This window comes from Pseudonaja textilis, chromosome 14 (genome assembly GCF_049901715.1).
Source record: "Pseudonaja textilis isolate UNSWEBS1 chromosome 14, rPseTex1.2, whole genome shotgun sequence".
Lineage (NCBI taxonomy): Eukaryota > Metazoa > Chordata > Lepidosauria > Squamata > Elapidae > Pseudonaja > Pseudonaja textilis.
The window spans coordinates 792,710-914,605 of NC_142003.1; the positions used below are offsets into that span (position 1 = coordinate 792,710).

Here is a 121,896-nt window from a genome sequence, read left to right on the forward strand (position 1 = left end):
CGCGCGGTTTCCACGGGAGCGGAGCTGGGAGGGCGTGTGCGGAAGGGCCCCTCTGCCACCCCGAGCGAGGCAGCCGCCCCTCCCTCGCCTCTTCCCCGGCCTTTCAAGAACTGCCCCCAGGTGCGGCGGGGCCCTTCCCTTCCCCGCGCTTGGGAGGGTCCGACCGCTTCCTTCCCCGCCGCGGCGCGGAACTTCCAAACGGGCGGCAGAGCGACCTTCACGGCGCGCCTCCTTGGGCAGCGCCGCTTCGCGAGCGAACGGGAGGAAGAGAGGGAGAAAGAGAACAAAGGAACGAGAGGGAGGGAGGGAGGGAGGGAAAAGACGGGGGCGGGAGGAAGGTCTGCAGCTGCCCAGGTCAGGCAGAGGAACGCCAGGAGCCCGTTCCTTTGAAAGACCCGCGCGCCCCACCCCACCCACCCCGGCATTTCACCCCCTTTAGAAGCCCGGAGTTCGGCGCGCGCGCGTGCCCATACACACCCAGCCGCCTCGCCTCGCCAATCCAAGCCGGGGGCAGGGACGGCGCGCCCTGGCCGCCCGCCACCTCGGAGTTCATCCAGGCGGTGCGCCCGGGGTACTTTTACGCATGGCGCGCTTTCCAGAGCGCACCAGCCTCAGTCCGTCTTGCCAGCCATCCGCTGCCCAGCTGGGTGGGCCCTTTTCTTCTCTCTCTCTCGTGGCCAGGATTCCGGCGGCGGCGGTGGCGGCGGCGGCGGCGGCAGCAGCAATCCAGGCTCCCCACCCCTTTCTCGCTCTCTCCTCCCCTTTCTCTTCCTTCCCTCCCTCGGTGAAGTCTGAAGTTTCCTCTGTGCGCAAAAGCGAAGCGCTCTCTCCAGCTCCGCTCTCTTTCCCTGGCTCGTATATATCCATACGCCCCCACCCCCCTTTTCCTGCAACGGATTTGGTGGAAGGGTTGGGCGACCCCTCCCCCCGATTCGTGGTGCAAGGAGGGAGTCCGGGTCCAATTTTGAAAAAGAATCCTTCTCTTGCGCTTCCTCCTTTTGGGGAGACCGTCCGGGGGTGGCCGAAGGAAAGAGAGGTGGGGTCCATCTGAGGCTTTCTTTTTTTGGCGGGGGGAGGGAGAAGGGTAGGGGGCTGGGCGCCGGAGCCTCTCCCAGGCCACCCCTTCCCCCCCGAACGGTTCGCGGGATTGGCAGAGCCGGAGACCTCCTATGCCCAGGGGGGAGGCGCGGGAGGGAGCGATCCTGCGCTCTCCTTCGCAGTCCTTGAAAGTCGATTTTGCTGCTTGCTCTCCTGTGAACGCCAAGGCACGGCTATGCGCGTGGGAAGCCCGAGCTCCGCGGATCTAAGGTAAGCCCGGCGCCGCCTTGCCACCTCAGGTCGGAGGGAAAGCAGCCGCCCTTCTTCCCTGGCCCCACCGCGCCCCGCCCGAGGCTCCCCGCGACGCTTCCAGAGCGAGGGAAGTGGCCGAAGGCTGCAGCGCGCCCCGGTCCGAGGCGGTGGCCGTTCCCGGGCAACCTCGCACCGGCCGCTCACCTCCCCGAACGAAGCCGGACAGCGGCCGGCAGGACGGAGCCGCTCTGCGCTTCGGGACTTCCCGCGCCCCTTCCCACTCCTCGCTCCTCCTCTCCCACTCCCTTAGGGGAACGGGGGCTCCCGCGGGCGCTTCCCCCTCCCTTCTCCGCTTCCCGGGTGCTTCTCCCCGGCACCCCCCTTCCCCGAACCTCCTTCCCTTTCCAGACAATGCCAGGGAAGGGGCGCCGCCTGGGGAGGGAAGGGGCTGGCGCGGGGGACCCTCCGCTCCGGCGGGGCTGAGCGGGCGGGGTGCGGAGAACAATGCCCGGCGCGGCGCTCCGATGCCCGAGCTACTTTCGCCCGCGGCTCCCCAGTCCACCTCCTCGCTCGCTCGCTCGCTCGCTGGCTTCTCCTCCTCTTCTGCCCAGCCTCGCCTCGGCCTTTGTGCCGCTCGTCCGCCCACCGCCCGCGCCCCTTTCGCAGCCCCCCCGCCCTCGCTACCGGAGTTGTCCTCTGGACTTGGGGAGGGGGCAGATCCGTCTTCGCCCTCTGGCCCTGGCGCGGCTCCCGCTCTCTCCAGCCTTCCTCTCCAGCGGGGAAAACCGCCACCGGCTTCCCGAGGCGGGTGGCTGCACTAGCATCCCCTCGGAGAAGGGGGGAGGGGTCTTCTCCCTCGCGCCCCTTCCCACTTTCCCGCCTTTGAGTAACTTGTTCTGACCGCCCGCGAGCTCTTCCGGCTCCCCTTAGCCCTTCCTCGGGGGGGCAGGCAGTCGCGGGGGGAGGTTAAGGCCGGGAGAGAGGAGAGGGTCGCGCGAGGGGGGGGGGGCATTTTCATGCCAGAGCGGTTTTTAAGCGAGGGGAGGGGGAACCATCCAACTCAAAGCTCACTTTCTCTTTCGTGAGCCCCTTTCCCATTGCCCCTGTTCTCTGCCCCTCCCTCCTGTTGGGGCCAGCCCAGTGCTGACCCCACTTCCCTGGGAATACCTGGGGTCCATTTCTTTAGGCCGCCCAAAGCCCCCCAGCTTGGCTCCCCTCCCAAAGATGGGGGTGGGAGCTGGAGGATTAGGGGCTGGAATCAAAAGAACATTCTTGTAAGAAGACAATCCTATTGTCCTTTGTAGCCAGTCCCTGAATCAGATTAAAGACGGTATTATTGGATTTTTAAATATTGATTCTGTTCTGCGTTTTATATGATAAATCCCATAAACTGCCTAGAGTCCAACAGGTCTCATTTGACAAATAAACAGAGATTGAAGGATTCAACCCTCCAAAAAAAAGAAAGAAAGAAAAAGAATTGGCTGTCGTCATCAACTCAAGAGACTTTTATAGTGGCAATTCCACCGATTTACCCCTCGAATTTGTCCCTTCACTTAGGATAGGAGGCCGGGGGGGTGTCTTCCCAGCTATGGCCCCTAAATGAGGCTTCAGAGAAATCCCCTCTGCATTCAGGATGGGCCTGGGGTCTCCTTAGGGGCAACTGGGGGCCTTCCTCCATGCAGAGGCACATTTTCCCCCACCCCAGCCCCTGCCAGGGTAGGGGTGGGGGTGGGGGCTTTTCTTTCCTCACCTTCCGTTATAAATTCACCTGCAAAGTTTTCCAACACCGCAACTCCTGGGGCTAGGGGCTGGGTGCGAGTCTCCCTCGCTGCCAAGGGGGATGTGACGCGAAGCATCAAGCTAAGGAAGACACTGCAGGCCGGTGGAAAGTGGAGGGAAAGAACTGAATGAAAGCAAGACACGATTATGTCCCTCCGTCCCTTCTTTCCTTTCCTACTTCTTTGCAGGGTCTCCTCCCTCCCTCCCTCCTTTGCATCCTCTCTTGTGCAAAGTCATCACGTGGTTAAGGGATCTGGGGGTCAACCGTGGTGTTGGGGCTTCATCCCTTCCTCCAGGTTCTCTGCCCCTGACTCCCTCTCTCTCTTGTCCCCCTCAGGAGCCAGCAGCTGCTATCATGACTGATGGCGAGAGGAGACCTTCCTTCCAGCCACCGTCCAGGGATGAAGTGCGGGTCCCCATAGCGTCTGGCCAAGCCCCCAGCCAGGCCCCCCCATCGGGGGAGGAGGAAGATGAAGATTCCTTCAGCGCTTGCAAGTCCGTCCAGGACAGTTTGGCCTCGGCAGGTTCGTCCACCCAGGATCCAGCCCACGAGGGAGACTGCCAGGCCCCCTACCCTGCCCTGGCCCCCACCGTCTTCTTCTTCTTCGGCCAGACCACGCGGCCACGGAGCTGGTGCCTCAAACTGGTCTGTAACCCATATCCTTTCTCCTTCTGGCTGGTCCAAGTGGCCCTGCGGTTTGTGGGCTGGATGGAACCTTCCTTGCCATCCTCTGGTTTGGATGTTGGTCATCTTGAAAGAGGCCAAGCGTGTTGGTCGGTCTTCAGCCGGACTAGGCCTGGGGAGAGTTTGGATCATGCGGTCCCTCCAGGATTAAGTCGGGCTGTTTGTATGAATCCGTGAAAAGGACGGGCGAGGGGGGGGGGTTGTTTTGCTGTGATTGTCCATGGAGAGAGGGGGGGCAAAGAGGGCACCGGGCGAGGCCACCTTGGAGTCAGAGAACCTGGACCGAAAGTTGAGCCTTGTCTTCTCCAGTGTTATTTCATGGTCTACCCGGCTGGCAAGCGGTTGTGTGCAGGGTGACTTTTCTCTGGTTGTCTAGTTGCAAGGAAGGCCTTGGTAGCATTGACCTGGAAAACGGAGGAACGCAAGCGGTGAGAATTTACCTACTTTCGGTGATAATTATACAACCTAAATACTTCACAGTCAATGTGGGAAAGAGCACGTTGTATCTCTAGAGTGTTGGATGACGGTTTCTCTTCGGGGGTGATGTGGTCTTTCGTTTCCAATGCTGTGGCTGCACATTTGTAACCCAGTCCCGGGGGGAGGAAAGTAGAAAGGCTCGACCTACAAGGAATCACGTGACGCACAGACACGCACATGCTTAGGTAGAGATTCCCACGCTCCCGGCAAGGGATCCTTTTAATCCCGTTTAAGGTTTCTAGGTTTTGGGGGATCAACTGGATGGCTCCCAGATCAAACTTAATGCCAAGCCATACAATGGTTTGTGTGACGTGTGATGTGTGTAATGTGTGTAACCAGCCATTGTGGCTTGTATAGGGAATGAACGATGATGTCTGATTCGGTGACCAGAATCAAGACTTTTCTAAGGATCCAGCCCAAGGCTGCCGTCTCGATTTCAGGAATACGCTGGTTGGCGTTTCCTGGGGGATGCTGGGAGTTGTAGTAGCTTTGTGAGGAAACAGCGCCACGGATCCCCAGCCGCTTTCTCAGTGCTGGTGTGGGGGGGGGCAGTTGGGGGGGGCTTCCTGAAAAGATCTCTCATGGAAGCCAGAGAGAGAGAGGCCTCGGTTGGCAGCCTGTCTGAATCCGAGATCAGAGGAGGGGGAGCGAGAAGGGGGCCACGGGGGAGGCTGACTTCGCAGGGAGCCAAAGTCTGAAAGGTCTGTCGGTCCCTCTCGCTCGCTTGATCATGGCTTGTTAGGGAGGACGTGCTAAATAAACCTGAATGGGAAACGTGTAAAGCCATGATCTCTGATCGGCTGAGCCCACACTGCAGGCAGACCTCGACTCACGAGAGTTCATTGAGCGACCGTTCACAGTTACAACAGTACTGAGAAAAGGCACTTAGGACCGTTTTTCACGCTTACGACCGTCTCCATGATCACGTGGCCAAAATTCGACTGCTTAATCTTTATGACGGTCGCAGTGTCCGGTGATCTCGACCTTCTGACCAGCAAGGTCCATGAGGAAGCCAGATTCACTTAACAACCAGGCTACCAACTTAATAGCTGCAACCGTTTACTTTACAACGGTGGCAAGAAAGGTGGCAAAATGCGGCAAAACTTCACCTAGGGAGAGACGTTTTGGGCTCAGTTGTGCTCGTAGGTGGGTGGAGGGCTCCGTCGGCTCCGTCCAAGCCAGCCAAGCCAAGTGCAGGACGGGCTAACAAGGCCTCTCCAGCCTCGCTGGTTGAATCCTGCGTTGCTTGAACCTGGTTGAGCCCTCGGCTTCTTGTCAGGCGCCCTCCCTCCCCCCCTCCCTCCCCCTCCCCCGGCTGGCTTTCCAGGCCTGAGCGATGAGCCAGGAGACCCACTTGACCCCGAGGCCTCCTGGCCTCCGGGAACGCCCAGCGCCTGCTTGCTACCTGCTGAAGCCTTGGCCTGATGTCCTGCCAGGTTCCGGCTGCCCGTCGTTTATTCACACGTATTGATCTTGCCTTAGTTAAGCGGCGCTTCCTTGCCACTGCGGAGGAGAGTTTTAGCAACCCACATTCCTGAAAGCCATTTTTGGCACCCGCCTTCATGGACTCTCTTGTGCCCGTGCTTGGCTGGGAGTTTGCAGGGGGGGGGAGCCTTGCCCAGCCTCAGAGGGACGGTCTCTCTCTCTCTCTTGCTTCCGGGGGGCGGGGGCAGCAGGTCCAAGATGTCAGCCAAGGTCCAGAGGGTCAGCTGGAGGCCCACGAGGGTTTATGGAGCTTCAACTGCACCAACTTGTGGGTTGACACCCGGCAGGCCCCGTTGGGCACTCAACGGTCACGGCAACTTTCTCACGCAGTAGGATTTTGCATCTTGGGGGGCTGGGAAATGGGGGCAGGGGCTCCAGGTTCCAAGCAGAGAGTCAGCTTTGCTGGCTGAGGAATCCTGGGAGTTGACGTCCACCCACCTTAAAGTAGCCAAGTGGGAGAAAAGGTTTTTTGCAGGACCCGGGGAGACATTTCCTCCTTCCTCTCCTGCTTTGGGGCAAGCTGTCCATTTGCCTTCCCTCACACAGGGATTGGTCTGGTGTGGCTGCCTTTGACCCCCACCCCGACTGAGGCACCCACCAGTTGCTTTTGCTCTTCAAGGGAGCCACGGTCGCGCCCCACCCACCCCCACCCCCCCTGCCTGCCCTCGGGCACCGGCCTGAGAGCTGCAAGCCGGCTGCCAAGCCACGTTGAGGGTGCAGCCAGCCTTTGAAAGCAGAGCTCCTGCTCAACGGCCCAAATTCCCGACCCGGGTTCCCACAACAGCTGCCTTCTGGCTGGGCTTGGCGGGGGCTGCAGTCCGACAACATGGCCCATTGGACTGGGCCCACGGAGAGCCCAGAAATCAGAGAGACCCCCTGGGGGGCTAACTGGGGCAAAATAGAGCTGTGGTTGACTCAGTTGACCCCCCTCCCAATCCTCCTCCTCCTCCTCCTCCTCCTCCTCTTCCCAAATGGCCGCATCCAAACTGCCTCTCTCCAGACACAGGCCCAGGTCTGGAGCAGAACTGCTGGCTCAGGGCTGAGGGCGGGAGTGGGGGGAGGAGGAGGGACCCCCCCAGGAATGCCACCAAAGCATTTCTGGGGCTCTTTAAAAAGGCAGCATGACAGGAAGATGGATGACGAGACAAGCTGGGGTGGGGGGTCTGAAACCAGAGCCAGCAGAGCATCCCAGAGCACCTGTCTCCAGGAGTCGGGAGGGGTGGGGCCGGGGTGGGGAGGGCACCGCATGCCTGCCGACAAGAAGGACGTGGCAGATTTGCAGAAACCGTCTCCTGTCTGCGCATTAGAGTATCGCCTACTCCTGATCCAGAAAGTCTAATTGGTAGTAATGGGCTGTTTTGTGCCAGAAGTCTGTTCGCCTTAACAACGGGGAGGAAAGGGGAAGGGGGGGGGGGACACACCGAATGCCAGATGTATCCAAAGAGGGTGCATGCCTACGGTGCATTTAATCTCTTCGCCCTGGCCAGGGGCTTGGCAAACCCTTCCTGCATCCAGTGTGTCGGTGGGCAGCCGGCTTCTGGCCATTTCTCCTGGCCCCAAACGGCGCACCGCCTCTCCCATGGGTTGTAGGAGCCAGCAGGCAGGCGGGCTAGAGAGGGAAAGGGTTACGCAGGCCAGGCCTGAGCATTGGGCTTGTAATGTGGGGCTGTCGCGGCTCAAGGGTTGCGCAAACTCGATCCATGGCGGCATATTTGGAAAACACCTTTTGTAGGATTGGTAAAGGCCACCTCCAGGCAGAGCTGGTAGCCAGGATAGAAAGGTTGAGTGGAAGGTTTCGGGAGGGGTACGTGAACAGGTGGCTGATCCTCCCGAAGACGGAGGCACTTTGTACATGCTTAGGGTACTCCTTTCTGTAGGCTATGGGCTGAGGCAGGGAGTGATGGCTCCTTGTCTGGAGGGGGCTGTACAGTGCTCCAAACCAGGGCAACTTGAAAACTGGTGGACTTCAATCCCCAGAATCCTGTGCTGGCTGGCTGGGGAATTCTGGGGGTTGAAGCCCATCAGTCTTAAAGTTGCCAAGCCCTGCTCTAAGCCGGCAAAGATGAGTAAAGAGTAGAGAGGAGTAGCCACGAGGACTCGGTCTTCAGCATGGCTCCGTTTCGATCACCGACGTCCTGCCCCACTTTGCCTCAGGGGTCTCTCTGTGCTGAGGAGCAGCCGAGCGACACAAGGCCAAAATGCGAGGGGCGCTTGGGTTGGTGCCATTTGTGGACTCAGCCATTGTGGCGTGTAAGCGGCTGGTTAGGAGAGCTGTATGTACAACAGAAGGTTGTGGCTTGTTCAACAAAGCATAATAATAAGGGCAACTTGTGCCTTGGTCTGTGAACTCCTTCCTTGCCTGAAACTTCTGGAGGGTCAGTAGAAGCCCCAGACTGCGCCCGGATCTCCTCCTGCCCCCCATCCATTGAGACCACCACCCCACCACCTGGAGACCAGCTCCAGAGAGGCCATAGGGGGCCTGTCAATCGGAGGGCTCACTCAAGGCCAGAGTAGCGGCTAGACTAACGTCACCGAAACAGACGTTGAAATCCAGAAGAACCAAGACTCTCCTTGGCAGAGAACTTTCCATCCGAATCACTGAATCGAGGCAGTTGTGGGCTGGTTTGAACTCGATCAGCTGTTGGCCAGGAACGTTGACTTGTGTTGAATCAAGTCTTGGGATGAATTTGGTTCAAGGGCCCCTCTCAGCTCAACCCAAGTTGCACCCCTAGGCCCAGCAGCCTCTCCAGCCAGTCACACCGCCCCTTCTCCCCCCTTCCCCCCCCCCCAAGCAAAAGAATTTTCTCCTTTAGCTGGCAATTAATTTGTGATATATTTGTCAGGCAGAAATTCTTGTCTCCCTGCTTCCTTCATGAATCACCAACTTTAAATATTTATGATCTGGGACAGGGGGAAGATATATACACCTATATGTTCGGGGACATGAATCGCTACAGGTTTTCTGTGCATTCTCAGCTTTTTGACATAATTAGGACTGTCCAGGGACGTGGCCAAACACATGGCTCCCAGCATGCCAGACCCCCTGGCTGTGGAACGTCTGATTCCCTGAGCTGGCCTTCGTTTTCTCTTCTGAGTGCAACCCTGGACCTGCCTACTCCCAAGTAACCCTTGTGGAGGACCTGGGATTTACTCTTGAGCAAAGGGCGGTTCTCCTTAGTCTGAGGAAACGATGCTCTGTTAATTTATTTTAAGAGACGCCTGAATCAGAGCTCTGGGCCTGAGTGGCCTGTCACCTGCGCTTAAGTGAAGAGCCAACAGGTTATGGCAATGCCCAGAGCGCTTGGCAGGACCTGCTTTCGTCAGGGGGTTTCTGCCCCCAAGTCAGAGCCTGCATTCCTCCCCAAAGCCAAGGCACCCACCGGGCACTGGAGGGGCAGCTGCCTTGTGGTGAGCAGCGCAAGGTGTGAGAATCCGGCTCATGTTTGCTTGCCCAGAGCTGCTGGTGGCACATGGATGAACACAGACCTCTCCCTGCACCCTCCCTCCGCCCACCCCGAGCGAGCAGGGCAGGAGGATCAAAGGGGAAGAAGCATCCGCCGAGTGGCTGGCCCACAACCGGGAAGGAAAGGCAGGTCAGCGTATGAAACAGCAAATAAATAAACCATGAGCTTTAAAAGCCGTTCTGGGTAGCATTTCCTGAACATTGTCCAGAGGAGGAAGAGAATGAGGAGCAAGAAGCATCGCAACAAGGGAAGGCCTCTCTTGGATGCTGGGGGGGGGGGCTGGGGGGGGGCTTTTTGTGAAAGGGAGGAGGAGGGGGAGGGCCTGTTTGCAGTGGTTTCCGTTATGAGGCACCACAGTGCTTCTAAGGTAGAGGCTCTCAGGCTGGACTGCCTAGGCTGGGTCAGTACTTGATGGCTGACAACGGCCTTCTTGGCCAAGGCTGCCAACGGTGGGAAGCAAAGCCACCCTTGGCTCCTTCAACTGGTGGTTGAGTGCAGACCTGAGGCAGCTCCAGGGAAAATGGCTGGAGACTCCCTGGGATGTTGCTGGCTACCCTCGTGGATCACAGCAGCTGCGCAAAGGCCTAGGAATGCAGCCCTGATCTTCTGCTCGTTCTCCCCAGAAAGTCCTGAGGCAAACCACTTCAAGACCTGGAGGGCTGATTGGACTCCAGGGTCTCCCACCACCCCAGAGGCTGACATGGAGTCTGGAAGCCCCCCAAGGGCTGGGATTCCTGGCTCCTCGGGTTCTGCAGGTGGCCTTTTCAGAAGACCTTCACGGTCACCAGCTGAGGTGCCTGTGGTCCCCTTTCCTCTACTGGAAGGATAGAGATTGGGTTAAAGCAAGGATCTCCACATTTGACAGCTTTAAGACTTGTGGACTTCAGTTCCCAGAATTCCTCCTCCAGTCATGTTAGCTCAGGGATTCTGGGAGTTGAAGTCCACAAGTCTTAAACTGGTCCAGCTGGAAGACTCTTGAGAGGCTCCTCCACCCCGCCTCACCCCCACCCCCAAAGGTTGATCAGCCTGGAGGACAGGCAGGCCAGATGCCTGACACCCCCAGCATTTGCAAGCCAAGAAGGAGCCCCATCTGTCCTGTGGGCGGATCTTCTCAGCAGGTGCCTCAGGGGTGGTGTAGAGGGGCCAAGAGGTGAAGCGGGTGGCCGCATGTTTATAGCTTGCTAAAAAAAGCCTTTGGGCCCCGCTGGGCTGGCCAGTTGTCCATGCCACCTGTCCATGGCCAGGTCAGGGGCCAGGCACGTGAACACTTTGGGGGAGAAAAGAAGTCCTTTGCTCAGCCTTGGCAAGATCTCACTCAGATCCTGAGCAGTTTTCAGCAAATGAGATGTTCAGTAAATCTCCAGAAAGGAGCCTTTAAGCATCTGGTCGATAGCGGAGAGGTTCTCGGCTGCAGTTCCCCCAACCCTTAAGGGGAGGGGAATCCCACCGTTGCTTAGTCTGGCTTGAGTCTGATGGAGCTCAGATCTTGATCAAGCGGAAGCCTCACATCGTTTACAATGCCGGGAGCCATAAATTACCCTCGGCTGAGCTTAGCTGAAACCTTCCTGGACAAGGCAAGGAGAGGAAAGGCCCACTGGCAAGGCCTGTTGGCGGACGCTGAGCATGGTGGGATGGATAGATGGAGGAGGCTACATTTAATGCTCCAGTTAGAACTGTTGTGCACACAAAATGTGGCCTCTGTTTATGCTGGAATTCATTTAACTGTCTCTTATCAAAACACCAGGAGATCTGGAGACACTCTCTGAAAGTCTTCCAAGCTTGCGGACTAAACGAAGTGTGTATCATAACTGTTCAACAGTGTACGTCTCAGTTTAAGAACGAGTCCAATAAACGGCCTTGTTTTTATCAGCAGGAGAAGTTCCTCCCACCAATTAAATCCTTTTGTCTCAACCTCTGAAGAGGCCTTGGTACCATGAGGTCTTGTTTAGTCTTCTTAAACCTTCTTCCTTCGTGCCAGCGTCGGTTTGGCATCTGAAAAACAATTTTGTGATAAGGATGGGGCACTGCCGGAAGCAAAGAAGATAATGGCAGAACAAAACGACAGAACTCTGAAAGAGCTGGACTGGAGGAAGAAGCTTCCTTGGTGGAAAGAGAACGCTAAATCCAGGTTATTCACTCTCTTGACTTCCCACTTCATACAGGGGAAGATTCTTGAGAGGTTTTGGGAGGTTCTTGAGGGCATTTCCACTAAACACATACACAGAGACACACACAATTCTTGCAGGGTCTTGTGCTCATCCTAAATTTCTCCTATCAGCTTTTTCCCTTCGGGATATCAGGTTCCAAACTCCATGAAGTCCAAGAAAGAAAGGTGCATCAACAGTAAATAAGTTTTTTATCTTAGTTCTAGGTGACCCTTGGTTAGCATCTCCCTCTTGTTTACCCGTTCAACTTTGGTCAACATTTTAGCCACAAGGCCTGGCCAACGGTGTTGTCGACAGGATCCGTGCTGGTGGCAGGCTGGGGAGAGACACACCACTTACAAGCCAGATAGAGCGAAGAGAAGCTTCAACCATGAAATTGGCAATTTTGTATGCTTCATCGCGAGGGAGGGTAGAGTGAGTTGTTCTACATTTTCTAATTGTGCCCGGATGCCCTGGATCGTGGAATGCAAAGTGTCAGCTTGCCCAAGAGAGACATATGTGCTTGTTAACTTAGATGTGCAAAGTCATTTTGATTAGTGGAGTCAAGAGAGAGAGCACGGGAGAAGATTTTCATGAATGCAAGTTTTCTTTTTCCCCAAACAAAGATTGGGTTGCTGAAACAATGCCTGGCCAAAAGAGGTTGAGTGGGTGTTCACAGGTTCAGCTGCTCCATATATAACGGTTGCAAGGGTGCTGCATGGTTTGCAAATTGCCTCTCTTCTCTCTAGCCCTTATTTCTCCACCTGGTGCTGTTAAGGTAGCTTGGATCTGGTTGACTGATGACAGCGGAAGTTACTATCGAAGTTGGGAAGGTCTACAGCGAGGATTGAGGAGGGGGCTGGAAGGACTGCATGGGGAGATGAGCAGTGCAGCTGGTAGACATCTGGGACTCTCATAGTGTCCTACCTATGTGGAGAAAGGCTGAGAAGTGAAATGAAAGAAGATCTGGAGAACTTTTCCTGGGAAAACCGATAAGGGAGTTTAGAGGTGGGAGTATAGGTGGCGGAAGTCCCATCAGGAGGAAGCCAAAGGTTCTCTCAATCCAGACAGAGGTGCTTTTTTTAGCCCATTGTGAGTCTCCAGGTGCTGTTTCTGTTTCAGGCCTTGGCTGTTTTTCTCTCCTAACCAGCTCCTTGAAACAGTAACATCTCTGCAGGAGACCAAGTGACCAAGGGACCGATTTCTGTGAAATGGAACCAATGCTTCATCTTTGTGATTGGGTAGTTTTCTTCACTTTGCTTTTTACACGTTAGAAGGTTCAAGCTTCTCCTTTCCTGGGACTGAAAAACAGGAAAAAGAATCCCCTTAACCTGTTTATCTCTTGAAACCTCTTCTGCCTCATGAATATTTTTACGTTAAGAAATACTTGGGAACCAACTTTCCTGGGCCAGCCAAACTTTACACAAGCTTTCTGTTTGGTTTTGGACCATGAGGCCAGCACAGTAAAAGAGCAACACAGTAGTATTAGCGTTGGCTAGATCAGCTTAAAAGGTGAAAAATAGGACCTATTGAATTTGCAAATCCATCGCAATTTGCCATCTCCTCACTGCAATTAGATCATATAGGAGTCGTGGTAGTGTAGTGGTTGGAATGAAGTATCGCAGGCTAATTTTGCCCGTTGCCAGTTCGATCCTGAGTGGCTCCAAGTTGACTCAGCCTTCCATCCTTCCGAGGTCAGTAAAATGAGGACTTAGGTTGTTGGGGTGGGCAATGTGCTGACTCTGTAAACCACTTAGAGGGGGCTCTCAAGCACTTGGAAGCGGTATATAAGACTGAGTGCTATTGCTATAAGCCCACATACAACAATTAACACATCCTGTCTGGGGAATTCTGGGAGTTGGAGTCCACCCATCTTAAAGTTGGCAAGACTGAGAAACACTTATCTGTCTGTCTGACTTTCTGTCAATCTATCATTTCTCAATCTCAGCAACTTTAAAAGCGATGGACTTCAACTCCCACAATTCCCCAGCCAGCCCTGTGCTGTATATTTACCTGTACACCTGGAACAGGTTAAAAAGGGAGCATCCATATCTCTTCAAGTTGTGTTGTTCTGTGATAGGTCGCTACCCCCTTGTTGCAGTTGCAAAGTCTTCCATTCGCAGAAAAGGTGAGCTGACGTTTCAAAGTTTTGACGTCTCTCATTTCAGAAGCTGGTTTACCTAAAAATGAGACTGCAATGTTCCCTCCTCCCCCAAACAGATCCTCTTGTAAGAGGTTGGACGCTCCCTCCCCTGCAAGGAATAAAATGCACACTTGGGGAGTGGGAGAGAAGAATTAAATTATTAAAATGAGTTCCCCCTGGTTACTATGGGAACCTGTTGCTAATGAATCGATGGGGTTTCCTTTTTACCTTGATGGAGCTCTCAAAAGCCTGTAACTCTCTGCCAACAGGTTTCCTAGGAAAAAGGTTGCCATGGAAACCCCAGGCACTCAACCCAGGTGTGGACCAAGCGTGATGCCAGATGGCAAGCCAGCTTCTGCTGCCAGACGGGGCACCCTTGGCCCAGCTGGGTTTGGCCCACGAGCCTCAGCGCTTGTGGTGGCACCCCCTGGACGGGGGGGCCACCCAGCTGAGCCCCTGAGAGACCAAGCAACGGCTGGGAATTTGAACCTCTCCAAATGAAGCAATCCGGCATGCTTTCCCTGCCACTACAGAAAGCCCCCTCCCCAAGGCCTTTGACTTTGGGGGATGTAGGAGATGGCCAACCTGAGGCGAGGAAGGGTCAGACAATAACCCTGAGTCCAGCCCATCTTGAATGTCCCCCTTATCTCCCGCACTTTTCCCTTGACTGTTAGTTGGCCAGATTCTTGCAGAGAGCTTAAGCTTGCGATCAATCTTCATGCTCACTTGAACTGCCTGAATTTCCAGATTTCTCGGAGGCTTGACAGGTGATTTTTGAGAACACAACTCTGCCACCTTCTTGGTCGCCATAGGGAAGTGGCCTTCAATTTCCTGGTCTACTTCCAGCTCAGGGGTTTCCCAGTCACCTCCTTTGAAGCCCAGCCAGGTATGCCTCTGCTTCCCCTTTTCTGAACCGCCAAGGTCTTCCAGGGGAGCCTCTTTCTGTAGCTACGTTCTACAGGGAGCCACAGTCTGGTGGAGAAATGGACAGCCGGAGCAAGGAGAGAGGAATTCCTGAGCAGGCATTTTGGTCTCATCTGAGAGGAGCAAAGTTTTGGGTTGGTTTTTTCATGGCCAAAAAAATGAGGCCGTCATAACCCAGTGGGGTCGTCAAGTAATTCTGCTTCCTGGTGAATCAGATGATCTAAATTAGCCTTCTCCAAACCTGTCGATGGAAATCATAGTCGATTGGAAATCTCTCTCTGTGTGTATGGAGATGTATGGATAGGCAGGATTTAGGATACTTTAGGAGGGAGTCCTCTCCTGGAGGTGGACCTGTTGGCCTCAAGGGCGTCTTCTTTTGTGGGAATAATAGATGGCTGTTCTGAAACCCTGGTCCCAAGCAATGGAGGAGGCCTGGTCAGCAGTAACGAAGGTCATGTTGTGTAGGAGCCACGTTTTTCTAGAATTCACTTCTACTTAGTACTCCAAAGAAGAAAAAACGTTTAGAGAAAATGTGGAGACCGTGCATGGTCTCCAAGGTGCAGCCCCCATCACGCAACCTTATAGGTTAGGCCACGTGGTCATTGGAAGGGCGTATGCTTTGGAAAGGGGATGCCACCGGTGAGGCTCTGGTGCTGAATGGATTCCCACGTCATGTCCTTGGGAACACACCTCCAGATCTCACGTTGTGCAGCATGGGAGGAGAGACTGGGTGCCCTACCTGCGGATTTCCCAGTATCAGTGGATCGGACTGGAGGCTAAACATTGAGCAATCCGGACTGGGTTGATTGGCAAGCTTCCTGACCAATGGGGCACGCCTTTCGTTTTGCTCTCATTCATTATTCACGCACCACTTTCCTTTTCATGTTGTACATGGGTTTCATCCAATCAGGTTCAGCCCTTTGATCTGCAGGGTTTGGTTTCTTGGCCTCTCTTGACCCCCATAATTTATCGGATGGTGCTGGGAGAGAAGGAAAAGTTGACCTTGGGCAAGGCAGGCGCCCCACCTCTCTGGCTTCTCCGCAGCCTGCTCGGGGCCTTTGTCTTCCCTTCCTCTTCTCTTCTGCAGAAGGAGCTCCCTCCCAAGCGGGAAACCCAATCAATGCATGCAAATGCTCCCTGCAACCAGCATAATTGACATTTGTCACTCACGGTCCTTGGGGTCATATAAATTGGAGCTGTATCATTTTGCATGTTAATCATCCATTGTTTGGGTTTCTTAGCGCTCTGCAGGATTTTAATCAAAGGAAATCAAGGCGTCTGTTGCTGTCGCTGGTTGTTATTTCTCCATTTTTTTTAAAAAAAAATGCAAGGCCAACACTTTTTTTCAGCGGTCATAATCAGTGGCCTTCTGGTTTTTCCAAAGCGGTGACACTGATGGGTTCATTTCTTGCCTGTTTGTCTCTGTTTGGAGCCCTATTGATCCAGAGGGACCTGATTGTGTTAAAGGTCAGCTGAACAACTGAACAACATCTATTCAGAATTCCTTCCTTGCTGAGCTTTTGTCTCCAGGGGGGCTGGGGGTTTCTGCTAGAATGTCTCAATCAGAGCTGGTAGAGTGAAGGGGTGTGTGTGTGTGTGAGAGAGAGAGAGACTGACTCTGATTTAAAATAAATGGAGGGACCAGAAGGGTGCAGGCTGAGAGGGGCAGGTCTGGGCTTAGGGCTCCCAGAGTAATCCCTCCTCCTCCTGCTTGGAGAGGTTGTGGTCCCAGGGCAATTTTGCACAGTTGTAGACAGAAAGTGCAGCCTGCCGTTCCAACGGTCACCTTGGGGCCATCCTCCTTGTCTTGATTGCCTCCAGAAATGTTGGAGTTCCGTTACCCAAATCCTCGGCCAGCCGAGCCATCGTCCTCCTCGCCTCCTTCTGGGGGTTGGGAGTGATGACTCCCCATAAAACTGCCCAGGGCCCCTGGAGGGAACTTAAAATTGTATAGATTGAAAAATAGCTAGTTTCATTTTGAACAGTTTTATGATGAAAACTTCTTCATACATTTCTTTTCTCTTTATTATATACCCGGTTTTCTCTTTCTTTCTCTTTTCCTTGCACTTTTTACTCCTGCTTTCTATTCCTTTTTCTTTCATTTCTTTCATTCTTTGCATGAGATTTTACTATTACAATCAAAATTCTTAACAAAAATTAATATATATCCATATATATATATATTAATATATATCCTACCACCCATCTCTCCCTCCCTCCATGTCCACCCACGTTGAGAGCTAGATTTGGCTTTCCCGGATATGATGAGGATTACAGGCCAAGTCCTTGACTCCTAGTGACCATGTAGATGGATTTTCTTCGGGATGTTCTGTACACAACCTGGTCTTTCCAGCCTTTCAATGCTGCCCCCATTGTCCCTCCGTCTGGCTAGTGGTCTTCTTTCCTTCCCACCCACCATCCTATCATCAGAGGTTTCTTCAGAGAGCCAGACCTTTGCATAATGTGGAACAAGAAGCAGGGATAGGTCTGAATAGAGACAATGGGATATGGAGTCCAACTTTTCCAGGAACACAAAGAGTGAGACAGTGAGGTTCAAGGTGCTCCACCAACTTGAAAATTTCCTGTACTGTTGTGGGAACAGTTGCTGTGTCTATTTAACTCGTTGGATCAAAGCAAAGATAATTAATCCGATCTTCATAGGCAAGATACTTTTAAAGCTGAATTAGAACTGCCCAATCAAATTGGATGAATCCAAAATCCTGTCTATACACAACAGCAGCCTTTTCCAAACTGGCTCAGAAGTCCAACTCAAGCTGATTGGATCGGACAATCCAATTTAACCCTCAAATTGATTTTCTGAATTGATCGGGGTTGTTGAATCTGGAAAGTTGAGCTGGATCGGAGGGAGAAGGACGCAAATTTATCCTTGGGGTTCTCTCCTTCTTGCTTCTGGACCTAGACACTGGGAGCTGGGGCCTGGGGCCACAGGTCCAAGGATCCTCCCCTCCTTGCCAACTCCTCTGTTGCAAACACCGAGGAGTCCAATAACACCCGTTTCACTTTTATGTTAATGTATGGGCTATTTCTTCCTTGGCCGTCAGTGCTGGACAATGTTGGCAGGAAGAGAGCTTGACTTGACCTTTGGGAGCCAAGACAAAGAAGAGCTACTCAGCCATCAATCTAATTTACATTCAAATAGGGGATAATGGCAATCCAGTTAATTAACTCCAGTGAGCTCAGGTCTCTTCCCACATGCTGAACAGCCTTCCCCTCCTGCCCCATTGAAAGTGACCATTTGGGGCAAGGCTGGAAGACCTGCTTGGCTTCCAATGCTACACTTCCTGTCCCCACACCTGGGAAGATTGACCTGGATTTCAAGGGTGGGGGGATTCCCTGTCAGATGCAGCATCAAGGGTCTCAAAGAAGAATTTATGTGGTCCTAAATCTCCCAGTTGGCTGCAACCAAAGTTTTCTCCTCGACACGCCGGCTTTCTTGAGAGTCCCCAGAATTTGCTCAGCTGAGTGGAAGGAAGAAGAGAGGTCTTCCCAATGACTTCAACCCAACCCCCAACCCAACCCCACACATTTTTAGGCCTAGCCATATTTTAGAGGAGATGGACATCTCTGCAGAGAAGCAGCAATGAACTTAGGAAGCAATCCAGCTAATTTCACTTTTAAATCTTCTTCTTCAGCCAGGCAGACTTATCAGTCTACTGTAAATACCAAGGTTATTTTTAGTCTCTGGGAAAAGGGGTCACAGGGCAGGTCAAAAACTGTATGATAACTCCAGCGTCTTGTTTCTTGCACCTATATATAATTTTCTCCTGGGAAAAAATACCCTTGGAAACCTGTAGAGCTGCACTGAATGGCCTCTGCCAGTTGAAATGTTTGACCTGCGCATATTGGGGCGCAATTTGGACACCAAAGTGAAGTCCAGTATTTGAGGGAGGGCAGTTTTTCTTCCTTCGACCGACGATTGGCAGCAGCCGAAAAATAATCTGGCTTCTTTTCAGCTGAGAAATCAGTGAGGTTGCCAAACCCTGTTGCAGTTTGTACCTGAGCTCAATTTACTTGGAAAGCCCATGAAAGTCAATTGATTTGTTTAATTGCCTGCCCGCCTGCAGAGTCCTGAAATCTTTAGCTATTGTTGAGGTCCTGCGTTGGGCTCTGAGGCGGGGCTCTCTTGTCAACGCCGCTACAAGGGGACGCTCATCACACAAGGGAGTTGCAGCTCAGATTTGCGGTTGACTTCCTTGGTGGCGGTTCTTGTCAGACGTGGCTCTTGCGGGGAGACTGCAGGTTTGGAGAGCCTTATCCAGAAGTACAAAGAAAGGCAGCTCTAGATAAAAGGAATGCCTCTCCTGGAGGACGTCTGCCCATCCCACCAGGCCAGAGAAGGTGGGTGCCCTCCAGGCCACTCCCCTTCAATGGCTTCTCTCTGGCTTCTCCAGCCCCTTGGAACACGATTCTCCCCCCAAGATTTGGTGCCACCCCGGCTACTCCACCCAAGGAAGAAGACCCTTGGCTCAGCTGCCTGCTGCTGCCCTCAGGAAGGAGAACCGCCTCAAGAGCCGCTCTTATTAAAACTCTCCATCTTCTCCCACAGCAGGGCAGGCAGGGCCCAGCCATGCCTGATGGCTGATTTGCAGCCCAGACAGAGTTGCTGCCTCCTCAGACCGCCTTGGCGTGCCAACTTCCCTACGGAACAACTTTTTAATTTGGATTCGTCTGTTTTATTTGCTTTCTGAAGAGTGTTTAACCGATTTGCTTGAAGGGGAGGGGGAGGAAGAGTCAATCCCGTTTCAGAGCCGGGTTGCAAATAGTAAATAGCCAAGAGTTCTAATTAAAGTTTTCGTTGGGAATTGCAGCCATAACCCTGGACTCTGGCTGGCTTTCCCGGGATGGAAACCACCAGCAAGTCCATCATCCTGTGTCATTCTCAGCACCACCTGTGTCATCACTCAAGTGACGTGAAGATGGTGAAGTGGTGGCACATGGATGCCCTCCAGATATTCAAGTCTTCAACTCTCATCAGACTCTCATCTCTCCCTCCTCCTCCTCCTCCTCCTCCTCCTCCTCCTCCTCCTCCTCCTCCTCCTCCTCTCCAATTTCAGATTCATATATTGCAGTTATTATTTCTGTTCATCTAGGGGCGAGTTTTAATCTTCCCTAAGCACCAGGCAGGCAAAGAGCAGCAAACTACATCATCATGGTCATCATCGCTGCTGTCACCCCGGGGCATGATGAGGGTGGATTTTTTCAAATTTCCCTCTGGCAGTTTGGGCACCGGGCTTCCTGCTTGCAATTAGGAGAAGCCAATCCATGCAAGCAGCCCTTGGCCGGTTCCTTTAGCGGAGAGGGGGCTGGGCTACGGGGGACAGGAGGACAGGAGGACAGGTGTCCTTGATGGAAATGGGTGGTTCAAGCCAGGTGGAGATCTTGGAGCCAACTAGGGGAAGATGTCTCCCCACTGATTTTTTTTCCCTAGATCCTTCTTTCCTTTTCCTTTTTTTTAAAAAAAACTAGTCTGTTGCTAAGCAACCAGTGCTATCAGAAGATGGAACACTTACTGGATGACCAACATCCAGCCTCCATCTGCCTGAACTTGAGGGAGGATGGCGCTTCTCCGGGCTCCTTGCAAATGGAGCTTTAGGCCGGAGGGCCAGTCACTCGACCCACCAGGAGGTCAGCTGCCGGATCGTTCGGCTCTTTCTTCCCCAGGGAACCCCCTCCCTCCTTCTCCTTGGGGGGGGGTTTCTCCCTGGCCCCTGGCTCCCCAGCCCCAAGAGACCCCAGGCCGGGACCTGGTTGAGCGGATGGTATCTGGTGAGTAGAGAAACAAGCAAGAAGCAAAACGGAACAACTCAGGAGAAAAAAACTCCAAATATTTCCAAATATTCTGGAAACTCCAAAACTCCAAATATTCTGATTTCCCGTCCCCCCCACCCCCTATTATCTCCCCCGGGCTCTTCCCAGCTCCAGACCATGAAGGAGGACCGGTTGGCTGGCATTCCCAGAGGGAAGCCAGGAGACCCACTGAGAGCCCCCTCCCCATAGTCATTTTGGCTTTGCTGAATTCTGGGGGAGGGGATTCCCCCTGGCTGTCTTGGGGGGGGCTGGGCAGGATGAGGGCCAACAAACTGAGATGGAAAAAAGGGCAGAGCAGAGCAGCTGGGACGATTAAACGCCTGGAGACTAAAACAGGTGAAGAAGGTTTGCGTGCGACTCGTCCAGAGGAAAGGAGGAGTAGGGCTGATAGGATGGCAGCCTTCCAGTATTTGAGGGGCTACCACAAGGAAGAGCGGGGGGGGGGGGGGTCAACCGATCTCCCAGAAGGCAGGACAAGAAACAAGAGAGGGAAACTAACCAAGGAGAGAAGCAACCTGGAATTAAGGAGAAACTTTCCAAACAGGGAAGAATACTAAGCAGGGCAACAGACGTTGTGGGGGCTCCATCCCTGGAGGCTTTTAAGAGGAGGCTGGACAGTCACCCGCCTGGAATGGGGTAGGGTCTCCTGCATGGGCAGGGGGCTGGACTAGAAGACCTCCAAGGTCCCTTCCAGCTCTATTCCGAAGGATTGAGATCATCTGAGACAAGATGGGAACAGGGAGGCACTGCCCTGTTTGCCAGCCTCAGCAGAGCTGCCTGCCCTCCCTCCCTCCCGAATCTGGGCCCGAAGAGAAACCTCGTCCCGTCCCTCCTCCCCTCCCTGCCCAATCAAATAAACCCACTTGTTTTGCAGAAGGCGGCATTATCTCCAGCCCGGCTGTAATATTTCAGGCCTGAAGGATTGTGCAATTGTCTCCTCGATGGTGTAAATACATCTTTTTTCTGCTTTGCGAGACGGGCTGCCTACCTGCAGGATGAGCTGCACTTCCCGGCTGATGGATGGCATCAGTCAAGCCACGCAAATACTTACGGTGTCCTGGGAGGACGTGTACATTAAAGCGGGCATAAAAATGACAACGGGTGCTATTGTTACAGGCAACGGGCATTTTGGCATGTAAAGGATGCCCTCCCTCCCCTTCTGTCTTCCGCCAAATTACGGCTTGTGAGAAGGAGAGGCTGGCAGCAGCTCCCAAACACCCGAGAATTTTTTGTGTTAGGAAAGTATCCCTGCTGTATAAATGCAATATAAATGTTTTAAATAATAAACCTCTGGCACCACATCTATGCCACTCCAGATGGCTTGCCCTGTGCTCTTAAGCAAGCCGTGCAGCCTTAATTCCATCTTGGCAAAGGGGAGAGAATCGTACCGATGCCCCTTCACTCTGAGTTAAGGGCTCCGGAGGCTGCAACCAGCATTCTGGGATGTGCTCTCCCCACTGAGCTGCAGAAAAATGAACTGGTTTGATGGGTTTCCCAGATTCACTCCTTAACTGGACTACGGAAGAGATGGCTTGAATTATTTGTTTAGAAAATTTATAGGGCTGCCCAACTCACTCGTGGTGACTCTGGGTGTTTACAGAAGTAAAGGCCCGAAACACTCTTGGTGTTAAAGGGCTGCCACCTATTCCTGTCCCTCTGCATTTTGATCCCAGTGATGAGTGGACACAAGTTGTCAGCCTCCCTGTATCTCCCAGGCCAGAGGCACCACCGTGCACCCTTGCAATCTCAACCACATCTGATGCCCAGGCCAACGGTCCGCATCGTGCAGCCCTTGTCAGCCAAATCCACCAACCCTGGCACCAAAGTTCAGGATCCCAGCCTGAACAGCCCCCGATGCCAGTTTTCTAAGCCCTTCCATTCAGAGCACGACACGAGGCCCCTTCAGGTCTCCATCCCGTCTCTAACTCCCACGCTCAACATAAACGTCACAAGGTTGCCTTCACATCGGAGAGGTAAAAATCGACCAGTCCCTGGGGGATTCTGTGCTTATTTTGGATAGCCATCATTTTCCCTCTGCAAGGCTGTGGCCATGGCTGAGTGGAGGAACATCTGTTCAGCAAACAGGAGGCCTCGGCCCACTATTATTAGACAGACCTTTGCCGAATTCAGGAGTGAGAAACTCCGCGTGGGATCCCCACCAGGGAAGGGCTGCTAAGCCATGCTGCTTTCTTGTGTGCAGGTACCTGCTGGTCAGCGTGGGCTCCGACATCCATGCTCTTCTTTGAGAAGAAGGAAGGGTGCCTTTGTTTTCCCCACAGGCTTGGCCTCAAAATATCTCAGAAGGAAGCTAAGCCATTACCTTGGTAGAGATGATCTTCCCCCAAAGAAGGACATATAAGGCAAACATTGAGTGAAAAGCCTTCTGACTTTGGTGACTTGAGGCACAGAACTATTTTTATATGGCTTTAGAGCGGGAATATTCATCAAAGATGCCTTGTTGATAAAAACCAGCAGGGAAAAGTGTGTGTGGAGAAGACACATTTCCGTTTGGGGTCATCGTTTGAGAAACCCAGGAGCTATTTGGGGCCAGTTACCGATACTTCTTTTCTTCAGAAGGTTTTGTTTTAATGAGGGCCTCGGTACACAATCCTTTTTGTTTAAAATGATGTTGCAAGTCATTCATGAAATAAATACTTACCTCAGCCTTGGTAAAAGCCTGCCAACTTCTCTTAGGTTGCAACTTGGCCCGAAGGTATTTTTTACGAGCGCTCTTGCATTATCAAAGAACAAATGTAAATACCGAGGATGTTCAGGCTGATTGATGTTGTAGCAAATAGACAGACTTAATTGCACGGTGTAATTGCTCCTCTGGCTGGGCAGGTGGAATGTAGCCTTTGCACCCTGTTGCTCTCACAACGTCCCTAAACAATGTCTGCAGATACCAAGTTCAAGCCAGGTACAGGTGTGTGTGAGAGACAATCACCCAAGATCCTGTCCGTTTTTCAGTTTGATCTGATTCATGGAAGAGAGAGAGGGAAGGAGGGAGGGATGTGGATGGATATGGACGGACGGAAAGACAGACAGACAGATGATAGATAGATAGATGATGGATGGATAAAGCAGTATTTTTCAACCTTGGCAACTTGAATATGGGTGGACTTCAACTCCTAGAATTGCTGGCTGGGGAATTCTGGGAGTTGAAGTCCATCCACCTTAAAGTTGTCCAGGTTGAGAAATACTGAGATAGAAGCTGGATGGAGAGATGGCGAGAGAAAGAGAAAGTAAGAGAAAGTAAGAGAGAGAGAGAGAGAGAGAAAACCCTGGCAACTTTAGGATGGGTGGACTTCAACTCCCAGAATTCTCTAGCCAGCCTTATAGGGCCTTTTAATCACTTTTCAGATCTCCTTCATTAACACTCTATTAAAACTCATTTGACTTTTTGGGTTATTAGTACATTAAACCTGCATGCCTTTATACTTAATACTTACCAAAAAGTTGTATTTATGGTTCGCATGGCTGTTTTAAAGGAAGAAAACGTTTCCTTTCTTTTTGGTCTCAAGCCAGGGTGAGAATGTTTTCCCCTTGTTGTATAAGTTGTGAAGAAGGGGCTCTTCTAAGATAGTATTGGGCCAATCCTGCTTTTCAAAAAGTACTGATATTAAAAATAATCTTTTTCTAAGCGCAGCCTACTTGCCGTGGCTTTTTTGATGGCTCAATTTAAATCGATCGATCCAATCAATTAATGAAAGGAAATCCCTTAGTAGAGATGGATAATTTCACTGCTGATTTGCAATTTCCCAGTTCTAATTCTCTTCTGTTCCTGCACCAATTACTTAAAAGAGATCTTAGAGCAAAAACTGAATTGATTTTTAGGATGCAATTTTCCTAATATGCAAGTTTGCAGAGACGTTTCGGTAAGCTGGGGTTGTTTTTGGTTTTTTTTTTTGGAATGCATTTTGGCATGTGTGCACCAATTTGCATTCCTTGGTGGTTTAATTCCTTGGTCACTAGTGCCCGTGTTTTGGGGGGCAGAACTGCTGTCCAGAAATGTTAAGAGGCAGAATATGTTGAGGGTCGGGTGCCTTCTGGTTCATCCCTGACTTTAAGCCGAGGCCACGGTTAGACTTTGTAAGAACTGGCTCAGTCCTTATCAGCCTGTGAGCTGCGTCACCTCTTCCGCCCGCGTCCAATCTCCACCCCAAAAACCTTCAGCCAAGATTCCTAGGTGAATCCTAGCTTTTCCTTAAGCCAGGATGGGCTGCCGTGGTCAGCAGAGATTTTGCTGCTGATATTTTGTGAGCCCGTCTGCGTGTGTGTGTGTGTGTGTGTGTGTACCTGTCTTTAAACAAACGCTCTGAGCTGGCGTTTAATTTATGAGATGGAAATGAAACAGCTCTCCTGCTTTCCTTCACAAATCAAAGAGGCCGGTGGGATGTCAGAGGGACGCCTTTCCCTCAGACCTCCCCACGCCCCCCCATGCCACAAACATGTCAGGAGCCATTGACAGGAGATTAAAAGCAGGTCTCCCTCCCCCCTCCCTCCCTCCCTCCCTCCCCCCAACCCCCTCTCATTCTGAGAATCTTGCATTGTGCCTGCAATGCACCCCATGTAGGACTTGCTAGGCACGGCTGTCCTGTCCGAGTGTAAGACAACTCACACTGTGGTCATTCATTGCTTCATTTGGTGATTTTCATTATGGGTGACTGCATGGTCGTCCAAAGTATCATATCTCTTGTATGTCCGGGTTGACTTTCTTTCTTTCTTTTATTATTATTATTGGCTATGGTTCTGTTGGCATTAATTTCACTTTTGCATTTGTTGAATTGTCCCATGGGGAGTTGGCCGTGGCGAGGTGACCCGTCCAGCCTATCAGCCGGGGTGGCTTTATGCCGTCATTTGCAGCAGCCCTGGGGAGCTTTCGTGGGGAAGGAGACCTTTGGAGCCAAACAGTCTCCGTTATTGGTGCATTTGAAGCCTTCAACCAGCAGCTCATGCTGAAAATTGTGAGTTGGGGGGGGGGGTCCTGACAACCCCTGGTTCAGATCATTCCAGAGGTGCTTGTTTCCCAAAAGGCAACTGGGCTTCTCAGTTTTGTTTTTGTTTTTGAAAATGTCTTGCTTCTCATCCAAGAAGCTTCTTTGATTCTTCTTCATGAACTCAAGAAGCTTCTTGGATGAGAAGCAAAACATCTTCAAGGAAAGACAAAGGAAGTCCAGTTGCCTTTTGGAAAAGCGCCTTTAGGACAACCATGAGCTGACTTGGGGTGTCCAACCTCGGCCACTTTCGACTTGTGGACTTCAGCTCCCAGAATTCCCCATTCGGCATGCGCTGCCTGCCTGACCTGGATGACTGACAACCTCCCAAGACACCTGGTTCAGGTCCCCCCTCTTCAGCCATAAATGGAGGTTTTTCCCAACCTCCCCACCGAATGTTTGGGCAGGATCTGCCCGGTCCACCTTATAGGCCTCCTCGTAAGAAGGGTGGTGAGCAGAGGTCCCCGTGAATCCTCCAAACCCTCCAGCCCAAAGGTTCCATGAGATGGAATCCCTCAAACGTCTCATCAACCTGGGGAGAATGTGGCAGCCTGTTGGAACGGAGGGGAGACGGGAGAGGCTGGACACATGTTTCCCGTTGCTTTGGCATCGACAACTTGTGATAGTTGCTAGCCAGGCAGCTCAACCCCCTGGAAATATGGGTTTCTCCCCCCCCTCCCCCCATAGATCATGCAGAACATCTACTCCAGGGTGCATTGAAAGCAAACATTGCCTTGTTTGGAAATCTCCTGGGCCACTTCCCCTTCCCTCCTCCAAAAGGGGTTTGCCGTCAAATGATTCATCACGATCCTTTTTCTGAGCAGCTAAAACCCTGGCCAAGAGGAGGTTTTGGAGGGTCCTCTCTGGATTTGGGGTCTGTGGGGGAAGAACCTCCATCTCCAGCCATCCCCGTTTTTTCCTTTGTCAAGGGGCTTCCCTCTCCCTGACTTCTCCATTCAACGTTTATTGGAACTCACAGCCAACCAATATAAGTAGACAGAGTTGTTTACACCCACAACTCGGAGAGGGTTTTTTATGAACCCAGATACACATCAGCCTGCAAGAAGCTGACAACATGAAGTAGGCAAAGGCGACAGAGAGAAAAAAGTCCCAGGAAAACAGGTTGGATGCAGATAAAATGGCACGGCTGAAGTCCACTTTTTAAACGAGCGTCTTGTTTTTTCAAGCTTTGATTCTCCACATACACATATCCTGCCAGTTGCCAATTGCACTGCAAAATTTGGGAAATAGCTGAGGTCGGAGAGACCCTTCCTTCAGCAAGGAGAGGAGGAACTGGATGGGCAGGGCAGGGATGGGTGTGGGGGCAGAATTCTCCTCTGAATTGGAGGCCTTGCAAGGCTGGTGCCAAGATTCTGGTCTGGTCTGCTGGAGGGCTTTAATTAATACTCAGTAAAATAGCATTTGATGAGGGATAAATTTTACGACGCAATTATAGCAGTGCAGTAATTCAGCCACACGGCATCCAACATGAACCCACCGCAATCAACAAAAGGGGAGCTGGGGTGGATACAGAGGAGAGAAAAGCAGAAAAGAGATCCAGAAATATACGAATTAGAGAGCGGGGGCAGCCTCGGAGGAATCTCAACTCAATCCATCTTCTCTTCTGGGCTTTGTTGAGACATAAACCTAGGAGGAAAACCTTAGAATCTTGTCCGACACAAACTCCTAGTCGACCAAAATACATTTCAAATTCATTTCAAAGAAAGATATGAAGATTAAGGCAACAAAAACAAGGCCTCAGATACTAAAATATTTTTGGGATAAAAAAAAAACAAGGAAGTTCTCTCTGCAAAGGCAAGAATGAAATTTCTCTCACCCAACCTGTCCCACCCCGATTATCTGGCCTTCCCTTGGTAGCCTCTCCAGTTGGATTTCGGGATCCTTCTGAGCTTGCAAAAAGCTGCCCTGAAGCCCAGCCCCCTGTGCCCCGGATGAAGGATGCTGGAGGTCATCGGGGCTTTGACCTTTGAACAAAATGAGTAAGAAAAGGTGCTACTGAGTTTTGGGCTGTCCTTGTCTTCTTCCTACAATGTTCAGCACCCATAATTTCCACCAGGAAGCATCTGAACTAGGAATCTGACCAGAGGGGAGATCCTTTTTTGTCCTGCTCCTCTTTCGAGGCCCCGAGAGACTCCATGAACCGGTGGAGTCCTCCGGGTGAGCCAGAGGGGGCCACAAGGGTTGCGTTGAAGCTCCATCCGGCCGTTCTGTGAGTGGGAACAACTTGGCACAAATTATTTCAGCCAATGAGCAGCTCCCAGGGAGAAGGCATGGTGGCATCCCTGTCTTAAGCAATAAGACTGAGCAACGGATTATGGTTCACCTTTTCGATTCACACCTTTTCAGGAGTATCTCACTGGTGAACGTCCTACCGCAAAATGTAGATTCACATCCAGGTTTCCCTTCTGCTGAGATCTCCTGTTTGCTAGGAATGGGGGTGCCATCGTGGCTTACCCGTTTCCTGCCCCTTGTGAGACCACAAGATGGCTGGTTTTGCACAACCCAGAGGGACCAAGTTGTGTCAGCATTGGCCTAATATATGGACGAGGCTACTGCTTTGCCGTAAAAATCAGACCTCGAAAGGAAATCAATAAAGCCCGTTTCAGAAGTCCAGGTTTATTAATTGATAAGAATGGTGACCATAAATCAATCAATTAAACGTGTTAGGAAGCTGCAGGGCTAATTTCTGAGGAAAGTCACCAGACCAGACGGGGGAGCTTTGCATAGCAACAAAGGGAAGGGATAGAAATAAACATTTTCGTTGGGGTCATTTTGCATGTTTTTTCGGCAGGTAGGAGCCCCTGGGAACAGATATTCCCTTCTCTCGTGGGTGCAGAATGGAGTTGACCCTCACGGGTGGCCCCCCAGACCCCACCCCTCCCTATCAGCCACGGGTGCTCCTCTTCCATGGGAGAATGTCCTTGGCTGGTTTGCCACCTTCCATTCTCCTCTTTACCAGGGGAGGTGGAGTGAACAGACCCCCACCCTGTCTCTGCGCTTGCAGGGGAAACCCAGGAAAAATGGCTTTGCAGCCACATCAGGGGGGGCTTTGCGGCTCAAGGGAAGGGCTCTCCAAACAGGGCAGACTTTAAGACTCCCAGAATCCATCTAAAGGATTTGGGATTTAGGGTGGGGGGGTCTCTCTGGGGAATTCTGGGAATTGAAGCCCACAAGTCTTAAAGTTGCCAAGTTTGGAGACCCCCTGATGGAGAGTAGATCAGGCTAACTTGCTTTGTCCTTTTTTTTCCAAGCTGGGGGTTGCTCCTCACATCTGTAGAGGTAGCTTATCCTTCCTGGGGAGAACCCCCCCTCCCGGCTGAGCAAAGGGGCCCGGTTTCTGGGGGGGGGGCTTGGGGAATCTCAGGCACCCCTACTTGGGCACAGAGCAGCCTGTGAGGGTGCCAGGAGAGGCTCAGACCAGAAAGAGAGAGAGAAAGACCTCCGCCCTCTTTTCCTCTTCTCATTTAGAGATAAACCGGCAGCTGGCAGCTATAGCAACAAGCAGATAAATCCAGGGCCGACCTGGGGGGCGGGGGGGGGGAGATTTATTAAATCAATATATCAGGGCAGAATTAATGCACCGCCGTCCTTATTCACCCCAATAATACAGAGTTTTTGTGAGGTTTTTCCAGGGGGTTACAATGGTGTGTGTGTGGGGGTGCGGGGTGGGCACACGTGAATTCCCCCTTCCTTGTGTCTTTGCAAAATGTAAAGCCATATGGCACGATTTCTAAGCCAGCGCTTCCATTGTCTTGGAAACAGGCATCTGTGTTGCTGGATGTACATAGATACGCTTGCTCGTATCAAGCGAAGCGCACGTGTGAAGGCAATCCTCCAGATTTATACCTTGGGGAGGGAACTAAAAGGTGGATCCCTTCGAGGAAGGAAAGGTGATTGGGGTGTGTTTGGGGATGGGGCTGAGATGAGGGGTGGCCTCCCCCAGATCCTTCTCAGCTGGTGGCTTTGAACTGAAATTCTCCTCCTCCCTGGTTTACGTTGTTCTTGGCCACGGGGCGTTTGGGCGCCTTGAGGAAGAGTCGACTTTGAGGGTATCACGGATCAAGGATCCCCTTCACACTCTGAGAAACGGGCAGAGTGGAAAACGGGTCCAGGCCCTGATTTCATGCTTGGCCTCCTCAGCTAAAACCGCTTTGGGTCAAGACCAACAGCAAAGACTTTTGCTGGGAATTTGGAAAAGCCTTTGCAAGTCAGGGTAGCTAATAGCATTTTGATCTGCATCGGTTTGCAAATTCGAGAGGAAGAGAGAAGTCTGCACATATATATATGTGTGTGTGTGTGTGTGTGTGCATTTTGTGTTCATTTCTCCCACCGCATTCGTTTCTCTAACAGGCAGACTTTTTTTTTTTCTCTCGCAAGTGATATTATCCCACACGATGTCTTGGCCTTTCTTTTTCGTTCTTTTCCTAATATGTGCAGTTTTAGTGTACAAACTTCCTTCACGTAGTAGTCTGCCAAATTTCCAACAAACGCGACATTTGCAATACAAGCCTCTTTCCGTTCCTGTCTCGGTTCAGGGAGGAAGATCTGAGCGAGTGGATATTAAAGAAATCACTTCCGATTAATTTCTCTGCCTTTCAGCCTTCCTTGGGTGGCGGAGGCTGCAATTATCTTGTACAAACATCAAAGCCGGTTCCCTCACAACAGCTGAGAGGGGACGAAGTCCTGCTTGCAAGGACACCTCTTCCCATCTCCTTGCCAGGGAGCCCCCCTAAAAGGGGCCCAGGGGCCTCCCCATCCCCCTTTCTGCCCTGGGGGGGGGGTGGGGACTATTTTGACCCCAGTAGATCCCAGCGATCCCTTTTGCGGGGCTTCTGCAGCTCGCCCTCCTCTGGCCGGCTGGGGAGATTTTTCTCAGCCCCTCCCCAAGGCCTCTGGGCAACGCTGGACAACTGAGACCAATCGCTCTTAACCAGCCGTGGCCAAGGAAAGGCAGATAAATAATTTCCTTCTGTCGTCGTAGCAGTAATTAGATTTCAAAGCCCGGCATGAGACGAGGCCACAAACCCATTTCCAAGGGGTTGCAGATGTGCAGCAAAACTTGGTGGATCAAGTTGGGGGGGTCTCCAATCAGCTTATCTCGCAACCCCCCCAATGCATCGGAGAGAAACAAGCTCTTTACAGAAACATGCACTGAGAATTGTGGGGTCTGTTGGGGGATTCACAATCCCGCAGTTGCACCTGGGACATGCCCTCCCTCCAGTGGTGGGATTCAACCTTGTTCACTACAGGGGAAGGAGACTGTACAATCTCCAGCCAGGTCTCCAAACTACTCAAAATTTCTGTTACCGGTTCTCCAGAACTGGTCAGAACCAGCTGAATCCCACCTCAGCCTCCCTCCCAGTTGCCCTGTTTCTTTCCGCCTGCCCCCTCATTCCACCTTTGATACCCCCGTAGTCTCCTAAGCCCCTCCAAATCTTACCGCTGAATAGGATGACAGCCTCCCAAAATGGCCCAATCTTCACGTGGGCCGAGATCAGGCGCAGCAGCTCCTCGGAGCGATTGGGGGCTTTGCTTGCGATTGATTCCTCATCAAAGGGCGGGAGAAGAAAGGGCTCCACCAGAAAGGGGGGGCGGGGGGTCAATCCAGAACAGAAATCAAGGACAGTGGTCAAGCGGAATCTCATGGTGGCATTTATGAGGCATGGATGCCACGTTCTAGGGGTCTCTCCGAGAGAGGGAGCTTCGGTTCTGGGTGGGGCTTCCTTCAGCCTCTTCGGAGGCACAAAGAGCGCGTGGGTGCACATCGAAGAGGAGAGAAAAGGCACATGGGCACATGAGGAGGCCTGAAAGACCCATTGCCCGGTTCCTCCAAGCCTAGCAGGGCCTCTCTTTGGGGGCGAGCAAGACTTGTGCCCCAGGACTCTCTAGGAATGATGCTGGGTGGATGGCGAAGGCAACTTTTCTGGCCTTTCTCCCCCCTCCTCCCCCCGCTCCTCCCAGGTTAAATGTCCCCTTGGGGGAAGTCTTGCACACCCCCAAAGCTCTGCTGTAACCAAAGAGGACGGAGAACGTCTCAGGCTCCGTGTGCCCAGCCTGCCACCAAGAGCCCGAAAGCCGCCCAGCCACGTGGGTGGCCCATTAATTGGTAGGGCCTGCTGAGTGATTGACTGGAAAGAGTAAACACGGGTGGAAGGTCGCCATGGGGTGGAATTGCTGCAATTGTTCCAGAAAACGAGGGTGATGGAAAGCCATGGGGCTCCCTGAGGAACTCCGGAAGAACAGCACGGGCAGTTGGAGGAGGGCTGAGCTGAGCTGGCATCTTGGAGCCTCTAAAACGACACCGGAGAGCTTCTCCAGGGCTTGAGCTGCTCCCTGGAGACCTGGGGGGAACGGGGGCTCCTTTACCTTTGCAAGAAAGCTGGCCACTTTTTCAACCTAGCAGGGGAAACCCAGCCGGCCAGTCAGCCATGAGCGCCACCCACCTGCCAGCATGGTCTATCTGATGGTCCAGTTGCTGGGTGGAGGATCATAGCTGGTAGGAAATACATACCTGTTCATACATACCAGGGAGTTAAATTTTATTTTCTCTCAGTGACACCCGTGAAATGTTATATTTCACTTTTGCGCCGCTTCCATCCAAAGCAGACTTGCACTGGGGCCATGCTTCCCAACAGCCACTGCCCCCACCCCCACCCCCTCGACCACAGCTTTCCTCCTCTCCTGGTGCCTTGATGTCCAACTCCTTGGCTGTTGCGTCCAGCCATGAGGCAGCTGTTCTCAGCTGTTTCCTCTGCTCTCTGGAGACACCCGAGACACCGAAGTTCTTGCAAGCCACCCGGCTTCTCGCCTGGGTTTCTTTCCATTGTTCGGGGAACAGCTGTGAGTGGGGGATAGCCGAGTATCTCACACAGCAAGGCCACCGAGCGAGAAAAAAACGGGGAGAGAAAGAGAGAAACACACGGAGTGGTGCTCAGGCCTTCATCCCTTTGGCTCATTCGCTTGGGGGGGTGATAGGAGTTGAGACTATAAAATGCTGGCCCAGCGTCTGGGGGCTCTTCCCCTTCCTCCTTCCCTTCCTCTCCTGGATTCAAACCCCCGACCTCCTTTGGCAGCCCAATTTAATCCAAGCAACTGAAATCCATGCTGCTAATTGCTGTGAAAGAGAAGGCTGGGGGCCTGGGGGCCCTTTTCATCTCCCAGTTGGGGGCCCATTTACTTCCTTGCCACCGTTTGGTCTGAGAGCCCTTTGCAAACAACAGCAGAAGCGATCAGAGAGTGAAATTCTGCACCTACCTCAGCAATTGCCGGAATGTTGTGCCAACAACCATTCTCACCCTATAGTTGTGTTTCATTTCTGTTTCCCTTCCTTCTCTTCTTAGTTCCCCCCGCCCCCTGCAATTACCAATAGCGTTTAAATACCAGTAGCAACCATCACCAGCTCTGGCTGGGAATTGCAGCTTGCAATAATCCAGACGGAGCTGGAGAGGAGAACAAGCTTCCATATGCAAGATTGTCTACGTGTGAACTCCAAGGCAACGGTGCCACTTGTGTGGCCTGACACAACACCTCCAGAAGCTGCAGAGGGTGGTTTTGAACGGTTGGCAATATTCTCCAGTGCGTTGCCCTAAATGGAAGCGACGAGAAAATCTCCACTCGGGCAAACGCCTTCACAAGACCAACTCAAGGTCACCATGTTCACACGTGGAGCGACCTTGGACTGACCCCATGAAAACTGTGGCCGGATACGTTTTAATCTCCACAAGGGCAACTTTTCAAACTCTGGTTTTGAGACGGACGGGTTGCAACTTGGGACACTTTGGGTCGCCTGCTTGGCCTGGGACTTTGGTCAGAGACAGAAAGGAGAAGGAGATCCTAGATCTACTTGAAGCGGGGGGAGGGGGCTTCGTGTACATCCCAGAATATTTGGCTATTTTGGTCTGACAACCAAGAAGGTGCGGCTCCTCTTCCCTGGGTGGGCTGTTGCCCCCCTCCCCACTTATTTTTAGACCTGTCAAGCATCTGCAGAAGTGACTTTCCAGCTATACATTAAGCAAGGAGAACTGCTCTGGAGCCACGTTGCACATTCCTCCAAACCCGTCTCCACCCCACCTTCCTCGGGTGTCCTTCCCACAACTCCAGGTTGCAAGTCTTTTCCTCCCTTTCCTGCGAAGAAGGTCAGAGAAATATGCTCCAGGAGAGAAGGAACCTGGAACGAAGGAGAAATCCCCTTCAGGGAGGTCAGTGAACGGGTGGAACGAGTTGCCTTCAGAAGCTGTGGGTTCTCCATCACCGGACGTTCTCAAGGGGAGACGGGACAGCCCATGGTCCAGGGTGGTATCAGGCCTCCTCCTGCCATGAGCTGAGCGGGTTGGGCTAGAAGCCCTCCAACATATCCCTTCCAGCCCTGTGGTTTTATTGGGGTATGGAATTCATTGTCAGCTTTTCCATATATTTTCAGAGAGAGATTTTCTTGTGAAACCAAGCAGCTCACAGTTTTTGAAGGCCTGAGAATTAGAAAGAGAGAGTGAAAACATGATGAAGTCATTTTCGATGTCTGAGGCAGAAGTGTTAAAAAGGAAATCTCTTTTTCTTCTTTTTCTCACCACTTTTCAAGCTCCATGCAGAGAGATTTCTTACGGAGAAAGTCTCGACTCCCATAAACAAAGCAGAGAAGTCTTTGCAGGACAAAGGAGGCCTCTGACTGTAGAAGACACCTCAGCAAGGCTCCAAAATAAGCCACAATGTCCTGATGGTGGATAGCTAAACCAAGGTTTGCAGCCTTGGCAGATGACGCTGGGCCTAAATCGAATAAGCTCCATTTGGGTCTTGGTGCCTTGTGAGATTTCTTCACAGCCTGACGATCCCATGGACGTCTGCTCAGAGTTGTGTAGTAACGGCCAAACCTACCCACCAGCCGTTCTTTTCCAGCCAGCCCTGCAAATTTTGATCAGGCACCAACGCCGTCTCCCCGTTTCGGCACTGTGATATTTGCACGATCTTCCCCATCTGAATCAACAGACTTGGAACATCATGTACCCAGCACTTCCTTGGAAAAGGTTGAGGCTGATGGTTGCAGCAAAAAAACACAATGTTTTGGAAGAAGAGACAACGTTGTCGTTTGTTTTCACTGTGACTTGCTTTGAGGGAGTTGTTGAGCTCTATTATCTGGAGACCAAAACAAAATAAAATAAAACGACATGTACTTGGAAAAAGGTCCACCCATTGCCCCCCCCAAAGATTTACAGCTGGGCCAGGACAGGCCGCGGAGTCTTCACTATCAGGAGCCCTTTCATTTAACCGAGTACAGTTATTAAAACGCCAGCCAAGGCAAATTAGGCTAAGTGGAGCCTACGTTATTTAGCATTTCTAGAGTGAGACGGACACTTGATAGTTTATGTTCTGCACGCAGCAACTTAGAGATTGTTGGTTGCCTTCTTGGAAAAGATCACCTCTTCTTTTAGGGAGGGCGGGTCTACCTGCTCTGCAAAGCACCTGAGGGCAGGACAAGAAGCAACGGATGGAAGCTAACTGAGGAGAGAAGCAACTCAGAACTAAGGACAGCGAGAACAATTAATCTGTGGAATAACTTCCCTCCAGAATCTGTGAGTGTCCCAACACTGGAGGTTTTTAAGAAGAGATGGAACATCCACGTCTCTGAAATTCTATAAGGTTTCCTGCCCAAGCAGGGGGTTGGACTAGAAGACCTCCAAGGTCCCTTTCAACTCTGCTATTCTGTATTTTTTACACCAAACTTGCAATACCTTTATTCCTTACCTCACACGCCCTTCTCTCTCCTCTCTCTCCCCTTGCTGAGCAGTGACTCTCCCGCAGCTTTTGTGTTTTCCCCTTCCCAGCCTACCATCTCATCAGCCCGGGACCACACTCGGGTTGTAATTCACATCAGCTGATGGTTCTCCCCTCCCCATAGACCCTCCCCCAGCCCACCTTCCCCTCACCTGTGTCCATATGTCCAGGATCAGAAGCTTTGCGCTGGAATTCAAGGTCACAGCTGGAAAAACATGGCCCGAGAGTTGAATGCAGATGTAATGCCAACATATATAAGCCAAAAATATGCTTTGATCCCTCTGACTTTGTGTGAATGTTGCAAATGATTTTATCTAATCTGACAGGATGAGATTTAATTGGAAATAGTATAACAAAATACAAATATGCTGCATTCAAGGCCAGAAAGGTCTTCGCTTCACAAAAGAGGCTACAGGCGTGCTACTGATCCCACCTACAGATGATAATTAGATACGGCATCAGGAAGCAAAGGTTAGTTCCCTGCCAGGAGAGGTTTCCAAGTAATAATTTATTTTATTTTATTTTATTTTATTTGGTTTGTCAACTGCTTACAAGATAATAGGTATAAGTAAAAACATAGTTATGAATACATGGACACATATAAGAAATATATATATAAGATACATATAGGATACATATAAGAAAAAAAATAAAGAAACAATAGGACAGGGACGGTACAAGGATGAACATAGTTATAAATACACGGATACCTATAAGAAAAATAAAAAATAAAAATAACATGGGCTGAAGTGGCCTTCAAAATGTTTCTCTTGGTCTTGCTTTGAGCTCCCTTGCCTCACATTTCACTATCTGCAAAACCTTCATGAGAAGTTTCTCCCTCCCTCTTCCCTTACCATTAAACCCCAGGATAATGGAGAGAGGATTGTCCAACGAGAGATGAGGCCTTCCATTGGCCACTGGAAGACAATCACATTCCTTCCAAGAAACCATCAATGAAATCAGTTTCTTCCTGGAAACAAATTGAATATAAATATTGTCTTTCATCTAACTGAACGAGACACTGTACATAGATTATCCTTGCTGCACAGGTAAAGTTGATGAGTTGATTGTCTTCGGAATCATGGGAAAACAGATGCTTTCCCCAAAATCTTGAAACAAAACCATCTAAGGGTGGAAAAGACATTGTTTCTCTTTCCGCTGCCTTCAAAATCAAATTATAGGATCCCACAAATTATTTCACAGAGAGCAAGGAGGAGCAATGGGCCATTGAAACATCTCTTTTAGCACACAGCTTTCCTGAAGGATTTTTAAAAGTGTTTTATTGTTCGATGATTAACAACAACAATCACAAAACCAAGGCTGGACTTATAGCCTCCTGCTTGATTTTGCAAAGAGCATGTTTTGCATTTGACTTAGCTCTGCTTACAACCTTCTCGTCCTCTCCCCGGTGCCCGGGGCCCTCCATCCACCTTCCTTTCTAATCCATCATAATTCCATCTCCGCTGCATTACTTGATTAAAGTGCAGCACATGACAAGATGGAGACACACTGTTTTCCAAGGTCTATTAGATTACACATCCACAAACCACTCCAGTGGGTTCTCAGGCATGTGGACAGTGCTTCCCAATGGCTCATTTTGGGGCAAAAAACCTGCCTTTTCATCAAGGCAGGGGAGAAGAAGGGCTTGGTATGGAATTCGACCTGCTCACTGCTTACCAGAATTATTCAGTCTTCTTCGTGTGCCTCGGGAAGAAAAACTTGTTTTAATTTAAGAAATGTGAAATTGAGTATTCAGGAACAAGCCTTCTTTGGCTTTCTAAATAGATGGCTAATATTTGTCTCCAAATCTATCCAGCCTGGCGAGAGAAGAGTGATAATTTTGCACAGCATCTTGATACGAAGGAAGGGACTTGGATGTGTCCAGCGTTTTTCAGAAATTTCTTGTACAGCTGCAGAGCAAGTTCAGAACAGGACAGTTTCTTCCTTCTTGCTCCTTCAACAGGGATCTGTGTTCAGATTTGGGTTGATGGATATTTTTTTTTTAATCCAAGATTTGTTATGAAGAAAATCGTCCATCCTTCTGTCTCTCTCCAAGAAAGCATCTATGAATTATAATTAAATTGGAAGCATATTTAAACCGTTTTTAGGACTGCTTTAGGACAGAACAAAGTATCTGGGGCACATTAGCCTGTTGGATTTAATAAATCTTCAGCTCCTTGGACTTGGGCCAAACAGCAGTGCATAAACTTCACCAATGCCATTTAATTAGGCCGAGTGTTGCTTTCCTTATTCAACTGAAACACGGCAAGAGGCTTGGAAATTAATGGGTTCCTTGAAAAGACATTCAAGCTCCTCCTTCCTTTTCATACATGAACTCCAACATCTCGCTGGAAAGGCCTTGGCAGACACGGGGAGGCACAGGGTGCGCTCTGCAGCGGAGACCTTCCTTCAGTCCCAGTTGGGTGTCACTTCCCTCCAGAAACAGAAGGATGTCTGTGGAGATTTTCAGCCCTCCAAGTCATGTTTGTCCCAAAGGTGCTTTTTCAAGGGGCAACTGGACTTTCTTTTCTTTTCCTTGAAGACGTTTAGCTTCTTATCCAGTTCTGAAGAAGCTTCTTGGATGAGAAGCGAAACGTCTTCAAGGAAAAGCAAAGAAATTCCAGTTGCCTCTTGAAAAAGCACCTTTGAGGTGCATTGGAAGGGAATGCCGGAAAGAGACGCTTGAAATCTCCACTTCTTTGGGGACACTTGCTCCAAATCCATCAGAATAGTCCATCAGGGTCAGGAGAAACCTCCTGAGATATGGCCTGTTCCGTCTCTTCTGGCTGAGCTAAAGGGCAATCAGATTGGAGATGAGGTGAATTTTCACGGGGTCAAATCCGTGTCATGCCAAGTTCTGGGTTTTCTCCCAGGGTAGGTTGAACCGGAAGAGCCATGCAAGGAGAACGAAAAGCTCTTAAACTTCTGATTGGACATTTTGGTTCCTCTGAGGATTCTTTTGCCTCACCAAAAGAAAGGGGAACATCTGGATTCTCTTTGCCCCATCGGTGGCTTTGCTCTATAGGAAAATATGTCCCTGGCCATTGTACAGACTCCCTTCCCCATCCCAAATAGACAATGCTTGGCTTTTTTTTTTTAAATTGGGAAGCAACTTCAGGAGCTGCACTGCAGAGACACCACGTTCTGGAAATATTATTTATAGCATTGGAAACTGTGTTCCCAAACAATCTGAGATTTGCTCTCTGTCCACAAGGCCTGATGCTTTGTATAAGCAGCAGATGCCCGTGACAGTCTGCCTCAGAACAAAACTGGACGGCTTCTGCATTAGGCTTCCTTTTTAAAATGAAGTTTTCCTCGTCTTGAAGAGGCAGCAATGAACAAAGACAAGGCAGTTGACTTCCTGCCCAAGAACGCAGGCCTTCAGCACCCGGGACAGCTCCTCAAGGTTGCCCCCAGGGCTGCCAAGTGTGTTAAGCTGGTGGGTGTGTTGACTTGTGGGAATTCTTCACCTTGGGAGCGGTGTGCAATCCTCATCTCAATATCCTCTCTACTCTTTCATTAAATATAGGATTATTTATCAAATTTCTGTAGCTGCTGAGCTCACCAAAGTGGGCGCCCATTTTCTTCCTCACGTGGCCCCCTCCCATAGACACTCCGGATAATCCAAGAAAGGGTGTGTAATCCAAGCTGCTGTTTTCCGATTCCCCTCCCCGACATTGGCTCATTTAAGGAGGAACCAGACAGTCCCTGAGGCCCACTTGGAGCAGCCCATAACTACACGTTGTAGTTCTTGTAGAGATGACCCAGCCTTCTCTCTCCACCATCTCTTCGGGCAAGGCCTGGGCAGAAGAGGGAACCAAGGCAGGGCTGGCAAAGAGGTTGAAGCAAGCCAAGGAGGGGGAATCAGTAAGGATGGAACAGAAGCCGGAGTATCTGTGGGGTATCAGTGGAACCGAAGACGCAACGACACTGAGGCGGCCAGGACGAAGGCTACCCAATATGTAATTTTGATATTAAGGGAAATGAGGCTAAAATAGCTAATGGGAAAGAGGCCTTTTGCAGAGAAGACAGCATTGTGCATCTACAGAGGGCACAATGGATCTAAGCAAATGCCACTCTAGCCCATAATTGCAATATTAGGGGCAATCTAGCCATCCTTTGGAGTGACGGGGAGGTTATAACCGTTGCTGGAAGGGAGAGCAAAGGCAGTTTATGCCTGACAATATCGGGGGCTGTTGCGTCAAAGCAGCTCTGCCTCACCCCGCCACTAGTCAGCATGACCCAAATGGGCAAATCCCCCCCCAACACCCCCTCATTTGCCCCCTCTCCAGCTACAACACACACACACAAACACCTACAGAGAGAGCGAGAGTGCTCCTGGGTCTAGCAATTCGGATAGTCCTAAACTTACAACGGGGACTTACAAAAGGCCAGGAGTTTGTCATAAGTCGGGGAACAAGAAGGGTCCCTGTTTTTATACTGGACGTTTTTTTGCTCTTGAGCCCTGGGAGTTTCTTCTTGCCTCCTTTCTTTGGCGGATATGCTGTCATTCCTTTGATCAGAGGTGGGTGGATTACCCAGGGCTGAAAGTTTTGCAAACACCCGGCTGAACCGATTGCACGTCCCGTTTCCTGCACAAGTGCAATATTGAAGTAGGTGGAGGGAGGTTTGGGCACAAGGGGGCTGCAGAGCAGGGGCATCGAGCGCGGCGGTAACAGTGAAAGACCCCTGGAAATGTGTTGGTAGCCAGGAGGGTTGCCTGGGCGATGGTTCTGTTTGACATGCTTTGCACCTGCCATTTTTGTCCCTGGAGATTCTCAGTCCTCCAGCTCAGGCTTGCCCCAAAGGTGCTTCCCCCACCCCCACCCCGGCAAAAAAAAGGCAACTGGACTTTGTTTTTCCTTGAAGATGTTTTGCTTCTCATTCCAAGAAGCTTCTTCAGAGCTTGCACCAAAACGAAGCCCACTCGCCTTTTGAGAAAAAAAAACTCCTTTGCCATCTTGACTTCCCAGCCTTCCCAAGGACCTTCCTGCTCCCTCTCCCCCTCCCCTCTCTCCTCCCCTCCACCTGCAGGGGACTCTGGACTCTCAAAGGTTCACCCTCAGGAAGCCCTGCCTGCTTTGTTGTGCTTTGGGGGAAAAATCACTGCCCGCCCAAAGACCATTCTTAATAATAATAACAACACAGCTTATTATTGAGGAAAGGAAGATACAGAAAAGTGAGCTGGCACCAGTATTTCTGAGCATTAAAGCTGATGAGAATCCATTGGATAATTAATCCAAAAGTGATTGATTACGGCTCCTCTCGCAGCGTATTTCACGGGTAACTACTCCATGCAGACCTTCAATCTGTTAATGGGACTCTCAGAGTCGAACTAAGTAACATCTCTGAGTGACAGGTGTGTTTTATCACCCAGCTGTTAGAGCTGAGGTGGTGGTAAATTTATTGGCAAGGCAGTTTATGGCCACATGATTTACTCAGGAGCTCCGTGGATGTGAAGGCTTTGCGTTTAATAATATCTGTTGAGTCTACCTGATGCAACTGGCCAGTGTCCTCTTCTAGAGGTCCTCTTTGGTCTCTCATTCCTGGGAATGAAAAGTGGGGCTCCCCCCATTTCAGTGGCACAAAACTGAGGCCCTAGGATATACCAACTTTCATTAGGTTAGATTGTATGAAGAGTAAGAGAGGAGGGGTGCCAAACCTCACAATCACCACCATTTTCCACAAGGGCTTGTTTCCTTCAGCCCAGCTCCTCCGTAAAGCTTTTCTCTCTCCGTGCATCATAGACTCAAAGGGACCCCGGAGATCTTCTAACCCCACCCCTTGCCCAGGGCATCCCAGAGAAAGGTCTGTCCAACTTTGGCTTGAAATCTTCAGGGATAGAGCCCCCACAGCTCTGGCAGACCAAGTGTTCCACCGAAAGAGCCAGGAAAGTCCTAATTTTGAATTTGGAGCCCTAAAGTTTGGTTCTTGTCCTACCCTTGGCTTCAATGGACGCTAAACCCACCCTCTCTTTCCTATGGCAGCTTTTCTAGTATTGGGAGATCATCTTTCTCTTGTTTCAGGCCAGTTCCTTCTTCCATTCTTCATCAGACGTAGCCTCCAGACCCCTTATCTCCTTTGACTTCTTTCTCCCCACTCTTCCTAGCTCCTCCACATCCTTCTTGAACTGTGATGACCCAAACTAGGCAGCTTATTCCAGATGGAGTCTTGGCCCTAACTATGATACTTCAAAGGGATCTGCGGCTACGTCTGTAAGAGGTCCATTGACCGGATAGTTAGACTCTGTAGTTTTTCAATGTATTCAACAAGGTGGAACAGGACACTTAATTGCCTACAAACTCCAGTAGCATCCAGAAATGGTTCCCTTGGGTCAAACCCCCCCCCAAACTCTACGATGCATCCCCGCTAGGGTGCTTTTCACACTCACAGCCATGTTTGCTGAACATGAGCTTGGTGTCTGCTTGAAACAGCATGCCCTTGCATGCATAATCTAGTTGCGTTGCAGGCTCCTGAGGTCTCTGCATCTTGCAATCTCCCAGCTCCAGACCTTGGCATGAAGCAGAGCGCTTAGTGGAATGCAAGACCGGAGAGGCCTCTTCCTCGCCACCTCCTTCCATTTAGCCGGCTCCAGAATGTGCATCATTAAGGCAATAATGGACTCTGACTCTGCCTTATCTGGACCCACATGATTGCTGAGAGGGAGGGAGGGAGGGGGAGGGGGGGGAGGAGGGGAAAGGCAACCAGAGAATGGATCTGCTGCATTTTGCTCTCTGAGAGACGCTGTCAGTTGTTTGCTCCTCCGGTGCCTTATCGCCACAGATGGGAACTTTGGTTACTAGGTAACCAGGCTCTGCCGACCAATGGTGGAAAAGAGTTAACTAGTCGCCCAGTGGATGTCAGTGGGAAATATTTCTTTTGTGCAACAACTATTCAGAGAGACAGATCGTTTCCTCTAGGTGGGGACTGGATCCAAAGCAAGAGGGGCGTCCGAGTGACGATTAAGCCTCATTGTGAAAAGGGATAATAAAAGCCTTCAGCGGTGCGGGAAACAGGCCCACGAATCGGTTCCACTTCTGTTTTCAACAAGCGGCTGCTTTTCGGGTTGGCCGGGCACAATGGTGACCCAACTCAAGAGGCCCGGGTTGGGTTTGCAGGTCAGAAGCGCCGAGGGATAACCAAGTTGGCCTTCGGTGTCACCAGCGGTTCACTGCACGCTGTTGTCACGCAGATGTTGTGGCCTTTCGGATTGTCTGGGGCGAAAGTGGGGGGATGTTATGGGGGGGTCAGGAGGGTTCACGGGGCAGGATGGTTACCATGAGGCGATGGCAGTTTCACCATTTATTTATGTTGGCCTCCAGGTCCCTGCTGGGCTGGGGCAGCACAGGACACCCCCAGGAAATTAACTCCTAATACAGGAAGCCCATCCTTAGCAGGACAACGAGGGTGGAAATGGAAACAGCAATGCAGGACATCCGTTCTTGAGCATCTTCTGAGCAAATCCACACTGGTGCTTGTGGGAATGGTCCATGGGGGGCTGGAGAGGAAGAGGGGGCCAGGAAGAGGGCAACAAGAACAGCCCCTTTCTCAAATGCATTGATAGCCCCTGTGGACCCCCACCGAAGTTCCAGCCATCTCATTCTGCTCTTTCCTCCCCAAAGCCGGCCTTCCTTCTGGGCCTCTGGAGACCCTTCTGTCCGATTCCCCCTCCTCTCGACCTCAGAGGTGCTTGCTTTTCTCCTTCCCCGCCCACAGTTTCCTCCCTGTTTCTCTCCCTCTTCTCCTGACCCTCCTCCTCCTCCTCCTCCTCCTCCATCCAGTGACGTAGTTGGCAAGAGGCTGTGTGGGTGTCATTCCATCAGCAGAAAAGGCAGAACATCTCCCTCCGCCACCCCACCCCATTTTAGGCCTGCTGGGCACATGCGCCATCTCTCTGGCCAGCCAACGTGGTGGACACAACAGCCCCGAACTCCTGCTAAAAAGGAGGGATGGAGGGCAACTATATTGTTCCCGGAAAGAAGATTTAGGGCTTGGCTGCTTAAGAAAAACCAAGTTTAACAGAGAAACCTGCAGCCACTGGGATGCACCTGGATCATCCCAGTCCTGGTATGGGGAGGGCCGATTTCTTGAGGCTTGCAATCGCTTCCCCACCCAGAATCCACCTGGCCCAGGGCATCCATCTGAGGGGGAGCTGTTTGGGGCGCCCCACTTTTGAGGAGTGAAGTGGCTCCAGTTTTCAGGGTTTTTTTAGTGATGGTCTCAAGGGGTTGGACAGGTCCCTCCAAAATTCAGAGTATCCCCCTTCTTATTAAGCCAAGGAATTTGGCCCCCAAGAGGAAGCTAGCACCATTGTGGAGGTGATTTTATCACTGGAAGGGGTCACTTGTTGGGGGCACCCAGGCAGTGGTTCCCATTGTTGGGGTTCAATCGTTCAACACCGTCCTGTGGTAGCCATAGAAATTAGGTAAATAAATAGGTTCTTTCCAGAAATGGGTTAAAACGGAGCTTTTCCAGAGAGAGTTTGTAGTTTCTCGGACGGGACGGTCCGCTTCAGATTTTGGCTCTTGCTTTGAGTCTTATTTCCTGTGCCTCTTTTAATTCTGCTGTTGACCATCCAGAGTCTTTTGGGATTACTGCAGGATACCAAATCAGTCGATCAGTGGATGGATAAAATAGTCCAACATTGTTAATCCACTCACTGCCACTCGGTCTGCTATTCTTCCTGGGTCCTCAGATTGTTTACGAAATGGATTCTTTGGGCTGTCTGGACTTTAATCCCAAGTCATGTTCTCCTCGTGAGGAGGAGGAGGACTGTGGAAAACAAGGAGTGGGGGCAAGGAATGGAGAGTTACACTCACCCACATACACACAATCCCAACAAATCTCTCTGCTGGTCAGCATGTCCTGCCTCTTGTGGCTGAGTTGAGCCTTCTGGTCATTGTCAAACCTGGATTAATCCTGGACAACTTCTGGCTTTCCTTGACCAAGTCTCTATTTCTCCTTCCCCTCCCTTGCCGTTCCCCGCAGTGCAGGACCTGGCATTTGATCAAAGCCCAGGAGGGGCAGTCCTGGCCGATGCCCCCTTCTCATCCACCCACCCAGGTGCTGGCACCTGCTAGGCCAGCCTTTTTTCGGGGGCGCTGGGAAGCTTGCCTGCCCTCCTTTTCCTTCTGTTTCTCTTTTAGGCAAATTCCCAGCCTCAATTCTGAAAGCTCCTATTGATTCCAAGCCAAATTAGCATTTTTCTCCTGCTGGGAGCCCAGCAGCTCCTGGGGCTCCGAGACAAAGGCTCTTCGGGGGAAGGTCCGCCTTCGAAAGGGGTAAATTACAGCTCTTCTGTTCCCCCTTCCTGGCTCCTGTCTAAGCAAAGCCAGTGGCCTAGTTGCGACACCAGCTACCCGATTGCAGAGCAGGCAGCTTTAACGGCTGCAGGGGAGCAAGATCCGTCCTCTCCAAAGGCAGGACAGTCCCCTGGGTCTGGAGAGGCAGGAACAGGGTTTAAGGACCACTGGTTGACAGTGGAGAGTCATCTGTGGAAGGAGCCCCTTCTGCTCTCTGCCCAGGTCATCCAAGGGCCTGGCAATAGAGTTGGAAGAGACCTTGGAACTCTGCTGGCTGGGGAATTCTGGGAATTGAAGTCCACAAGTCTTAAAGTGGCCAAGGTTGGAGACTCCTGGTCTAGACCCTGTATCATTCAAGTGGCTGAACAGTTTCTTCTTAAAAACTCCAGGGATGGAGCACCCGCAACTTCTGAAGGCAAGCCATTTTACAGGTTAATTGTTCTCGCTGTCAGGACATTTCTAGGTTGCTTCTCTCCTTGGTTAGTTTCCATCCGTTGTTCCTTCTCTTGCCTTCCGGTGCTTTGGAAAACAAGTCAACGCCTTCTTCTTTGCGGCAGCCCCTCAAGTATGGGAACATCCCTATCATGTCACCATAATATAACCAGAACTGACTGAGAACATTTTGAAGACTTCCCCAATGACGTCCATGCTGATGTCCATTTCCAAAATGGGTTTTTGAAAGCATTTAGACAGTCGGTTGGTTCGGCTCGGAGGAGAGCTGCACCTTTGAACTTCCAACTTGTTGCTGATTTTTATCTTTTACTTATTTTTAAAATGCATGATGAAATTCATATGTCAATTCCCAATGATTCTTACTTCAATCATGCAATTACGCATCCACCTTTTTGTTTCAAAGTGAGTTAAATTTCTGCACCCTCCAAGGATGGATCTGCACTTGATTTCAATGATTCTGTCCTCCTGAGTACAGACCATAATGACATTTACAGCACAATTTTCCTTTACTTCTTTTATGCCTGCTCCCCACAGATGTCCCTGTGTGGGGCAGTTCTTGAAGACGGATCTTCTGCAACATTGCGAAGAAAGAGTGGCCAATTAATCTGGAGACAACCGAAGGTTCAAAGCAGACTGAATCTGTGAGAAGGCAAAAGGATGTGACTTGCCCAGGCTTGGGCCTCGATCCATTTGGGCCGCCCTAGAAGGCCTGCAAATTGAGCGCAACCTTTCCCCGGTGCTCAGATGGATCAAGCCGGCCTCCCTATTTTGGAGAGCTGTCATGTAGAATCCCAGAAGTTAATTAGGAGGAGCTGCAATCTTTAATTGAGCTGCCTGTTGACAAATACAGTGCGCAATTAAAAGGCAGCTAATTAAAAGCACAATATTTAGAACAATTCGAGGGAACGCTCCACTAGACAGGCTCAAGTGATGGACGACGCCACTAAAGAGCCGACAATCAGCTAGTCGTGGGCAGAGAGAAATTCCTGCTGACGGCATTTCACTGGCCTGGTTGAAAGTCCCTTAATTTAGAACAGGGATCTCCCACCTTGGCAACTTTTAGCCTGGAGGACCTCAACTTCCCGAGGCTCAAAGTTGCCACGGTTGGAGAGCCCCGATTTGGAAGACTCGCCTAGCCATTCTTTGTAGCCAAAAGCATGGCCTAAGTCGGGACGGTTTGCATTAGAAATTCGGAGGAGAGGATCGTTTGCCCAGCCAACCCAAGGGGCTAGACCACAAGATTGAGTCCCTCCAGTGTTGAGTAATACAGTAGTCCTCAACTTACAACAGTTCATTTAGTGACCATTCAAAAGTGACCACAGCACTGGAACAAAGTGACTTACGGCCATTTTTCACAGTTACGGCCTTTGTAGGATCCAAATGGGGAAGCCAGATTCACTTATCAACCCGTTTATTAATTTATCAGCTGCAGGGATTCACTTAACTGCTGTGGCAAGAAAATAGGGCAAAACTCACTTAACAAATATCTCACTTAACAACAGAAAAGTTGGGCTCAACTGTGGTTGTAAGTTGAGGACTAAACGCGCAAGGTCAAAACGAGGGCCTTTTCCAAGATCCATGCTGCCCGTCCTTTTGTAGTGTCCTCCGGTCCTCCTTTTGTCTTATTCGGAAGCGCCCGCAGCTCCCTGGGCCTTCCTTCCATTCCAGCCCTTGAGACCTCACCTGGTCTCCAGGTCCATTGGTCTCTTCTTGGGGGAGGGGGGGCCATTCCACCCTCGGGACGGTCTCTGCCGCCGTCTCATTGGGAGCTTTATGACCTGTGAAATTGGCTTAAGTATCGATTGGGGGCCTGTTGTTTATGTGGACGGAGGCAGAAAAAGAAGCGGTTCCACTTCATTGCGTGGGACTTGCTTGTGTGTGGGGTGTGTGTGTGTGTGGGGGGGCATTTTCAAGCTGAGCCGGGTGCTTTGCGTGGCTCCTCACCTGTGGCTTAGTCCTGACTTAGCCAGAAGGCTGGGCTGGAGGGAGAGGAGCAGAACGAAGACAGATAATAACCCTCCGCCCAGGTGGGTTGACCCAGCGGGGATCCCCAACACTCCTGGCTCTCCTCCCATCACCCCCTTTGTGCGCACAATTGCCGGCCAAAGCCCCCTGGCCTGGACTCCCTGCCCTTCTAGGCCAAAGAATGAGGTTGCAACTGCACTGCTGTTCCTACGGGTACCCTTCCCCCGCCATGACTGACCGGTTCCATATCCCCCCCTTTTTTAAAAAAATCAGGGTGGGGGGACCCAAAGGTTTTCTCAAGGCTCAGCTAGAACAGCTTCCCTCCAGAGATTGTGGGTGTACCCTCACTGGAGGCTTTTGAGAAGAGATTGGCCGGCCGTTTGTTTGAAATGCCACAGGGTCTTCTGCTCGATGAATCGGGGTGTTGGGCCTGGAGAAGGAAGGTCCCCTCCAACTCTGCTCAAACCTCTGCTTTGCCTCCCAGATCCTCAGCCCCTCCTTCCCCCTTTGAGATCCTCCCTCTTCCACCCCTCAATCCCACAAGGCCAAATCTAGGTGGCCCAGAGTCCCCTAATTTCCCGGCGAAGGGGAGATGTTATGCAGCCTTCTCTCTGCTGGATTAGCAAATGGGTCCGCCCCGCAGGCAATCTGAGGAATTTATTCACCTGGTACAGTGTGTTAGCCCCATACCTGGATAATCCATCATTTTAATTGCTTCCCTGAAAGCACAGCTGACAGGCCCGCGAGGCTACCAGCTTACCATCCCGCACAGCTGGACTGCTGGGAGAAGCAGATCATCGGCGCTTCTTCTGGTACTGAAGAATGTTGAGTTTGGGGTCCAAAAAGGCAACGTTAGGCACATGAGATGAAGGCTTTCCGGTGGCCCACCAAGTTTGCTTTCCCCAGCCTTCCAGATGCGTTCCTAAAATCCAGAGTTCCTAAAAGGGAGATAAAATCCAAGAGGCAGTGGCTGGCATGGTCCAACACGCTGGAGGAGCTCAGATGAGAGAAAGCGGCTCTCTCTTGTTGGACCGTTGTTAAGCATTTGGTGACCCCAATCATGTTTGCTTGGCTTTGGACTATTTGGAAGTCCTTAGAAGGTTCCTGGGCATTAACATCCTTTCCTGGACAGCCAAAGGCTGGGATGCACCAAGGCTACCACGTTCTGGTAGATCTTATCTCAACAGTCACTAAGAAATCTAAAGGCAGCCAGCTGGCTGGAGATTGGTGCTGACGTTGACCGTGCTTAATATTGTAACAAGGAACTCAAATTCCTCACTCCGACTCCATGCAGAGAGAAAGGAGGCACCACCCAGCTTAATGAGAGATAAGCCTGAAGGTGAGATATACTCATCCCATGTGAAGGAATCCTTTGGGGTTCTCCAAAGACTTTGGGTTGGCAGCCTGTGTGACTCTAATAGCAGCAAATTCCAGAAATGGTTGCTCCAGAGCTGTCAATTATATTGGTAAAGAAGGATTTTGGAGTGGGACACCATCGCAGCTTTCAAATCTATCCTGGGCTGTCATTTTCTGCAGGTTCCCTGCCACCCCAGATGACAGGGTTAAAAATTAATGCCCGTCAGATTCAGGAGGACCTGAGGAGAAACGTCTTGATGGGGAAATCAGTTCAGTTACAGAACCATCTGGGAGCAGGATGGGCTCCCTTTGGCTGAAATCTTCCTGCTTTTAAGAGAGGGGGGAGATTTAGAGAGGGACATGGACAACATCTAGGACATCTGGAGATGATGAATGGATGCCAGGGTGGTCTAGCAAGAGTCCAAGAACATCCCTAATCTTGCTGGCGCAATTTTGCTAAGTCAGCCTGGCATGCTTCTGTGGAATGAAAAACAGGCCGATCAGCCACCTCCCTTGATCCAGGTGCCCTGCTGTTCTAGCATGTTCCTTGCAATGGGGTTCAACTAGTGAAGAGGGAGCGATACACCCACCTTATCTCCTTGGCTGGGTCCTCTGTGGCAGCAGGTCCTCTTAATAGGAACTGTCCTCTGGGCTGAAAACACAGGAATTTATTCTCATTGACTGAGAAAACACATCGCCAGGTCAAGCTTTTGCTGAATATGGTGGGACTGTCTCTGCTTCCAGAGGACATTAAGCCATAAATCCTGGTTTACACACTACAGCAATATGCGATCACCTAACTAACCTCACAACTGTTTTAAAAAGGAATGATAACCTTGTCCTTCTTCCAAAGGTCTTTGATGGCGAGACAACCACTTTTACTGACATTCTAAAATAGCGCCATCATGTTCCCATGAATGTTAAGTGTTTTTTTGTCACCAGCGCCCTAAAGTTTTGACCTCAGCCAACTGAGGGAACATGATTTAAAGCAGGTTATAAAATGCAATGTTTAGGAAGGTGTGCTGAAGCAATTTCCTTGTCACTTGTAAATAGGAGATGGATGTTTTTCATTCAGCAGTGATAGCAATCTAAGAAGGTAGAGCGAGCGTCATTGGCCAAGCCAAGCCAGACCTGATAGAAACAATCCAGCCAATCTTTTTTATAATTTCCCTTGCCAAACTGACTGACTCTCTCTGAAATGTTATTAAGCCTTCAGCATTATGGGATGCAAGAAAGCTACAGTTGGGCAACTCTGGTCTTATTGCTGGTCTATATTCCCCAACATCTGCTAGTTGGGAATTATGGGAGCTACAGGTCCAGGCCATCCAAAGATCCAAGGTTGGCAATGACTATTCCAAGTATTTATTTGTGTTACAAGATAACAATGGCTATGAAATTTATACAATGGCCCTTCTCATAGGTTGTGTGAAGTCAAGGGTTTGATCCAGCAAGGGGAGACAATCCACCAGGCACATCTCCTCCTCAGGCTAACTGAAATTTAAGAATGGAACCCAGTGTACAAGTTGCCAGTAAAGCTGGAATCAGGGCCTGCAGTCCCACCACTCCAGCTATTACTGAGTCTCCCCCTTTGACTGAAGATTCAAAGAGAGGCTGGCCTGTCCCACAGAGTTGGTCTCTTATTGCAATGCATTGTGGGAAGGGGAACTTACCAGTGTCCAATCCAATGGCTGGCTGCATGATGGCCAATTCCTGTTGGGGTCATCCAGTTGGAATGATAGTGTCAAATTGTGGCTTTCCCACCCAATGGCCAGCCTGCTTCTGGGACGCTGTCCAAGGTGCTGAAGTCTTCACAGCCACTGGAGACCTCTTGATGAAGATACCTTTGCAATGGAGATCTTCGTTTGATATCAGGCTTGGATCTTCCAAGACTGAGGAATAATAAGGCTGACTTGTCTGTAGCCAGGCAGAATAATTTATCTTGCTGCTTCAACCTTCAAAGAAACTTGACCCAGAATTCTTTATAGGGATTTAGAGCATATATACCGTTTATTATTTCTATATCTCCGTTTCCTCTTATCTCACTGTCTATTTGTCATTATTTTTCCACCGGGATATGCCTTGTCCCTGTACATATGTCTGTGGCTCAGAGTGTGGCGGTGCACCATTGGTTTTCCAACTTGAAATCCCCCAGATTCTGCTGTGTTTTCCATTCTTCCCCCGTCGCCCTTTGACCAGCTGGAAGAAGGGCCTGGAGATGAGGGACAGCCAAATGTTCTCCTCTCGCTTCTTGCCAGTTAATTTATCCAGCCCACAAAACACAATCTCAAATTTGTCCGCTGCCTTTTACTTCCTCTGTCCTGCTTCTTGATGGCTATATTCCCTTGGCTCTGGACTGTTATCCTGAAAGAGGATGGGATGAAATTGAAAAGGAGGCATGTGCTGAAGGATGGAAAACAGAGAAGCTGGAGGGAATCTTTTAAGCTACTTCACCCCTGAGTGCGGGCCTCTCTTTTAACTCCTTTGAATTCTTCTTTAAGGTTGAGGTCCTTTCTCTTCCCCACATTCTTCCCATCCTCCATGGAGGCATATTCCTGGTTACGTCCTAGGGTGGATCTTTGTGCCCCTGCTTGGCTGATCCACACACGATATTTCTCTCCAATCAATCGACTTCCAGCCCCCTCCTCCTCCTCCCTCACCCATCTGTCTAGCGATCCAAAAAGTGCAGGCATGTGGGTGGGTGACAGTTCAAAAATAGGAAACCGCTTTTTTAACCTCTGCTTCTGCGAGGATCTGAGAGAGATTCTCTTTCAAAAGGAAAAGGCCGGGCAGGGAGGGCTGAATGGAACGGCGTAGAAAGGAACGGATACGGACGTCCAAAATGGTGCCTGCATGTGGAATTCTGTCCATTGTCCTTCCACCTTCCCAGTCTAAAAGGAGGTGGGGAGGGGGCAGGCCTTCCCTTGGTGATTTAGCCTGGAACAACTGTTTTAGTTCGGTTACAGTTTAGCTTTAAACATTTGGATATTTCTATTGATCTGCATCCCATAATGTGTACACACGATCAGCGGTGGGGAAGTTAATCAATTAGGGATGGATTGAGAAAGGGGATCAGGCGTGAATCAGGATAAACCGAGTTACCACTCACTTGTACCTCCTCCTCCTCCTCCTCCTCCGGACTGAATGTGGATACCTATATTGAGTAGGGTTCAACGTCAATAGACCTGCTGTTCCTTTAGGACGGTCTTTCTCAACCATGCCAACTTGAAGGTGCATGGGCTTCCCAGAATTCCCCAGCCATCCCTTTGGAGTCTTGAAGTCCACCCATCTTCAAGCTGCCAAGGCACAGAAAGGCGGCTTTGGGCCATCAAACCAGAAACCTCCTCTCTGCGTGTTAATTCCAAATCTCCCCTCCAAATCTGAGGCCCCTTCATCTAAAATGTCCTGAGGGGAAGGGCTGGGAGGAGGGCATCGATCCAGGGGAAATTGGGAGAGGCAGAATGAAGCAAGCAACGGAAGGGATCTCAGCTGTTCCAACACTGGCAGTTGGTTTTTATTTACACAAAGAAGGGAGGGGGGGGTGTCAACTTATTTTCCAAAGCACCAGAAAGCAAGACAAGAAACAACGGATGGGGACTAATCAAGGAGAGAAACAACCTGGAATTAAGGAGAAACTTGCTGATATTTAGGACAATTAATTAACAATTAGGTCGAATAGCTTGACTCCAGAAGTTGTGGGTGCTTCAACACTGGAGGCTTTGAAGAAGAGGCTGGACAGAATAGAATAATTTTGTCTGGAATGGGGTAGGGCTTCCTGCTTGGGTTGGGGGTTGGACTAGAAAATGGACTGGTGATTTGTTTCTTCTCTTGAAGGGTTGTGTGTCTGGACATGGTTTTAGGAAATCATGTAAGTTGGCAGATCACCAGCTTTTGACTGGCACAAGTGGCGGTGCACCCCTTTGATTCGAACCACCCTCAGAGTGCTATTTTGGCATGAAAAGGCGGCCCCTTATTCCAAGGCAGCTGCCTATCAAAACATCAAAACAATGTTGGAATCCTGCCAGGCATTGACCACCCCCACCCAAGCGCCCGCGGAGCTTGTTTTCATCTTTGCTGGAGCAGTTCCTGTAAGTTCTGTGGGTCTAAGAGGAAAGGAATGGCTTGTGTAAAAGAGCAGCCAAGCGCATGGACAGAGGGAAAGAAAGACAGAGGGAGGGTCAACCATGTGGGACACAGGAGCAGATTCCAGATTGCACACTCTGACCTACTTCGTGGCAGTGACAAATGGCACCGGTCGGGGTAATTGCAAGCTTTCTTGCATTCCACTGGTATCTGATCCTTTCCTTCCGACAGGTGCTGAGTCATGTTTCTCGCCTCAAATAGCAACAAGAGGGTTCCTTGGGCAGCAAAGAAGGGGCTGCGGGTGGGGGAAAGCAATGCAGGGGATGTCAAGGCACTGCCAGCCAGCCAGGCTGGAGGGAGGAGTCAAGCAAGGGCCTAGCTGGGAGTCCTTGCACAGCCACAAGAGGCCTAAGCATGACCTCCCACCAAAATCCATGAAGGCTCGCCTGCTTGTTCCCAGGGGAAGATTCTTGTAATATAGGCGATAAGCAATAAAGTTAGTCACTTTGATTACTCTCGTGCAGCTCTGGTTGCTTGTGCCTGACAGGGGAGGAGGAAATATCTGTCCCTTTGAAAAGCTATCAGTCAATCAGAATAGAGCTGAAAGGGACCTTGGAGGTCTTCTAGTCCAGCCCACTGCACTTGCAGGAGAACCTATACCATTACAGTGGCTGTCCGGTCTCTTCTTCTTAAAAACCTCCAATAATGGAGCGCCCATGATTTCTGGAGGCAACTTCTCTTCCACTGGTTAATTGCCCCCACTGTTTGGAAGTGTCTCCTTAATTCCAGGTTGCTTCTCTCCACGACTGGTTCCCATCCGTGGTTTCCCAAAAGGGAAGGGCTGCTTCCAGCCTTGCACAAGTTCATCTTGAATCTCTTGGACTGTAGGGATCCCTCGGTTTCTGGATGAATCAGCCCCCATTTGAACACGTTGGTGTCCTCTTAAGAAGGACCACCTTCCCTTGGCTTGGGACTCCTGAACCGTGGGATCTGGCAGAGGGACGATTCCCTGCTTGAATCAGACCAAAGACCCCAGGCCTGTTTGAATGAACTGCCAGCTCTCGAATGCTTCCCAAGCTCTGCGTTCGTGCCGAGGAACGGAGACTCCACCCCGGAACAGAATCCGAAGGGGAAGAGGAGGAGAGACAGAATCCTGAGTGAAGTCTGAAGGCCTGGAGCAGGTCTCCTGATAGGGGGCTGTGCCAGGTCCAGTAATGGGCAACCCCACCCACCCCGCAAGCGGTCAGACAAAACTGGGCTGGAAGACCAACCCTGATGTCCAAGGGTTCCGTTAGCCAAATCTCCCCCATGGACTGGGAAGGAGAGGAAGGATGCTGCCTCTGCAAGGGGAAGCTCCCTTCCCTATAAAAGCACCTCCTTTTCTTACCATAGATCTTTCTTTTTCACTTCTAAGCGTTCACCTAAACCCCAAAAACGTATCTTGAACTCAGCTTTTTTTTTAAAAAAAGGTTCAGACACTTAGGAAACTCATTAAATCCCATGAGATTTCAATGTTCCTGCAGGAGCGTTCCAGGATCTGATCAGATCTCGGTGGCCTCCTGAAACGCCTTGCAAAGTCTTCCCTTTCTCTCCTTGAAAGCAACTGGTATTGGATGGTCTTCCTTGGTGGCCTCTACTGGACTTGTCACGCCTGGGTAGGGGGTGCCAAAGAGCTCTAGGGTTGCAGGCTAGACCTGAGGAAACTTCCAGAAAGAGGCAATGGTAGATTGCAGCATATCTTTCCCATATTTGCAAGCCCCATCAAGGTAACTGCAGAATTAAAGCCGCACAAAAAGTTAACTCAGCCCCATCAGGCTGCTGAGGACTGTAACTTGGAATGTAAAGCTAGTTGCAGTTTGAACGCTTTGTGGCAGGTTGCCAGGTTTCATGCTGCATTAAGCAACTTTGGCAAGTCCAGTAAATGAGGAGCCCACTTTGGGGAGCGGAGGGGGGAGATCTGCCCCCTCCCCCCACCCCCCATGTCATGCAGTTAAGCAGAGGCTGAACCAAGTCCCTGCCCAGGTGAGCAAACCGCAAACGCTTCAGGGCTAATATCTCCGCGTCTTTTTTGGAAGCCAGAGGTCTTCCTTCTTTTGCAACGAGAGAAACTTCTGTAGCACTGAGGGAGCCAATGCTCTAGGTTCACTTCACTTTCCGCCTCATTATGCTGAAACTTTCCTTCCTTCCTTTTCTTTCTCTTCTTTTCTTCTCTTTCTCTTCCTCCCTCCCCCCCTTCCTTCAACTGGGTCGGCTTCTTCCCTTCTGCTTTAGATTTCACTCCCTCCTGATCAGGATGGTGTTTAAGAAAGGAGGTGCAGAGGAGTGTTTATGTATTATTTATTTCATAGTATTACTTGGAGAGGCTGCTCAACTCTCCAGACGACTGGCTCACAAAAAGGAAATAGCAATAAAAGGAAAGGGAAAAAAGACCAAGCGACAGAGGCCTCAAACAAAACAGAGAGGGGCTCCGCCACCATCCCGCGTGCTTTCCTGCTGGGGACAGGCGCAGGGGTGGGCGGAGGTCAGAGTTTGGCTTCCTCCCAGCCAGCTTCAGAGTCCCCAGCCAGGTGCCCTGAAGGCCCAGGAGCTGCTGAGCAAAGGGCGGTGGAAGACCAGAATCGAGAAGAATTTCGAAGGTTCATAAAGTGGGGCTCCATTTCCAATGTGCCCCGACACGTTAGGAGGAACCTGGCTGCCTGAGGAGCCCCCCCCTTCCCTCCCTCCCTCCCCCCTTCCCCTCCCCATCTCCGGCTCCCATCGGGGATCACACAAAGCAACGGGCGTCTCCAGAGGCGGCTTCTCTGCTTCTCCAGTTCTCGCAGGGCCAAGCCAAGCCAAGACGTAAAGCATAATTCTCGGCCAGCCACCCTTCTGCCCTCACCTCTCCAATTAATTACTCCAGAGCGACCTCTTGGTGGCATGCCAGCCATAAGTGGCGCTGTGAGAGAGGCCCCTGTGTCGCATGGGTGTGCACAGCAGTAAATCCCCCCGAGTTTATGGGAGAACAAAAGATGGCTTGTTTATGCCGTTGGAAACGTGACACAAATTCTCCCGCAGGATTATCTGCTACCAGCTTCCAGTATATAAACACTTGCAGAGTGGAGGATTTCTGGGCTGGCACTTTTCCTCCCTTTTACTTTTCCTCTAGCAGGCAGAAATAATGGGATTATAAATCAGGTAGATCTGCCTTTCTGGTTAGGAAAAAAGCTCACCTTCCCAGCCTCTCCAGTCGCAACTCACTTTCTCTTTATTTCTATCACAAGTAAGTAAGCAGGAATATAGATTTATCATTTGTTTACAATGTAAAATATTTCCTCTCGCCAGATTATAAATACTTTAGCTGGGAAACAATGATACTCATAGCAGCTATTTTCCAAAAGGGATTGGATTCATGCCTCCTGCTAAGTTATGGTTGGTTTCATCAAGTTTTATTGACTAAGCCATAAGTAACCAGGTTTGCAAAATGCACCAAGCCCAGCCAAACCATTACAGAGCTGGGCAGGCTGTGAGCCCCACTTTGTAAGCCACATTTACTCTTGGTGGGAAAATATATATTTTTGCCCAGTTCTGTGAACGTCTCTCTAGAACCCCTTCGCCTTTCTCAAGATTGAGTTCTGCAACTGGGAGAGAAGGGTCTATTTTTTGCAAAACATTGCAAAAATTTTGCACGTTTGGAAATATTTTCTGCACATTTGTTGCACGTTCATTTGGAAAGTGAGTCAAGGTGCAAAGGAGTCAACCATGCACAGCCTTATCAATTCTTGACGTATTTATGTCAACACATCTATCCCATAATGTGCTCTTGGCTCCTTCTGAGAGGTACCAAATGCCAGGGATTCCTCAAGTTCTTGCAAGACAGGCCTGGCTTTGTAGCACCTCTCAGTCAAAAAGAAGGTGAAGCGTGTAGCTTCACTCCACATCATTTTCTCAATGGGTTCAGGTGCCTCATCCCAAAATGAGAAGAAGTTTGAAGCTTTGGGACACCATTGATCCCCACCAGGAGAAGCTTCCTCTGGTGAGAGAATGGGGGGCTCCCTCTGCAGAAGAGGAGGTGGGAAGCTCTTGTGGCCTGCAAACATTTCTTAGGCAATCACTTCTTCCTGCTGCTGCTAGCTTCCTCAACGCCCACGGAGATTCTCAGTCACCCAGCTGATGGTTGTCCCAAAGGCCTTTTTACAGGGGCAACTGGACTTTCTTGGGTTTTGCTTGAAGATGTTTTGCTTCTCATCCAAGAGGCTTCTTCAGTTCTAGTGGAATGCTCCACCATTCAGTCAGAACCGAAGAAGCTTCTCAAGTGAAAAGCGAAAGTCTTCAAGGGAAAAATAAAACCCAGTTGCCTCTTGAAAAAACACCTTTGGGACATGCTGACTTCCTACTGAAGAGTAGATGCGGCTGTGTCTTGATCTGGGCCGGAGCAGGGGGAACCTGCGGATCTGCTCCAAATCTTCAGGTTCCTTCTTGGGAGGATGGCGGAGTCTTTTTGTGACAGAAATAGGCAAAAAGAGACTCCCCCCGCCCCCCCGCCCCCCCCCGCCGGTCCCTCATGTATGCAGTGTCCTCCAGAAGAAACACACACCTACCGCAGAGGCTTTCATGGTGTTGCTTTCATTCTGACATCAAGTTAAAAGCATATTTCTTTACCTGAGCAGATTTAGAGTTGAAAAATAAATTCTCTTTATGCTCAGCCTGCTTGCTTCTTTTCATGCCTCAGATTTGCTGGTGCTTTTTATTCTTATTATGGCTCCCCTGATGTGGAGAAGATTGGGATTTAAGTGAAAGACAAAGAAGCGTCTCAGAAAAGTCGGCTTTGAAAGGGCAAAAGGCTATGTTTTCGCAAGATTTCTTCCCTTGAAAAAACGTTTTCCCTGGAAGCCGTGTTCAAAACATTGCCGCTTTTATCAAAACACTCTCAGGGAGCCGGTTTTTATTTTTGTTTCATTTTTGTGGGCTTGTGTGTGTGTGTGTGTGTGGTGTGTGTCCTTCCCTAGTAAAATGACTTTTAATGCATCCAATTTCTCCTTTTAAAAAAGCGGGGTTCCTTAACCAGCACTGTTGCATAATTAAATGCCGCTTGCTGATGGGAATTCCGCTTTAAGTCATTTTTCCTCATTTTCTTCCCTGCAGTTTCCAGCACTTAGCAAATAGCCCGGGTTTTTTTGGTTTTTTTTTTTTTGTAGTTGGGTGATTTGAATAATGGGAAAGTGGAGTGTTTACAAAAGCGCTTCCCCTTCCAGTGCAAACCCTTCCCCTTCCGCCACCTGCAAAGGAACCGGTGTGAATTGAGGTGGGGGCACCTGCCTCCAACCCCACCCACTCCCCTTAAGTCCCTTTGGAAAACCTCCCCTCCACCTTCCTTCCTGCCGGTGCATCTCTATCCGCTCAGAGACTGCGTCCACCTCGGGTTGTCTTAGACAACAGACAATAATGGAGTTGGAAGGGACAAATCTCTTCTTAAAAACCTCCAGTGTTGGAGCAGCTGCAACTTCTGGTGGCAAGTTGTTCCACTGATTAACTGTCCTCGCTGTCAAGAAATTCCTCCTTAGTTCTAGGTTGCTTCTCTCCTTGATTATTGACTCCATCCGTTGCTTCTTGTTCTGCCTTTGGGTGTTTGGAGAACAGCTTGATCCCTGCTACTTTGGGGCAACCCCTGAGTTCTTGGAAGGCTGCTGCCGTGTCTCCCCTAGTCCTCCTTTTCATTAAACTAGACATAACCACTTCCAGCAACCTTTCTTTATGTATTTTAGCTCCAACCCCGTAATCATCTTTGTTGCTCTTCTCTGGACTCTCCAGATTCTCAGCATCTTTTTTACGTATCTCAACTCAACCCTCTTTGCCTTGAATGCTGATATTTTTGCAGCTGCACCATTTCTGGAAGAAACCTGTTGACCTCTGCGGGTGTTTTGAGAACTCAAGCAAGCAACGTCTCTGGAGATTCCAGCTCGTCCAAATTATGATTGTCGCAAAGGGAATTGGACTTCCTTGGGTTTTTTCCCTTGAAGAGGTTTTGCTTCTCACCCAAGAAGCTTTTTCAGTACTGAAGAACTGAAGAAGCTTCTTGGATGAGAAGCAAAACCTCTTCAAGGGAAAAAAAAGCCAAGGAAGTCCAATTGTCTCGTGGCAAAAGCACTTTTGGGTTAAGCAAGCAATATTTCCCCACCCGTCCTCTGTCCGGGATAAGGAGGTGGGCAACCTTCACCCTTGTGACAGGCCGGGGGTGAAGGTAGTTTTCCTAAGCCTGGTTCTCTCTGGATAGGTGGTACTGCAACTCCCATCATACCCAGCCGGCAAACACAGCGGATTCAGAAGTGGCAGGAGAGCTGTGGCCAGAGGTCGTTTCTGAGTACGCCTTAGATTGCTGGCCTTTGTTTTCTAGCGTTTATTTTTTAACTACTATTTTCGTGCTTCCCTTTTGGTTATTTTGGTTTCTTTCGTGGTCCTGCATGTGCTTTTATTGCTGAGTGTCTTTTGAAGCCAACCCAGAAAGGGGGGGAAATACGTTAAATTGTATAAAAGTCTGTCCTCCTTTTCTGTGTCTCTCCGTGATCCTTTTCTACCCCTTTATTTCATTTCTCAGTTCTTGGACTGCAGACATTATTCATCAATATAAATTGTGTGTCTGTTCTTCTCCCCTCCATGTCTGGGCAGGAAAAGGAAGGAAGGAGGCCACTGTCTTAGTTCTATCTCCAGTGCACTTTTCAAGATGTTTTTATGGATGTTTTTGTACTTATCTCCGTAAGTTGGCTGTAGATATTAAAAGAGACATCGCAGCTTTCTAAATAATTCTTCCAATTCCAAGCTCTCGATTGCCACGGGGGTTTCTAAGGCCTGGGAGGCAGGTTGGGTCTCCCAGAAGCAGCATCTCAGGTTCTCCTTAACTCTGGTCTCCCACCTGGTTCGAGCACGTCAGCATGCTGGTTATCCTCTTGAATTGCGTCACCCTTGGGATGTTCCAGCCATGTCAGGATATCAGGTGCCAAACAGAAAGGTGCACAATCTTGGAGGTAAGAGAGACGTGTCGCTTTGTCCGTGTGGACTTGGACCTCTTGCAGCTTACGGGTTGGTCTTCAGCTACTAGTCTCGAGAAGTCTGCAAGTCGGGTGTGCCCGGGATGGGTGTACCTTCAAGGTATAAGACCCTCAGGGGTAAAACGAAGGCTGAGGTTTAGGGCGAGGCTCAGGCAAAGCGCAAAGTCAGCCTTCAGGATGGAAGAAACGGTCCTCCTTCGCTCTACTGTGTCCATTCTTGTTTTAAATCCAGGCATTTGACCACTTCATCTTCGCCTTCTTTGCTGTGGAGATGGTCATCAAGATGATTGCCCTGGGGATCTTTGGCCACAAATGTTATCTGGGAGACACCTGGAACCGCCTCGACTTCTTCATTGTCATTGCTGGGTCAGTAGACTAAGCGCTTCTGGTGGGGTCCCTCGGGGTCTCCGACCTGGGTTGCCTTCTTACAGAGCTTTCATGGCCCAGCTGGGTAACATCGTCAGTGCTAGGAGGGAGTGGGGTATCTGGAGAGGAGGAGGAGGAGGAGGAGGACTCTGTAGTCCTTGAGGTACTCTGACCTGGCTTGACGTTTCATTACTCCATTAAGTAACATCATCAATGGTATGAAAAACACTCCATGCTTGATTGATGATGTTGAAGGCCCAAATGGATGTCCTGTGGACAGGGACGGGAGGGATGATTGTAGTTCCTTTTGATGCTCCTAACTTGTTGGGTTTTTTTTTCCTGAAAGAAAGCATGCGCTTGCTGTCCAGTGTAGTTAACCTGTGTTTTATACTCCCAAAGGTTGACCAAAAATATTGCAGACATAAGAGACCTGGTTAAGGTTTGACTGGCTCAGCCTGTGTTTTCCAAGCAGAGGGGCCAACCCTGCCCTCTTCCTCACCTCTCGTGTTTCTTTCTCTCTCTCCCAGCATGATGGAATATTCTCTGGATGGACATAATGTCAGCCTTTCAGCCATCCGGACTGTGCGGGTTCTCAGGCCCTTACGAGCCATTAACAGGGTGCCAAGTAAGTCGGAGCTCTCTGGCCCTTTGGGGCGGGGGGGGGCGGCTTCCTGGTGGGGCAAATGCGTGGGGAGAATTGGGTCCTGCAGCCCCCTCTTGGGTACCGGTGGGCTGGCTGCCAGAGCTTCATTTCGCAGCCGTCCTGTGAAATCCTGACCAGGTGAGCCTCCAAAATCCAGGCCTGTCTTAGCTCCAACATGGGGGTTAACCCACAGTCCAGGAGGAAAAATATCCTGATTTGAATGCTTTCATTTCATTCATAACCCGCCACCCACAACCCCCCAAAAAACTCAAGGCAACCTAAGATCCCTCCAGGAAGAAGCCGAGGGAGCAGATTCACATCAGCCTCTCGGGGTCTTCTTATCTAACCAGTGATCTTCACCCTGGTACCTTCCAGATGTTTGGGACTAAACACTCCATAATCCTTGGCCATCTCCACCTCCTTCCTTCCTTCCTCCCTCCCTCCTTCCCTCCCTCCAGTTTTCCTTCCTTCTTTCCTTTAGTCCGGCCTCCTTCTCTTTTCCTTTCCTTCCTTCCTTCCACACAGGTCTTCATTCTTTATCTCATTCGTTGACCTTGAGAGCTGTAATTTTCTTGGCCATCTTCATGTTTGTTTCTGTCTTCATGGATTACTCTGGAAAAGCTAATAAAACTATTAATGTCAGAAAGAGAAGATGAATGCAGCCCACTCGGCCTGGAGGGGCCATCCGTTCCAACTCGACTCTCCCCAGCTGGGCTGCTCAGCAGCTGGCATCCTTGACATCTCCCACCCCCCAGGACATGCAGACCCCGGGAGGGCCCAAGGCATTTCCAGACTCAGCTAAGCGGCCCCCACCCCAAAGACGAGATTGATCAGCCTGCCAAGCTGCATCCAACCGCACCCTGCTGGACAGCCGGAATGGATGGTGGCCACCCCCGGCCCCTGATGGAGTGGAGGACATCAAGGGAGGCTACTGGGGGGAGACAGCGAGGCCAGGAGACCCACCCACCCCATTTTGCCATTGCTAGAGGTTGGCTCCTGAGCAACGGGGAGAAACGGCCGAGGGAGAAGACTTCCAATGGTCACGGTTCTCCTGGCCCCTCCCTGAAGGTGCAGGAGAGCTCCAGAATAACGCAGTTGGAAGGGACCTTGGAGGTCTTCTAGTCCAACCCCTGCCCGAGCAGGGACCCTATACTAATTCAGACAAGTGGTTGTCCAACCCGTTCTTAAAACCTCCTTCTCACTGCCAGGAAATCTCTCCTTAGATCTCGGTTGCTTCTTCCTTAATTGGTTCCCATCCATTGTTGCTTTTTCCCCGCCTTCAGGTGCTTTAGGGGGTAGCTCTTCTTTCTGGCTACTGGAAGGGGGTCTCTAGTTTTCTCGATCTCCAGTTCTCTAGTTCTGCAGTGTCTGGAATCCACTGAGTTCTGCTCAAATTCAGTCCTCAGTTTGGAACGGAGTGGAACGCATTTTGTCATCCGGGATCTCCCCTTCGGTCCCCGCTTCCTTATTCCCCACGAAGGTTGTTGACTGGATTTCTGGTTCTGCAAAGACGCTTTCGGCAGCCCTGCAGCTGCGAGGCCACACCTGTCCTGGGTTGGCCTGCCTGGAGAGGTTCAAGTGAGCGTTAAGCCCCTTCCAGCTGTTTTTCTCTTCAATCCAATTTGGAGGCTAAGCCAACCAGTCGAATTCATTTCCTGGTTGTGCCCACTTGGCTTTGAGTGATTCTTAGCTGATATGCTAATACAGCAGCTCCTTGATTGCTTTTCATCAGAAATCCTATTTCGCTGAGAGCCGATGTAACAGAAGAAAAACAGGCGAGGTACTTGCCCAGAAAGCAGCGTCGACGTTCTTGCGCATTGTCTGAAAGGCTCTTCTGCAGAACCTGGAGATTGGGGGTCGACATCTCTCCCGGCTGCCTTGGCCAAGGGAGATGTGCCAGTCCGAGCACTTCCCCTGCACCCCCTTCCTGCCGTGCCCTTTGAGGACGGCCGCTTGGAGTCTGGCATTTCTTGCACAGGAAAGGAACATTTGGATTAAATTCTCCCCGGTGGAATATGGAGGCCGCTGGAACTGGTTTACTGACGAGAAGCGGAGAAGCAGGAGACAGACAGACAGACAGACAGAGAAGTCCTGGCCTTGAGAGGTTGCGGGATAATTTCTGTCCCCTGGACTCCTGGGGCCTTCTGAGCTGGGTCGTTTGCTTGCAGATGTTACTCAACTCTGTCACGGGGAGGGAAGGTAATCTAAATTCAGGCCCTTGGCAACGGTCAGGGGTTTACAAGGGTTGCAGCATCCCGGGGCCATCTTCCCAGCCTGCTTCCAACAAGCAAAGCCAGTTGGAGATGCTGGATTTGTTTAACAACTGTGTGGCTCACTTAACAACCAATAGCAAAGGTCATAAAATCGGGCAGGACTCTGTTAGCACCTGCCTTGCTTAGCAGTGGAAATTCTGGTTCCAACTGTGCACATGAAGACTTTCCGTGCAAACTTTGGGCTGGACCGATTTAGACGTCACGAACAAGCCACGTCATTGAAGAGGGACCCCGAATGCCTTCTCCCCCAATCCAGAAGGTCAGGGTGACCTCAAGGAAGACGAGCCCGAGCCCCAGAGAGATCTTGGAGCAGCTCCTGAGGAGCCTTGAGCAACTTCTGGATCTCAGTCCATTTTCAGATATTGATTATTGCAGCTATAAAACCGAAGTGCCTCTGAACGGCATTGTTCCCTCTTCTAACCTGAAAATGGCTCCCCGTGACGGGGGAGGCTTCGTTCCGTCTCTTTCTCCCACCCTGAGCTCAGTCAGGGAGCCCCACCCATGGGTGCCAAGGTGGAAGACACCAAACGTTGACCAGTTGGCTTACAGAGGCCCGTTGTGTCCAAGGAAGGTGGGAGGGTTTTGATTACTGGAATAAAATGTGGGTTTACAGAACCCCGGAGTTGGAGGTATGCAGCTGTCCTATTCTGGGGCAATAAAGGCAGCCAACCTCCTTGCCCTCTTAAATTGAGTTTATTCTGGGCGGTTTGTTTGCAGGGCCCACATAATTTGCTTGGTTTCGTTTGTCTCTGAGTGAGCAAAAGGGAGAGCAACACTTATTCTAATCATCTAAGAAAACGTTAGTACTAATATTCACATTTGCATCAGTCTTATCGGCCTTCTGTTTATGCAGATTCTTTGCGGGCTTCCTTATTTAAGAGAAGCCTGAAGCTCAGCTTAGAATTCCAAATCAGAGCAGCCCCTCCCTTCCAGAAGTCTTCAAGGATGCAGCTTAGGGCTCAGCTGGTTAGGAAGATCCCGGGTTCAACCCAACCCAGCAGCTTCCTTTCAAGTAGGAAGTCATTCCCAGATCCCCTTTGATGTGAGACGTAGCTCCTCCGCAGGGATCAGCCAGCCGTGGAGCAAATCGACAACAGTGGGATATAATGAATCTTAGATAGCAGATCGGTTATCTGCGTAATCCTTTCTGATCCCCCAATTCACAGCAAAGCCTTAACATTTGTTGAGTTCTTCTCCTATAAATTGGATTCTGCCAGTGGTAGCAGGTACCCGGCCTTCTTCCCACCAGTCTTATGATGGCTGAAGATGGCCTACGGTTTGCCCAGCCACCCCCAGCCAAAGGCAACAAAAGGCAGGATGGAAAATGCCTCGGAACAACTTGGCTAAGAACCGGACGCAGAGAGAATCTCCTCTCCATTATCAGCTAGCAAACTGACAGTATTGATTAATAGTTATTTCAGTTCAAGTGCACCTTGAGGTCATTTGATCTCAGGATTGAGCTGTTCCACTTCTGATGGCCCCCAGTTTAAGTTTTAATACATTTTCTTTTTGATAACGGCTTAATGCAGATGCTTGAAGCTGTGTGGACTTCAGCTCCCGGAACTGTCCAGCCTAGGCTAGTTGAGGAATTCTGGGAGTTGAAGTCCACACAGCTTCATGTTCTCAAGGCTGAGAAACACTGACTGAATGTGTTTTGTTGCACCTCCTATCTCATACCGTGGACCCTTAAGATCGCTCGCTGCATCGAGATGTCAGGCCTAGAGCTAATTTAAAGACGTATCCATGGCTTATTGAATCCATGCTATGGGCTGGCCATCTATGTTTTATGTATTGGATGGGGAAGCCCTCTGGAAATTGGAAAGCTGTGGGCTAGACCCAGATGCCAATGACACATCAGTAGAGAAAGCTGAAGGGGGGAGGGGTGCTTGTGAAGTTACCAGATGTTGACCATTAGTCCAGCAAGTGGCTCAAGAAACCTGGCTGACTTTAACTGATCTAGAAAGCTAAGTTGGGTTCCTTGGATGAGGGGATCCATCAAAAATATCCACAGTTGGAAGCTATAGATTAAAACCAGAAGAAGGTTAGGACAACCTTCTCCAAGCTTCACCAGGAGAACCATTTGGACATGGAGCCACTAGCTGGACTCGAAGGAAGTTCTTCCCCTTAGCGCTCCATCCTTCGTCCGTATTCTCTAACCGAGAGCCCAGCCAGCCCCCAGACCACCCGACCTCTCCCTGAAGGCCCCTTACAGATGTTCTGCCTGGAGGAAGCAGCTTCATCTGCCTGGACCTGTGTCCCAATTTGGCCCAAGCCCCCCCTCCTCCTCCTGACCCCTCCTTTCTGCTCTCTCCACAGGTATGCGCATTCTTGTCACCTTGCTCCTAGACACTCTGCCTATGTTAGGCAACGTCCTCCTCTTGTGTTTCTTCGTCTTTTTCATCTTTGGCATCGTGGGGGTGCAGCTCTGGGCCGGGCTGCTGAGGAACAGGTGTTTCCTGGATTCCCCCTTGCAAAGGTAAGTTTTCCAAAGGTGACCCTCTCCTTCCCTCTTCTCGCACCAGCCCTACAGTTGCTAGAGGCGGGCAGCCGATTCTGCCGGTCACCAAGCAACGGCAAATAGTTACTTTAGTAGAGTGTTGGCTTTTTGCTGATAAAGGAGGAGGGGGAGGGGGGAGGAGGAGGGGAGGAGGAGGAGGGGGAGGAGGAGGAGGGGATTTTCTGCCTGAGGTTTTAAAATAAGTTGAGGCGGCTTCGGAACACAATTCGTCCTGCTGTGGAGATGGTGCTGAGGTCAAGGGAGACCTCAAAACCTCTGCTGGCTGCAGCACCTGCCTTATCTTCGCAGATGCCCCCAGAAAAGGAGAGGGGGCGCTTGGTTTGCTGATAAGAGCCATTGGGGGTCCGACACCCTTATCTGCCGACCTGAGTGCGAATGACATTTTCCAGCACTGCTAATTAGTCCTGAGAGTGGTGCAGGTTCGCTTCAGTCCATCGAAATAGAGCAGGAAGGGACCTTGAAGATCTTCTAGTCCAGCCCCCTGATCAAACAGGAGACCCTAGACCATTCCAGACAGGTGGCCGTCCAGCCTTTTCTTAAAAACTTCCAGGGATGGAGCCCCCACAGCTGTCCCACTGGCAGATTGTTCTCATAGTTAGGACAAACATTGTTCAAGTTGCCAACTAGATAAGAATGAGAGTTCTTGCCATGGAATCTGGGATCGATGCTGGTGAGGGTTCCAGAAATCAGCCGCAGCAGCCAAATAGCGGCCAAATATCCCTCTTGCCATTTTATTCATTTATGAAGTGTATATGCCACCCATCTCGAGTTAGCTCAACCCTACTATGATGGGGAAGAGGTAACAGGGAAAGAATACGGAAAGCAACACACAGAATTATACATACACACATCTGCACACGCACACACTATGCCCCCCCCAAAAAGAGGAGGGGTAAATTAACTTAAATCTATGGAAGGAGGCAATATATCCAAGTTTGCCATCAATGGTATTTTATTTATTGCATCCAGAAGTTGGGTGCTCCATTGAACGTTTTTCAGAAGAGATTGGGTGGCCATTGGTCTGAAATGGTGTAGGGTCTCCTGCCTGAGCGAGAGTTAGGCTAGATGGCCTCCAAGGTCCCTTCCAGCTCTGTTATTCTGTTACTACAAGCATCAACTGTGCCTGGAGGCTGGGAATGGGGGTACAAATTCTTCCCGTTGCCTTGAGCCAGGCCCGGAAACCAGGATCCTAAGCAGTTCTGGATTGGGGGCTATTTCTGTTGATTTTTTCCCTGGTTGACTCTGCAATCCTTCAGTACTGCAACAATTCTCTAGTGTAGGTTTTTGCCCCTGGAGACTGAGACAGAACATAGAGCAATAAGGTTGGAAGGATCCTGGATGGGTGGGTGGGTGGGGGGAGATTTGTGAGGGGGCCCCGGGAATGGAGGAATGTCTTCCAATATTGCACCACAAAAGAGGTGGACCATTGGCAATGATACCCTTATTCTGGGTGGGAAGAAACGGCCACAGTGGGGAGGGCTCTTCAAAGACATCTACGGAAACGGAGTCCCTCCCCACAACTGGTGGCCAAAAAATTCTGCCTATTTCTGACGGTCTGATCAAAGCAAAGGAAAGGTTAGAAAAACAAGTCACCCACTCCTTCGCAATTAACACCGGCTACTATCTCTGCCGAGCAGCCAGTCCAATCCCAGCACAAGGAAAAAAAGATTTGAGATAAGCCTTCAGCACCGCTTAATTTCTTTTTCTCTGCTCTTTTTGCAACCCAAAAGAGGGTCCTTTCCTTAACAGATGCGCCAAGGGAGAGATTTTGTAAAAATAATAATAATAATAATAATACATAGCTCAGAAAGGAAGAACTTTGTGGGGGCGTCCAAGAGAGTTGGACCATGGAGACGCCAGAAGGAAAGGTCCAAGTCTCAGGGAGATTGGATCGGCCAAACTCTTGATACCAGCCCTTGGGCAGCCTCTCAAGAAAGGATGTCCTTTCTTGTGGCTGTGAATTCCACAGGCTAATCGTCGCCCTGTGAACTAGCCTTTCCTATTGCATTTCTTCCTGGCCTTCCATGTAATGACAAGAAACTTCTGGAAGAGAATATTTGCAGCTCAGAATCAAACTGTGGGGTCCTTGGTGCCCTCTGAGCATCATTGTTTTCGTGCAGACGTTTCATGAGCCGTCTAGGTCATTTCATCAGTGCTAGAAGAGGGTGGGTTTGCAGAGAAGGGGAGGAGGAGGAGGAGGACTGTGGAGTCTTTGGGGCTCTCTGAGCTTGGCTGTTTTCTTGCAGATGTTTCATGACCCAACTAGGTAACAACATCAGTGCTAGAAGGGAGGAAGACTTTAGCTTCTGGTACTGATGAGGTTCCCTAAGTGGGTCATGAAATGCAGGAAAATCACCAGGCTCAGAAAGTATCAAGGACCCCATCGGAAACTTCTCTGCCTCGCCTACTCTTTCTGCATGGTTAAAGACGGCAGCTGCTGTGAATGCAGCCAAGCCGAAAACCTATTTTCTTGTTTTCTTTTAAAAGCGACAGTGCGCAGCTTTGCAGCTTAAGCAACAACTGGAACGGTTTATAGAGAATTGGGCCGCCAAAGAGTCCTCAGTGCATCTATTTGTAGTGAGAAGTCTGGAAACATTTGCTTCCCATTTTGATGCTTGGCTATCTAGTTGGCCAGATATTTAGACTGGTCCCCCTTTCGAGCCCTTCCGGGGACCTGTCCTCACAGGATGTCAGCTGTTCCAACTCTAGCTTCCTTTGGCAATTGTCCACTAAAGTTTGGCTACTTTAGGGGAGGGAAAAAGGACCGGGGGGGGGGGGGACACATGATAGCAGCCTTCCAGGATTGGAAGGGCTGCCCCAAAGAAGAGGAAGGGGTCAAGCTATTCTCCAAAGCCCCTGAAGGTAGGACAAGAAGCAACAGGTGGAAACTCATCAAGGGGAGAAGCAACCTGGAAGGAAGGAGAGACTTCCGGACAGGGAGGACAATGAGCCAGTGGAACTACTTGCCACCAGAAGTTGTGGCTGCTCCATCATTGGGGGCTGTTAAGAAGAGACTGGACAGCCACCTGTCTGAAACGGGATAGCTTCTCCTGTTTGAGCAGGGGGCTAGACTAGAAGACCTCCAGGGTCCCTTCCAGCTCTATTCTGTTCTTTCTCTCCTCTGCTGCTGCCTCCAGGTACTGCAATGTCCACCCTGCAGACTTTTTTGTCCTTTTATGATTATCGTTACTGGCTTGTGCCCGGTTCAGATAAGCATTGGCTCTGCCACTGGTTTCTCCTTCCTCCCCCCCACCCATTCTTGCATTTTTTCCCCACTTGGCTGAACAGGAATTCATGTTTTTAGGTACCGGAATATTATCTGCTTGCTCTATTCCCTCCACCCACCCCCCTTCCTTCCTTCCTTTCTCCTTCTCAAGGACACACAACCTGACTTTCCTGCATAAGTACTACCGGCCGGAAGAGAGCGAGGAGAATCCCTTCATCTGTTCGTCCCTCCGGGATAACGGCATGCAGAAGTGCTCCAGCATCCCAAACCGGAAGGAGTCCAAGATGGACTGCACGTTAACCGTGGACGCTTACAACCCACAATTGGACTCGCTGGACTTGAGCGGCCGCAACGGCTGCATTAACTGGAACCAGTATTACAATGTTTGCAGGACAGGGGACTTGAACCCACACAATGGAGCTATTAATTTTGATAATATTGGCTATGCTTGGATAGCTATTTTTCAGGTAAGGGGGCTCCTTTTGTGGATCGCGACAGGGGGTTTGAGATGAGCAGCTGCCGGGATGTGGAACTATCCTCAAGGATGGTTGATGCCGCTAACAACAACACACTTCCTCTGCCCTGGGAGGGCCGGCAAAGCAAAATAACTTTGGTTCTTGTTTTATTGTTGCAAACTAACAAGAACTCGGTGCAAGTGGCAGCAGTACACAAGTAACTAAAATCATACGATGAGAAACGTTTTCTTGCAGATGGCCCATGACCCAGCTAGGGAATGTCATCCGTGCGAGGAGGAGGAGGAGGAGGAGGGCTGTGGGGTCCCTGGTGCTCCCTGAGCGTGGTTGCTTTCTTGTTTCGTGACCCATCTAGGGAACATCCTCAGTGCTGGAAGGAAGGCCTGCCAGAAAGCAGCCAAGCTCAGAGAGCACCAAGGAGCCCAGGAGGGCCCCCTCCCCAAAGCAGGCCCTGCCGGGCTCCTGAAGGGCAGGAAGGCAGCCTTCGGAAAGCTGCTGCTCACCTTGAGCCGAAGGAGGTGGGGGAGGGAATCCCAGGGGCGTTTGGGGGGCCCTCATCCTCTCCTCTGCCCTCCTCCAAAGCACCCACCATTGTTGTGCCCTTGTTGTGTAATGGGCTTTCGGCTCTGATGCAGAGAAGCAATTACCTTCTGGAGTGAAAGAGGGAAGGTGGGCCGAAATATTCAGTGGTGAAATATTTCAGGTCCCTCCAAGAAGCTACAGAGGCAGGAACTGGCGGGGGTGCGGCTTATTGCTGACCCCCCTCTGTGAGGTGCATTGCCCACCTCATTATATGACCGTGTCAGTTGTTGGCAGGAGTAAATAAAGAGGTAAATGAAGCGTTCAGCGCATGTCGCGCTCTGGAGTTCTACCAGTTGGAAGTGCAATCGCTGCAGGAGGATTCTGGCCTCGCGGGAATCAGTTTCGCCTCTCCCCTCCTCTTCAGAACACACCTGGCTGGTTCCAAGGAGACTTCCAAGGGTTGGCCTTTACAAGAATGCTCAGTGTTTTGCTTAAGTTGCCAGGATTCCTTTTTGCATTGATCCCTAAACCTGGGCGGGGGGGGTGCAGTTGCAGAACACCTGGCAGGTAGGGCTACAAGCAGCTTCCTGATTCCCCTGGGAGTCTATTCTGGGCTATTAACCCTTTGGTGGGTTCTTCCAGCCCTCGGCTCTACCTCATCTTCTTGACCCTTGTGGCACAGCTAACTTGGGCCAGCCTGAGTCCCAAGCTGGCACAGCATGGATCAAACTCTGCACATCTGGCAGGAGAAGCCAGACCTTCTGAATCCAGGGAGGAAGCAAAGGTTGGTAGATTCACTGCTTCTGCTCAGCCTTCCTTTCTTGGGCTGTGCAGATCATGAGCCCCTACAGCTTCCTTCTGTCCAAAGAAGTTATCAAAATCCTGCAGGGAATTCTGGGTGCTGCTGACAGCAGCTTTAATATTATTCAGGATTTCATTTTCTAGCCCCTCTCCTCTCCTCTGCTCCTCTCTCCCCAACAGCTTCAGGAAAGAGAGGGGAGGTGAACGGAGGTTGTCTTCTCTCGGACATTCTGCGCACGTGTTTTTCTCAGCAAGGCTGACGGGTTTTCACCAACAGATTGGTTCTGTCAGCAGGGAAGGAATTCCACCTTGCAGACGGCCAAGAGAAGGCCAAGGAAGCCTCTTTAGCAGGGCTTGGTTGAGCCATCAAGGGAAATGCCTTCCAACAAAATAGCTCTTTGGAACGCAATGTTCTTCCTGCGCTCCCCTGGTTCTCCCTCCTGCGTATTTCAAGCAAATGTGCTTTAGAATTCTACACAATTCACCCAGGGTTCGTTTTATTCCAGGAGGCATCACGCCTGCAAACCTTTGTGGGTCTCAAATGCAGCCACCTTGGGACCAAAGAAGGCTTAGTTCAAGACACGCAAAAATTGCTTCTCGGTTTTTTGGGTAGGGCACGGCTCTCTACCCCACAATTTGTGGGAACAAGGCAATGTCCCAACAATGCCTTGCTTCTTCAGCAGTGTGCAGAAGATTCCCACAGTTGCTTTGAGGGATGGGCGCAGAGCCCAGAAATGATGAGAAATCCAGCAATAGGATCTGATTTGATTCAGGCTCCAGATCAAAGCTCCTCCTGCTTACAGAGGAAAAATGGATGACACTTTCTTGCATTTCACCAGAAAGGGGTGGAATTTGCAGGAACCCCAGAATGCCATGGAAAGAGACATCTCGCCTCCCTCCATCCAAGGAATTATCTGGCTGGCTCTGCTCTTGTCTTGGATGAGTCTTCCACAGCTTCTCGGCTGGCAAAGGAGCCCTGGCATCTGGAGATAGGAAAATGAGTAGGCACAGAGAGCCCCCATGCTGCCAGTCAGGCCTTGGAGACCATCTCTCCAGGGAAAGGGAGGGTGTCACTCTTAGCAATTACGCAAGACTCTTCACGGGCTCAGAGCAGATCTGCTTCGCCCCTTTAATCCAGTGAAATATTGCCACAGGTGATTTGTCCAGTTCTTGGCTGTGGCTGGGCTTGCCTAAGAAAACCATTCCAAATCTTGGCTTCTTGTTTTCCACCCTCCAATCTGCAGGGCTGGCTTGCTGGATGGATGCGCTCGCACACCACAAAACCATGAATTCCATTTTCCTGCCTGCCACAGCACAGCAAATGCTGGGGCTAATTAGCATGATGAACCAAGCCTCATGAATATGTAATGAAGCACAATTTATTTTCCATTACTACAGTTGCAGTTGATCAATGTTTTGTGGGGCTGTGAAGTTTCTGGGCAAACCACCTCCCAGACTTCTGTGGACAGAGAAACAGGAGAGATTGCTTCTCCACCAGTTTTCATCAAGGAAACAAAGAGCTTTTCGCTTTTCAGAGAGTCACTGCATCCTTAGAAAAACCCGCTTCTTGCGCTGGGACTTGTTGACAGGCCAAGAGATGGAGAGGTCCATTTGCCAGAAGCTTCTTCATTCCAAGGTTGGGATGGTGGTTTGTTTGGAGAAAATTCAAGCAAAGGAGGGAGGGAGGGAGGGAGGATCTCGGAGATTTCTTTTGAAAAATGTGTCCTGATCTGGAAGCAGAAAATTAAAAATATTTTAGAGAGTAAAATAATAAGTCTTGAAGAGATAAAAGAGAATAATTCTTCCCATGCAAATTCTTCCATGTCTCCCAGGGGAGACAGTTTCCTTCCTGGACTTTGGAGCCAGACTGGGAGTTAATTTGGCACATCCTGCAGGAGAAAGTTGCCATTTTCCGAGGGCAACCGGCTTCCTCAGTGCAAAAGGAAAAAAGCGATGGAAGCATCTGTTTTACTCATGAGAGGGTCACACAAATCCATGTACCATTTTAAGGGGTCACAGCACTGCAGCGCTTGGAATCCTCTGGCCAGCCCAAAGGCCGCCTTGGCTCGGCATGATGCGCACCTCACATCAAACTAACCAATAGCCCGCTAAGCCCCACAAAGAAAGACCAAACCAGAATAATTGCAACAAAGCGAAGCGTTTTGTAGAATTGCAAAACTCCTCCATCTTGGCCTGAGGTGCAAAGCACCTGGTGTGAACAGAGCCCATACTTCGCCTTCCAGCGGGCACTGAGACAAGGAGATTGCATTTCCTTGAGCACCTCCAAGTCCACCAGGTAGGAAGGGGAATTTCTGCAGGGCAGGAAACAGACCCTGTACCACGATTCTCTCTCTGTATTCCCCCCCACACATGAACAAAAGGAGGAGAGGAACCCCGGAGTCTTCTTCCCACTTATTTCCTTTCCCTGAATTCCATTCAGAGGCTCTCTTGCTGCAAGGAAGCCCCCTCCCTCTCCAATATCCTGGGGTCCCTCCGCTCGTTCTTCCTCGGGAGAAGCAGCCGCCACCTGTTTCTGCAGCTGTTCCAGCCGAGTGACGAGAAGAGAAACCCATCCTAGGAAGACGAGGGATGGTGACAGAAGGGAAACCCTGGCGTGGGACCAAGGCGTGCCAGCGGTGCCTCGGTTTCCCTTACAAGATGCCTCCCAGCTCTGGATTCCCAGCACGGCTCAGAGGAGGAGGAGGAGGAGGAGGAGGAGGAGGAGGAGGAGGAGCCTTCAGGGCTGCCCAGCTGCTCCCAAGTTGAGGTGCCAAGACAGGAGACGGGCAACTGGCCGGATTCCATCTTTTCCTTTTGCAGTCAGCCAGAAGGACTTTGATGTGATGGAGGCTGAGACATCATCTTTCAACCTCTTCCCTCCCGCGGCAGCCTTGTTTGAAACTCACGTTATTAGACCTTATTTCAGATAAGCTCCACCCTGGGGGGATTCGGAGTCCTTGGAAGGGACTTCCCAGAAAGCAGGCAGGGCTTGTGCTCTTGGGGAGGGGGGGTGTTGATAAGGGACGTGTCAATGGGGGAATGAGGAAAGGTCCATGGATCAATGGAGAAGAATGACAAACGTCAGCATCGTATTTCCAAGCACGGCCGAGCAGAGGCTTCTGGGGCAGCCTACAAGGAAAAAACAAGGGGCCCTTCTTCTCTGGGGGTCTCCTGCCCACCATCAGCATCCAGATAGGCCATTTTTGAACCTGGAGGAATCCTTCCAGTGAGCCACCCGCTGAATTTCCCCCCAGGAATTGTCCAAACCCTCTTTTACAGCAGCCTGAAAACAGGGTTCACCGTGGGATGTTGAGTTCCTTGAGTTAGTTCATTCTCAGTTACCTGGAGAAGAGTTTTTTGAGTGGAGACCCTCCATTTGAGGAAGTCCAGTCCCACCCTGGGCCAGGAAAACGCCTGGCTGCCTGGTACTGGCTTACGACTCACGTATGTGTCTGTGTGACAATCCTGAAGTCTCTGCTGCGTGTCCATACTTGGTCAAGGAGTGATCCCTCGGCCGAAGCATCCTGAGATTAGCTTCTCAGCCCAGATGAGGCCAGCCAGGTTCTACGACCCAAGCTTAAGCCAGCTGAAGTTCTCACGATCTTCCAAGGTTGACTGGCCCAAAGGCATCTCCAGGAAAGGCCACCTGGCACTCTCTCCCTCCTTCTTGCCGTTTGGACTATAGAGTGGTGGTGGTGGGCGTTCTGTGCAACCAGGATTGTGCATCAGCGCAAGGGTTGTGTGAAGGAGTGGCTTCCCCCTTTGCGTCTGCAAGGTAGGACTGAAAAAAACCAAGATGGTGCTCACAAGGTTGGAATTGATGCTTCGCCTGCTTTTATGTGCCTTGTCCATGTGCCCCTGTGGCCCCACCTTGACCGTTTCACGACAACCTTCAGACCTGCCCACTTGCAGGTTCCAGCACAACTTGCTTCTTGTGGTGTTAATTCGGTCTTCGGTTCTTTTCTTCCGTAGCAAAAAGACAATGGGAAGCTGTAGCCGAGTGCCGTGGCTTCTCCGTGTAATTAAAACATCCTTCCCCTTCTTCAGACGTTTGATGGTGACAGCAGCAAGGACAATTATGCAACTCTAATGCAGGCTGCTGAGCCAGGGAAAAAAGAAAGCCTTCACGGTGTATTTAGGGCCGTTTATGGGCTCAGCCACGGAGATCAGGTCTGAAAGCCGGGCCTCCGTGGGAGGCAGATTCTCCACGCGGAAAAGGCAGGGGGGATACGTGATGGCCCTCCTGAGGCTTTGTGAATTGCTAGAAAGCTTCTGCTTCCATGTACCGAGCCTTGCAAGCAGAAACCTAGCACTCCTTCCTTGTAGCTTGGGCCGGTTGATTTTGACCCACGGGAAGCATTTAAAATGGAAATATATCCCCCCCCCACGTCCCAATTGCTCATCGTGGCTCAGCTGCTCCGAAGACTGGCCCGAAGGTCTCACCACGTCATCGTTCTTCTTAGTTCATTGCTCCCAAGTTTTGACTTCCATCCAAATTTAAGAACAACGTGCCCTGGAAGGAAATGTGGGGCAAATTGGGGAAAACAGAAGAGCTCTCATTATTGCAATGACAGCCCCACAGAGAAAGACTCTTCCTCCGGGCTCCTACAAATCTTAACAAACCAGCCGTGCCTCTGTGTGTGTGTGTGTGTGTGTGTGCGTGCATGCATACAAGAATAACTAACCACCAACAGACTTTGATGTTAATCTTTATATTTTTCTTTCTTGAGTTGGCGTCAATTTGGATAATCTGCTTGGGCTCCTCCTGTCTTGCAGCAACAGTGAACGGGGGGGGCATCTGATGAAACAGCAGAGCTTGGAGTCTTGCAGGAGAACAAATAGTTTGCAAGAGCAGATAAATTTTATGGAGGGCAGGAGGTGAAGCCTTAATGGGCATCCCACTTTCTCCCTTTTAATTTTGGGAAAAGCTCAAATCCTCCGCTTGTTGGGTTCAGGGACAGAGGGGGCTTCATTCTGACGGAGGGGAACCACTGGGCAGCTCATGCAGTCCACAGGCTGGCTCATGATATCCATGCATGGGAAGCAAGTTGACCCAGTGGAAGGTTCTGGAGGTGAACAAACCCAGAGAGATCCTGGTCCTTGGTTTCCCCTTCAGCCTCTTCTGCCAGCTCAAATGCCCATCAAAGCAACGAGGGAGGAAACGACCCACAGATCCGTCTTCGGCAAGGCTCTGCTTTCCTTCACTGGAGGGGGGTGAGAGCCGCTGCTATTTGCGTTCTCCAGCCCTGGGTGCCCACAAGGACTCTGTGTGAGCGGGATAAATGTTGAAGGGTGGGGGCGGGGAGGGAGCGGTTGGAAGAACAGCCCAGAAAAGACCGGAAGGGCAGCGGGGAGATAGCTGGGTCCTTCCTGGATTTTCTGCTTCTTAGCTGGTCCCTGATGACGTTCCTAATGCGTTTCTCTCATCTCTGCTTCTCCTACAGGTTATAACCCTGGAAGGATGGGTTGACATCATGTATTATGTTATGGACGCACACTCTTTTTACAATTTTATATATTTTATACTACTTATAATAGTAAGTATGGGGTGGGACAGGGGGCTGGCAGCTCAGGTTAACCCCGTGGCTCTTAAGGATGAGGGGCCAGGCAAAGGATCCTTTGAGCCGAGGGCGTCTGCAGGGTGGGGGGCATCTAAGGTTAAAGAGGGTGGCAATGACCGTAGAATCACTGTACAGCTGTGCAGCCCCCCCTTTTTTAAAAAACACCCTTTCTGTCCAGGTAAATGATCTCCTCATAACACCTGCCATGGCTGTGGAAAGCTGCAAACCTCTCCCGGGTCTAAATGTCCTCGCAGCTAGACTACCCCCAAATTCCAAAGCCAGGTTGCCCATAACCAAGACGTGCACGATACAGTCTTCATTCCTGAAAATCTACTCTCAGCACTTGGAGTGGGAGCAGCTTGTTTGAAGCACATCCAAGGTTCCAGCCCATGTGAAATCGCCAAGTGGGCCATTAACAACTTCCACTAGCAATAACATACACACATACACACACACACAAAGCCTTTATGTCTGCATTAAGCTTTCCGTCCTGGTGGTTTACGTTAAGAAGCTAAGAGGGAAGTTTGTTCACATCAGAGGAGCAGCACTAAAGAGGAAGAGAGAAGCAGACGGGAACTTTCTTGGCAGCACCTCCAGCTTCTCCTGGCTCCAAATATCCCAGGGCTTTTGCCCAGAAAAGGCCCTGTTTTCACTGGGGGGGGGGCAGTTTAGCCCTAGTTCTGCCTTGGCCAGACCCTCCTTGGATGCCTGTCTCCTGGGGTGGGCACCACAGTTCCAAAAGGGGAATGGAGCCATAGTTCTGAGGCGGATCACCTAGATGCAAAGTTCTTCATCTGATGATCTACAGTGATGTTTGGGGAATGGGAAGGCCATGTTTATTTGACTTCTGGGATATATTAGGAGTAGGGGGTAGGACCCAGTTGTAGGGGGTGGGCTGATTTCAGACTATTTAAGTAGGATGAGTCGTGTTGCAGTCAAAAGAGTCGTGTTGCAGTCTGAAATCAGATCCTGGACTAGGCTCTTGAACTAATTCAGGGGTGTCTGAGGAGGGGCAAAAAACCCTATGACCACCTGATTGAATCCCCACTCCTATTTCACAAGCACCCATCTTCACGCTCCTTTTTGGCTGACTATCAGCTCTTAACATACCTGGGTCTTCTTAGTCTAAATCAGAGGTGTTCAGCCTTGTCAACTTTAAGACTTGTGGAGTTCAACTCCCAGAATTCCCCAGCCAGATAGCTGGGGATAAACCTCTTCAAAGTTCCACGGGTCCAGAATGCATTTCTATTTCTTTACGGAGAGGAAATGCGAAGGGGAGTCAATTATGACTATGGCAGTGGTGCTTTTCAGAGTACCAGCAATTGGCCGTCCTTAAAATTTCCATTTCAGGAAGAACCAAAAAAAGTTGCTGTTATGGTTACATTGGCTGAGTTCACTCAAGGTGCCTTTCTTGGATGTCCCAAAGGTGCTTTCCCAAAAGGCAACTGGACTTTCTTTGCTTTTCCTTGAAGATATTTCTTCTTCAGTTCTGAAGCTCCTTGGATGAAAAGTGAAATGTCTTCAAGGAAAAATCGAAGAAAACCCCTTTGGGACCATCATGACCTGGATGACTGGGAATCTCCATGGACACTTTCCTTGGGTCACTCTATTTCCTTGTTTGCCTGTTCCTGCTAGGTCAGCCCAACACACCCGGCCATGAAGAGTTGACCAAGGTCAACTTTAGCCAAGCTCTGCATGGTGTTCCCTCAATGGGTGGGTGTGGGGGGGTGAGCCTGGCCGGTTGCCTCCATCTCCAAGCACTCTCTGTCTTCTTTTGGCTCTCCCAGGTTGGTTCTTTCTTCATGATTAACTTGTGCCTGGTTGTGATAGCAACACAGTTTTCTGAAACCAAACAGCGGGAGAACCAGCTGATGCAGGAGCAGCGAGCCCGCTACCTCTCCAACGACAGCACAATTGCCAGCTTCTCTGAGCCGGGAAGCTGCTACGAAGAGCTCCTCAAATACATCTGCCACATTTTCAGGAAAGTCAAACGGAGGGCCCTGCGCCTGTACAACAACTGGCAGAGCAAGCGGCAGAAAAAAGTCGACCCCAACAGTGGCACAGACGATGTTCAGGGCCAGCGGAGCGGCAAGCGGCGCATCATGTCCATCCACCACTTGATCCACCACCACCACCACCACCACCACCACTACCACATCAGCAACGGGAGCCCCCAGGGGCCCAGGGCCAACCCAGGGATTTGTGACCTGGAGTTGGATGTCATGAAGCCTGGAAGCCAACTGATGCTTCCTCCATCTTCGCCCAGCCACCCAAGTGGTGGAGCTGCAGATACGGAGTCCATCCACAGTATCTACCACGCCGACTGCCACGTGGAAGGGACCTCGGTGAAATGCAAGTCTTCCAGCATTGCTGCGGGTAGCAAAGCTGCCAATCGCAGCAGCACGAACTACCCCACCATCTTGCCTTCTCCGGCAAACAAAGCCAGTGTCCCCCCCTTGTCCAAAGGGAAGAAAAACGAGGGTGGTGAGGCCACCTCTCCCATGCCTGTGGTCAGCAGCCCAGCCCACCTGAACGCAGATTGCTATGGGAAGCTCCATCATCTGGTGGGAGAACGTGGTAAGAAAAATGGCTTCAGTGACCTAATTTAGACTCAGCATCCAAAGCAGAGATTTTTTTTAAAAAAAGGTTAGAGATAAAGGCCCAGTAGAAGATCTCTGCTGCTACAGCTGAAGGTCTTGTCCAGGCTTGATTCCACCACCCCAGGTCACCTCTAAATCTGGAGTTTCTAACTATTTACTACAAATATTTGAAAGCCACTAACCTCCACAGTCCTCCGAACATTGTCAGTCCTCCAGGACTCATGGCTTTGGCGCTGAGTAGACACCAAGGGACCAAACCTCCCTCCCCCCCTCAAAGAAGATGCTTAAAGGCACTTCGTAGGGTTACTCCTTAGGAAATTGATAGCCGTGCTTGTTGACATATTTGGTTTCTGTTTGGTTTGCGCTTTGGTTTTTGTTGGACCTTCCTCAAGTTCCTAACGTTCCCCTTCCATTGCAGGCCTCTGCCGGACCTCCAGCATTTTGTCTGGCTTGAATGTGCCGTGTCCCTTGCCGGGGCCCCAAGCCAACACCTTGAGCTGTGAGCTGCAAAACTGCCCATTCTGTGCCAGCATCCTGGAGGATCCTGAGTTTGAGTTCAGCGAGGCAGACAGCTATGAGTCCGGCGAGGACAACAATGGGGTCTACGAGTTTACCCAGGATGTAAAACATGGGGATTTACGGGACCAGATCCAGCAGCAGAGGATCAAGAAAGAGAAGAAAAGGAAACCAGCCGAGGAGAGGAACAGGATAGCCAAGCTCTGGAAGGCCTTTGGCAACAAGCTGAAACGGATTGTGGAGAGCAAGTATTTCAACCGTGGGATCATGATCGCCATTCTCATCAATACGCTGAGCATGGGCATTGAGTATCATGAACAGGTAAGGAGGTAGGTTGGCTTAGCCGGCCAAACTCAGGAGAGGCCCTTGTCTGATCTCATACTGAAAGGACAGACATCCTTGGACTTTCTTAAGAGGAGGGTCCCCTGGCAACACACCTCCTTGGGTGGGGGACTCAGACCGGAAGGATTGAAGCCCTCTTGGTTGCATTGGGAAGAGCGGTTTCAAGAATATGGCAAATGTTTACCTTGAACCCAACCAAATGTTGGTTTCATTTAATTCGGGATTATATAATAATAATTCTGATTCATCTGATACAGGACTCATCATATGTTGGCTTATTTTGGGCTTTGCATGTGCTGTAAACTCAACTGGCTGCAGTTTGTTCAGTGAAACATGATTAGCGTGACCTGCAAAATAAACCTGAAGCAGCCCTCTGATCCTGGAATATATTGATCCACTTGTCCCCAGCTCCTAGTGTTGAGGGGTATCTGGCCTGAGAAAAATGTGGGATTTGGAAACTTGTCTATGGATCTCAGGCATATTAAGATAATCAAAAATTAATCCATGCAGTTGTTCCTCTTCCTCACGGTTGTCTGAAGACCACAACTCTTCCAAAATAATCTTTCATAACTTCTCCTGGAAGAAAATAAATCGTTTGCTTTTCCTGGGTCTGAACGCTGTGGTATCAAAGAGCATGTCTTAAAGGTGAGGACACTATGTCCCAGATGCTGGCATCTCATGAAGGACAGCTGGCTGGAAGGGGATGAGTCATCCCTGAAGCGCAGCTGGGTCATCGTGGCTGGACAATGCTGCCCTTCCTTTTGTCTGGAGTTTGGGGAGAGAGTTGGAATTCACCTGATGTGAAATCTTCCTCCTCCTACACTCTACCTCTACATCTACATCTTCCCCTCTGCTTCCACCTTGTTTATCTTTCCTGGGTGAGATGCCAGGATGAGCCCACCCACCAGAGCTCCTTGAGTGAATGATAGGATATCCCTGACTTGAGCAACCAATCAGTTTGGGTCTTCTGAAGACCTCACTGAAGGCAAAGCCGGTTGGGGGGCGTGGGGGGGGGGAGAAGACACAAGAAGTCTTTGCAAGAAGGGAAGAAGTTCAAGTGGTCAACGGGGACTGAGGAGAACTGGTTGAAATCCACCCTGACCTTCAGAAACGGAGTGGGTGGTCCTGGCCCATCTCTTCTCTCACAGAATAACCTGCCTCATAAGGTTAATGTGGGGCTGAAATAAGAGAGGGGGGATAAGAGAGGGCGCGTACATGAATCCCACACTCTCCGAAAGGTAAGTGGGACATTTCTCAAAACCCAGAATTCCTTTTAACTGAGCTTCATGTAGGATTAGCAATCCAATGATTAGTCACTGGCAAGGAGTCCTCGTGAGCTTTGTGGTTGATCCAGCCTCCCACAACTGAATGTCTGGTTAACACAAGACTTTTGCACGCGCTCAGGATGGGAAAGGGGTATTGAACTCATCAGCTGCTATTTCTCCCTCCTTGACCCCCCTGCTTTTCTCTGGGGAGTCGGCTTTGGGGAGCATTTCCGCTGGAGACGTTTGCCCTCGAGCCCTTGAACAAGCTGGGTCTTTGGAGACCCCAAATGCCAGAAATCCCCTTCTTTGCTCCCAGTCCTCTTGCTGATTTCTCCACTGTTCTTCCATTGCTTTTCTTTTTCTTTCAAAACGATTGCGCTGTGTTTTCTATTCCGTCTGGTTCCATAGGACATCACTCAGCGTTAGCTCAGAGTCGGGCAGGGCCTAAATTGAATTAATGAAATGTAATCTAATATGGTTTAATGTAATTCAGCAAATGAGAGGAAAGAGGGAGGTTGCGGAAATGGAGAATTTTACCTGGCCAGCCGGCCAGTTTCGAGAGGCAATCGCTCACCTGTGAATCTCATCCTTTAGGCTTTGATCCAATTGTGATTGATTGGAGCGATCAGCCAAGGACGAGGTGGCTCAGCAGTGCTGACAGCTCTATCAGGAACCCAGCCCCAGGGGTGGCGTGAGCGTCTGTGGGAATGCCATCTGCTGCTTTGGATTGCAAGATTCCTCCCCGGGTCCTTGATGATTTGGGCGAAAGGAGGTGCCACTCCAGGAAGGGGGAACAAGAGCAGAGGGGGCTGCCTAACACAGATCCCAACCAGATCAGTTCAGCCTTCTCATCTCAGATTAATTGCAAAGGGATCTCAAACGTCACAGCAGCTTCTTGGCCCTTAATGGAAGTTCTGATGGAGGTTGAATGCAGCCTATTCTTTGTCAGGTTCTTGAGATCACCTTAGGACTAAATATCCTTCCTTTCTCCTCTTTTCTTCTTGCTCTTGTCTGAAATGCTATACTGTAGACTCTCCTGCTTGAGCTGTGGGTTGGCCTAGATGACCTCCAAGATCCCTTCCAATTCTGCTCCTCTTTGAAGTTCATCCCTCAGCAGGTCCTTCTCTGTCCCCCGTCCCCTTCATTCACGAGCCGTTGGCTTCCCCAACTGTTGCCTTGACTTCTTCTCTAATTGATGGGCTGCTCGAACCAACGAACCCTTTATTCCGGCACCCCATCCAGCTGCGGCCTCCCCTCCCTCTTTGTCCCACCAGCCACCAAGCAGCCCCTGCCAGAAAGCATTTCCATAAAAGTCTATTCCTCGGGATGAGTAACGGCTTGGCCAAAGGCATCTCTGTGGCCTCCCTGCTCGATTAAACATTCCCAGCACCCTGGAAGTTGGAAGAGTAAGCAATGGCAACCAGAATGGCTTTTGATCTCTCCGTTGGTCGACCCAAGTTATCGCCTCGACAGGCTGCAAAGAGCAAGGCGTTATTCTGAATTCCCTCCGCCTGCCTCCCTCCCTCTTCTGCCTGTCTGGAAACAGCGCAGAAAAGAGCAAGCCAGCAGTCTGAGGTTTGGAATTCCTTTCCTGCAAAGGCCAAAATATTTGGATTTGGGGGTTTCTTTCTCTCTTTCTTTTTTTAGAGGACGACTTGCAGACCTCATAAATCTTTATGAAATCCTCTGAATCAAACGGAGTTTTTCTCTTTGTCCAACTCTTGGATCTTGGAGGCTGCTCGTGAAACTGATCCCGGGGAAGGGTGGTTTACATTTCCACTCGCCAAATCTTCCCGGATCCAAAAAGAAACTTTGCGGGTTTGCCTGCAGACGTCCTCCTTTGAAGGGAGATGCAGGTTGAGGCAAAAATGGACCGAGTGGATGTTCTGGGTAAAGACAATGAAAGAAAAAGTGGGAAGAAGTCGAGGCCTTTTTCTCCCCGCAAAAGCTGCCAGTGGGGAATTTAGGGAGTCGAAGTCCACAAGTCCCAAAGATGGCTGGACTGGAGCCCCCACCCCCACCCCCCACCCCCGATTTAGCTTCTGTTCTCCAGGAGGAGAAGTTTCAGGTAGCAGCATCTCCTGAGCGCCTCCCCTGATTCTTCCTTCCCATTTGGGAGAGGTGGCAATTGATCTAATCTAGCCTGGCATTTAAGCCACTTGAAATAAAATTGCTTTTCGTCAAGTGAGGCTGAGAAACGGGAAGAGCAGAGCCTCGGCACCTTCGTGGGAGTCCTGAGGGCGGCTAGGAAGTCTGCCTTGGGGGGGGGGGGAGGGAGGGCATCCCCACAGGACCTCGGTTGGTTCCTCAGCAAAGTTAAAGGGACAGGAAGGCGAGGAAGCAGCAGCTGGTTCGCCTCCAAAACCAACCTAGCTGGAAGTCAGACCCCATATTCAAGACCAGGGCTCTCCAAACGGGAGACTTTAATTCTCCATGCTGTCTGAGGGAGTCTGGGAGTTGAAGTCCACAAGTCTTAAAGGTCTGTGGAGATTCTCAGTCATCCAAGTCAGAACTGAAGAATGTTCTTGGATGAGAAGTGAAACATCTTCCCCTCCCACAAAAAAGAAAGCCCAGAAAGACACAAGTCTTAAAGTTGCCGCGTTTAACGCCCCCCTGTTCAAGACAATCGCCTCCTTTACTCTTCCCCAGAACAAGGAGCTCTGAAGCTCCCAACGTGGCATCCCCAAGAGAAGGAGGCCACCTCTGCCATTCTGGGCCTCCATCAGTGCTAGCTCAAATTATTGAATTTGTTCCCCTTTTCAGTTTTGGTTTTTTTTTAGCCTGCTTTGAGATTCGAGGATCTGACTGGAGGCTAAGCAGTGCTTAAAAGCCCTGCCTCCTCCTTTTAACCAGATCATTAATTCAGCTCCTCACCCACCCAAGAGTGGAAACCCTTTTAAAGGATTTCCAGCAATTGGAAGAGATGGGTGGGGGTGGGGGTGGAAGGGGGCTTAGTTAATCCTACCTGAGCCCAGTTCTAATCTCCTCTATTTGTATTATTGTTTTTTTTACATGGGCTCGGGGTGGGGGTGAGGTTCTATCAAGCACTTACTTCCTTAATGATGTTCATGTACTGGAAATCTAATATGGTGGCCAGAAAGTAATTCATTAGTTAAACAGATTAGTCATGGGAGAGATTGCAGAGCTCCATGGAAAAGGCTTAATCTGCACAACGGCCACTTGCGTCGCGGCAGAGGTTCAACGGGAGGCAAGCGAGGGCTTTTATTGCCCATAACATCCATCACGGGGCTCAACCAGGGAAGGCAAATCCCGCTGCAGAGTCCCCACACTCAATCCCTACTAAAAGGACAGGCTTGCGTCCTTATGAGAAGAAGGCCAACGGGTGAACATATTCTAGGGGGGGGGCTGTATGCTGATTTTTTCCCCCTTGGATCCCAGAATGGGACCCGTTGTTACAGATCCGTTCCCTTGAGTGGGTCACCCGATTCTCTTCGGAGCAGAGTTTTGCTCTGTTGACCTGGTCTTGCCTTCTCCGAACGCAATTTGATTCCAATAAAGGGGAATATTGGTAGCTTAGGGTTGAAACGAAGGGTCCTTGGGGCTCTCTGAGCTTGAGTTTGCAGACGTTTCATGACCCGACTAGAAAACGTCATCAGTGCTAGTAGGAAGTGGGGTTTGCTCTATCCCCCTTGGTGGGGATGGTTTTAAGCGTTTTTGGGTTGGGCCATTTGGCAGTTCCTTCACTGGCCTCTTGTTTACTTCTTGATGGCTGGTCTGATGTTAATCTTGGAGTTAATCTGGGCTCATCCGGGGGCTGATTGCTGGTGGGGAAATGTTTTGGGGGTCTTTTTGTTCCCTTTTGGGCTTGTTGATTGTTTCATTTGCACAGAATGGGAACTGAAGTACACATGTCTTAACTTTCCTAAGACTGGGAAACCCTGACTTACTCTAGCACTGGTTTTGCATGCTCATCCCTCTTGCAATTTACTTCTTCTGGCATTTCCGCCACGAAGAGTAGCTATCCTGCCATCAGTGTGTGTCTCCTCCACACGGATTGACGCGCACGGACTTCCTTCTCCTATGTTGCTTGTCCCAGGCTCATTATGGTGAATAGTCCCCTTAACCACACACACCCCTTTTGTCTGGAAGGAGAAACGGGTCTAAGGCTGCAATTTCACAGAGTCGCGTCTTTGGAAGGCTCTCTTCCCGGCTTGGAAGCCAACCAAACACCCCATACAATCATCTACGCTTCTTCTTAATGCAAGGAAGTCTGGCTGTGGTACAAGAAGAGGCTGCCTTCCTACGTGCAGAAAGGCCGGGTCGAGATGCAACCTCTCCTTGTAAAACAACTTCCCTTCCTTGCAAAAAGACAACAACAACCGAAAAGCCCACAATGAACCCTTCTTCACTTCTGTTTAATCCGGGATTGTCTTCTTGTCATTCTGACAGCTACATGACATCTCAAACTGAGCCCTTCCTTTTTCCTCTCTCCGTTGGGCATTGCCTCTTGTAATTCCCACGCAGTCCCTGACCAGTCTGGTTCTTTCGGGTTCTCAACATGCTGCTTTGTGGATGATGACCACAGAAAGAGAAGGCATTCCGCCCCCCCCGACCCCCGACCCCAATAAATTCCCCTTTTCTGCTTGGGGTTCCTGTGCAGGAGAAGACGGAACAGAGTGTCATCACTTTAGGAAATTAGCTAAGAGATATGGAGATTAGTCAGCCCTGAAGAAGAATAAATCTTGCCCTTTCTTGGCTGGGAGCACAGCCTGAAGGGTTCAGATCCCCATTGCATCCAACTTCTGCACAAAAGAGGTTTTTCATTTTTCTAAGGCATTTCCCTATGCACTGGGGTTTTTTCATACATTATTTTCCGAAATACCCATTTATTTTGTATAGTCCTTTTTTATACTGAGGCCACATTACAGATTCGGAGTTGCAAAAGTGCCTCAGCATTTCATCTGGGGCACAGACCCGGGCAGAGCAACGTAGACAGGGAGAGGTTTGAACGAAGTTGCAAAAAAAAAACCCCACCATGGTTTTCTTCCCACTCAGGGCTTTTTTTGTCGTTTTCTCCCCTGAATTAACAAGGTCTTCAGGAAAGCTCAAGCTCTGCCTTCTCCTGCTCGCCTCCTCTTATAACGCAAGGGAAAAGATTTTGAAAGTCCTCGCTGGTGGATCGGATTAGCTTCCGTAATTATTTGGAGTTGTTGTCAACAGTCCGGCTGAGTGGATTAGATCACTTTCAGTGCAACATTTACAAGAGTTGCTTGGAAACCAAGGACAAGATAGAGAAGGAATGCTCTTCCCAGCCGGCCTTTGTTTGTTGACTCCTTGTGGGTCTCGTTGTGTCCCTTGCTGTAATTCATATTTCATGCATCCGGGCTGAAAAACTGTTCTATGAATAAATAAACTGGCCTGAAAGGCTGTGGCAAGGCAAGATTGTGTGTTGGGTGGAGAAAGGGAGTTTAAAACATGTGGATGCTTCACAGCCCTTCCAAACTAAGGTTACACATGCAATAGATCCGTTGCCGATATTTCATTCTCAATGGGGAAAAGACAGTTTCTGGCAGATAGATGATAGATAGATAGATAGATAGATAGATAGATAGATAGATAGATAGATAGATAGATATGGTTGGTTGGTTGGATAGATGGATGGATGGTGGATGGGTGGATGCATGGATATGATAAACACTTAACACCTTCCTTCTGGATTGCTAATATTTGCAATTCCTCTATATGTCAACCACTCCATGTGTATTTTAGACAATTCTCCTTCTATCTTGATCCTATCTTGTTTGATACTTCATCTGCAACTATTGCTTTTCCATATTTTGCACCCTGTCACCCTATTTTACATTGTGATAACAATCTCTGTGGTCACGGGGTCAGGAAAACAATTCAGCTTGACAATCACGATGGAGCAAGATAACATTGTCGATAACATTGTTGTCAACTATTCGGCTCTCCTTCATCTGCAGAGAATAAGAGCTAAGGGACGTATTTTGGCCTCCCAGTCTGACTTGAATTACCTTGATTTCTCCCTCTTGCCTAGCCGGATGAGCTAACCAATGCCCTGGAGATCAGCAACATTGTCTTCACGAGCATGTTTGCTCTGGAGATGCTCCTCAAGCTTTTGGCTTTTGGCATCTGGGGTTACATCAAGAACCCCTACAACATTTTTGATGGCATCATTGTTGTCATCAGGTAAGTTGGCTTCTAACGTCGCCTCAGAAGAATCCTTCGCATGGTTCCCTCGACTTAAAACTGGGGCAAGGGAGACGGGGGTGTGTGGAGAGGGGGAGAGAGAGAGAGGAAGGGGGAGAGAGAGAGAGGGAGGGAGAGAGAGAGGATTGAAATTGCCTGCCAGCTGAATTTCCTTGCCTGCTTGTCTTTTTTACCACTGCAGCAAATCTTGGGGAAGTAATATTCCACTTCTGGTGTTCCCTGGGGTCACCTCATTGAATTGTCTTCAGGGAAGATGTGCTGACTTAGCTGCATCTGCAGAGGAGCGGGGAGGGGAGGGGAGGGGAGAGAGTCCCCAGAGAACGTACACTTATACCCCCTTTTTTGACCCTCATGTGCTCCAAGTCCCCGATGAAAAGCAACCTTCTCTGGGCCCAACTTCACTATCTGACAACAGGCCCAAGAAAGCAGCTGGGCCCCCAGGTCACCTCTGCCCGCATCAGGGACAATTAGGAAGTGGATGGTTGCTCAGGAGCCGGACAGCCCAAGTTGCCTGAATCTCTCTCTCCACCCTGCAGTGTCTGGGAGATCATTGGCCAGGCTGACGGGGGCCTCTCGGTGCTGAGGACCTTCCGCCTCCTCCGGGTTCTCAAGCTGGTACGGTTCATGCCGGCTCTCCGCCGGCAGCTGGTGGTTCTCATGAAGACCATGGACAACGTGGCCACCTTCTGCATGCTGCTCATGCTCTTCATCTTCATCTTCAGGTAGGAGGGGTCGCTGGGCCTGCCTTGCCTAGTTACCTGGTGGGTGTGTTCCTCTCGGTGCCGCACCGATTAGAGTGACACGGATCCCACTGGCCCAACGCGTGGGAATTAAAATGGCCTCTCCACGTAGTGACAGGCGGGCATTCTGCAGATCGATGTCCCCCGGGCCGCCTCGCTCCTTCTGCATCCTGCCACCCAGGGGACAAATGAAGGATGGAAAGTGACAAGCACGACACAACAGTGCCTCCCTCTTTGTTTGAGATAGCTGGCAAACAACAGTGAGGCGCCTGCATCGGAGGCCAAGGATGGCTCCTCTCCAAGTAGGGCGAGAGTCTTCCTGGGTTGACATGGACCCCACGAAAAGTACCAGAAAAGGAACTATGTGTGTGTGTGGGGGGGTGTTCCCCCAGAAATGTACATCTAGTACAACATTCCTCAAAGGGGAGGTCGAGTTTTGCAATCTGTGAAACGTTGCTAGAGAAAGTCAAATAAGGTTTTGTAGACTTCCGGTGGATAAAGAGGCGAATTCTGACAGCCTTCGTGTTTCTCCAGTCTGGTGCCTCCCAGCTCTCTTGTGCTCAGCCGGCAGGGTCTTCTATCCTGCTGACAGGAAATTCTGGTGAGATCCAGGTTGGAGAAGACAACACTACCCAAGTCATCTTTCCTAGTCAGCGATCTGGAAAATGTCCTATTTCATTATTACAAATTTTGGATTCAAAATTTACAAAGGGCATAAAAATTAGCACACACTAAGAATAGGGAAAGGGAAAGGAAAGGAGTAAAAGTGCCAAAAGAAAGAAAAGGAAAAATTAGAAAGAAGAAAAATATTTCTGATTTCCTTTGCAGAAAAATACAATTGCAAAATTATCTCTTCTTTGACTACAGAAAAGACAACTTTTTTTTCTATTATCTGACCTGAGTTATTTCAGTCTGCTGTTCAAGATGAAACAGGAGCCAGAACCTTTTCAAATATCCTCTTCAAATAAGCTGTTTGCCTTTTCAACCATCTTCTCTCATTCTCTCTCTCTCTGTCTGTCTGTCTGTCTCTCCTTCCCCTTCCCCCTCACAGCATCCTAGGTATGCATCTTTTTGGGTGCAAGTTTGGCTTAAGGACCGAGACAGGAGACACCATGCCAGACCGAAAGAACTTCGATTCCCTGCTGTGGGCAATTGTCACCGTGTTTCAGGTGAGGTCCTCCAGCTGCCTGTTTGACCAGGGGGGGGGGGGGGGCGGGGGTTGCTGTGTGTAAAACACCCCCAACCTTTCCAGCAGCCACAGCTGATCCTTCAATGGCTTCACGAAGCTTCCCTATTTAAAGGCAGAATATTGAGGCCTCCCCAAAGACAACAGCATAACTATTCCAGAAAGCTGCACGGTGGACTCTCCTTATTTCTGCCCACGGGGTCAGTCGTCAGACAGGCTGGTCCGATCCCAGTTGGAAATCATTCCAGAAAATTTAAGATGCCCCCTTGGCAGCCTGTTATCTCCAAATCTCCAATATGTAGGTCAGCATTACAAATTTCATGCTGGCAGGGGAATTCTGGGGTTTGAAGTCCGCCCATCTTAAAGTGGCCGAGTTTTGAAAACACTGCTTTAGAAGATTAAAATAATTGAAAATTCTCGGGAAGGCAGGAAAATGCGGAGTCTCTCTCCCCTTCAAGGCCCCCGTCTAGATAAACAACCACCAAGGATTCAGTAATTGACTGCTGGGAGAATCTGACAGCAGCTCCGTGTCATTTAGGCTGTCACTCCGTCCATCTAATAGAGAGGCTGGTGCTGTTTTCCTAGCAAACTCTCGCAGCTAACTAAATTAGGCGCAAAAAAAGACCAAAGCTAAACTTGATGTTCCTTGTCAAGGTCAGTGAAAGCTGTTCCAGTGGTGGGGGGGCTGGGTGAAGGGAAGCCTCCCTTTTGGTTCCACGATGAGGTTGAAAACAGATATCGTGGTTAAGATTAGAGAGGCTGATGCTTTCTAGAGCTCGGTTCCTGGGTTATTCTTGGTCACCTTCCATACCTGCCGACAGGAAGAAGCGTGAGCGATAAGCAAAACGGATCTAATTAGCACCATTGTTAACAATAAGCAAACCCTTTTGCTATTTTGAATAGAGACAAAGAGCATTTTGCTCCCACAAAAAGTTTCTTTATCTCTCGTCCTAATGCAAAGCCCTCATTTGCATTTATGATCAACGGCTCTCACCGTTTCAGCAAACGTTGTGAGTCAGCAGGAAAAGGACAAGCAGGAAAGCAGGAGAAAGAAATGACTCTGGGCAATGAATCATAGAGAGATAGAGAGATAGAGATATATAGATATAGATATAGATATGTTTTCTTAAGTTTTCACAGGTACTTACATGAATGGTATTCAGCTTTGTTCAGGTATTTTCCCACGTCATTATAGTTGTGCTTTTAAAGTTGTAGCAATGTTTCGGCAGAATCTCATCTGCCATCATCAGGCTTCTGTGTTGGGTTCGTCTGATTCTGTATTGTGTTCATCTAAAGCCTGATGATGGCAGATGAGATTCTGCCGAAACGTTGCTACAACTTTAAAAGCACAACTATAATGACATGGGAAAATACCCGAACAAAGCTGAATACCATACATATAAGTACCCGCGAAAACTTAAGAAAACAAATATATATAAGTATATATATATATTTTTACCTGTGGTGCTACCACACAAAATGGAAGGATGGGTGGCAATCAGATTTGGTCTCAATTTGGTCAATAGCAGGAGGGAAATAAGAAAAGCTTCATCTCGGCAACCGACCCACAGGTGAGCTGCCAATAAGGGGAGAGAGTTTGGGAAAGGGAGGAACCTGTGACAATTAGATCCATCCAGAAGATGGGGTTGGTCCTTGGTGTCTCACTTCGAACTCAGCTGGTGAAATGGTGAGAGATGTTCCTGGGAAAAAACTGCTAACCAGATGGGTCTGATCTAGCACATTGTCTGAACATGCACAAGAAAGAGACTCCCCTCAAAAATTATCCAACAAAGGAGGTGTTTTAGGTTCTTACCAGGTTCCTTTCTTTGGAAACACACACATTGAAGGAGCTATGGCAGGCAGAAGACGCTACACCAAAAGGATTTTACCTGTGAGACCACTTGGAAGGACTAACGACCAAGCATGGAAAAACATGGTGAAACCAGAAAAGAGAGGCGTGGGTTCAGATGTCCTTCCTGTCTTTCAGATCCTGACCCAGGAAGACTGGAACGTGGTCCTCTACAATGGAATGGCCTCCACCTCCTCCTGGGCTGCTCTCTACTTTGTGGCTCTGATGACCTTTGGCAATTATGTCCTCTTCAACCTCTTGGTCGCCATCCTGGTAGAAGGTTTCCAAGCTGAGGTAAGGGATCCGCAAATGGCTGGCTGGTTTTTTTTTTGCTAAGTGACCTTAATGATCACATTGTGTTGCAGCTCCTTATTTATGAATGGTGTGATCGTATTGTCATGACACTATATATACTGGGCATTCATTTCAGCGGCACAGATATAAATGGTAAGAAATCCCAATTATCTAAACATACTCAGCAGGTATAACAGGCCACGGTTGAACTTTCTGGCCTGGGATGAGACAGTTGGGCTTATCTCAACAGTTGGTTAAACAAATTTATTTTTCAAAATGTGTCTGCAAATAGCCAACTTCCCTCACTGATGCCTTCTAAATAAGGCGACTACAAATACAAAAATGTCTAGGTAGGACGACATATTTCAAAATATATTCATCAAAACTCACGGACAGCCATGGTGTTCATTGTCAGTCATCTAGGAAGACCATTTTTCAAGCAAAAGTCACAACATCAAGAAAATCACTGGGATATGAATGTCCAGCGACACTTTATGGAAGAATTCCATAAGAACATGTTCTTCAGAAAATTCTTTCCTACTTGTCCTGGTCTACTAAGCTTTCCCACGTCTGACATCTCTCCAAGGTAAATCCACAGCACGGGTTTTCAGCCAGAGTTATGTCCCCATTTCCACCTCAGAAATATAACCCATATCACATCACAAGTTATCAAGGAGCTTTTATGAAGTCATTAGCGTATGGAAATGAAGTTAGAGCCTTACCTGCAGTCGGCCTGCTGGAGCGAAGAATGATGATTCAGAGAGGGCCTTTAATCACAGGCAGGAGGAGAATATTACGATGTTTTCCCAGCTCAGTAAGAACCAAGTGGCCATTTACCACCTCCGAATGCCCAACCGCCTTTCTCGGAAGGATGAGAAATTGCTTTGCTCTTCAAGGCACAAGTCCTCAAGGAGCATCAGGGGAATGAACGGAGAACAGGTAGAATTATGCTCCCCTCCTCAATTCTTCTCTCCACTTTCCTCCGTGCGTTACTGGTGACCTCCAGTTTAGACTTGCTTCAGCCACAACAAAAAAGGGGCCTGCCCGGGATCCTGAAAGAAGAAGCTCTGAAATAAGATGACCATCAGGTTAAAAAAAATGGAAACAGAGCAGGAGGCCAGTTTGAGAAGCAAGGCCAAGCTGACAAAACGGAGCAAAAAGTCCCAACATGGAGCGCACCTGATGACTGGAAAAGACTCGGTTGATCAGGAAGTCCAATCCTTCCTGTCCAGAAGCTCATAAATGTCCACTTGGTAATTGCCTATGATGAATAAAGTCTTCAAAAGTTGAACTTGCAGACAGAAGATACGGTTTTTTTAATAGGATCCGAGTCAACATAGGTCTGACGTTAGAGAGCAATCGTGTGTTCCCCCAGCTTCTATTGTGCATTTAGTGTTATTCTATTCTTCCTCTAAGGGTGGAGACCTGAGTCCTTCTAATGACTCCTCTCCTCTCCTTGACCTGCTCTGGTCCAGTTGTCTTCCTGCAATTGCCTTCACATCTGAAGCCGGCCCATCAGATTTTCCAAGAAGATCTTCCCTTGGAGTTCCTCCATGAGAAATTATTTTGCTGGAGAAAACTCCTGCCTCTTAACTCAGGCTGATTGGATTAAAAATGGCGGCGGCAGCAGCAGCAGCGTCCTTGGCCAAAGGCTCCATTAAATTTAGTTCCAGCCACTGGCAAATGGACTGCAGCTGCGGCAACCGGATTATTCCTTCCTGCTCTTTTCCTCCGAGAGAGCCTCCCTCCTTCGTGGTGGCACTTGTGTCTTCATTTCATCCTCGGCTACCCATCAGCCTTTGGCCAATTTGGCTGAGAATTCAGCCTCTGGTTGGCTTCCATCTGGGGAGGCTGGTTGACAATTGTATTATTGGTCGGGGCCTTTCCCAGGTTCTTGTGAGTTGCAGAGCTTTTGCTAGTTATTGATTTCCTGTTCTTTGAAATCGGCTCTGGCAGCTTCGGCTTCTGTAGCCACTCGAAATCTGCTCTCTTCATAATAACTAGAAACCATAAAGTTAGAGAGCAAACTCATTCAAAGCTTCCTTTTTCCCACAGAGTGGCCAGTTGGATACTCTTGGGAAACCCATAAGCAGGACGAGGAAGGCAGTGGTGTGTGACGATTGTGACGTTCAGTTTAATAACAGAATAACAGAGTTGGAAGGGACCCTGGAGGTCTTCTAGCCCAACCGCTCCAACCTCCCTAATCCTCATGGCCATTGGCTTTGAGACAACACATGGGAATTCCAGGCTGGGCTTTCCTCTCTGACGGTCGGTGATAAAAGCAGAATCAGTGCAGAAGTCAACCATGGAGCTCACCAGGGACGGGAAAATGCTGTCAATTCTCTCCTAGATCATTCTCCCTGTCTCTCTTTTTTAAGGTGTTGAGTAATACCCAACATTTGGTAGCTTGTACCCTTTCGGGATGTTGGGGTTGCAACACTCAATATTTTTTTTCCCAGGTGAAAGTTGCTTCAGCCTTCCCTTCTCTTCCAAAACTCTTTGCGTGCTCTCCTTCCTTGTAGACTCCACATCTCCCTCTCCTGTGGTTCTACCATCATAGCCCTGGATATATTTTGCAACCTTCGAAGGAGCTGATATCAGAATGCCCATCTCATGAGCCATAGAAAGAGGGGCTCTCCAACCTTAGCAACTTTAAGACTTGTGGAGTTCCAACTCCCAGAATTCTGCTGGCTGGGGAATTCTGGGAGTTGAAGTCCGGAAGTCTGAAAGTTGCCATGGTTGGAGACCTCTGCTATGTAGCCTGAAGGAATGCCATTAGGGCCAGCCTGCCCCAATACATTGTGCTGTGACCCAAGGAACACACTGTTCCTCTGCTTTGGACCAGTGCCTGCTCTTGGCCAGGGTCCCTGTGGACTCCCACTGCTACAGACCCATCCTCCCAATTTTCTCCACATCTGTGCTCAGAGATAGCCAGGGCAACAGCCAGAAGAGGTCGGCACATGGTTCTCTGGGATGGTGGCCCAGAATTTCTGGGAACACGACGGCCCTATCTGCCACCCACAGTTTCATTTCCATCTCTTCAATGGCTTTTCCCTAAATAAGCAACAAAAACAACTGAGGCCACCAATCAGAACAGTTCCACCAGCCCCACAGCTGTTTTCCTGATCTCCATTCATCCGCCGAGTCTCCAGCATTTTTGGCTTCTTCCGCTTCTCTCCCAGGGATTGGGGTTGGCAGCCACCACCTGGAAACATTCGACCGCTTGGCTGGCACTGGACAGGCAGGAGGGGGCACTTTTCCAGCAGAGGCCTAGGGTGCCCTTGTTTCTGCTTGCTCCAGACACCGCTACACACTGAGCGCCTTGAGTTGGTTGCAAGTGAACAGCTAAGCAGAGGAGAAGATGCGGTCCAAGAACCAGGGGTCTTATTGAGGTCCGAATTGGTTGACTCCCCCGCCCCCCGGGAAGCAAAACATCCTAGCTCCAAATATGAGCCAATTCCCTCCCTTTCCTTCCTTTTCAGATGTGTTCACAAGAATGCACCCCCTTAATTTAGTCAGCAAAATAAGCTACTATTGCATAAGCTGTGATGAAGAGCAGCCTTCCAGATTTTCCAGTCTCTTGGCCACATAAATGGTGGGATTCTGCACCCCTGTTCTCTGCTCGGCATAAATATGTAATTATGGGCTTGGTGAATCGCAAGGGCGGGAAGAGGTTTCGGAGATGGTGATGATGCCCCTTGAAGCTGTGATTTAAATGTCCAGCAAATCCTATTCTTTTCCTCTTCCGAAAGAAGCCAAAACAGCCGTTAAGTAGCAGGAAAGCCCTGTCCGTTGGCTCCTTCCTCCTTGGCTCTCTTAGGTCAAGTGGCATTCGGGGTGTTGGGTGCCATGTACCCCCAGATCCGGAGATTGCAACCAGATGCATGGTTTAGGTGTGCGCACAGAGACCTGTGTCAAATAAACGGTTTTGCATTCTGATTCTACCTCCAGTTTCTCTGAATGTGTTTAATATTTCTGATCTACCTGTTCATCAGAGGAAGCTTTGCAAGCAGACCTGCTGCACAGACAAGAGGCCGCCTGAGGATTTTGATCTGTTTCGAAAAGGTCCTGAGGCAGAGTTATGTGGAGGATCAATAATATTGACACTGAGCTATGATCTGGGGGAAATTGAGTGCAAAATATTCTGCAGAAGGTACGTGCAAGTCCACCAACAATTGCCAAGATGGATAAATCAGGAAATGTTGGAGATGGTACAGAGAAGGAAGACGCTTTTTTTCCCCATCCGTGGTGGTGAGATTAAAAAAGACCCAAACAAACCAATAACACAAAGTACTGGAAAGAAATGCAAGCAAAGATCTAGAAAATTTTGAAAATCTCAAAACCATGAATATTTTTTTTTATTACAGATGATCCCAAGGAACATAAATGAAAAATGCAATTTATTAAGATATATGTTGCTCTGGCACAAGAGAAGCCTTGCTATCAATAGGATGGAACAACTGAAATAGAAGAACACACAACAAAGGAAAACAGAATGGCATTTTATTTAATTATACACACACACAGGTTTTCGCGGGTATTTGTATGTAGATCTTTGGTTATTTGGGTCTTCTCCCGCGTAGAATTGGAAGTATCTTGGAGACGTTTCGATGAAGTCTCGTTCATCATCTTCAGGCTTGTGTCTTCAGCTTGGTGCTTCTCAGAGTTTTGTGCTTCAGCACCAAGCTGAAGACACAAGCCTGAAGATGATGATGGGCTCTTCTGGGCCTAGAAATAGGCCAGGAATTGGGACATTCATGAAATGGTGGAGAGAGGGAAAAGTTCTCCCTCTTTGAGTGCTCTGATCTTCAGCATTTAAATTCGGGAGGCTAAACAACAATCACAAGCTAGCGCATGGGACAGGCACAGGGTAGAGGACATCTTGTAGGAAGTAGTGAAAAATCTGTCCCCAAATCTCCTGATTTCTCAACAGGAGAAAGAATTGTTGCGCGCAAACTCTCAGGAGGGTCTATTCCAAACAGACCTTGTGTTTTCCAGGAGGAGTTAGGAATGCTAAACCAAGGAGCCGTGAAATAAGCATTTAAAAATAAATAAATGTTTGCAACCCCTCCTAGGACAAAGATTTGGTTTCTGGTTCTAGGCAGCTCCGTTCACCTGCCATAATTACCAATTATTTGCCAACCATTTGTCCTATTTTATTTTGGGACCATTTCAGGGTGACGCCAACAGATCTGACACAGATGAAGACAAAACATCGACAAACTTTGAGGAAGAGTTTGAGAAGCTGAAGGAACTCCATGCTTCTGGTAAGGAGAGAGGGCTGGCTGGGGAAGGCAACCCTTGGGAGGCTTCACTTTCGACCAGAGAGGAAAGGTCAAAGCTCCGGACATCCAGGCAAGGAGGAGAGGTTCACCTTGGGAGGGTCATCCGAGGAAGCAAGACCTCACTGCTTGCTTCTCTTCTTCTTTCCCCAAGAAATTCTCTACTGTCCCTCAGAGAAATGGACAACCATTTTGTCCAGAGTGGCCTGGAGTTGGGCTAGAAGTGGTTCAGTGACAGGAGTAGCTCCAGAACATCTCCAACTCTGGATTAGTTTGCCCAGAGATTGCTGAGAAGGTCCTGTCTCCTCCCTTGCAGAGATGAAGATGTATTCGCTGGCCGTCACGCCCAACGGCCACCTGGAGGGCAAGGCCAGCATGCCCCCACCCATCATCATGCACACCGCAGCCACCCCCATGCCCACCCCAAAGGGCTCCCCACACATGGACTCCGCCTACCCTTTTGGGGACTCCAGGAGGGGCAGCAACATCTCGGTGGACCCGCTCGGCTTTGACCAGAAATCTTTGGTATTTTCCCAAGAAGGAGACCGCTTGGCAGGGCCAGGGAGGGGTGGGAAGGGGGAGGGCTCTCCGTTTGGGGCAGGTGGGTGCTGAGAAGAAGGTGGAGGAGGGACCTCCAGCCGGGAAGGCCTGGTGCTTCTTTGAGCTGAGAGGATGAAGTAGGACAGGGGTCTTCTCCGGCCTGGCACCCTCTGAAGTGGGGACTACACTCCCAAGGGTTCCTGGCCAAACCCTGACCTGGCCTCCTCCCCTCTCCCAGTCCAGCCTCCGCAGCTCCCCCTGTGCCAACTGGGGCAGCCGCCGCTCGAGCTGGAACAGCCTGGGCCGGGCCCCGAGCCTGAAGAAGAAGAGCCAGTGCAGCGAGCGGGAGTCCTTGCTCTCGGGGGAGGGCAAAGGCAGCACGGACGATGAAGCCGAGGAGGCCAAGCTCAGCACCCTCAGCCGGGCCCCCCTGCACCACCGGGCAGAGTCCCTAGACTTCCGGGGTGCCTTGGACCTGCCGGAGCTCCTCCAGGTGCCCGGGGTGCACCCTCCAGTAGCCATGCTGCCCCTCGAGTACCAGGACTGCAATGGCAAGTTGCTGCAGGTGCCCAGCGAGCTCTACCTGCACCTGGACGGCCGCAAAGAGGATCCCTTCGACTACGATGACAACATGGAAGATGTAAGCCCAACGTTCTTTGGCTCCCCCTCCCCCTCCGGCTCTCCCGGGGGGGCAAGAGGGCCTCCAGCCACTCCCACCCCCAACAACCTCTGGAGTGGTCAAGGGTGGCCTTTGGGGGTTGGTGAATTTTGCCCTCTTTAGGGTAGGAAGGGAAGACCCCACAAAAGGAAGCCCCTTCCTGTGACATTTCTCCAATCCTCCAGCTGATCGGGGACAGCTGCCCATCCCAAACCTGCGAAAATTTGCAACCCAACCCAGCCACGATGCTGGGTTCAAGCTGCCACTGCCTGTCAGACTTTAAGGGAGATATTAGATAGTGGGTGGAAAGGGATGCCTGCTGCGATTAGATTCCCCAAGGGGGCTTCCTTTCTTTTCTTCCTCTTCCTCCCCACAGAGTTTCTGCTACAGGATCCGCAAGAGCTTGGAGCCCTACAAGCCCAAATGGTGCAAGAATCACGAGGACTGGTCCCTCTATTTGTTCTCCCCTCAGAATCGGTAAGGGCTCGTTCTCCTGTGGGGTGCTGGCCATTGGGCAAAATTTGCTTTGCTGGCTGAGGAATTCTGGGCGTTGAAGTGGCCAAGGTTGGAGACCCCCCCCCCCGGTGTAGAGTAACATAGATCCCAGGGGCTGTATCAGGTTCCCTGTGGGGTTTTCCTGGATTTCCCTTGCAGGGCAGCTGTGGGGAAGAGCACTAACTCAAGCTCAAGATAAGGATCTCCTAAATTTGGGAGCCATGATATGCTATAAATATCAAGGCAGCCTGCACAGTCTGCAGCTCAGCTAACCAAGGGGACAGATGTGGGTCACTTGATGCCCTTTTCCTATTGGCCTAAAAAGTAGAGGAATGTCTGGGCTCCTGGGGGGGCAGCTGACCAGCCCACCTGCCTTACTTTCAGCCTCCGGGCCAATTGCCAGAAGGTCATTGCGCACAAGATGTTTGACCACGTAGTCCTGGTTTTCATCTTCCTCAACTGCATCACCATCGCCTTGGAGCGCCCAGACATCGATCCCAACAGCACGGTGAGCTCCCAGATGTTCTTGTTGAGGAACAGAAGCCTGACACCCCCCCCCCCAGGTGAAGGGTGTTAGTCTTCAGGTTTTTGCTCAGCATGATGGATCCTGTCCGGTCCGGTCAAAAGGACACAGTTCAATGCCAGGACGATTTTTCGAAAGGCTAATTTTTCCAATGGGGAACGTCTTTGCTTCCTGTCCAGGAAGGAGCTTCATCTTTGCTTCTCAAAGAGTCCAGGATGAAAAAAGGTGCCTTGTGCTGAGTTACTGGGCAACCTGACAACTTTTCTGAAACTGAATAGATGAATTATTTGGGGTAAATCTAGGTGTTTCCCCAAGACACAGGCTAGCTGCTGACTCTCCTCTTCCGCTTCTCAAATTGACTTGGCTGAATGTCCCTGCAATTAAAAACACCAACTCCCAAAGCACCCAAATACGATTAAGCAGCTTCAAGGCTGCGTAACTTGAACTCCAAACAGTAATTTTCATAAAACCCCTTCAAGGTAAATAAGGTAGAGAAAGGATTTACCGGGATGATCCGGTGAGCTGTGGAGTTTTGGCACAGAGGAGGGGTTGAATTCAGGAACCTAGGAGAGAGTTCACGGAGATTTCCTGGGATTAGGGGTCGAGTCCCTCGCCAGATTGGATTTCAACTCCCCGGTTTCTCTCCTTTTTTGCAGGAACGGATATTCTTGAGTGTCTCCAACTACATCTTTACGGCCATTTTTGTTGCTGAGATGATGGTTAAGGTACCGTTGCTGCATTTGCAGTTGGGTCCCGTTGGATTCATGTACAGCAAAAGCCCCTCCATCCGCTCTACTGAGTCGGAGGATAAATCAGGGAGGGACAATTGTCCGTTTTATTACTTTCATTTAGGGGAAGGAGGATATTCTTGAGGGAGACCCAATTATAAAAGAAATTGCATCCAAGAACTTCTCCACTGCAGCAATAAAGAGGCCCGTGTCAATTTTTCTCGCGTCTGGCAGAAAAGTTAACCACAAGCCAATTTTCCTCAGTGGTGGAAGATTTTACTCTTTGCAAAGATCCCCTTCCCCCCCACTGAACAGTTCTGGTCCAGGATTCTGTCTCATTTCCAGTGAAATGGTTCTTGAGCTTCCATGCAGCAGGCAGATCCATGCCTGGAACAGTCTGTTCCGTTCTCCTTCCAGGTTGTGGCTCTTGGCTTCTTCTCCGGGGAGCACACCTACCTCCAGAGCAGCTGGAACGTCTTGGATGGGATCCTGGTCTTCGTGTCCATCATTGACATCATCGTTTCCATGGCATCAGCAGGCGGAGCCAAGATTTTAGGGGTGCTGAGGGTACTTCGGCTGCTGCGCACTCTGAGACCTTTACGGTATTTGTCGGCTTCCAGAAAATCAGGAGGCATCTGAGCTAATCACTTCCTCCTCGGGAATAGCTGGCGAAAACCCAGTCTCCCACACCTGAAAAAACAGTTGAGGAGACTATTTTGGTCCCCAAACTAACTATTGCTAAGAAACAGACTCAAAATCTCTTCTCCGTGGCAAATTCTTTGGACTGAGGGCCTCGGATGACTCCGAAGGTTCATTTAGAATCTTGGGCAGCTACAATTCGCCATTTGCAACGGATCGACCTCTCTTAATGCCTCATGTCCCTACGCTTTCTTGGCCCTAGAACAAGACTAAGTTGGTGCATTCCTGGTCATTTCCAAATTGCATCCTAGTGTGGCATGGTGCTTTAATTAACTCTAAGCACCATGCATATCGGTTTGGTGCTTTGGCCAGCCACCAGACTGGTTCTGTCTATTTTGCTTTGAACTGAACCTGCTTATTCGGCTGTGTATCAACAGAAGGACAAAAGCAATGTGACCGTGAATGCAAAAACTCGGTGTTCTTTTTCCAGCAGCCTCTGGCATGGGGTCCTGTGGTGCATAGATTAGCATGCAGGTATTTCCTGTTGAGCAGCTCCATGCATGTGCCTGTCTCAAAAGCCAAAGCACCCCGTTCTTCCCAGCGGGTAGAAAGGTTGCCCTTGTTTGCAGTAGGCCGCATAATCGTGCCTGGGGCAAGATAAATACTGTTTTTCCCAGCATTTCCAGACCTTTCCAGAGCAGTCTGGGGGTCAAACCTCTGAAGATGCGCAATGGCAAACCTTGTAGCAGTTCCAGGAAGCCCATCCCCCAAGGGCAGGGGTGCCAGGCAGGGTGGCAGAGAGAGGGGAACAGCAGACACATTGCCCTGGAGTGAATTTGCAGTCCAAGTGTGATGGGTAATAATTTGAGAATTCCCGACATCTGCAGATGTTTTGTGTTCAGGACCTCAGAGGAGCAATTGAGCTGGCTGGAAAGTCAAAAGTAGGACGACACTTTCAATATCTGAAACCAGGCAAAAGGGAGCTGGTCTTTTTGATTGTTGTCAAGTAATAAGTGAGGCAGCTGGAGGAGGAGGAGGAGGAGAAGCAAGAGGGAGGGAGGGAGGGAGGGAGGGAGGAGGAGGGAAACGGTCTTCCCTGCTCTCTGCGGGAGTCTGCTGCTTCACATTATGACCACAGAAAATGCAAAACTGGGGCCCCCAAAACAACCCGGCCGGGGTCTTTGATTCCTTTGGTGGAAATAAACTAAGAAACAGCTGTGGTGCACAACTGCTCCATCTGTTTCTTGCTGGGGTGACGTTTGTGCTAGGATATTCTTAGGGAGAGGTGGATTTTGGGACTGGCTTGACATTTGAAGAGACTAAGAGTTCAGAAGGCCCATCTTGACCCGGGGGGGAAAGTCTTTGATGGCGTCTGAAAGCATTGATTAGGTGAACTTCATGTCTGGAGACATTTTCTGGGTCCTACAAGGTGGGGACACCTGGGATACCCCTAGACGAGTTCCTCTGGGCAAGGGAGGAGAGTAAGGACCCAACCTTCTCCAAACCAGCATCCTCCTCCAGGATCCAAACTGGACTTCCTCCATTGGCTTCTCCTTCGTTTTCATCATGCAGCACGCAATCAGAAATGGGGGACGGGGGAAGAGAACCAGAATGCTTCAAAGTTAAGGCTCTGTTGCTGCCCAACTGTCAGTTTTTCCTCTGGGAGGACGGAATGATTCTTGGGGGAGCCTGGAAATGGGATGAAAAAAGAGGGTGTTCCTCTCCTCTCCAGGGTCATCAGCCGAGCTCCAGGTTTGAAGCTCGTGGTCGAGACGCTGATCTCGTCTCTCCGGCCTATCGGCAACATTGTCCTGATCTGTTGCGCTTTCTTTATCATCTTTGGCATTTTGGGAGTGCAGGTAAGTTTTCCCCACCATGCTGAGCAAGATCCACGGAAAGGTTTCAACACCTTGGGGGGTTCTTCGTTCTGCCTTGGAATAAATCCTGGCTTGGCTTGGTCTGAACGGGAGACGTGGACTTCAGGGGATGCTCCCCATGGCCTGCTGGAGCCGAGGCCTACTTGCCCCCTTCTTAAACCTTGACAGAGTGATCCTTCACCGTTTGCTTTGGAAAACACGCTACTTCCTTCTTCCTTGTTCTCCTGAATCATAAAAGAAACCCCCTGATAAACCCTCCAGGACAGACATCCTGGATGTCCCCTGGGGGTGAAAACCATCGCACCCCCCTGCTCGGACGATTCCTCCACAGCCATGACTCAGCACCATCGAACAAAACAAGGAGACCTTCCCTAGATCAGGTCCCATTGGTGCGAGTTGGCTGTTGGCTGTTCTCACGCTGGAAACCTTGACCCTGTTTTCTGACCCAGGTCTCCTCTTCCCAGTCTTCCCCAAATCTAGGCCACCTGCCAAGTCAAAGCTGAAGTCAAACCCTCCACCTCTCCTGCTGATTTTATTCGGGTTTTTTCCCCAGCTCTTCAAGGGCAAGTTCTACCACTGTGAGGGGGCTGACATCCGAAACATCTCCACTAAAACGGACTGCAGGAAAGCCCACTACAAATGGGTCCGGCGGAAGTATAACTTCGACAATTTGGGGCAGGTAAGAGGGAGAGGAGAAGGAGGACAGGAAGGAAGTGGTTCCCCAGCCAAGCAACCTTCCCATCTTCTAAACTTAATTGGATTTTTAATTGGATGTTACACTTTGGAGGCTTCCCAACTCTGAGACACTCTGGGTGTCCTGCAATTTTAAAAGTGAGGAACAACAATCAAAGAACACGGATCATGTATGTTCGGAAGGAACGCTCCAAATACCAAATTAGAGAAATCCTTCTGAGGGCACCACCCTCGCCTCTCCCCAGGCCTGAGAAGATTTCAGGGATTTTCGGCACATTTTTAAGGTGGATCTCTAGGGAGGTGCTGTGCCAAGGGCAGGCACCATGGCAGGGGAAAGCCACTTTCTTCTGCAGACACATTTGGTCTTGGTCTTCTTAAAAACAATGGAGGACCCCAAAGAGTTATGTGGATTCTATCCATCCATGTTTAATTTCCCTCAGGAAAGTGTCACATATATCCTGGGGCGGTGGATCTGATTTGTTGGTTGACTGAAAGCGAAGCAGAAACGGAAAATTCCCCCTGTATAAACAGCCTTCTTTGCTTCCACAGGCCCTGATGTCCCTGTTCGTCCTCTCTTCCAAAGATGGCTGGGTGAACATCATGTATGATGGATTGGATGCCGTGGGGATTGACCAGCAGGTAGACACTAAATATCCTAAGAATTTTCCATGGGGAGTTGCTTAAAGACTCATTCCCACGTGCATGTGTAGCTCAATGGTTGGCAATCAACGATAGGGTGGACATCCTGGCTAAGGTGCTGGTCATTCATTCACAAGGGGGAGATAACCATTAGGTGATAATTGACCCACACGGATGATGATGAAGATAACAGAATAACAGAGTTGGAAGGGACCCTGGAGGACGTCAGGTCCAACCCCCTGCTCAAGCAAGAGACCCCGTAGCATTCAGATGATGATGATCCATCATGGTTCAGTTAGGGATGATGTCATTCAAACATTGCTGGAGAGATTTATTTGAGGGTGCCCTTTGTAGAGACCTCCTGAACAGAGGCGGCTGCCCCAGGTGGGTCTCACCTTCAGCTGGCCTGATTCTCCAGCTCCCAGAAGCCCCCATGATGACTTCTCCCACCCCCTTCCATCCTGACCCAGGGATGCTCACCCAGCCATTCCATGAAACAAATTAAAGACAGTCTCAGAGTCTTCAAGTCTTTCCCTTTCCGAAAACAAATTTGTCTGAAATGACTTAACATCCTGCAGTGCAACTAAGTTTAAAAGCAAAACAAAGATAGTCAAGAATTATCAGATCCAAACTGTTTTTGGAAAGTTCCCTTCCTCTCAGTATGAAGTCTTCTCTTTGAAGGGTTTTTTTTTTAATTTTAGACTCCCCGTTGTTATCCTGTCGGGGTGCAGAACATGCAACTGAAATCAGAAATAACTCAAACAGGCGATATTCCAAAAAGAGAATGCAACTATTTAAGGCAGCTGAGCTAAGCTAGTTGATTATGCCCCGGGGGCATCCTGGCCACATTTCATGGGGGAGGATGCCCTGACCAGTAAGCTGGTCAAGATGCCACCTTTTCCAGGAAGGTCCAGCTGTTTTGGAGCCCAACGGCCAGGCTCGACCCTTGGCGGTCGAAAGGTTGCCCCTCCCTGGACCTTGGCAGCCACTCATCTTGAGGGTGGGCTCCATCTCCATTGTGCTCATACGCCATTGTTCCTTGTCTCCCCACCCCCCATCTCTCCCCTCTTCCTGCTGCCTTTTGGCCGCCTCGCCAGCCCAGCCGGAACCATAACCTCTGGATGCTTCTCTACTTCATTTCCTTCCTCCTCATCGTCAGCTTCTTTGTGCTCAACATGTTCGTCGGCGTGGTGGTGGAGAACTTCCACAAGTGTCGGCAGCACCAGGAGGCTGAGGAGGCCCGGCGGCGCGAGGAGAAACGGCTGCGGCGTCTGGAGAAAAAGCGCAGGAGTAAGGCGATATACATGTCTGGTCGGTAGACAGCGGTACAATCACAATCTTTCTGACACTTGCCTGCTGCTCCCAACGCCCATCTCGACCTTCCTCCTTATTGCCTGGTTTTCTTCGGGTTGGTGATGGGACCCCAAAAGACCTTTTTCCTTCCCATCTTTGGAGATGCTTTAAGAGCCAGAAGGTAGCCCATCCTCTCTTCTCTGATCCACGAGGTTCCTCTCTTAACGTCCCAGCTCAGCATGGATAGGAATCATGAGCACAGTCCCCCAAAGCAGGTATTGGGTGCAAGTTCCTTCGGAGGGCTCCCTGGGGCTCTTCGAGCTTGGCTATTTTCTTGCAGACATTACATTACCCAAACTAGGTACTCATCGATACTAAACAGGGCTATGATATTACTAGTTCGAGTAGTGAAATGTCTGCAAGAAAATGACCAAGTTCAGAGAGCACAAAGGATCCTTCACTCCTCCTCCTCCTCCTCCTCCTCCTCCTCCTCCTCCTCCTCCTCCTCCTCCTCCTCCTCCTCCTCTCCACAATCCCCATTCCCTTCTAGCACTGATGATGTTCCCTAGTTGGGTTGTGAAACATCTGCAAGAAAACCACCCAGCTCAGAGAGCACCAAGGACCCCACAGTAGTCCTCCTCCTCCTCCTCCTCCTCCTCCTCCTCCTCCTCCTCCTCCTCCTCCTCCTCCTCCTCCTCCTCTCCACAAAGCCCTCTCTCTTCTTGCACTGATGATGTGACCTAGGAAGGTTATGAAGTGTCTGCAAGAAAACCATCAAGCACAGGGACACCAAGGACCCCTGATCGTTTCAACCCTGATCTACAAATATCCTCCTGTACTAGTTTCTTCAGAACCACAAAGATTTGAGCTCCAAGGTGTCTCCTTCTAATTCTTGGCCTTGAGAGTTTAACCCCAAGGGAGGCTGAAATTTTTGAGGTGACCCTGCCATTTCTTTTGCCATTTGAAATTGAGGGGGTGGAGGAGATTCAGGGCAGCACCGATGGGCTTAAGCTTGTGAGCGAAACAGAACCCGGCCCCCACCCCATGGTTGCAAATAGTTCTTACAAGAAGAACGAAGTATAAATATTAACATACATCTGGAAAGAATTGTGGGTAGGGGGCCAAGCAGAAAGTTTTCCTGAAGTCCTGGAACTCAGAATATTCTAAGATGGAAAGCGTGTACAGACATCATCACTTAGACTGGATTTTAGACAACTAGACAGATCAACATCTGATGTGAAAAGTCCTAGAGCAGAAAGGATATCCAAGTCCTCCCTGCTTTATAGGACCCCGTTTTGTCAAATCAAAGCTCTAATCAGATATGCTTGCAAAAGCACCCCCTTCCTCCGTCCTTGCAGCCAGGTTTCAGGGGCTCCCTGGGAGTCTTGTTTTCCCAGGGCACCCAAGGAAGACTCCCTGCAGAGGAACCATAACTTTGGGGGTCTCAAAGGAGCAAGCCTCCCTATTCCTAAGGCCTGGCTTTTGATCCTCTGCTGGAACCCCCAAATCGCCAGTGAGTGAAGTCGGATCTCCTAGCTTTGCCTTGTGTCTGAAGAAGACTTCAGCTGACTTAAAGCATCACCAAAGGGCCTCAGGGAAAAAGCGACTGCAAATTTCCTGGAGGATTTTGGCCCGTGGGCCCTGCATGTGGAAAACCAGCAGAAGGGAAGGAATGAGGAGGCCTCCCCTTTTCAAGGGCAGGAAACAAGTGTTCCCCTAAATGGACTCCATTAAAAGAGATGCACGTTCAGCCTGTAAAGGATCTCGGTAGACGGAAGGGGGCCTCCGGTCAGGCTTCTGCACAGAGTCGAGGCAGAAACCGAATCATTTTCTGAAATGTGTTTTTTCCCCTTCCCATTTCAACAGTGCGCTGAACAGAAAAATAGAAGTTTTGTACTACCTGCCCAGGGGGCTTAAGAATTGATATACCACAGAGAGGAAAGTCAAGAAGGGGAGAGATATTAGGGTTGGATGGCAGGAGCGTTTAATAGAAAAAAGAAGCAACAGTGGGGAAAATATGTTGGTTGAAAGGAGACCAGGAGACGGTGAGTTGTAGGAGAAGCAGCTCAGACGTTCGGGACAAAGTGGGTGAAACCAGAGAAATGGAGGTTGTGAGGAAAGATTTTGAGATGGGGGGAGGGGTTTGTAGCTCAACAGAAAACCCTCCTGGCATGCAAGAAGGCCCAGGACTTCTTATCTCCTGAGGTTCCAAGAAGGACCAGGAAAGAATGTTGACCTGGAAGTCAGGACCTCTATAGCAACCTACACTCTATTCATTGAGATAAGCCAAGAGGCCACCTGGAAGAAGGCAGGTTCTTGGGTTCTCCTTTCATTCAAGGGATTAGGGTGCATATATGTTCAAAAAGAAAATTGGAGGGCTCAGAAAGATCTAGTGTGTGGCTGACACTCTGTCGCTTCTGGGTGGCTCGATGGGGTATGTCTGTGAGAGACCAGAGGTTGGACAAGGCTATTCCTTGCCAGTGACAGCAACAGGCCAGGGGGCTGGTTAGAGGGGGAAACTGGAGTGTGAGAGCAGGGGTCTCCAAACTTGGCAACTTTAAGGCTTATGGACTTCCCAGAATTCCTCAGCCATCTATGTTGAAGTCCAGAAGTCTTGAAGTTGTTAAGTTTGGAGTCCCCTGTGTTAGATGAGGAATTCCAGGGATGGTGGGAATGCAATCCTATAGGAAGGCGTTGTAAAGCAGGGATTGGACCAAGAGACATAATTACAGATTTGGGGGTGGGCAGGACTGGAAACCGATGGGTCCAAAGCCCTCCAGTGGCCTCTGTGATTGGGTGGTAGCTGCAACCTCCGTCTTTCTGGCCAAAGTCCACACAAGTCCCTGGCTTTTGAAAGCCAAGCAGGTAGGAAAGTCGATTGGACCATGGAAGAAGGTCAGAGAAGATTCGTTTCTCCCTGCTAGCAAGGGATGCAAAGGACATAGTTTGAGGATATGTGGCACATGACGTGTGCCCATGTTTTCCACCACCCAAAGGTGACAAGTAGAAGATCTGGAAGTTTCTGAACACAGGGACGCATTCTGTACCCAAGGATCTGATTCCCAGATGGAATCTTGACCCCAGGTTTCTGCTATGACCCCCATGAGCTTTTGACCCAGCCCTAAGCGTCATAAAACGAAGCAATGGGGAACAGAAAAGCATTTAGAACAAGACATTGTCTGAGTTTGTCCCCTATTTGTCTGTGCAACAGCGTAAGCGTTGGCTTCAGTGGGATTGTGCATTGGTTCTACGACCCCGTAATCAAGAGGGCAGTTATGCTCACCAAATAGCTTATGTCTCCCCGGGCACCTTCTGTATCCCCCTTCTGCAGTGCATGGATTGGCATCTCTTCTAATGGACATTGCATGCATGGTGTGACATGGGTGTCGTGCTTTTTCCTATGTCATCAGTGTACTTTCAATGTAACTGCATGTTCCTTCTGCTCACATGCTGGGGCTCTCTCCAGAGCTTCTGCTTGGCTGTGATCTATTTGGGAGATCAACCAAGATCCCTGGTGTCCTTTTTCTTCAGCTTGTGTGTAATGTCTGTGTGTTCTACCTGTGCGTCAGAAGGAGACCACCACTTTGTCATGTATCTCTCTATTGAAGCAACACGTTCACCTGAAACTGGAGCCTATCAAATATCTTGGGCTATAATTCCCCTAATCCTCATCTAGAATGATTGTAGTTCTAGAGATCTGCAGGGCATCACCTCAAGGGAGGTTGGCCTTCGGATTCTTTTCTGGAGAACCCTGGAGGAGCATGTTGAGAATTCATCAAAACTTTCCTTAAGGAGAGCAGAGGTTAGCCGCTGTGGTCCTTAGAATTGTTCTTGAGGGCATCCTCTCAGCACCTACAAGATAAGAATAAGCCCCAACAGACCCCTAACACTCAGCAAGAACCACAGTCCAGTATTTCAAAGGCAGGAAGTGAATGGGTAGTTGTTGACCTGGGTGAGTTAGACACTGATGGGGTCATCCAACAGCAAAGGATCAGAAGAGAAAGAAGAAAGGATGGGATGGAAACAAGCAGGATATTTGCCCCTAAAAGGCCAAATAGGACAGGTAGACCATCCGTTGCAGCACCTCGGAGAGCTCCCCGTGAATCTCTCTTTCCCACAAGGTGAGGAGGGACCAGACTTTCCGAGGTCAAAGAGAGACGGTTCCTGGGGACTGAGGACATTGGCTCTTCTGGGTTCCCTGAGACAATGCTCAGGCAAACGGTCATTGCCAGCTAGAAGATCCTCTCTGAGCATGGAGTTTCCTCTGATGCTCCTGCTTCGAGGCCTCGGCGGTGACCAAGAGATATGGCACCAGAGCTTGATACCCAAGCTTCCAAATGAGTTCTACCTACTTTGGAGTTTTGATCTGGTTCGTGGCCCTGACTGAGTTCAGAATCCTTTGTATTGCCCAACATCTCCAGGAGAGAAGGCTAGCATTTCCAAGCCTAGAAAATCTTCACTGTGAGCCAGTGAGCTGCTCAGATCGCATCTGAAAAACCAACCCCGCATGTTTTCTTTGGAGATTCTCCGTCCTCCGGGTCATGGCTGTCCCAAAAGGTGCTTTTTTGAAAGGCAGCCAGGCTGTTTTTCCTTGAAGACATTTTGCTTCTCATCCAAGAAGCTTCTTCAGTTCTGACTGATGACCAGATGATGACTACAATGAATATAAACCCTTCCATGCTCCACCATTCAGTCAGAACTGAAGAAGCTTCTTGGATGAGAAGCCAAATGTCTTCAAGGGAAAACAGCCTGGTTGGCTTTCCTGGGAAACTCCTCAGTCAAGGGGGGCAGCCCTTCCCTTTGGGGCCTTCTTTCCATCTTCACATGGCGCTCAAGCAGAGCTCTCACAGCAGCCCTGCCTCTTCCTCGGACCCTCCCCACCCCCCCCAGCCCCTCTTTCCTTTCCTCCCAGGGATCAAAATTCACCCCGTGCTTCAAGATGCCTCCTCGCTAGGATTAGCCCTTCTCGTGGCATGCTGCCCACCCGCCGTGTGCGGCTTCAGGAGCCGATTGAGGGACTCCTGCCAATTACCCTGAGAGCTAAAGGCAGCCAGGCAGGAAAGAGAAAAACCTGCTTGCTTTGGGAGGCTTTCAAACCACTTGCCTGGAAAACACAGGCACACACACACACACACACACACACACATTTAAATGTCCTTTTTAGCCATCGAGGGAAGGGAGGGATTAATAGCCAGAGGGTTACCAGTCAGCTGGGTTTCTTTTGATGCAATTAGTTCCGCTTGCAGATTCCGATCGGCCGGTGTCTTGCATCAGCAAAACGTTTGGCGATGTAACAGTTGGCAGGGAGGCATTAAAAGGGTCGAGGGCAGGAAACAGAGGATTGCAAATGACTAGGTGGGCCCCTGGAGGAATTAGGCGAACTCCGGTTTACCCGGTCTTTTCCGTTCTCTCTCTCTCTCTCTCTCTTCTAACAACCAGCTGCCTGCATCTCCCAGAATCAAATGGGAAAAATTGTGCTCACTTGGGCTGAGAGTAACAGGCAGAATTCTGAATTTTTGTGAGGATTTCCAAAAGGGGTGGAAAACGTCCTAAACAACACCGCAATGCTAAAACCAGCAAATCATCTAGACAGGTGTGGGATTCTACAGGTTCGCACCTATTCGCCAGAACCAGTTGTTAACATTCTAAGCAATTCAGAGAAGCGGTTGTTAGAAGAAATTACTGGGCTAATCCTGTAAGGAAGGCAGGAAGGAAACATTCTGGGGTTGCTGACAGAAACTGCCTCTCCGTTAACCCTTATTACACTCTTGGCAGGACTAGACATCCTGTCTCAGGAACTTCTCTGGAGTTTTTTCCCCCCTCCTTTGCTGGTACTTTGCTTGTGTGGAGTGACCCTTCAAAGTTACAGTGGCACTGAAAAAAGTGACTTATGACCATTTTCCATACTTACAACTGTTGTCATGAGAGGCCAGGCGAGGAGATGCGTGCCTCGATGTGAGTGATATTGAGTTGGCCACACCCAGCCAATAACATGACCACCAAGCCATGTCCACCCAGTCATATGACCACCAAGCCATGCCCACCACCTAAGCCACGCCCACAGAACTGGTTGTTAAAACCTTTGAATGCCACCCTTGCATCTAGACGAGGGTTGTCCAAACTAGGCAACTTCAAGACTTATGAACTTCAAATCCCAGAATTTCCCCAGGCAGCTGGGGATTTCTGGGAGTTGAAGTCCACAAGTCTTAAAGTTGCTAAGGTTGGACAACTCTGATCTTAACGAAGCCTCCAGTACGAGATTTCTACTTTTCCATTCTTGTGCCCGGTTCTCTCAGTCTGGTGCCTTGAGGTGCATTAGATTTCACCCCCATAATCCTTGTTGGCTGGGAATTATGGGCACTGAACCCCAATGTCGCTAAAGAGCACCAGCTTGGGGAAAGCTGTGAGGGTCCACACATGTGAAAGGGAATGGGATTCCTTGGTTGCTGTGTGGCTTTAATCTATCATTGCTCCCTCTCTTGTTTCCAAGAAGCCCCTTGGGCTTTCCTTTCATAAAACACCCCAAAATTGTGGTTTTGGGAAAGGCAGGACCCCAGACCTCTTTTAAGACAAAGGTTTAGTGAGCTTGCAAATCTTCACCTCACCTCCAAGAACACTGAAGCATAACAGAGTCCATCTCTGTGTCTTGGTGGGCAGAGGAGGAGCACCACGGCCTTTGGATGGCCTCGACTACAAAACCCACAATCCACAGAGCCATGGACTGCATGCCCCTTGGACAGAACTCGCATGGTTTTGCATGCCAGCATGGCTTGCATTGGAAAAGGCCCAGGAGGCTCCCAGAAGCTGATGGGTCCTTGTTGGGCTTTTCCCCGCAGAAGCTCAACGGCGGCCGTACTATGCCGATTATTCACCCGCCCGGAAATACATCCACTCGCTCTGCACCAGCCATTACCTGGACCTTTTCATCACTTTTATCATTGGCGTCAACGTCATCACGATGTCCATGGAGCACTTTGATCAGCCCAAGGTAAAGGCAGCCTCTCTTGCCTCTCTCGTGGCCTGGGGGGATGCAGGACTGGCAGTTCAGGAGAGACCTGCAAGGGCTGAATGCCAGGAGTCTGTGGCAACTTCTTGGGAAGGCAGGTAGGAAGGAAAGTCTCAGGTGGATCCTGGTGGAACTTCCATGGTGAAGGACAAGGGGTGATTCTTTGTCTAGGGGTCCCATGACACGGTCCCGTCTGCGAACTGCTAGGGGAGACCCCGTTCCTCAATTCCTTTGACACAGTCATCCGGGGACCCTAAATAAACCCCCACCTCAATTCCTGTGTTTCCTCGCAGTCTCTAGAAGAGGCCCTGAAATACTGCAACTACTTGTTCACCTTCGTCTTTGTGGTCGAAGCCATCTTGAAACTGGTGGCCTTTGGCTTCCGGAGGTTCTTCAAGGACAGGTTGGAGATGTTCTTCTGGGCTCGTTTTGGTCATTTGGGGGAGCGGGGGGGATGGGGCTGTTGCAGGCTGCTGACTCAGCTCAGCCCCTGCGCCTGCCCCCTTGTAGGTGGAACCAGCTGGATCTGGCCATCGTCCTGCTCTCCATCATGGGGATCACGCTGGAGGAGATCGAAATGAACGCCGCCCTCCCCATCAACCCCACCATTATCCGCATCATGAGGGTGCTCAGGATTGCTAGAGGTGAGGGGCTTCTCCGAGTGAGGGTCTCTCCGAGCATCCCAGAAGTATCTGCCCCCCCTCAACAGGGAGGTTCATGGTTCTTTCCTTTGCTTTCCAGTGCTGAAGCTGCTGAAAATGGCCACAGGGATGCGGGCCTTGCTGGACACGGTGGTTCAGGCCCTCCCCCAGGTAAAAGTTGTGCAGGTGCTAATTTTCCTTTCTCTTTTAAATATCAGGTCCCCACCCTCTCCTCCTCCTCCTCCTCCTGCTGATATATTTTCAACTCCCATGCCTCCAGCTTCCCAAAAATGTTCAATTTTGACTCGGCCCAAGAGAAAAAGAAATGACACGCCCAGAGGGATATATCCAAACATTATTTCCCAACTGCACTGAGGGCACCACTTCCAGCAGCTCAAAATGTTGTCCTCTTGTCTCTTTTTACTTTTTAACTCGGCACTGGAGATAACGAGTCGATGGCTTTGGGTCCCCAAGTTCTAAAGCTTTTTTCAAAGCTGGCTTCACCTTTCGCACTCCCATCAACGAAAGACCAGCCAGGGTCACCCCTCAGTTCTGTCTGTCTCTGGGGTGGCACGGCGTAGATGTTCTCATGGTCTCCTTTGCACTCTGCCCATGCCTTGTGGACAGCCACCCTGAGAAAAGTCTTCCTAGTGCTCTGAACCCCCACAGTGGGGGACAAGGCAAAACCCGCAGCCAGCGAGAGGCTTTTCGGAGGATGCTCTTAGCCAGTCTCAGCCAGGCAAGGCCTCTCTCTCTCTCTCTCTCTCTCTCTCACACACACACACACACACACACACCTCTGCCACGAAGGGGGGCATGAAGGGGAGCTGACTTTTTCACACCCCCCTTCAAAGCCTTCTGGGGCTCAGCTTCAGCCTGCACCAAAAGCTCCAGCAGTTGAGTTGAGGGTGACATTGGAAGGAGCATCTGGGGACAAAAACAGACCCGAGAAACTCTGCCCTCCTTCTGGAATACATTTGCAGGCTGCCCACGTGCTGGAGAGATAGTGGAGCGGATGTGGGACAAGGGTGGGAAAAAATGCTGAAGGATCCTCTCCTCCCCACCCCCCAAAACAATAATAAAAATAAATAAACATTCAGTGCCTGAATGGAAACGCTGCCCTCTCCGATCCCCACCAGCGCCTCTGCTCACCCCCCTCCTCACCCCTCTTTCCTTTTTCGGGTGAGGGCTCTGCACACATCCGGCCTGCAGCTGAGGATCTCCCAGGACACGGGATTTCCCCAAGGGTTAACCACTCAAGCACCAGCCTGGGAAAACCTGCATTTCGACAGTCCTGTAAATTCAGCTGAAAAGCGGCTGCGTAAATTGACTGCGAGCGTTTTCGAGGCTGCTTACAATCCAGGTGGAGAGCAGGGTCTCCCCCTCTATCCGCCTGTTGCACCCCAAGAACCGGGGGTGGGTGGGTGGGTGAGCAAGGCCGCATGAGCTTCTCTCCCTGAACCTTTGCTGCAAGGCAGTTACGGGTGGGAAAATCTGGGGGACTCTGGGTGGGCAGTTCTCCACGGTTCCTGAGGCCCTTGAAATAGACTTAGGGTTTTCCACCAGGTGAGCTCACCCACCTCTAACCTGAAGCTTGGAGAAGAGACTTCGCCTCTCTTTCTATGTCCCCCAAAAGCAGCGAACTTCACTGTAATTTAGCCGCCCCGGCCTCTCTCTCTGTCTCTCTCTCTCTTAGCAGAAGGAAACCGCTGTTTCCTGAAGTGCCTTACACTCTTGTTTAAGCCCTGACATTGTCAAGCTGTCATCCTCTCAAGTGGCTGAAGGTTCCCAGCAGGAGAACAGCCACTTCTGCTTCCGGGCTCTTGTCTGCAGAGCACCGAGGAAGAGCCGATAATTATTTATGATGGGATAAAGTCCTCTTGCCTGTGGCTTCGGAATATCAAGCAAGAAGGGGAAGGAGAATCAGCACAGGAGAATCTTGGTGGTCCAGAGTTGAAACAAGGGGTCCCTGGTGCTCCCTGAGCTCCCTGGTTTTCTTGCAGACGTTTCATGACCCAACTGGGTAACATTGTCAGTGCTAGTCAATGCACTAGCACTGATGATGTGACCTGGTCTGAGTGATGAGACATTTGCGGGGAAACCAGCGAGCTCAGAGAGCACCAGGAACCCCTCAACAAGGGGAAGAGGTTGTAAAAACAGAAGTGGGAGCTTCACCCCTGGAAGCTTCCAAGAAGAAACTGGACTGCCATCTGTCAGAAATGGTGTAGGGTCTCCTGCTTGGGCGGAGGGTTGGACTAGATGACCTACAAGGTCCCTTCCAACTCTGCTATTCTGGTACCTGGCTCTTTTCTCTTGGCATCAAGGATCTTTCACACGGTTCAGGGGCAGAGGGGCCTGGGGGTGAGGGTGGGGTGCAAGGGGACAGGGCGTGTCTTGCGTTGCATCCTGCAGGGAATGCTGCATTAAGAAGGACCCCGCTGATAGGAGTCCCCCCTATCTGGCCCCAAGTCTTCTCCGGGGCTCTCGTTGCCAGTCTAAGCTCTGGGAATTCCCTCTGCGGCCGTAACCCAGCTGGAGAGGCCCATCAGAACAGAACAGTGTCAATGTCCAGCCCTTAGGAAACAGCCGAGGGGCAAAGTTTCTTCTCCGTAGACCCAGCCCAGTTTCACCAGTCATGTTCATGTCCTTCACGCTCAGTCTTAGGTTCCTGTTGAAGGCGGCCCGAAGGGACAGAGCACTACAGATCTTTGCAAGCTTTGGGAACGCATGCAAGCTGGATAGCCCCCATACAGGTGTAGTTTGCGCCTTTTGCTTAGTGGAGATCTTCTGCAGCAGATTCAGGTGGATGTAAGATGCAAGGACACCTTCATTCCCCCAGTTGTGTTTGCGTGAGTCATTGCCCATCCTCCCTAGAGCTGCCCAGGGGACACCAGGTGGGGGAAAAACTCCGCTGTTCTGGCTAAAGCAGGAAATCCCACCTAAGCAAGATGGTATCAGCTTATTTCTGACTTTTTGACGCTCTCCTTTCCTAGGTGGGGAACCTCGGCCTGCTATTCATGCTCCTTTTCTTCATCTACGCTGCCCTGGGGGTAGAATTATTTGGGAAGTTAGGTGAGTCTTCCTCTCCTTTTTCTGTTGCTTGGTGACCCTGTTAATATGCCAGCCAGACTTTCCAGAGAACATCCTATCTCTGCTGAAAGGGAAGAACGTAGCCAGATGTTCCTATGGCTTGCATGAGATGAGAGAACCCCAACCTCGCCGTTGTCCAGCTCAACTAAGTTCCCACCAGGGACCAGGCAACCAGGCAAGGGGGATGCCGGAATCTGGTGGGTATCTCCAGAGAAGCAGGGGAGGGTCAGAAGGAAGCAAATGAAGAAGAGAAGGAGTTTCCCAGAAAACGGTAATGTTGGGAGTCAGATGATGGAAGATTCGGCTACCTCCAAGCCATCATTGGACTTTCTCCAAGCTGATAGGTAAGAGTGGGCTCATCCTTGCTCTTTCATAGACTGCAGCGAAGAAAATCCTTGTGAAGGCCTCAGTCGGCATGCTACCTTCAACAACTTTGGGATGGCCTTCCTCACCCTCTTTAGGGTATCCACTGGGGACAACTGGAATGGGATCATGAAGGTAAGGCCTCCCCATCCCTGTCCCGGCAGAGCTGTCTTCCCATGGCTGTACTTTGAGTTGACTTTAGACGTCACTCTGAGATATAGCTTGAGTCGACTGTGGCCCTCATCTCCAACACTGGTGGTAGAGAAGACTCAAGGCCACCCTGCTCCACCAGCTCCGTGTATTATTTGCCTAGAATAAAAGCCAAGATCAACATAGAGAAAATGTACCCCAAATAGATGCCCCATTCTGAGGGGGGAAATAAGGCTTTACACAAGGTAAAATTAATCTGTGGGAGTCCTGGTCTCCATTTAATGAGAGCCCCCAGTCTGCACCCCTTGGAAAGGGAACTAGAAGATCCAGAGAGGAGAAGAGCCTTTTCCTGGACATTCACCACGATGGCCCTAGAGATGCCATTGAGGTTGCGATGAGCTTGGAGAAAACGTTTGCATCCATTTCACCCATATTTGCTCCCAAAGACTTCTGGCTGGCCGTTGCTGGGCAGATGGGCCTTTAGTTCCATTATTGCTCAGTGAACCTCCATGTTTGCTCACCTCTAAATGCTGAATCTTTGGGAGAAACCTTACAGGGACATGAAGGTTCCTTCCCAGTTGACTTATCCACCTGAAGTAACCTCCTTGCTTTCCTGTCCTCCTTCCAGGACACCCTCCGGGAATGCCACCGGGATGACAAGCACTGCCTCAGCTACCTGCCCGTCATCTCCCCTGTTTACTTCGTCACCTTCGTCCTCATCGCCCAGTTTGTCCTGGTCAACGTGGTGGTGGCCGTCCTGATGAAGCACTTGGAGGAAAGCAACAAGGAGGCGAAGGAAGATGCCGAGATGGACGCTGAGATTGAGCTGGAGATGTCCAGAGGGGTCAGCACACCAGAAAGGACCATGGATGGGCAACAGACCCCTTCCAAGGGGGGTTCGCCCCTGCTGGTGACGCATCAAGTCATGGTAAAAAGCTAGAGAAGGAGCCCGAAGGAGCTTCCTTCCCCAGGCATGGAAGAGAAGGGGGTTGAGTCTCTTGGGGGCCGTGTCTAGGTGTGCTTCCCCCATCCCTCCTCCTCCTCCTCCTCCTCCTCCTCCTCCTCCTCCTCCTCCTCCTCCTCCTCGGACACCTGTCGGGTTTTAAGCAAGCCAAGCTAAAGGACCGTCCTGCAGTTCCACTCATTCAGAAAGCCAGTTTGCTGACCACCCCGCCACGCACGTATCTCAAAGCTGCCGAGAATTACCGGTCCCCAATTTCCCCACCATCTCAGCCTCCTTTCTTGCCGACTTGCAGGGAGCTTCTGCTGCTGGTCTCAGGGACCCCCAGAACCTTCTGACCCTTCGCAAGATCTCAGTGGCACGGATGCATTCACTGCCCAACGACAGCTACATGTTCCGCCCTGTGATGCCCGCCAAGCCTCCCTTCCCACTCCACGAAGGGGAGCTAGAAGCCTTCGCCTGCAAGTCACCCCGAGGTAAGGCAGTCAGGATCGGGGCCTGCGGCGTTTCCTGCCAACCGATTTAGGTTGTCACGTGTCGTGTGCAACTTCCAAAGCAAGGGGTGCCTAGAGCTGAGGCCAAGAACTGCTTCGGGCTTTCCACCCAAGGGCGGACCTCCCCTCTGCCAAGAGGAAGGCCTCCCACCTGGAGATGGTGGGAGACCCCACAAGGGTCACCAGAGGAAACAGGGGCTTCCCTCAGACATTAGTTCAGCTTTGAATGAAAGAAAGAGGAGAATTTCTGGGGAATGAATCATCTCCTTCCTTGTTCTTCCAGGATCTGTCACATCCATCCATTCTCAGCCGGTGGTCACTTCGTCACTGAGGATCCCACAGTTGGCCTTCCGCCCAACAACACCCCCTCCTAGCCACAACACGGGAGCTCCGTGGAAGCTTCTACCCCCTCGCCCTGCCCCTCGCACCCCCAGCTTCAGCAGGCTGCTGTGCAGACAGGTCAGCTTCCTGGTCTCCAGGTGCTCTCGAGTGGGGGGAGGGGAGGCAGAAAGGGATGGGAAACATATTCAGGGCCAGGAAGCACAGAGGCAACGGCTGACCTTCGGAGGCTGCGGAGGTTTCTAAGAAGAGTCTGGCCAGCCCCTTGTCTGGAGTGGTCTAGGGTCTCCTGCTTGAGTAGGGGGTTGGACTAGAAGACCTCTGTGGCCCCTTCCAGCTGTGTTCTGATTGAGACTCTGTGGCGTCAAGGGCTGTAGAGCGGACACAGTGCAGGAGGACGGAGCCCAGAGTTTAGGACAGAGATGAAAGGAGACAGAGAGGCTTCCGATGTGCCCCCAGCCTCAGTGCTCTGTCTGGAGCCAGGCCCTTGTCGGTCATTCCCACGCTGCTCTGCTGAGTCAGCAGCCCCCCCACTGGCAGACGCCTCTCTGACTCCCGAGGCAGCCAACTGCGGGATCGGCCCCTCAGCCTCTGGCTCTTCCGCGTCACACGAGGCAATGCTGCCATGATGCTCTCAGCCAGTGCAGGTAGAAGCTTGCATGCTGGCAGGGCAGAGGGTGTGGCCGACTGCTTGGCAGGCATCCACAGGTGGGATCAGAGAAGTCACTTCCATGAAAGGGGCGTTTCCCGGAAATGGCCCAGCTCAGTTTTGACCTGTCTGCTTTCCCCTGGATTTCTATGCTAACTCAACGCTTCAGAGAGGAGCCCCCCGAGAAGACAGGACTGTGAACCCCAACTGCCTCGAAACACGGGACCATTCCTGGATGCACGTGGCCTCCTTGTGTTGGAAATGCTTCTATTGTTTTGATCTGTTTGCTTTGCAGGAGGCCGTCCGGAAGGACTCCCTGGAGAGCTCAGTGGTGGGGACAAAGCAGTGCGCCCAGGCAGAGACCCGTGAAAACCCACCCCTGAAAAAGTTGTCTCACAGTATTTTGGGGGATCCTCAGCCTCCCCCAGCCCCCACATCCCTCCCAGGCAATCCTCCCCTCCCCCACCCCTCCCCTCCCCGCCCTTCAAACATCCCTGCCCCCAGGGAAACCTTCAGCCAGCACAGCATCTCAAACAGGATGTCCACCCACAGCAGCATCCTGGACAGCTCCCTCTTCGAGTCCTCCGACTTGGCGGACGAAGAGGTCAGCCACATCAACAGCTCCGCCGGGGATTGGGGGGCGCAGCTGGAGAGCCAGGATGGCCCGGAGTCCCCTTTCGCCTCCCCGGCGCCCTCCCCCGTCCCCTTCAGGAACTGCAGCACAACCAGCTTGACCATGGGGAAGGGCAAGGACAAGGACCTGAAGAAGTTCTACAGCGTGGACACCCGGGGGTTCTTGGCCAAGCCGACGTGGGCGGACGACCAGCGACGGCACTCCATTGAGATCTGCCCTTCGGTCGGCCACGGGGATCGCGGCTTCGCAGATGCCTCTGAAAGGAGGAGGCTGCCTCTCCAGATGCAGTCGGAGTCCGAGTACCTGCATGGCATCCGGAGGAAGAAGAAAATGAGCCCCCCCTGCATCTCTATCGACCCTCCCGTGGAGGAAGAAAGCAGCCCCGCCACGACGCGCAACAAAGCCTCTGAGAACAGCCTGCTGAGACGGAGGACGCCCTCCTGCGAGTCCACGGCCTACAGGGACCCCTCGGAGCTGGCCGAGGGTCAGCCTGGAGAACTGGCCTGCAAGGCAGACCGCTGGGCACCCCTGGCCTGCCGAGGGGAGCATTTAACCATCCCGAGCTTCTCCTACGAGCCAACGGACCCTGGTTCCACGGGTGAACCCTGCGAACGCCTCTCAGAGAGCAACCAAGCTGCGGGCCCCTCTGTGGATCCCCCACCGGAGGGTCCGGAGCTGCAGCAAACAGACCCTTTGGAGACTCTTGGCGACCCCCCTGAGCCAAACCAAGAAGACCTTGGAGGGGGCAGGAATTGTGCCCTCCCGCAACACGGACAGGTTCCAGGGACCCCAAGCGACACAGAAGAGGTTGTGGACGAGCCGGTATAGCTTCCAAGGGGGGGTGGTCTTTGGTGAACTTTAAGGGCTTTGCCACCACACGTGGCTTCGAAGCGGCAAACAGGTTGGAAAGCCACCCTCTCCATGGCTGATGCTTACCCCCCCCCGCCCAGACCCTTGGTTTCTCCTCGCTGTGAAGGTCCGGTTAGTGTAGAAATGGAACCAAAGTCCCAGAGAAGCTCCAGGCGTCCCAAGCGGTTCAGGGGTAACCGGAAGGAACCCGATTTCCTTCCCACCCAGCACAAGGAGAAGTTGTTCCAACGTCCCTTTTCCTCCCTCTTCCTCCCCTTCCCCCTCACCCAGCGTGGCCTCGGACCCCTCCAGGGGGGTTGCAGACCTTTCTTTTATCTTTTCTAAAGGCAACCCGGGGTTGGTTCGGAAAAACTCTCTCTCTTTTTTCTTTCTTTCCAAAAGGGCACCTTTTCTTATTGCACGAAAAGCGGTCGCGGGAAGCGCACCTGACCAGGCAGAAGCGAGTTGTATATTGTTCTGTATATCAGCAGTTACTATAAATAGAAAAAACATGTATTTGAGATTTTTTTAAAGAAAAAGAAATGGAAGAAAACACACATCACAGGCAGACACATCGTGACACAAGCCCATAAATGTCCACAAGGAAGCTCTCCGTCAGATGCATATTTTTGCAGAAAACCCACCCATCGGGACGACCCCAGAAATGTCGGCCGGAGGCGCTGAGCGCCCCTAACTCAACCGCCCCTAACTCACCATTGTGCACCAACCACCGTCCACTCTGAAGACCAGTGAATTCGCTCTCCGCCTCCATTTCCCCATCCCTACGAGCAAAGGTATCCAACCTTGGCAAGGTTAAGACCTGCGGACTTCAACTCCCAGAGTTCCTCAGAAATGGGGAATTCTGGAAGTCCACAGGTTTTAAAGTGGTCAAAGTTGGACACCCCTGCCGTGGAGGGACCCCAACCCCGCCAGTTCCAGCTGGATTAGGCTTCCCATGGGAGGGCAGCTCGATCCCTTTTATTTCACGTCTGCATTCACATCCGATCCTCTTCGTAGATTCGATGTGGACCCGTCACCATTTTTACTGTCGTCTTTTCAGGTTGGCCTCCAGCCATTCGTTTTCCTTCACTGCCCACTTCATGCCTTGCCAGCTTTCTTCTGGTCCTCCTTGTTCCACAAAATGGAAGGAAAAAAAAAACCAAAAAACAAAACCACTACTGAATTGTAGCCAGTGCAATAACAATTAAGTTATTAATTCTTCTTATGGGTAAAAGAATCTCTTTTTTATGATGAACAATAATAATATTATTATTTTACATATACTCAAGCGACGTTGTATTTTCTCCCCTTTTCCCGCCCCCTCTCTGTTTTCCTTTGGAATTCAGGTGAAATGTTGCAATAATCCGAACTTTTAAAAGTGCACAACGAAAAGTAAAGGAGATTTCCAAAGTCATCAGGAAAAGAAGGAAAAAAAAAAAACCAAATAAATAGTAAATTATTTAAAAGTTTCAATTTTGTTTGTGGCACTCAGGGGTGAGTTAAATTAAATTAAATCCTAAAGATCTCCAATCAGCAGAGGTTGGCTTGTTGTTTGTAGACCACAGAAGAATTTTGGAAGCCTGCCTGCTGTGTTCCAGCCCAAAAATAAACATTAGGGGACAAGTAGAGGAAACGTCAATTTTTTCACCTGGCAGGGAGGAAAAGCCAATGGGGAAGGGCCCTGTCAGGTGTCTGCTGGTCCCCCCATTGCTTGTTTCTGGAGCTGATATAAAATGCTGGTGGGGGGTGGGGGGTTTAAAGGGAGGTCTCTGGGCGAGACACCCGAATGCAAAGCCAAGAGTGAAAATTGCAAGCAATCTTTTGCCTGGATCTGAGGGCTTGGCCTGACACCCCCTCAGAATGGCCCCTGACCATCTTTCAACACAAACTGGGATTCTATTCAGGTTCTTCTCCCCCCCAATGCTGGTTGTTGAATCTAGCCTTGAATTGGAGTCGCTTCTCCCTTTGGAGTCTTGCAAACTGGTGTGCCAAGGTGTGATCCTCAAAGCATCCAGGTGGCCCCGGGTTCAAGCAACAGGTGAAATGCGGCTCCTTTCTCCTGGACCTGCCCAACCTGTTGGCCAAACTAGCTTCGTGAAGGCCGGATGGGCGGATCTCAAGCAGCCATTCTGGTTCTTGCATGACCAAAGTAGGTCGGTCTCTCTCTCATTCTTCTCCTAGGACATGTTTCCGGGAGGGAGGGAGGGAGGAGAGGCCTTGCCAGATGTCGGTCCTGTTTTCCACTGACATGCCTTTTCTCCATGATTAATGTGGGAAATGACCTCTGGGAGTTGGTCTTCCCTTGCATGCGTATCCTCAGGGGTCCGAGCCACATTGAGAGACACACAAGGAGGACAAGGAATCGCTTCTGACCCCAACCTCTTTCCCAAGGATTAGAACCAAGGCACACAAGCAAACAGGGAAGTCATGTGGCTTGATTAAAAAACAACAACCCATCAGCTCAAAAAAGAAATTAAGTACTCTCCAAATATAACTTGGTGTTTGTTTGGGCCAGTGGTATAAATATAGTGGAAGCAGCAGGGGGTTATTTGGCTGCAGCAAATAATCTGTTTTCCATACTTATTGGATGCCATTAGGTTCTCTGAAGGTTGGTTGGTTGGTTGGTTGGTTGGTAGGAAGGAAGGAAGGAAGGAAGGAAGGAAGGAAGGAAGGAAGGAAAAAGGAGGAAGGGAAGAGGAGAGGGAGGAAAGGAAGGAAGGGGAGGAAGAGAGGAGGAGCTGCAAGAGGAAAACTTAAAAGAACAGGAGCCATTATGTCCTACTGTATCCTGGCATAAAAGCTTTC

The 121,896-nt window shown here is 50.4% G+C and overlaps 1 protein-coding gene across 2 annotated transcripts; it reads left to right on the forward strand.

Moving 5' to 3' along the window:
• Positions 1–59,046: 59,046 nt before the first annotated feature.
• Positions 59,047–119,634, forward strand: CACNA1H (calcium voltage-gated channel subunit alpha1 H). Of its 2 annotated transcripts, none has more exons than XM_087912803.1 (33): positions 59,047–59,157; positions 59,414–59,547; positions 60,075–60,172; positions 64,780–64,939; positions 68,359–68,674; positions 75,448–75,540; positions 77,352–78,141; positions 78,583–79,001; positions 86,307–86,458; positions 87,016–87,201; positions 88,271–88,388; positions 90,393–90,548; positions 95,725–95,815; positions 96,147–96,355; positions 96,609–97,010; positions 97,405–97,505; positions 97,908–98,031; positions 98,703–98,771; positions 99,192–99,376; positions 101,146–101,272; positions 101,844–101,969; positions 102,533–102,622; positions 103,720–103,933; positions 110,752–110,903; positions 111,215–111,324; positions 111,432–111,565; positions 111,663–111,733; positions 114,556–114,634; positions 115,029–115,150; positions 115,794–116,093; positions 116,422–116,602; positions 116,904–117,079; positions 117,904–119,634. In XM_087912803.1, the coding sequence occupies exons 1-33, from the start codon at positions 59,065–59,067 to the stop codon at positions 119,068–119,070; spliced, it is 6,945 nt and encodes a 2,314-aa protein (XP_087768929.1). In that variant the 5' UTR covers positions 59,047–59,064; the 3' UTR covers positions 119,071–119,634. The 2 variants fall into 2 exon arrangements, with proteins under 2 accessions (XP_087768929.1, XP_087768930.1); XM_087912804.1 differs by having other exon boundaries at positions 103,720–103,912.
• The last annotated feature ends 2,262 nt before the right edge of the window (positions 119,635–121,896 follow it).

Bases quoted from the DNA above. Each gene is read 5' to 3' on its own strand.
- CACNA1H (XM_087912803.1), top strand. From the start codon at position 59,065: ATGCTGGTTATCCTCTTGAATTGCGTCACCCTTGGGATGTTCCAGCCA. The intron at 59,158-59,413 runs GTAAGAGAGACG...TTTTAAATCCAG, and splicing joins AAAGGTGCACAATCTTGGAG to GCATTTGACCACTTCATCTT. The intron at 101,970-102,532 runs GTAAGAGGGAGA...TTGCTTCCACAG, and splicing joins ACTTCGACAATTTGGGGCAG to GCCCTGATGTCCCTGTTCGT.